General features: G+C 33.9%; 12 protein-coding genes and 1 long non-coding RNA gene across 38 annotated transcripts; 3 read left to right on the forward strand and 10 right to left on the reverse strand.

The window, feature by feature from the left end:
• Positions 1–7301: 7301 nt before the first annotated feature.
• LOC137819612 (pyrophosphate-energized membrane proton pump 2) lies at positions 7302–16858 on the reverse strand. 2 transcript variants are annotated; one of them, XM_068623511.2, is made up of 16 exons: positions 16738–16849; positions 16575–16650; positions 15997–16308; positions 15650–15853; positions 13598–13749; positions 13369–13516; positions 13152–13284; positions 12526–12698; positions 11397–11517; positions 11106–11293; positions 10461–10898; positions 10218–10382; positions 9269–9424; positions 9070–9181; positions 8373–8592; positions 7302–7595 (listed from the first exon to the last, which is right to left on the reverse strand). In XM_068623511.2, exons 3-16 carry the CDS (start codon positions 16096–16098, stop codon positions 7496–7498), a joined length of 2412 nt encoding a protein of 803 aa, XP_068479612.1. In that variant the 5' UTR covers positions 16099–16308; positions 16575–16650; positions 16738–16849; the 3' UTR covers positions 7302–7495. The 2 variants fall into 2 exon arrangements, with proteins under 2 accessions (XP_068479612.1, XP_068479611.1); XM_068623510.2 differs by having other exon boundaries at positions 16575–16858.
• Positions 16859–19124: 2266 nt separating this feature from the next.
• On the reverse strand, positions 19125–24474 carry LOC137818722 (U-box domain-containing protein 52). 2 transcript variants are annotated; one of them, XM_090296726.1, is made up of 12 exons: positions 24085–24474; positions 23866–23987; positions 23656–23777; positions 23326–23531; positions 23199–23244; positions 22813–23101; positions 22563–22664; positions 22064–22492; positions 21158–21971; positions 20602–20648; positions 20382–20456; positions 19125–19341 (listed from the first exon to the last, which is right to left on the reverse strand). In XM_090296726.1, exons 1-10 carry the CDS (start codon positions 24275–24277, stop codon positions 20623–20625), a joined length of 2349 nt encoding a protein of 782 aa, XP_090152852.1. In that variant the 5' UTR covers positions 24278–24474; the 3' UTR covers positions 19125–19341; positions 20382–20456; positions 20602–20622. The 2 variants fall into 2 exon arrangements, with proteins under 2 accessions (XP_090152852.1, XP_090152851.1); XM_090296725.1 differs by having other exon boundaries at positions 23199–23531; positions 24085–24379.
• A 935-nt stretch (positions 24475–25409) lies between these two features.
• On the reverse strand, positions 25410–32740 carry LOC137818723 (beta-amyrin synthase). Its single transcript, XM_068622298.2, has 16 exons — positions 31678–32740; positions 31403–31588; positions 29100–29189; positions 28730–28927; positions 28556–28640; positions 28304–28470; positions 28027–28218; positions 27804–27917; positions 27598–27717; positions 27208–27330; positions 27019–27117; positions 26806–26862; positions 26332–26700; positions 26046–26126; positions 25847–25930; positions 25410–25762 (listed from the first exon to the last, which is right to left on the reverse strand). The coding sequence occupies exons 1-16, from the start codon at positions 31876–31878 to the stop codon at positions 25637–25639; spliced, it is 2292 nt and encodes a 763-aa protein (XP_068478399.1). The 5' UTR covers positions 31879–32740; the 3' UTR covers positions 25410–25636.
• Positions 32741–35845: 3105 nt separating this feature from the next.
• LOC137818724 (protein STRUBBELIG-RECEPTOR FAMILY 5) lies at positions 35846–40857 on the reverse strand. The gene is made up of 16 exons (XM_068622300.2): positions 40701–40857; positions 40465–40597; positions 40286–40357; positions 40128–40193; positions 39461–39532; positions 39310–39381; positions 39148–39219; positions 39005–39070; positions 38581–38646; positions 38197–38501; positions 37614–37885; positions 37260–37528; positions 36851–36971; positions 36604–36740; positions 36344–36500; positions 35846–36207 (listed from the first exon to the last, which is right to left on the reverse strand). Exons 1-16 carry the CDS (start codon positions 40789–40791, stop codon positions 36109–36111), a joined length of 2070 nt encoding a protein of 689 aa, XP_068478401.2. The 5' UTR covers positions 40792–40857; the 3' UTR covers positions 35846–36108.
• A 1764-nt stretch (positions 40858–42621) lies between these two features.
• On the reverse strand, positions 42622–47029 carry LOC137818725 (Polyketide cyclase/dehydrase and lipid transport superfamily protein). The gene is made up of 6 exons (XM_068622302.2): positions 46667–47029; positions 46250–46394; positions 45442–45702; positions 44459–44540; positions 43506–43702; positions 42622–43014 (listed from the first exon to the last, which is right to left on the reverse strand). Exons 1-6 carry the CDS (start codon positions 46978–46980, stop codon positions 42742–42744), a joined length of 1272 nt encoding a protein of 423 aa, XP_068478403.2. The 5' UTR covers positions 46981–47029; the 3' UTR covers positions 42622–42741.
• Positions 47030–49288: 2259 nt separating this feature from the next.
• ECT5 (evolutionarily conserved C-terminal region 5) lies at positions 49289–55986 on the reverse strand. Of its 9 annotated transcripts, none has more exons than XM_068614822.2 (8): positions 55689–55986; positions 54828–54865; positions 54404–54530; positions 53635–53711; positions 53033–53548; positions 51238–51759; positions 50568–50780; positions 49289–50052 (listed from the first exon to the last, which is right to left on the reverse strand). In XM_068614822.2, the coding sequence occupies exons 1-8, from the start codon at positions 55729–55731 to the stop codon at positions 49684–49686; spliced, it is 1905 nt and encodes a 634-aa protein (XP_068470923.2). In that variant the 5' UTR covers positions 55732–55986; the 3' UTR covers positions 49289–49683. The 9 variants fall into 9 exon arrangements, with proteins under 9 accessions (XP_068470923.2, XP_068470915.2, XP_090152334.1 ...); XM_068614814.2 differs by having other exon boundaries at positions 54404–54539; positions 55689–55963; XM_090296208.1 differs by having other exon boundaries at positions 54404–54523; positions 55689–55923.
• A 1173-nt stretch (positions 55987–57159) lies between these two features.
• On the reverse strand, positions 57160–60939 carry NIAP (Major facilitator superfamily protein). Of its 3 annotated transcripts, XR_016516173.1 has the most exons (7): positions 60741–60896; positions 60243–60511; positions 59670–59907; positions 58758–59145; positions 58620–58674; positions 58332–58534; positions 57160–57691 (listed from the first exon to the last, which is right to left on the reverse strand). XR_016516173.1 is itself a non-coding variant. In XM_068622681.1 (6 exons), exons 1-6 carry the CDS (start codon positions 60741–60743, stop codon positions 57467–57469), a joined length of 1464 nt encoding a protein of 487 aa, XP_068478782.1. In that variant the 5' UTR covers positions 60744–60939; the 3' UTR covers positions 57160–57466. The 3 variants fall into 3 exon arrangements, 2 of the variants coding, with proteins under 2 accessions (XP_068478782.1, XP_068478783.1); XM_068622681.1 differs by having other exon boundaries at positions 58620–59145; positions 60741–60939; XM_068622682.1 differs by having other exon boundaries at positions 58620–59145; positions 60243–60369; positions 60741–60891.
• A 1778-nt stretch (positions 60940–62717) lies between these two features.
• LOC137818504 (uncharacterized) lies at positions 62718–65747 on the reverse strand. 2 transcript variants are annotated; one of them, XM_068621965.2, is made up of 3 exons: positions 65491–65747; positions 64206–65114; positions 62718–63823 (listed from the first exon to the last, which is right to left on the reverse strand). In XM_068621965.2, the coding sequence occupies exons 1-3, from the start codon at positions 65551–65553 to the stop codon at positions 62960–62962; spliced, it is 1836 nt and encodes a 611-aa protein (XP_068478066.1). In that variant the 5' UTR covers positions 65554–65747; the 3' UTR covers positions 62718–62959. The 2 variants fall into 2 exon arrangements, with proteins under 2 accessions (XP_068478066.1, XP_068478067.1); XM_068621966.2 differs by having other exon boundaries at positions 65497–65729.
• Positions 65748–67749: 2002 nt separating this feature from the next.
• Positions 67750–70623, forward strand: LOC137819721 (protein sym-1). The gene is made up of 3 exons (XM_068623671.1): positions 67750–68018; positions 68542–68633; positions 70029–70623. Exons 1-3 carry the CDS (start codon positions 67869–67871, stop codon positions 70432–70434), a joined length of 648 nt encoding a protein of 215 aa, XP_068479772.1. The 5' UTR covers positions 67750–67868; the 3' UTR covers positions 70435–70623.
• A 2341-nt stretch (positions 70624–72964) lies between these two features.
• HCF173 (high chlorophyll fluorescence phenotype 173) lies at positions 72965–79945 on the reverse strand. 2 transcript variants are annotated; one of them, XR_011082382.2, is made up of 13 exons: positions 79186–79816; positions 78818–79030; positions 78394–78598; positions 78036–78111; positions 77770–77905; positions 77553–77657; positions 77293–77373; positions 74759–74848; positions 74589–74654; positions 73877–73929; positions 73426–73503; positions 73302–73349; positions 72965–73219 (listed from the first exon to the last, which is right to left on the reverse strand). XR_011082382.2 is itself a non-coding variant. In XM_068623670.2 (13 exons), exons 1-13 carry the CDS (start codon positions 79711–79713, stop codon positions 73148–73150), a joined length of 1755 nt encoding a protein of 584 aa, XP_068479771.1. In that variant the 5' UTR covers positions 79714–79945; the 3' UTR covers positions 72965–73147. The 2 variants fall into 2 exon arrangements, 1 of the variants encoding a protein (XP_068479771.1); XM_068623670.2 differs by having other exon boundaries at positions 73877–73933; positions 79186–79945.
• A 1736-nt stretch (positions 79946–81681) lies between these two features.
• Positions 81682–85931, reverse strand: LOC137819647 (uncharacterized). Of its 2 annotated transcripts, XR_011082355.2 has the most exons (7): positions 85639–85931; positions 85380–85521; positions 84674–84742; positions 83892–84025; positions 82753–82917; positions 82522–82651; positions 81682–81817 (listed from the first exon to the last, which is right to left on the reverse strand). It is a non-coding gene; the product is annotated as an uncharacterized LOC137819647 (long non-coding RNA). The 2 variants fall into 2 exon arrangements; XR_011082357.2 differs by lacking the exon at positions 83892–84025 and having other exon boundaries at positions 85639–85927.
• Positions 85932–90906: 4975 nt separating this feature from the next.
• Positions 90907–104466, forward strand: LOC137819604 (histone acetyltransferase HAC1). 7 transcript variants are annotated; one of them, XM_068623500.1, is made up of 17 exons: positions 90907–91177; positions 91596–91864; positions 92558–92672; positions 92835–93132; positions 93214–93699; positions 93920–95724; positions 97041–97337; positions 97420–97698; positions 99123–99251; positions 99335–99535; positions 99639–99781; positions 99898–100210; positions 100427–100566; positions 101899–101977; positions 102317–102709; positions 103546–103763; positions 103853–104466. In XM_068623500.1, exons 2-17 carry the CDS (start codon positions 91668–91670, stop codon positions 103965–103967), a joined length of 5208 nt encoding a protein of 1735 aa, XP_068479601.1. In that variant the 5' UTR covers positions 90907–91177; positions 91596–91667; the 3' UTR covers positions 103968–104466. The 7 variants fall into 7 exon arrangements, with proteins under 7 accessions (XP_068479601.1, XP_068479600.1, XP_068479603.1 ...); XM_068623499.2 differs by having other exon boundaries at positions 90933–91177; positions 93896–95724; XM_068623502.1 differs by having other exon boundaries at positions 91004–91177; positions 91680–91864.
• Positions 104467–111997: 7531 nt separating this feature from the next.
• LOC137818142 (uncharacterized) lies at positions 111998–122355 on the forward strand. 5 transcript variants are annotated; one of them, XM_068621385.2, is made up of 12 exons: positions 111998–112163; positions 112248–112344; positions 112425–112477; positions 116634–116730; positions 116816–116888; positions 117626–117691; positions 118228–118435; positions 118982–119040; positions 119611–120120; positions 120281–121460; positions 121545–121744; positions 121971–122355. In XM_068621385.2, exons 7-11 carry the CDS (start codon positions 118232–118234, stop codon positions 121710–121712), a joined length of 2121 nt encoding a protein of 706 aa, XP_068477486.2. In that variant the 5' UTR covers positions 111998–112163; positions 112248–112344; positions 112425–112477; positions 116634–116730; positions 116816–116888; positions 117626–117691; positions 118228–118231; the 3' UTR covers positions 121713–121744; positions 121971–122355. The 5 variants fall into 5 exon arrangements, with proteins under 5 accessions (XP_068477486.2, XP_090152833.1, XP_068477491.2 ...); XM_090296707.1 differs by lacking the exons at positions 111998–112163; positions 116634–116730; positions 116816–116888; XM_068621390.2 differs by lacking the exons at positions 111998–112163; positions 112248–112344; positions 112425–112477; ... (1 more) ...; positions 116816–116888; positions 117626–117691 and having other exon boundaries at positions 118296–118435; positions 119808–120120.
• Positions 122356–140880: the final 18525 nt, after the last annotated feature.

Below are 140880 nucleotides of genomic sequence, written 5' to 3' on the forward strand. Positions count from 1 at the left end.
AATTCAGTGGAGATTCTTGGGTGGAATTTCAGGAAAAAACCATTCCGGGAGAATTTTTCAGAAATTTTGTAAAAACCAAGGCTATCCTCTACCGAAACTTGTGAAATTCCGGCCTAATTTCTGCAATTTCATTCTGGGTCCGTACTGCGTTGAAAAAAATCCACGCAAGCACTTTCGTATGTTGTTTGCACCCAGGCAAGGAGGCACGTGCATAAACTAATCACAAAAAGAAGATACCGGGAAGAAAAGCCAGGACGTTTTCTTTTCGGAAAACCGGTTATTTTCGCTCTCGGTCTGGGACTTACTGCGCCTTACTCCTTGGGTATTTTTGTCTCAAATTTTTACCAGACATTCGTCACTGTGTCTATTGAGTTTTGGCTGAGGTTTGAGCCCCAGATTCGTCCCACAGGATTGGCAATAAATTTTAAATTCGTCGCTGCCAGGGCTGAAAGGAAGGTTCGTTTGTGTGCGAAACTGTTTGATATTTTTCGTGGGTGAATACTCATCCGTTTCACCTGAAATTTGTCCCGTTTCGTCCCAAATTCAGTGGAGATTCTTGGGTGGAATTTCAGGAAAAAACCATTCCGGGAGAATTTTTCAGAAATTTTGTAAAAACCAAGGCTATCCTCTACCGAAACTTGTGAAATTCCGGCCTAATTTCTAAAATTTCATTCTGGGTCCGTACTGCGCTGAAAAAAATCCACGCAAGCACTTTCGTATGTTGTTTGCACCCAGGCAAGGAGGCACGTCCATAAACGAATCACAAAAAGAAGATACGGGGAAGAAAAGCCAGGACGTTTTGTTTTCGGAAAACCGGTTTGGTCACTCTTGGTCTAGGACTTACTGCGCCTTACTCCTAGGGTATTTTGCTCTGAAATTTTTACCAGACATTCGTCACTGTGTCTGTTGAGTTTTGGCTGAGGTTCGAGCCCCAGATTCGTCCCACGGGATTGGCAATAAATATTTTATTCGTCGCTGCCAGGGCTGAAAGGAAGGTTCGTTTGTGTGCGAAACTCTTTGATTTTTTTCGTGGGTGAATACTCATCCGTTTCACCTGAAATTTGTCCCGTTTCGTCCCAAATTCAGTGGAGATTCTTGGGTGGAATTTCAGGAAAAAACCATTCCGGGAGAATTTTTCAGAAATTTTGTAAAAACCAAGGCTATCCTCTACCGAAACTTGTGAAATTCCGGCCTAATTTCTAAAATTTCATTCTGGGTCCGTACTGCGCTGAAAAAAATCCACGCAAGCACTTTCGTATGTTGTTTGCACCCAGACAAGGAGGCACGTCCATAAACGAATCACAAAAAGAAGATACGGGGAAGAAAAGCCAGGACGTTTTGTTTTCGGAAAACCGGTTTGGTCACTCTTGGTCTAGGACTTACTGCGCCTTACTCCTAGGGTATTTTGCTCTGAAATTTTTACCAGACATTCGTCACTGTGTCTGTTGAGTTTTGGCTGAGGTTCGAGCCCCAGATTCGTCCCACGGGATTGGCAATAAATATTTTATTCGTCGCTGCCAGGGCTGAAAGGAAGGTTCGTTTGTGTGCGAAACTCTTTGATTTTTTTCGTGGGTGAATACTCATCCGTTTCACCTGAAATTTGTCCCGTTTTGTCCCAAATTCAGTGGAGATTCTTCGGTGGAATTTCAGGAAAAAACCATTCCGTGAGAATTTTTCAGAAATTTTTTAAAAACGAAGGCTCCTCTACCGAAACTTGTGACATTCCGGCCTAATTTCTACAATTTCATTATGGGTCCGTACTGAGCTAAAAAAAATCCACACAAGCACTTTCGTATGTTGTTTGCACCCAGGCAAGGAGGCACGTCCATAAACGAATCACAAAAAGAAGATACGGGGAAGAAAAGCCAGGACGTTTTGTTTTCGAAAAACCGGTTTTGTTCACTCTCGGTCTGGGAGTTACTGCGCCTTACTCCTTGGGAATTTTGGTGTGAATTTTTTACAAAACATTCGTCACTGTGTCTATTGAGTTTTGGCAGAAGTTTGAGCCCCAGATTCGTCCCACAGGATTGGCAATAAATTTTTTATTCGTCATTGCCAGGGCTAAAAGGAAGGTTCGTTTGTGTGTGAAACTGTTTGATTTTTTTCGTCGGTGAATACTCATTCGTTTGACCTGAAATTTGTCCCGTTTTGTCCCAAATTCAGTTGAGATTCTTGGGTGGAATTTCAGGAAAAAACCATTCCAGGAGAATTTTTCAGAAATTTTGTAAAAACCAAGGCTATCCTCTACCGAAACTTGTGAAATTCCGGCCTAATTTTTGCAATTTCATTCTGGGTCCGTACTGCGCTAAAAAAAATTCACCCAAGCACTTTCGTATGTTTCTTTCACCCAGGCAAGGAGGCACGTCCATAAACGAATCACAAAAAGAAGATACGGGGAAGAAAAGCCAGGACGTTTTGTTTTCGAAAAACCGGTTTTGTTCACTCTCGGTCTGGGAGTTACTGCGCCTTACTCCTTGGGAATTTTGGTGTGAATTTTTTACCAAACATTCGTCACTGTGTCTATTGAGTTTTGGCAGAAGTTTGAGCCCCAGATTCGTCCCACAGGATTGGCAATAAATTTTTTATTCGTCATTGCCAGGGCTAAAAGGAAGGTTCGTTTGTGTGTGAAACTGTTTGATTTTTTTCGTCGGTGAATACTCATTCGTTTGACCTGAAATTTGTCCCGTTTTGTCCCAAATTCAGTTGAGATTCTTGGGTGGAATTTCAGGAAAAAACCATTCCAGGAGAATTTTTCAGAAATTTTGTAAAAACCAAGGCTATCCTCTACCGAAACTTGTGAAATTCCGGCCTAATTTTTGCAATTTCATTCTGGGTCCGTACTGTGCTAAAAAAAATCCACCCAAGCACTTTCGTATGTTTCTTTCACCCAGGCAAGGAGGCACGTCCATAAACGAATCACAAAAAGAAGATACGGGGAAGAAAAGCCAGGACGTTTTGTTTTCGGAAAACCGGTTTTGTTCACTCTCGGTCTGGGACTTACTGCGCCTTAATCCTTTGGTATTTTGGTCTGAAATTTTTACCAGACATTCGTTACTGTGTCTATTGAGTTTTTGCTGTGGTTTGAGCCCCAGATTCGTCCCACAAGATTTGCAATAAATTTTTTATTCGTCACTGCCAGGGCTGAAAGGAAGGTTCGTTTGTGTGTGAAACTGTTTGATTTTTTTTTGTGGGTGAATACTCATCCGTTTGACCTGAAATTTGTCCCAAATTCAGTGGAGATTCTTGTGTGGAATTTCAGGAAAAAACCATTCCGGGAGAATTTTTCAGAAATTTTGTAAAAACCAAGGCTATCATTTACCGAAACTTGTGCAATTCCAGCCTAATTTCTGCAATTTCATTCTGGGTCCGTACTGCGCTGAAAAAAAATTCACACAAGCACTTTCGTATGTTGTTTGCACCCAGGCAAGGAGGCACGTCCATAAACGAATCACAAAAAGAAGATACGGGGAAGAAAAGCCAGGATGTTTTGTTTTCGGAAAACCGGTTTTGGTCACTCTCGGTCTGGGACTTACTGCGCCTTACTCCTTGTGTATTTTGGTCTGAGATTTTTACCAGACATTCGTCACTATGTCTATTGAGTTTTGGCTGAGGTTTAAGCCCCAGATTCGTCCCACAAGATTGACAATAAATTTTTTATTCGTCACTGTCAGGGCTGAAAGGAAGGTTCGTTTGTGTGTGAAACTGTTTGATTTTTTTCGTGGATGAATACTCATTCGTTTGACCTGAAATTTGTCCCGTTTTGTCCCAAATTCAGTGGAGATTCTTGGGTGGTATTTCAGGAAAAAATCATTCCGGGTGAATTTTTCATAAATTTTGTGCAAACCAAGGCTATCCTCTACCGAAACTTGTGAAATTCCGGCCTAATTTCTGTAATTTCATTCTGGGTCCGTACTGCGCTGAAAAAAATCCAAGCAATGTTGTTTTCACCCAGGCAAGGAGGCACGTCCATAAACGAATCACAAAAAGAAGGTATGGGAAAGAAAAGCCAGGACGTTTTGTTTTCGGAAAACCGGTTTTGTTCACTCTCGGTCTGAGACTTACTGCGCCTTACTCCTTTGGTATTTTGTTCTGAGATTTTTACCAGACATTCATCACTGTGTCTATTGAGTTTTAGCCGAGGTTTGAGCCCCAGATTCGTCCCACAAGATTGGAAATAAATTTTTTATTCGTCATTGCCAGGGCTGAAAGAAAGGTTCGTTTGTGTGTGAAACTGTTTGATTTTTTTCGTGGGTGAATACTCATCCGTTTGACTTGAAATTTGTCGCGTTTTGTCCCAAATTCAGTGGAGATTCTTGGGAGGAATTTCAGGATAAAACTATTCCGAGAGAATTTTTCAGAAATTTTGTGCAAACCAAGGTTATCCTCTACCGAAACTTGTGAAATTCCGGCCTAATTCTTCACTGCCAGGTTTGAAAAGAATGTTCGTTTGTGTGTGAAACTGTTTGATTTTTACTCAGTGAATATTCGTCCATTTGACGTGAAAATTGTCGCGTTTTGTGCAAACCAAGGCTATCCTCTACACAAATTTGTGAAATTTCTACATACTTTCTGCAATTTTATTTTGGGTACATATTACTACGCGTAATTTCCCGAGTCTTTTGGTCTGAAATTTTTACCAAACATTTTTCATTGTGTTTCTTGAGTTTTGGATGAGATTTGAGTCTGAAATTCCTACCACAAGATTTTCAATGAATTTTTTATTCATCACTTTCAGGGTTGAAAAAAATGTTCGTTTGTGTGTGAAACTGTTTTGTTTTTTTCCTAGGTGAATACTTGTCCGTTTGACATGAAATTTGTCGCATTTTGTCCCAAACTCAGTGTAGATTCTTATGTTGGATTTCAGCAAAAAATTATTTCGGGAGAATTTTTCATAAATTTTGTGCAAACCAAAGCTATATCCTCGACAAAAATTTCTGAAATTTCGCCCTACTTTCTGCAATTTTATTATGGGTCCACATTTCGTTGAAAAATTACAAAAAAAAATCATGTAGCTACTTTCATACGTTGTTTACACCCTGCTAAGGAGACACGTGCATAAACAAATCACAAAATGGAGATATAGGAAAGAAAATTCAGGGCGTTTTGTTTTCAGAAAATTGGTTTTGTTCATTCTCGGTTTGGGACTTATTACGTGATATTCCATGAGTCTTTTGGTCTGAAAGTTTTACCAAACATTCGCCATTGTGTGTATTGAGTTTTGGTTGTGATTTGAGCCTGAAATTCGTACCACAAGATTTTCAATAAATTTTTTATTCATCATTGCTAGGGTTGAAAGTAAGGTTCGTTTGTGTATGAAACTTTTTGATTTTTTTCCTAAGTGAATACTCGTCCGTTTGACGTGAAATTTGTTGCGTTTTGTCCCAAAATCAGTAGAGATTTTTATGTGAAATTTAAAAAACAAATTATTTCAGGAGAATTTTTCAGAAATTTTGAGAAAACCAAGGCTATATCCTCTACAAAAAATTGTGAAATTTTGCCCTACTTTCTGTAATTTTATTCTGGGTACATATTCGTTGAAAAAATCTGAAAAAATCTGAAAAAAATTCTTGCAGATACTTTCATATGTTTTTTGCACCCTTTTAAGGAGGCACATGCATAAACAAATCACAAAAAGGAGATACTGGGAAGAAAATTTGAGACGTTTTGTTGTTAGAAAATCGATTTTGTTCACTCTCGGTCTGAGACTTACTACGCATTATTCCATGGTTCTTTTGGTCTGAATTTTTTACCAGACATTCGTCATTTTGTGTCTTGAGTTTTGGCTAAGATTTGAGCCCCAAATTCGTCTCACAGAATTTTCAATAATTTTTTTATTCATCACTGCCAGGGTTGAACGGAAGGTTTGTTTGTGTGTGAAACTGTTTGATTTTTTTCCTATGTGAATACTCGTCTCTTTGATGTGAAATTTGTCGCATTTTGTCCCAAATTCAGTTGGGATTCTTACATGGAATTTCAGCAAAAAGTTATATCGAGAGAATTTTTCAAAAAATTTATGCAAACCAAGACTATCTTCTACAAAAATTTGTGAAATTTCGTCCTACTTTCTACAATTTTATTATGGGTCGATATTGCGTTTAAAAATTCCGAAAAAAAATCATGCACGTACTTTCATATTTTGTTTGCACCCTGCTAAGGAGGTACGTGCATAAACAAATCACAAAAAGGAGATACCAGGAAGAAAAGTCAGGACGTTTTGATTTTGGAAAACCGGTTTTGTTGAATCTCATTCTGAGACTTTCTACGTGTTATTCCATGGGTCTTTTGGTCTGAAATTTTTACGTGTATCTTGAGTTTTGGTTGAGATTTGAACCTCAAATTTGTCCCACAAAATTTTCAATGAATTTTTTATTCATCATTGCTATGGTTGAAAGAATAGTTCGTTTGGATATGAAATTATTTAAAAAAATTGGAAAAACAAATTAATTGTAAAAATTTATTATTATTTTAGTAAAAGATGAGAAACAATCAAATAGCAAAGAAAGTGTGTATAAAAAGATATCAAAGAGAATAATCTATACATATAATAGAGGTATATTCATATTTCCATGGTTTTAATATTAAAAAGTATTCTAATTGTTATAAATCACTTAGACAGTTACCTATTTTCAATTTTCACATTTTATGAAAATAATATTTCTTAACATATAATAAGAAAAAAAGTATGAAAAATAAAAGATAAATGTGTACAAAAACCATCTTGTCCATCTTTTTACTAATAATAATTATGATGACGAGAAATGTTACCATCCTAATGTATTTAACGCGATTTTCGCTATTAAATAAATTTCATAGTTGTTTTACTTAATTATATAGATAGTATGGTACTTGAATTTATTGTTTATTAAAATTTCACATGTATAATGTTATCTTCATTTCCTCTGGGTACAATATTATATCATAAAACACAACTCTTCCTACATTTTTTAGTACTTGGGGTCTCTTTTCAGCAGAAATTGATCTTAAAACTAAAAGATATTTTAAAACAACTTATAATGATTATTTGATTTAAAAGAAAAGTTAAATATAGTATTTAATTTAAAATTAAAAATAATCTCTAACAATTCATGATACAGAATTACTTGTTAATCGTTAACAGTGAGCCCAAATTCACTTAAAATTAGGCTGGAGCATGCTATCAATTCTGAAGATTAGCAAAACAAAAGTTATCGTCATTGGTTGAAACCTTAATTGGTTTTTAGGGTTTAGGTAGTTTGTGATTCCTTAATTTAATTTAGCCGCACTCTAATTTAAAAAGCCAAAGAATAATAATAAGGGGGGAATTTTTCTAATCACTATTTTCTCCATATGCTCAGTCAAATAATATCTCTTATTCTGATCAAGGACAAGAAAAATCATTGTGACTATTAATCAGGCTCATCGATGTACATCATAGATTCATACAACCTATCTCTATACTTTCCAAAATTAGCAAAATCAAATTGGCGCAACTATGCTTTTTCTATGATAACAACTCTCACAGGAAGATTGGAGCCATTACCAGTGTAATCGTTGCCAGCATCTTTATAAGGACATGGATTGAAGGACCAGCTGTGTCTTTGAATGGATCTCCCACTCTGCCAAATTAGTCAAATTTCCAAACACGTAAATTATTAACCCAGCATAGAAAAATTCACGAAAAGGCAAACACTAATACCATATTAGGCTAGGCTACGTGAAGACTCATTAAGGATCTATGCATCATATCTTCCATTCCTTTCCAAAAACAAACTAGATAGGGTCCCAGTTTACATCAGAAATCAGATAACCAAAAAAAATTGTAGGAAAAGCATTATTCATGCTATCTCATATGCTGGTTATCCAATGGGTATATAGTTAGGTTTAGGGCGGTGGTTGAGGAGGACTTGGAGCAGTAAAAAATATGGCTCCAAGGATAGTGCAAGCACTGGGGCAATGATATTAAAGGAGCTTGTCGAAACGGTGACAATGGATTAGCAGCAGTGGGTGGCTTGGGTTGGTTGCAAGTAGGGGAAAACATCACCATGTGCAACATAATGATTGGGTGAAGAAGATATGAGGCGGTGTTAATGAAAGGGGCAGCATAAGGAAAAGGATGAAACTGCTCTTGTGATTGACGGCACATTGAGGCCACAAGTCAGGGTCACAGTGGCAGTGATGGCATTGCAGCAAACACATTATAAGCACAATAACCGTTGCTGCTAGACAAAACGGAAAAAAAAAAGAGCCACGAGTATATTTATAATCAACACCAACCATAGTCAATTGCTGAACATAAAACTTTACAAGCAACTATAAACCACATTAAAAACCTATTTATTACTACTAGGGAACAGAGAACCCAACAAAAGTGGCATAAGCAAAAAGTAACTTACGTATCTCCAGTTACGGCTGCTTTGTGAGCTTCACTTCCCTTCCCTCCAAGAGCTCCAGTCTCAATGTACTTCTTTGCATTATCCCAGGCACCACCAGCTGTGTTCAGAAAAAGTGCCATAAGAATACCAGACACTGTTGCAAACATGAGCATAGCAGCCACAACTTTAGCCCCGAGTAAAGGTTGCCCTGTGTAGTAGCCCAAAATTCGGAATACAAAACCTGCATTTGATAGAAAGATACAACATAGTAAATTCTACATGGCATAAAAAATATTTCATATCATATAAAATATAAGTATAACGTATCACTAAACAGGTCATCATCTCCAAAAGGCAAAAGATCAAACCGACAGCTGATTCCCAGGCTTTTATTTTAAGTTTGCACCAGAAGTTTTCGCAGAGATAGAATTTGAGAGACAAAGGGGCTCAAGGAATAATTATTTACTAAACAAACTAATGCAACAATTGAAGGTATAAGGGAGGCAGAACGCAGTCGGAAAACAAAACATTCAAATATAAAGGTTAATATATGAGATACAAGAACTCCCCAAGACAAGTTCACGGTATCAAAAGCCTATCATGCAATTGTGTTGTTCACATGATTATAAAACAAAAATAAAATAGCATAACTGTTGCCATTCTCCCCAGCTTTTCCTAATGATAATATATGTGCAAACGCAATTAAAAATTAACCCACCGACTGCAATAGGTGAAATGATTGCCAAAGCACCAGGTTTTATCATCTCTCGTAATGATGCAGATGCTACAATAGCAACACAACGACCATAATCTGGTTTTTCCTTGTAATCCTGCCGAAAGTATAAACAAGAAAAAAAAAAGAGAATATCAAAACCTGAATTGAGATACATAATATTACATTACAAACGTAAACTCACCATTATACCAGGCCTCTCAATGAACTGCCTTCTCACTTCATTAACAACCTCTTGCGCAGTTCTGCCAACAGCAGAACAGGCCCAAGCACTAAAGACAAATATAAGCATAGAACCTAGCAAACCACCAACGAAAACTTCGGGAATTGCAATATCAACCTGTAACTCAATCATAAGTTGCACTTAGAAGTTAGAAGAACCAAAAGTAATAAAAATAATAACATAATAATAAGGGTGTTGTTGACTTCAATTATTCAGTCCCTAATAAGTGCACGCATTTTGGTTTTAGACCATACATCTTTAATCTTTCAAAACACACATTATAAAGGCAATTTCTTCCTAATGCAGTCAATCATTAAATTTCCATCTAGGTTGAACATTTTATTCTTGTGTGGACACCCATGGGCCACACTGGACATATTCAATCTATGTTAGAATAGATGTACTGTTGTATTGTAGGTGGCATTAATTGTTCTGTGGTGGAGGCGAGTGGGTCAAGTCACAATTGAATTGTGACACTTGGACTTTTACGCTCTTCTTAAGTAGAAAGAGTTGTACCTTGATTATCAACTATAATCTCTACTTTTCTACCACAAAACACTCATCTACGTTATTTAAGTTTATTCTCTCATTGACCTTTTTACCAAACAACATTTAGTGCATACAACATTTCAAGTCTATATATTTATGCATAAAATTTTCCCTTAAACTTGAGCAATACCTTAATCACAAATTACACTAAAAGCACTGCTGTCCTCCATTCCACCCCTCCTGATTCCTATAGGTTTTTCCACCCCCTACTTCTGTGTTGTTTTGTATGATGTACCTAGATACCTAAAACATGCTATTGTGGTATGGTATGCTATGGTCTCCAATTTTCACCTATAAGCTAGGAACCACCCCAAACACACAAAGACAACAGCATGATTAGGTAGGACCTTGTCCTGCACACCTGTTTGAAAGGTTCACGAGCAAAAGCAGAAACCTCGTCCATATAAGCACTAAACAAAAGGAAAGATGCAAGAGCAGCAGAACCAATAGCAAAGCCTTTGGTGGTAGCTTTGGTCGTGTTTCCTACTGCATCAAGGACATCCGTTATCTCTCTGACACTTTCAGGCTGAAAACAGGTTGATTGTCAGTACGCATAAGAGAAATCTCATAACACAATGGACCATATTATTCTGGCAATAACTACCTGCTGACTCATTTCCACAATTCCTCCTGCATTATCAGCTATTGGACCAAACATATCCATAGTAAGAATATAGGCAGCGGTGCTTAGCATTCCCATCGTTGCCACAGCAGTGCCAAACAACCCACCAGTTGGGATTCCTGCTTCATCTACTAGTCCAGAGGTGTGACCGAGCCAGAAAGCCGAGATAATTGACACACTGATGACAAGGACAGGAAGAGCAGTAGATTCCAGACCCAAACTGACTCCAGCAATTATATTAGTCCCATGGCCAGTGGAGCTGGAAAGGGCCAATATGCGCACAGGCTCATGCTTGTAGTCAGTATAATACTTGGCAATCCAGACAAAAATGTACGCAGTGATAATACCAATCAACCCACACAAGGCAAAATTGAACCAAGCTGAAGGTGCTTGATCAGTGTAAAGTAACCAGCGGGTAGACTGCAAAAGTAATTCAATTTAAAAATTAGGCAGAAAATATGGTGTAACAAAAATTTGAAAAAGGTGGAGGAAACATTACTTTAGTCCTAATTGAAAAAGAGATTTCAATGTCAACAAAGTACAGAAATTGGAACAATGAATACTTGGCCAATCCAGGAAATATAGAAAAGTCAAATTAAAAGAACACAAATGAAGATTAAGTATTACCAAACCAAATGCCAGAACAGCTAAGACTATCGTTAAAGAATATCCTTTTTGAAGAATTGTCATTGGATCCTCCACTGGAGCAATTACTCCAGTTTCACGCGTACCCCGAATAGAAAATATTCCAACTGTTGATACTACCAAATCGAACGAGTGAACAACAAGAGGAAACAAGATGAAGCCCGATGGATCTGAATCGAAAGAGAAGACATCATATTGGATGGGCACGCATATACAAGTAATAGACCAGAAGTACGCAAGAAAGGCACAAAATAGAGCAACTCAAGTATTTGCCTGCAATTTTACAACGTTGTGCCATTGTTCCACCAAGTATCATGGCACTGATTATTTCAGCTGCAATACTTTCAAAAAGATCAGCACCTCGAGCAGCACAATCTCCCACATTGTCACCAACCTTAACATCAAATAAAAAACAATATGGTACCAATGGAAGCACAAGTTCAGAAAAAAGTATAGGCAGAAACAAAACAAAGAAACACAAGTCAAGGAAATAAAAAACATTTAACAGCTCTTCTCATTGAGCTGATGTAACTTTTGCAAGTATCCATCAATTTTACAAAAGATAAAAATATAAACCCAGTATGTTTATTATCAGTTAATAATGTTTTTCGTAAAACTTTCATATCAATATTTTCTTTATTTTCTTATAGGGCTTGAAGCTAAATATTATAAGTAAAAGATAATGAAATATATGGCGTAGCTTAGTGGTGTGTGAGGGGGGCCTCCCCCCAATTTTTTTTTTTCCATTTATATAAAAAAAATAGTATATTTTATATATTTAGCACCCCTAAAAATTTTGTACGCCTATAAAAATTTTGGCACCCCTAAAATATTTCCTAAAGATGCACTTTGTTCTCTATTTATCCAATAGGTTGGCAAAACAAAAAATGATCATAAAATTTGGAGAATCTCACAAGTCTCTGACAAATAAAACATAAATGCAAATATTCAGATCTTGGGCACTTAAAATCAGAGAACACCTTCAATATGTTGAGTTATACAGTTGACTCATGGATGGTAAATTATATTTTTGTGTTTCAATCTCACCTACTGGGATAAGACTTTTGTTGTGTTTCCATCACCTTTAAATAGAACCATAGAAAATATTGATGTAATTCAAAAATGAATAATGAAAAGGAGACATGCTTCTCAAAATTACTTATAAAGATAAAATCTTATTTAAAAATCATTTCCACAAACTATCCCGCTTTTCAAAGAACATTAACAGAGTGTTTGATTTCAGTTAGAAACCCTCAAACAAACATTCAACTCAATCCTTCCTCTCACATGTTTTTCCATTAAACTGACTTGGAATGTGTGCAAAACAAACCCAGATGAAACAACTAACACATTTTAATGTGTAGACTCATCGAAACAAATTAAACAAAAATAAAACAATTACCAGATCAGCAATAACAGCAGGATTCCTAGGGTCATCTTCAGGTATTCCCTGTTCTACTTTTCCAACAAGGTCTGCTCCAACATCAGCTGCTTTTGTGTATATTCCACCACCCAACTGAGCAAATAGAGCAACAAAGGAGGCACCAAATCCATATCCAACTAGAAGAAGAGGTACTGAAGGAAAACAAAAATGTTCAGAAATCAATCACCAATTAGAGAGAGAATAGATCAGATAATGGACAAAAAATTAAATCATGTCATAGCCAGATAGACAATAAATATTCCTTAATAATTGTGAGCATATCAGCTAAAACTTATTTCAGTCAACTTAATTATTGGTCTTTGGCTAAATATGAGCCAAGGGGGAACATTTAATGAGAAATCATATAAGGAATCATTTATGACCTCAATCAAACCTCCCCCAAGTTTACCACCTCAGCTCTCTTTTATTTTCAGTTTACAAATGAACACAAAACTCTCCAACTTATAAACATGGAAAACTAGCTTGAAAATATAATTATGAAATATCAAGAGCACAATAAATGTTCAATAATAACAATAAAATTTCAAACATTAAAAAAATATTATATCTATGATAACAAGTTAAGGGGAGAAGTCTACACTCACAATCAGTAACCTTCATTGAACCAGGTGAGTCTACTCCCAACCAAACATAAAATGTGGCATAAAGGACTGCTATACCAATTACAGCCATACCAACAACAATGATGGCCGATAAACCACCTGCACGAGTAGCTACCTGTGCAAATTCCTTCCAGTTAAAATACGAATAGTGAACTGTTCATAGTTTTCACAGAAACTGATAATGAACTAATGGTTTAACCTGCAATGCCTCTCTTGCAGACCGTCTTGCAGCACTAGAAACTCTGACATTGGCACGAACTGACACCCACATCCCCACATATCCAGCAATACCTGAACAGAGGGCACCTAAAAGGAAAGAAGCTACCGTGATGTATGCAGAAGTTGACCTGAAACAGGATGAAAATGACAGATAAGAACAAGTAAACAATACTAAAAATATTCACAGCATATATATTTTATTACATCACCTCCCCAGGCCAGAAGCTTCCTGTTGTGGAGTAGTACTGCGAAACAAATATATGCATAGAATGACAACAGCAAGAAACATGGCCATCTTGGATATACTCCCATACTGGGTCCTGAAAAATCCTTCAGCTCCATCTCGTATAGCATCTGCTATCTAGAAAGCAATATGATAAGCTCAGGACAAGAAAACAAGGGTTCATGGTGATGCAATCCAACTGTCAATCAGTCATCATAGAAGGCACTAAGATGTATAATAACTTAAACACACTATTTTCGTGAATCAAACAAAAATGGTTCAACAAATCAGGCTCTTTGCATTAAGCATATTAACAAAAGGTTCCATTGCTAGAATTAAATTTATAAAAAAATATCTTGGTATGTTTTATATTTCAAGATATGCAAACAAGAAATTTAACAAGCCCTACCTGTTCCTAGGTTCATATTTCCCCCATTTTGATTAAAAGGAAAGGAAATTTTCTTGGAAGTTGGAAAATAGTTTCTTGTCCTCCCCACAAGAAAGAGAAAATACAACTCAATAAAGAAAACTAAAGATTAGCATGCTCTCACTTCTCAAGTTTTTTTATCAAATGTAAAAGCAAAGAGGGAAAAAAACAATATTCTTTAAGAGTAATTTTGCAATTAAACTTGGCACTTCTTTTCATCTTAGTCTTCACAAAAAAGTACCTTTGCATTTTGGTCTGTACATGAAAAATTATTCACAATCGATTCCCACCATTTGCTATAGTTATAAACAGTGTTAGAATTGCTTATATAGGGACCAAATTGAAAAACATTACGTCGGGTGTAGAACCCAAACTGTAGAATAGAGTATTTTCTTGCATAGTACAAGGGAACATTATCCTGGTTAATAACAATGCAGGAATCACTATTACATATTAATTTTGATGGGGACCAATACTAGAGAGCTCTCTAAATCTCTATTAACAAGGAAAGTAAGAAGAGAGACTAGGGATGTGGCCAAAGAGTTGTTTCCTTTCAAGTTGACACACCAACAATCAAGCTGTATCTCACTAGGTGAGGTTGGCTACATTGATCAACCAACATCATTAGGCTGTATTATATAAAGCATATTTTCAGTAAAATTATTTACATCTTTAAGATTTGTCCTAAAATTTTGTTGTCTTCTAATGGTTTTTACTAAAAACCAAAATAGACATTATAATCCGGCTATCTGCATATGATCCTTTTGTTCACTATAGTCTCTATTGGTGATATTCTGCTCACATGACCGATCCACCCTAGGCAAGTTTTAATCATTACTACTCTATACATGCTACTTTATTTCATGCCCTCTAATCCAAATCAAATTATCAATCAAACCTTAGAAAAGTGAAATCAATAATCACAGGAAAGTGCTATTTCACACACACACACATAAAATGTTTTGCCCCCGAGGTGTATATTCTTCAACAAGAATCACACAGGGTAGACTGATACAGTATAAACTTCCGGTAAAATGCCCCCAACAGTATGACAGGACACAAAAGATGTGGCAATATCATATCATCTCAACCTCTCATATGGGACTTGGTTCTTAGGATTTGAGCTCACATTGGCCATATCTCGGGCCAGAGTGAGATCTCAACTCAACACACCCTTTCATGCCGATACTGGACATTTGTAGCACGGACTTATGCAGGTAGCCCATGACCATACCCCCTTATGCCTAGGAATATATATATCTAGAGCACAAATAAATACAGGTGGTCCAATATTGGGTTTCAATACCATCTTAGAATTTTAGTTTAGGACCTAGCTGAATTCCACATAACTGGCTTGTAAGATGAGAACCACCGAAACTTTACAAGGACTACATAGTTCATATCTATAATTTATGTATGATTTTGACAATGGTAATCAACCTCATCCTCTTTCACAGGACTCAGAGCAATCAGCTCGTCTTTCAACCACAAAGAGAAATAGCTGATTGTTGAGAAAATCTCTAATGTAATATTGATTTACTAATATTAAGAATGTATAGAGGAGATGGACAACACTTTAGAGATTGCAGTAAATACAGGAAATAGATTTACCTGAACCATTTCAGGAGGTCCCTCATCTTTTGCGAGCACCCACTTCGTAAGATAGATGGCAACAAGGAAGCTGAGAATGCAAACAGAGATGACAAACACAATGATCGGAGAGGTACTGGCTCCCACGTAAAAGATAGCACCCAGCCCAAGGAGCAAAAGAATGAACAGAACACGAATATTTATACCGAACAGAATCCGAAATATCTGCAGAAATGTGTAAAGGAGGAGTGGACAGTTGAGAAGTTGCAGAAAGTTCAGGCGAAGGGAAATACTCTCAGGATATACAGATTCAGATAGATAAATTAGAAGTGAGTATTTTGCTATATTGTAATAGTTTAGGAACGAACCAGAGGGGTGTAAGGTTTAGTGCGCATGTTGGGGAAGGTTCTGGGCTTGTCCTGGTAAGCCCCCAAGCCCAAAGTACCGGACTCCATGTCATTCTCCATCATTATGGAATGGGTGGAATTCGCCCTCCGTGCTACAGGATAAGGGTTGTACTCACCACCTAGTTGGGGCAAGTCAGCCCCTGAACCCGGTCGCTGAATTTTGAATTCTCTTTTTAAACACCCAAACAACGATTTACGTTTCCTAAAGAAATCAAACTGCAACGCCTTCCTTCTCGCTCCTCTCCGCAGCCGCAACAGGAGTTAGTGTTCAGACTGCACAAAATTAAACACAAAAAAAATGATTTAATGTAGATTTCCATGAACAATGCAGCAAATGATACTTCCTCAGAGCCTAACTAACTAAAAAACATGGATGCAGATCCCATCCAAAATGCTCATGCTTCGATTCCATTTCGTATTCAATTATAATAGATCCGCATCAGCTTCTGGCATGGGGTCTCAGTGAAATCGTGAATTGAAATCGTAAATTGAAATCGCAAAGTGAAATCGCAAATCGAAATCGCAGATCTAATGCTTACGGATTTTCTGTGGTGAAGAATCGGTCGCAATTGCTGTCACAGCCACCGAGCGGAACCTCTTCTTCTTCCTCTTCACCTTTGTTTGAAGGAGAAATGCATGTGAGAGAAAACACAAACACAGTGAATCAATGAAATCAAATCGAATCAAATCAAATACACTAACTATTTCTATTTCACGTTCGCCATTCTTCTCTTCGTTCTTTCATTTCTTAATTTACATATATACGCCACTCTCGTGTTGACATGTAAGAGATATCCAATAATATTGCGACACGTCATCTTAACTGCATTCTTATTGGCTACTCGTGTCATACCCTGCGCTTTAACTACTAATTAATAATTAATACTTATTACCTCAATTTAACTATAAGATTTTTAAAGATTTTAATATCTATTTAATTCTTATTGTTTAAATTCAAGACTAATATTAATTGTTCATTATTATTACTATTTATATTCTTAAACTGTATTTGACAAAAAAACGGAGAGAGTTTCCTTATGCATATCTAACCTTTGTTACGCTTGTATTAATAAATTAATAAATGCAAAATCAGTATGAAAAGATAAGACACAAATATATTTCTAATAACATTAAATGCTGCATTTAAAATATTTTAAAAATTCAGTTAAATTTATGTGTTTATTTAATATTGTAGTTAAATTTAAAGTATATCATACTAAAATTATGTCAATTATCAATCCACTAAGAAGGTATATGATGGGGTGAGACATATAAACTATTTGAAAGAGAGTAAATTAGACAATATGAAATTTTGTGTCTTTTCGAATACTCAAAATATAAAATAATTGAAGTACTTTCACTCTTAACGTTTGAAAAAAATAATAGATATGGTAATTATGTGTAATTATTTACTATTTTTTATAATTATTTTATATTTATGTATAATTATTATTTAATATTTTATTTGAATATTTATGTAAAAAATATTATATTTGATATTGAAAAAGTAATATATGTATTGAATCATTATTATATTATTATGTTTTTTTTGTAATTTTTATTTTTTGTCAAAAAATATTTAATTAATATTTGAGATAGTATTTAAATGAGTATAAACAATAGTATGAGTATACTTGTGTCCGACCCAAATGAATATGTATATACAATTTTATTTTAAAGATAAGGATGAATGTAATTGTTCTGATACTTCAATATAATCTCTCATTATTTAAGAATCAAGGTTAAAAGCAGTTTATATATTCTTCCTTCCTTCAATCTATTGATGTATTTTTTAAGGATAAAACTGTGATAGAACACCAACCTTGAAAACAGATAATATCTCAAATACGATGACTGAACCTAATGATGTATTGGCTCTTGTAATCCAAAGTTAATATTTCAATTTTAGATACACACAAAAGGAAACTTCAATATCAAAACTTTTTCAAATCGTCGCTTTTACACATTAGATCAATTATTCACACTTATCTACATTGTTATTCCTTCAACATCCACATTTGCATGAATATAAAAGTTTCAACTACGCAAAATGTGGGTAGCATGAAAATGGAAAATGACTTTTTGCACAATTTTAATTACTCAATTAAGAAAAACACACAATTGACCTATTAGAGACAAATATGTGATCAAAGCTCTATTCACCACTTATAGAAAAATAATAATAGGAAGAAAGAGATAAAAAAAAGAAGTTTTTCTCTTTGTATGAATTTCATACAAATAATAAAAAAAAGTATTCATATACAAATATTCAAAGAGAAGGAACAAATATTGAATGATAAGGAACATAGACACATAAAAATTAGAATATTAAGATTATGTGAATGTACAATTATGCAATTTTGTTGACTTTGGAAATTTGTTACTAATATTAGTTTTATTGAGAGTCTATGAGATTATTAAGATAGTTCATACCTAAAACTAGGAGAACATGAATTCGGTTTGAAAGCTAAAAATGTAAAATATTGTCTATTTTGATAAGTTAAATGACAATGATGGTTTTGATCTTTAAATTCATAAAAAGAAAATGTTGACAGCTCACATTTGATCAACAAATAAGTTATTTACCCCAAATATAATAATTAAAATTATATATAAAATCATAATTAAGAATAGTTCTGTGAAGTATTTATTAACAATTTCATTATTGGTATTGGTTTTTCATCCTTGAATATTCCCTTGAAAATATATGTGCACATTGTTTTATATTCATGTGTCATGAATACCTAAATTGAATTAATATTTTCTTCTTCAATAACTTAAATTGAATATAACAAAGATTATCTAAATAAAGATCACTAAAATTTGATATAAATATTATTGTTAAAATTATATTAAATATTAAAAATTATATTTTAGAATTTGATATAAAATATACATTTTATATATTTTAATATTAATGAATAACAAATATAAATTTGCTAGCATCTGTACTATCTTGGTTAATAAGAAAATAATCAAAATATTTGTATTAATTACTCACTTTATTCTTAATTATTTTTTTCATTTATATGTAAAAAAATATTATTACCTCAATATTGAAAATAACAAATTTTAAACACACATTTCCAATATATGAAATACTTTTTGTATTTAATTTTGTTCCAATATACATATATATTAATTATAATATGTCCATCAAAGGATTTACATAAAATAAATTTTTGTAAAATAAAATATACATACAAATACACATATGTAACAAACACTTTATAGATTCGTCCAAAATTGTCTTCTGAACTTAAAATGTCTTCTGCTCCTTTACTAAGTATAATCACATCAGAAAAACTACATACAAAACATAAGAACAAACTATCAAATACTTATAATTGATACACAAACATATACAAGTAGTCATGACTCAAACAAAAGCAAATCATGCCAATATCCATTTCAAAACTTTATGTATAAAAACCTCAACACCAATAAATACATAATCAATGAATACATAATGACAAACAAACATTTATTAGAAAACTTGTATTCTATTAAGCATCTTTATTAAATACCAACACATACTTCATTTCAAACACTTTTGGTCTACATTGGTTTCAACACTATAAAAAATGCAAGTTATTTATACAAATAAATATAAAACCAAACATATATAATACTAATGTAATAACTTTTTCCCAATTTCTTACCCCGTTTTATTTATTTATATATATATATATATATATATATATATATATATATTACACACATATGTGTATATTAATTCATATCACATTATTTAAAAATCACTCAGATATTATTTAGGCAATTAATTATTGCTTGATCGTCATATACCAAGGAAACAAAAACAAGGTTTGCTAAATCTACTTCACTAAAGCTATGACCTAGTCACTTAGAGAATGTGATATACTTATTGAGTGATACTTCGAAGCTTAAGTTATATTATACCATGTTACATTAAAAGATTTTCAAAATGGTGAGTGTTATTACTTGAATATTCACTTGATCGCTTAGGTGACACTACTCTACACTCAAATTCATGCTGCTGAAACATTCAAGTAATAATTCAACACTCAAGAAAAATATGTAGAAATATCAAATTTACATATCTTCGAAAAACATTCTCCACCCAACATTTATCATTCTATTTATTCAATAAAAATTAAAATATATATTTACACAAAGTATTACAACATTTACCTACCATGGTTCTTACATTGCAATCTTAACATTCCAACCAATAACCAAGTACAAAATCAATACAAATATAATATCAACTAATTCAATTAAACCATATAAAGACAATTTCAAATATTTTAATATCAATTTACTCTATAATCAGACTCACTTATAACTTAAATAATTTCTCTTACCTGAAGTTGTTTATGTCCTAATGAATAGGCAAAAAATAGTTGAAAATGCACCAAGACTTCTAGAAACCTAATGAACTAAATCAATAAAAAACACAAATTAAAGATGAACATATTAAATTAATAACATTTTAAAAAATAAAAAAACCGACGAAGTTGTGAATATCCATAGATAAAATTCGAGAATTAATAGTAAAAAGATTTTAGGATAATAATATCTTACTCTAAAGTGAATTATGATAAGTTAGCTACCTTCTTCTATGGTATCATCTGAAAAAAAAAAGATATTGATAGAATTAAAGATGAAAAAAAAAATGATAAAATTATACATTTTCTAATTTTTATATTTAAAATAATGAAGAAATGATGTTTTTTTTATAGAGACATGATACCGATATCCATAAGACACGTAACGTAGCAGATGATACCGATATCCGTAAGACACGTAACTTATCAATCAGATGATACCGATATTCATATTCATAAGACACATATAGATGAAGTGTCTAATTTAAAAAATATTTATTAGACTTTTGATTATTTTAGTACGATTCTAACACAATTTAAAAAAAACATATATTAATTTTAAAAAAAATTATAGTTATAAAAAGAAGAAACAAATCATTTTAAAACAGTACTAAAAAAATATTTTTCTTTTAAAAAATTTAAAACACACTTATTATCAATTTATATAATATATAAATATGTATCTCGTATATTTTATTTTAAAAATTATACTATTTTCCGTATGAGTTTGTTACTTAGAGTGACAATGTTACCTTCGAAGGTTAGTTCTATTGTGGGGGTTGTCGGGGTTCCAGAATGTTGAGAAGTGCGTTCGCTGAGGACGTCCTCATCCTGGGCAGGTTGCTCAAGGTGGTGGCGCCGCCCAAATTCTCTGAGCATTTGGAGCTGAGGCAGGATGAAGGTCGCAAGGTCAGGGCGATCCCTCCGTCTCAGCTGCGCGCATTGCAGTGCCAACTTCGCAAGGGAGAGGGCCTGTGGGAGGGGCCAGTTCGGGACCGATGGGTCCAGAATCTCTACAAAGGTTTCCTTCTTGATCGAGTGTTGCACCTGGTGGGCCAAGCCCATCGCGGGCCTTCCTGTCAACAGCTGCAGAATAATGATTCCCAGCGAATACACATCTGACTTCACGCCCAAGATTCCGGTCTGCTGGTACTCCGGATCGATGTAGCAGAACGTTCCTGCTGCCGCCGTCACGCGGCACTGCGTTTCGTTCTCCGCCACTGCCGCCGGCAGAAGCCTCGCCAGTCCCACATCGCTTATCTTGCTCACGTAGTTGTGGTCCAGCAGTATATTTCCGGGCTTCAGGTCTCTGTGCACCAGCGGTTCCGGCTTCGTCTGATGCAGGAACAGCAGGCCCGTCGCTATCTCCGCCGCAATTCTGAACCTGATCTCCCAACTGCTTATCCCACCCTCCTGCTCCTCCTCCTTCCCCTCCCCTTTCTTCCCAAACAAGCAGTCTTCCAAGCTTCCGTTCTCCATGTATTCGTATATCAGCACTCCCTCCTCTGGACATGCTCCCACCAGAAGCACCATGTTTGGATGTCTTATGTACCCTAGAATGTTCACCTGCATTGCCATTTTCAATTTTCAATTTTCAATTTCTACCATTCAATGTAAAATTGGTGTTTTAGAGTTACTCATTTCCACTGGTTGTTCACCTCTTGCTCAAACTGTGTCTTCCCCTGTGCTGAACCTGGCCGCAGAACCTTCACCGCCACCGCCGTGTGATCGAGGTAACACTTGTACACCGGTCCATACCCTCCTTCCCCTATTTTCTGCGATTCCGAGAACTCGTTTGTTGCCTTTTCAATCTCTTCCATCGTGTATTTCCTGTATCTTTTATCCTTCTGTGTTAGATTTTCCAACACTTTCCTCATTTCCTCTGCTTCTTTCAGATACTTCAGTTCCACGTCTGCTCTTTTCTTTGTTTCCACCCTTGCAATTCTCTTTGCCGCTTCTTCTGCTTCCTTCGCCGCTCTGCTTCTTTCTTTCTCTTTCTCTGCAATTGCCTCCGCCGCTTCCTTCGACAGCCTTGCCTCCTCTAGTTTCTTTCCGTCCTCTATATTCCAGCTGTTCAGTTCCACTAGCTGCACCATACACCGTTATTCTCTCTGTTTCTCCCCTGTTCTCAATAACATAATTACCATATACACTTACCTTCTGGTGCGCTGTTAGGGCTTCTTTGCATGCTGCGTTGTACATTTCCATGGTTTGCTTTAACTCCAAACTCAACTTCCTCATATCAGCTTCCACTTCGTCCTGCACAAGTTTTACCATCATCACATTTGATACATGCTTGGTCTTGAGAATGCTTTATTCAATTCTGTGTGTTGTTACTTACAGGTTTCTGTATATCCAACAAATAAAACATTCTACACATACTTGATCAAAACAGGAAATTGCTCACAATGTTTTGTAAACTAGAAAATGATGAGCGGCTGTTTTCATCTGAAAATAAATGGTCGGGTGAACTGTAGTCGGTGAACTTGTGTTTCATGCATGTTGACCCTAAGCTACGATCTGAACTGGTGGAAGATCGCCCATTTCTGCCACCCTCAACTTGGTCGTAGAAAACAGAGGATGAACGCACATTGCTGGGCCTGTCAGAGCTTACAAATGATATGTCAGATTCAGGTTCGTTGAACCCCGTGGATAACCTTCCACTCAGCCCTAATCTTCTGCCAAATTGTGTGTTGCTTCAACCATAGATTGGACAAGAAAATATTTATGTTAATATTACTGTGTCCTAAATAATCTCATTGTCGTATGAAATGGCTTCAAGAGGAAACCTACTTCATGGATTCACCCTGCCAGCTTGACGGTTTGAGTGCCCTGTTGCCTGCCGCAAAAGCATGCATGCAAATGTGTGATTTCATAAAAAACGTGACGAACAAAACAAGATTAGTTTGAAGAAACAAACCTTTGAAGCTCAACTTGCTACAAGATATACGAGATTCACTTTCACTCTCATCATTTATGGTCTCTATTTGCCCCAGTAGTGGGGAGGCATGTGGGGCCCTTCGAGAAGCACTCCTAACTGAAGAGATTCTCCCCTTAGAAATGACATACACACTGCAGAACTCAGGTACCCCTTTTAATATGATGCTTGGTGTACTTTTCTTGAACCTGCATTTAGTTCAACAAAGATGCTATGCACTAATCACATTACATACATGGGTACACACTATATTGCTCCCTGTCTTGTCCACTGTTATTGGAATTCAGAATAGCTAATTCTGATGGACCTTACCTAATAAAGCCATGCCTAGAGGCTGCACCAAGCACCAAGTTCTCAATTGCAGCATAAGAGACATATTCAATTATTCCTTTCACCACATCCATGTCTTCCAGAACGACATCAAGACAATGTATCTGATAAAATAGATATTTAGCATCAGCAAGCAGTTTGAAAAGAATAAATAAAACAGGCTTTTATAGACATTTATACATACATACATACATCTTTGCGTGAACAATAACAATGAAAAGTCTCAAATAGCTCCTTTGTAAGGCTGACAAGTTTGTCTCTCTGGGGAGATGCAACTGCGTGGTTGGTGTTGCGTAGTTTGGCATGGCTGCCTCCTAAAAATGTATACATTTGAAAAGTGAAAAGTTGAAGTTGAATGAATGATTATTACTGTTAAATATGTTCATGTTTATGTTGTTGTTGGTGAATTACTTGAAATAGATGAGGAGGTTGTGTGCAAGACGTGGATCAGAATAAGAGTTTGGCCTCTGGAAAGAAGCGTGTCAGCAGCCCATTTGAGAGCCTGTCTGCTCCCTTTGTTATCCTTTTCTACAGCAACTGCCACCAATCCATTTCCTCTTCCAACCTTTTTAATTGCGGATTCCTTTGTACTTGGAAGCCACATTTATCTCTCTATCTATTTGTTTTTCTTTTCTTTTCCCTCAACTCTGCAACTTTTTTCCCAATTACTTTTTCATTTGCATAGTTATTCAACTTTTCTCGCTATTCAACATTCCCTGGCTAATAATAAAACTCTGCATGCCCCAAACTGGGAAACCATTTCTAGAAAACCATCTCCCCATTTTATGGATAGTCAACCACAATTTTCTTCTTCTCCTCCTCCTATTATAGGCCAACAGAAAAAAAAAATTCACAAACTTATTTTTTTTCTTCAAAAATAGTCGCTAAATATTTTTATCTGTCTGTCTCTGAAACAAAGGCCCAAAACAAAAACCAGTGCCGTGCCTAGCTAACATCAACTAGGCAAATCCTGAAACCGAATCAAAGGTCTAAAAGGATAAACGAACCAAACTTAGGAAGCATCAACTTCTTTGTCTACCAACTTCTTTACACTCCCATTCAATAATCAATTGCGTCATATCATTTTCGATCTATCGTTATTCAAACGTTTCAATAGTTCAATTTATTATTATTATTATTATTATATTATATTATATTATTATTATTATTATTATTATTATTATTATTTTCTTGAATGGGATTGGAACCAAAAAAACTATTGAACTTATTTTCGGTCCTGCTATTCACTTCTTCTATTCACTTCTTCCTATCGAATGAACTCATAAACTCCTTTTGTACCTTTCGCTCCTCCACCCCTAGTCTCTGTGAACTTTGAGCTCGGATGGTAGCTATAAAAAACTCTGACGTTCAAGTAAACTTCGGCTCTCGGCACATGTATTTAATACTAGATGATATCGTACCTGATTTTTTAGATTTGTGTTTATTTATATAATTATTGTTAGGTCATTGGACTTCATTAAGAATTTAATCTGTAATTAACCAGTACATTATTATTATTATAATTAAATATAGTAATAAACTCAGCTCTCAAAAATTCCTCAGCTCTCAAAAAAATTCCGTGGGTCCCACAGTTTAAAAGACTAGTAAGATATTATTTATATTTATAATTTAATTTAATTTAATAAGCGAGGTTGGGATGATGGTAATTGTTATTTGCAGTGTTGGGTTTGCATTATTTATTGATCATCAAAGAAAAAAGAATTAGCTTAGTAACATTTTTATGTTCTTCATAGCCCCTCCTCTGATGGTAGATGCGTATTATTATTGCAAATTTATGTTTGCATAGTAGTAGGAACATTGAAGGACATCTATACATATAGAAACCAATATGAAATAAAAAATTGTGGCAATAATATATGTAGGAAATAAAGATATAGGCACGGGAGAGAATTGATTAAGCATCATTGCTCAACTTTATCATTTTATTTGTCCCACTCCTCATTCATTCAACTCCAGCGGAAGGCAACGAAACTCGTCTACGATATTCAGCTAGAGCCCACATTGGATAAATATCTCTATACATTGGATAATGCAACATGCAATTTTTCATGAATACTCCAGTGATTTCCTGCCAAAACTCACAACCAACAATTACAAATCCAATGTCATACGCATATACCAGATTTTTCAACATGAAAGGATTGATATGCACCTGTTGGGGCCAATCACCCTCTTCCAACTGAGAATTGATGAGCAACTTTGCAGCACGATGAAGAGGAGTAGGATCTCTGTCTGCCTGTTTGTTTATAGGAATTTAAAAAATGAAGAGAGAAAGGTATTAGAAGATTTGATGAGATTTTGAAATTTGATTCACAATGAAGTGGAGCTATGATTGAAACTAAGGAGCAAACCTGTCCAGCATGAATGAGTCCCATAAGAGCCCATGCTGTATGAACAACATTTGATCGACCTCCTTCTAGCGGTACATAAATCTACATTGTTTTCATTTGGTAATATCGTTATTATGGACTCATGATGAAGTTTAAGAATAGTTACTTAATAACAAGATTCATTAACTATGAAGTACTCACAAACCATAAACAGAAGATAAACAGATCTATAATATCTAAATGTATAATATCTAAAATGTGTGTTTCATTTAAGTGGCAGTGTGTCCGTTGTAGTTCAGTAACAAACCTTTTTTGGACTTGAAAGATAACTCTCCCCCCATCCACCGTCCTCCCGCTGTCTGGTGAGTAGAAATCGAACGGCTTTACGAATAGCAGCACAATTGGTGTAAGTCTTGCCAGCAGCTGCTAGACCGCCAAGTGCGAACCAAGAACCATAAGTGAAACAAACTCCCCAATTTCCATACCATGAACCATCAGCAGTTTGTGTATTTTCAAGGAATCTAACTGCATTGCTAATGAAATTCTCTATCTCTTTCTTCCTATGCCCTGGATACATCTTCTTGAACAAAACTAAAGCTTGAATAGCAGATCCAGTGCACTCAACGTATTCGTGTTCAACTACAATGTCCGCAAAAAACTCCGTGGGATTCAGTAACTGAAAATTAGCAAGAAACTCAATCAGTTTATCAATCAAATAATGGGTTTTTTTTGTCAATTAATGATTCAATACATTTACATTATTAATTCATGCAATACTTACTTCTAACCACTCTTGAGCTCCTGCAGGCTCCCATGCAGATAAACCACCCTTTTTACTCTGTAATATAAGAAAAAAATTGTTGAGTCGAATATAATACTGGTAAGGTAAATTAAACATCAGTGACCAAAATCACCAGGTCATGAATTTAAGAGAAGCATAATATGGTAGGAAACAAATTTCACGAATCATTTCTCTAAATTCAGTGGTACTTGCCTGAAGCGACAACAGGACATTGACTGAATCATATAACCTTTCGGGTTCCATCTTTTCTCCCACAATCTCTTGTGGCAACGTTGATAGAAGTAGACAACACTAACACACAGGAGTTTAGCCAAATTAACATATATTTGTTGTTGTGATCAATTATCATTGATAAAATCTTTAGATTTAGTTGTTAGTTACCTTCAAGCCTTCCGCTGTGCAATCAGAAACTTGCCATCCATGGTCTTGATCAGAGAATGTCCAAGATCCTTTAGAAATATGACGATGCATACCCTTAAAGTCTCCAGAAGGGTTATCCCTTACCTACAAAACAAGAATATTGATCGTTAATATAGCAATAAATTATAAATAGGCATTTCAACTAGAGTAATATAATTATACCAGCTATAATAATCTTATTTAGCTAAGAAAATTAGTAAGTAATAACTTATTTATTTTATATTGTAGTATATTTTCTAGGATTTAAATATCTCAACTAGTGAACTATATAAAACTAGATTCACAGCCCATAACTAAAAAGAAAGGAAAATTGTGATTCTTCCATATCTTTATAATAAAAATTAATCAAACCTGAGACTCCTTAATGAAATAATGCCCTTTTCCAAGTGCGGGACCAATTTCATCAACTAGGTTAGCAGCAAGCAAAGCTTGAACAGCAAAACCAGCATCCCATTCTTGACTACCAAAACTCTGCATTATATAGGCAAGTGCATCAATCAATCATTCAATTAATTAATACACTAGTTGGTTAAGAAAGTGCATGAACAAGTGTGTACCTGCATGGTCATTCCATCTTCAGACATCCATAGGTAATCTGGCACCCTTGCAAGATGCTTCTTGAAAGCATCTCCATTTGGATCTTCCACCCAGCAAGCAAGCATGCATAAAACCTGAAAAATATACACATGTTGATGGGAATGGATTTTCTTTTGAAGAGAAAAAAAATTTATATTTGTAAGGATAAACATTCAATATGCATTTTGTTTTAATGATACTTACCTTTTCTACGCAACCAATGGTAATGTATCGACTGTTCTCATCTTCGTAATGGATATGTTTCATTGTTACTTGAAGAGCTTTTTCTCTAACCAGCTTGTTAAAAGGCCAACGAGTTAGTAGTGGCTCCGTAAATATGTATAAACTATCCCATATTAGATCTTGTATCAAAGGATGAGGATAGTAGAGATCTTCCTGTAATTGACAGAATACAAAATTACAGCTTTCTTACTGAAGACACCGTGTACATACAGATATGGTTAACTAAAAGATTTTTCACCTTTGCGCATTGGTGACGTGCTTTCTTCCAATTAACTTTCTCATAGGGTTGAGTAAACAACTCTTCTCTCAATTGTAAAATGAGAGGTGTAATTGGACCAACAAACCTCTTTCCATATAAGTAAGACATAGGCATGTACACCAATCGACAGTAACACCACATCTTAGCTGCAATAATTTAAGGTAAAAATGAGAAATAATGAATCTATATTATAAAATTTTATAAAGAGTGACAGAATAAAATAAACGCTACCCGGATGCATAGGAAGAAAGGAAGGAAGGATCCAAAACTCTGGGGGCATTGGGTTACTTCCACACCAATCAAATACACCAAGTATCTACAAAAGTAAGACTCATTTGTATCAGTAAATACATTTCTAGTTTTTGTTAGTTTGTGTATTAATATTTATGTAAAAAATAACAATACCGAAAGCCAAGTTTTCCCCCATGAAGGTATATGTGTTACACCACCATGATCTTGAATCCACTTTCTTGCTCTAGCACAAGCATTGTCATGACCTCCATTGGGTCCTTCTCCAAGAATCCTCATACATATATAATTTAGTGCAGTACAAAACATGGTGCTATGACCCTCAATGTGTAGTCCCCATCCTCCATCTTCATTCTTTAAATGGAAGCACGAAACAGATATTATAATTATCATTGTTGCAATGAACAGATTATAAGCATCATGATTAAGCAAATACAAGTTCAATGATGATACAAGAACTTTGACAGAGAAAAATCCTTTACTTCACACTTATGAAAGTATATTGAAATTCAATGAACATGTATACCTGGTGATAATATATGTAGCGGAGAATTTCTTTGCGATGCTCTTCTGGAAATACTGATTCAAGATGCCCTGTTATATAAATACAGAATACCTGCGAAGTAAAAAATAATATTGTTTAATCCGTAAGTATAATAGACATGAATTTTATATATTGTTCAAAATAGGTGATTCCATGCAATATTTCATGATTATGTAAAAATAAGTAATATTGGATTTTTAATTGTAAGGCTCATTCTCAATTTCATGTACCATATTTAAATTTCCAAACTTAGGAGCATTTAGTTGTACAGCATGGACAACTTACTTCATATAAAACTCTTTCTTTACCTAAAATTTCAATTTTTCTATGAAATGATAAAAATACCCTTTTTTTATATCATCAATAAAGAGTTGTATAGTGGAACAAGTTGTCCATATATCATTGTTCTTAACAAAAATGTTTATTTGACCACCGAGTCCATCTTACAATACAATAAAAATTAATATTTTAATTATTTATAAAAATTTATAATTTTGAAAATTTTGAATTTTTTTTATTCCTATTTCATTCTTTTGATCAGTTTGATTTGGTTCCATACAAAAAAATAGAGAATAAGGATAATACTTCTTTTTTTTTTTTTTTTACTTTTACAGCGTGTTAAATTTAATTTACCGTAATAAAGAATATTTTTTGAGGAACAAATAAAAAATTTCAATTAAGAAAAAATTCACTTAATTTTGTTGAGATGATGCTAAAGAATACTATTTTTTTTTTAATTTTAACATAAAGACGCACATTTCTTATGTTTTTTTATTAAAATAATATTCACATGCTCTTTAATTTTTAAATAGGCATTTTATTATGTTTCCAATAAATAATGCTCGCATTCTTTATATCTATATTTTAATAGAGTAACATTCCCTTCCTTACTTTAACTTAAAATAAACTAAAATTTAAATACAAAATTATGAAAATTTAATTCGAGTTTTAAAATATAAAAAATAAATAATTTTTATAGAAAAGTTGAATGGTTTTATTATTATATATTATATATTAAAAATATAATAAAATTACCATCGCTAGATTATAAATTCTTATAAAAATATAAAAGTTGTATTTTTTAGAAAACACTATTTTAATATAAAAAGTAAATAAATAACTACAAAATATATAATTTAATTTATTAACTTATTATTATATTTAATTATAATAAATAACTATGAAATACAAGTATAAATATAAATAAATAAGAAATGTAATTATCACTTTATCAATAATATAAAGAGGATGAATGCTAATGTAAAAGTAGAGTGTGATAATAAGTTTAACCTACTTGGTTAGAGACTAATCTCTCTCCTATGACTCGATAAGTTTTCCCAAATTCAGAAAGTTCTCTGAAACTCGATAAGCTATTATTTATGATTAGATGGAAAAAAGATAACGTCTTGGATTTAATTCAAATTGATAAAAGTTGTTTGTGAAATAGTAAAACTTGCTTATGAAACTTGCTTTGCTTCTGAAATTGATTAAACTTCAGCTATATGACTAACTTGAACAATTTTTTAATCCAAGACTTGTTGGAGATTGAATTTGCACATAATGTCTATTTAAAGAGTGATTTTTTTATTCTTTGTCCTTTTTTATATGGATTTGTACTTATCACCAGGGTCACCTATTTTATCCTTTATCACAGACGTACCAGGTTGAACATAACACAAAAATACAATATTTAATATTTTAGATATTAAATATTTTATGATTAAAGAGTTTTAAAACTCGCACTACAGTATTTAAAAAAAAATCTTACTATTATTTTATTATATAGTTATTTAAAATTTAATTAAATTTGTTATATTGTCCTAAATATACTAAGGAAAACATTTAATAACAACATATACGTGTCTAAAAGAGATGACGAAAAGATTTCCTACATATATCTAGGATAAAATGTATGATAGATATATCTTTATAAACATTGTAATATTTATTATGTAAAATATGCATAGTATGCATGGTAAAGGTAAATTACAATGAAAAATCAATCATTTTGAATTGAAGTTTAATTAAAACAGAATGTGAAACCTTACTTTTTTATTTATTTAATTTACACAAGAGGTTAATATTATTTTTGAACCGGATGATGATGAGAAGCGCAAGGGTTGGTTAGTTGGTAGAAGCTCGAAGGTGATGAATGAAGAAGCTGGTTTTTGAATTTGAAATGATGTAAAAAGAATAGAAGCATTAATTTGATCGAAAATGGAAAAAAAAAAAGAGTGATGAACATAATATGATGAGAAAACAGTTGGAGAGATTTTATAAATTACCAGAGGAGGAAGAAAAAACATAGGACCTGCAATTTGTGCAGGCCAATGGCCGTCACTGGTCTGCAATGCAGAGAGATGATAAGCGCCTCTTCGAACAGCGGCGCTCACTTTCTCGTAAGTTATTTCTTCTCCGTCTTCTATCTTCACACTAGCTATTGTTTGTTTGAAGTTATTCTCCCGCAGAACCTACATAACGTAGCTCATTTCATTCAGTAAAGATGATGATGTAGCTATAGCTATAGCTATAGCTATAGTATAAGAGATAGATTTGATACCTGAAACCGCCAGAGGAGGTCACCACATGGCTTCACCTCGAAGCGGTTGCGGTAGAAATTGTTCCTGGCTTCCTCCACCTCGGCGCGTTCCTCGCTGCTACCTGCTTCAGGATCATACTCCCATATCTGTCTCCCTACGAAATTGTTCGTGCTGAATATGTACGGATCCTCTCCGCCATCTGCAACCTTCAGCCTCCACATCCTCTCAGAACAGATCAATTCAATTCAATTCAATTCAATTCTGTTGCATTTCTATCACTGTGATTCAACCACGCACTTCCGTTACACACCACCACAGTTCCTCAACAGAACTCAACCTTTCTCTTTCCTTCCACTCCACACTATTTATACCCACACTACACACCAATATTTTAATTCTACTCATTCATCAAACAAATACTTCAGAAAAAGACACATATTCTTATTTCCGCCACAAATGCTCCACTTTTATTTGTTTTCTCACTAAACAATATTGTGGCATTACACTTCTTCACTTTCTCATTATTTATTTGTTTTTGCGTAATTATAAATTGAAAAATAAAATTGTAAAACACATATATTTAACAAACCATTATAATATAATAATATTTTTAATTAAAAAAATATGTAAAGTGTATGTTTTATTTTTAGTGTTAACATATAACCACCCTTATAAATTATATGGTGTGAAGTCAATGCTGTATATGACATCGCCATTATTAACGATTTCAACATATATATTACACTTCAATAAATTAATATTTTATTTATTTATATATTATTTTTAATTTAAAATATTATTATATTATTATAAGTGTTTTTTTACTATCTAAAGAAACTTTTCTCCACTTTTTATTGATTTGGAACCGTGTTACCTACAACATAATAAAGATCTACGTGCCTAAATTCATTTTAACAAATAAAATTATATTATATAATTAAAAAATAATAAATGTATATAATTTTTCCATCAGAGCACACGTGATTTGAATGTAAAAAAATAATAATGGAGAATTGGATTTTATACGTATGTCATTATTTCCTATTTATTGCAACGGAATTCGTAATTTGATGTCCTATGCATAGTTTTCCAAATGCAAATAAATGAAATAATGGAATGGAATTTTGGAAGGGAAGTATAATTTGATTATTATATTTGCAGCGAGGATAGCGTGGAAAGGTGTGAGGAGTTTTTATTTTGAGGAAAAAAAAATGGAACACGAGGGTGGCGTGGTGAGTGAGGTGAGCACAATTTTGAAATATATAATTTATTGCTTTGGATTTCACTCACTCACATAGTCACATTCCCAAATATATAAATATAAATACACTTGGAGATGTGATATAAAACAACTCATAGTTGAGACCTATGTCACACACTAGATCCGGATACCAAAATAGTATAATAATATAATAACATATATCTATATATTATATAACTAAAGATTTATATACATTAAGTATGGTTTAGATTTTGTTTAGAAAAAAAATATTGGTTAAAAATGATTTGTTTTTTATTTTTATAATTATAATAAAAATATATATAATAAATTTAAGTTTTTAAAAAATTAATGTATTTCTTTTTTTTTTAAATTGTGTTAAACCCGTTGTATAATTGTCAGAAATCTAACAAATATTTTTTGAATTAAACACTTTACGTGTTCTATAAGTGTTATACGAGTGTTGGTGTCCGATGTTTATGTCATTTAAAATGAGTGTTTTAGATAGATTAATAATTTTTCTCATTTTTCAATCACATTTAAATAATTCAAATACACATCATATTTTTTTATATTAGTTAATATAATAAATTTTAAAAAAAAAACTTTACAAATTAGTGGAGATTTTTTTTTTTTATAGAAACAAACCTAAGACATTAGTTGCGCGTGCCAACAATGAGCGAACAACTGACTTGATTTTGAAAACTTTAAATATTGTATGCGATTGATCTTTAAATAATTGTGTTGTACTTCATTCCATGAAAAAAAATTCCTTTAAAGTGTTACTAATTTTATTGTTAATGAATCTTTTAACATAAATTCAAATAGTTGGTATTTGATGAACATTTAGTTCAATGACTATTTTTTTGACAAAAAAGGAAAAGTTGATTGAACAATTGACATATAATTTCAGTCCCCAAAGAGTTGATGAGTCTCATCATACATTGATTATATGATGTATACATATTTCTATTATTTACAACTATTAATGGTGAAACCAACCATTTTTTTAATGCAAGATTTATTCATATGTTTATTGGTGTTATGTTGGTACTTGTAACATCCAAAATTATTTACCAAATATTATGATTTTTTATATTAATTTATTTAAATAAAATAAATCTTAAAAAATAATGAAGTTCAAAAAGACTTTTATTCATATTTAACAAAATATTTCATATTGAGAGCAATTTGTGTACAATAAGAAGTATAACGAAGTTCTTCTTTTATGGAAGTGATGTGGTGCACCTCTTTCAAATTTAAGTGTTTTTGTTTTGTATATATCCATGTTGATCTCGAGTGAGTATTTCTCTTCCTTTTACCCCTTCATGCATTACCATTAATGTTGCCTTCTTCATAACCAAAAGGTGATAACTTATATACTATTATCAACTTAACTCATGAATCTAAGTTCTCACCATCATCTTCTTCTCTATTACCATCCATTCCTTTATCATGTTGGTGCTCAAATGGACAACCAAATGAACAAGTTTTCATTATTCCAACTCACAAACATTACCAATGTAATACCTTAAAATTTAAATATAAGCTAATTGGTATCTAAATGTTTCTAAATTGGTATCTAATTAGTTTTGCTACCATATTTAGAATCTAAATAATTGGTAGTTAAAATTTTGGTAGCTAATTAGATATCAATTTAAAAATTATTTATCAATAATAAAAACTAATTTAGAAACAAATAATTTTTTTAGTTTTTAAAATAGTATCTAATTTAATCAATATAACAACTAATTATTTTTTGTTTTTAAAATTAATTTTTATTTAGTGATTTTATAATGGTACCTAACATCACAGAGTACAGATGAGTTTTGGTTGAAGACACTATTAATAAATAACCTCATAATTTTTACTTAATCTATAAATTATAGATTTTTAAGAGATAAATATCATTCTTCTCCTTACTCATCACTTCTTAGCCATTGTCATTTACTAAAAAAACATAGGGCTGGGAAGATGAAAAAGGGGTGTTGTAGATTTTTTTTTATTAAGGATAAAATGAAAATTGCATTCTTATAGAAGTGCAGGAAGAAATTATGGAGTGCAGGAAGAAAATCTCGAAAAAAATGACTACCTGAAAATAGTAATGGGCAAGCAATGACTTGACATTTTTATTTTGCAATGTTTGACCATTTAAATACATATTAAATATTTATTTTCTTACTTGAATTACACTACTATCTAAGGTATATTTAACATATAATTTCACTTTTTAAATGAATTATGTGAGAGACTCTTGATATATATGGATTCTTGAAGCACCATTCCTTAAAAAAAACTATGAAGTAAAAGTGAAAGAAAGTTAAATACATTTGAAATTGATTGCTAGAGAAATGTTTATAATTATGTTTATTTATATCAATAAGGGAATGATTTGATTTTAATATTACGGACAACCTAATAGTTTTGAGTATAATTTATAGTTGTAGAGATTCTTAAAATCAAGTAATATCATTTTTATTATTATTTTTAACATAAAATTATATTCACCCATCAACTTATATGACATGTATTTAGAGAAAAAGATACTATGTATAGAGAGAATTAAAGATGTTAGAAATAGATGATCAACAATTTTATTTTTTTTTAGGAATGGATAAATCATATAGAATTGTGTGTGAATAATATAGTATGTATTTATATTTTAATGATTAAATATGAATGTTCTAAATTGAGATGGAATATGAATGCCCTTATAAAACTAAAGTCAGAAGTGTATGGTAGCAGAAAAGTGTGTGCAAAATAATTGATGGTGAATTATTAAATGGTTTGAGACTAATATTAGATGATGATGTCTCTCCTTTGGAGAATGAGGGAAGAAGGCATAAGAAAGTGAGTTACAATTCCATAGGAAGGTTAGAAGGTTCTGCTTTTGCCATAGGGAAGACAAGGACTGCATATTTTTGCTGTAGTGCCCTGAAACCAGTCAAGGAAAAAGGAATAATGAAAATTCTAACTAAACAGAATACAATTTGGATTTGGCTTTTGGCACTTGTTTGGTGCAGTACAATACAATGAAAAGAAGATGGAAAATGAAATTAAGCAGAAAAAAGAGAAAGAAAAAGGGAAGAGGACTAAACTGAAACTTTAAACAAATAATCCACAAGCTTTTCTTGTCCAAGCTACAACTACTGGTGTGCAAATGATTTCTACCAAAATTAAGTACATCTCTATCTATGGATGGTTATGACCAGAAATTTGAGAAGTGGTGTCTTCAATCAAAATCCTCCCTCAGTGTCATACTTGAACGTTGAACCAATCGCATTAAAGCCTGAACTAACTCTGACACAGGTGGCCGAAATTCAGGTTCAGACTGAAACAAAGAAATGAAGCATATCAGTTAAAAGTGTTACAATAGAGTAGTTACTGATAGAACAGTTATAATGAATTGTGAAGAGAGTGATGCATATGAGAAGATGGCATGCATGCATAATGGGAAGAAAAGTGACCTGAACAGAGAGAGCGATGACATCAGCAAATCGGAAGAGTGACTTAGGAGGGTAGAGCCCCCGCAAGGCAGGGTCCACCATTTTCTCTACGGCGTTAATGTCGTGAAGAAGTGGAGTTGCCCAACGAACCAGACATTGTTCTGCTTTTGGCTTTGAACTGAAGGCAAGGAACACAACACAAACATCATTTCATCGTACACACCCCGACAGACACCCAGAATTTATGTATGTAACTAACTAAGCAGTGAGTAAGCACGTACCTGTCGAAAGCCATTCGACCTGTGAGAAGTTCCAGCATCACTACCCCAAAACTGTATACATCACTCTTCAGTGTGAAGGCTGAAGGTTTTGTGCATTCCGGTGCATTATATCCTGCCCCAAGATTTTGGCTAGTACGCTACCAATAAATAAGACTCATATATTACGCCACTATTTCAATAGGTTCGAAATTCTGTAACTTTGAATATACATACACAGATATATACATATATAATTAAGGACTAATACCTGGTGGAAGGATGCCAAACCATAGTCTGAGAGACGAGGATTCAGGTCCGTGTCAAGCAAAATATTCGAGGACTTAATATTCTTGTGCAATAAAGGAGGAGAACAAGTTTCATGCAGGTACCTGAAAAAGGGCAAACGCATATTCAGCAAATAAACACCAACTTTGATACACTAATAACCACATTAAGGTATAATCTGGACTTTAATGGAAAGGGTAACCAAAAATTAGGAATGTTGCATTCTTATCTAGAAAGCATGCTACACTAAACACGGCTGCAACTTTACCATTTTTCTGGTTTACAAATTAGCAGTATAGATGGATGTATGTCTATATGCAGAAATATGGTGTTGATATTGTGAAGAGAAGCTATTTGAATATAGAAGTAGTATATGAGAGATGTAGACTAACTCAATAGCCCGAGCTGTTCCCAATGCAATTCTGATTCTTGTGTTCCAAGTGAGTGGTTTGCTGAAGTCATCTGACAAGTGTAAAAAGCCATGGAGAGAGCCATTTCTAAAATAATCATAAATTAACATGTGCTCCTGTTCCGAACAATAACCAACAAGCTCAACAATATTTGGGTGGTGAAGTTTGCTGAGTTTTGAAACAATCTGCGAGAATTCCTCAGGGGCACCACCTTCGAAAAGCGAAGGGTTGATTTTTTTTACAGCCAATACCTGATACAAAACATATATTAGTGCAATGAGTAGTTTATTTATACAAAGCTCATAAGTAGGTGCAGATTAATTAAACATGAAGTACCTTTCCATCAGCATATTTAGCTCGATAAACACATCCTATGGATCCTTCACCAAGAAGTCGACCTGAACCAAAACTAGCAGTAGCCGAGTACAGATCTGCCAGCGAAAAAGTAGTAATACGGATTGATGCACTTCTTCTAGAATTTAGACGATTTGCAAACTCATTGTCATTAAAGGATTGCACACAATCGGAGGCAGAGGACCTGACACCAATTGATGGAGATTTTTGCAAAGCCTTTACGTCAATTGAAGTGGAATCCAATGAGTTCAATCCTGTCACCAATGTCACAAATGAAATCAGTTAAATGTATGTGTCAACCCCATGTTGGTGTTGTCACAGTGTTGCCAAGTCACTTACAAATTATACAACAATTTCCTTTTTTCTTTTACCACACACAGTTTGTAAATTTTAAGCCAGTTCCTCTGATGCTATAGTTACAGATAGATAGATAGATACAGCAAGATTTATTCTAAGAAAATTTGTACATAGAGAAAGAAAAATACTTTGGCTGACACAAGAAATAAGAACCACAAAAAGTCATGAATAACAGAAAGTATTGCAAAATCTGTGAATAGGAAAACACCTCCTTTGAATTCTTTGTTGACACTAGCACCCGGATCTGTTGATAACTCCTGAGATGCAAGGGGTGTACGAGATCTATGATGGCTACGCCTCTCTTCATCGGTAAATTGTGAAGAAGGTTTCGATGACTTTCTTTTACAAAGAGCAACAATAATTATAATTATTGCCAGTAAGCCAAAAATTATGCCTGCTATAGCTACTCCACTAATAACGGATTTTTCTTTCTTTTTCTTGGGATGTTTGATAGGGGGAGTACCAGGAGGAGGAGGAGGTGCTTGTCCCTTTGACCATGAGTTTCCTCCAGTTCTTTCCAATTAACAACTCAAAGTTAGAGAAACAACCTCATTTGCATCCTCACTAAATGTGTGTCAAAAAAAATACTTACTGCAAGTCATTTATACTCTTCAACTCCTCAGGAACCCAACCAGTAAATTTGTTGTTTTCGACATGCCTGTTAAAATTAAAGTAGTAAAGTTAATTTGCCATTATTCAATGCTTCACTCCCAAGAGCAATTCCAATTCTCTATCGGATTACAGGTATACCAGTCATTCCTTCAATAGCTTCACTACTTGAAAAAAGACTCATCATGTAAAATATTATTTCCTTACCAAAGTGATTCATACATTGACATTTTACTTGCAATGAAAAGGATGTTTGCTCATGATTTGTTGCAAATAATGGAACATATAAAAGACCACATAGTCATATAAAAATGTGAGCTATTGTCTAATGCACTGCAAATCTGAAGAGTTATACTTGAACATTTGAATACGGGGGATCAGAAATTATTTGGGAGACAAGAACTTACAACTCTTCAAGTGGAAGGTTGGCAAGAACATTTATTGAACCAGTGAATTGGTTGTTTTGAAGGTGCCTGTATAAGGACAAAAAGATGTTCACAGTGAATATGTGTGTATTGTTCCCTGACAGTGATAGTGATGGCATTCTTACAACTTCTTGAGGTTTTTGAGCGATTTCAGACTCTGAGGTAGGTTTCCTGATAGAGAATTGAATGATACGTCCCTACATGTTATTCCATGATATTCCAAAATCAGCAATAGCATTAAAGTACAGATCTTGAGACTAAAAACCTTTCTGAATGTTCTCACTTACAGTAGTTTGAGTTTAGTGAGCTTTTCAAACATATCTCCCAACTGGTTTTGGAGCTGATTATGTCCAAGATTTCTGCATGCATAGCATGTTGAGAACCAAACAAAAGTTCCAAGAAAAATTAGGAATAAAAATAGAAAGGCACTTTGCTTACAGCTGGCTGAGCTCATCCATCTGAGAAACGGAAAAAGGTATACTTCCCGTGAAGCCATTGTTCGAAAGATCTCTGCATGACCAGATAACAGAATTAGTGTTGCCAAAAAGAAGAAAAGTTCTGAGCAAATTACATCATTACATGTGTATTAACTATAATATCTTAGCAAGATAGAAATCCCAAATCCACCAATTTATGTAAAGGTGAAGAATGCTAATAAGACTTAAAACAACAACAATCCAATTGCTTTAAAAGCTTCTGCTATGAGGTGTAAACACATGAATAAGCTTTATATCTTCACATGAAAATCGTGTGGCCTGAAGCTCACCATATCTTGTGGTTGAATAATAATTTAATTAGAAGAATGGGATGGTAATGATCCAACTCCTAATCAATCACTTGGTGATGTTGATTCTGATACCAGTCATCCTAAAATATTGGAGATCACACATCGACTAATGATTAGAAAATTTCATTTTATATAAATTAGTGCAAACCTCCTCTCATAATCCGGTTTTATGAAGTTGAGTTAGGCTTAAAATTCACTTCTTAATATAAAATCTTGATTTATAATGCTACCAGAAGGGTTATATTTTTGGAGTGATGAGGTGGTAATGTTACATTTGGCAGCATTTTATGCAAGTGAATTGTTTGCGAGCTGACTTACATATGACGAGCTTTTGGAGGAAGCTGATACGGTATATCACCCTTGAGGTTGTTGTTGCTCAAATCACTGTACTATGAAAAATTAATGAATGACATTTAAGTAATGTTCTCTAATTAATAAAAATAAAGGAAGTGTGGATTTGAAGATTTGGGCCTCACAAGTAGGTTACTGATGATAAGCTGGACAACTGGTAGCCCGTTGATCCAGACAGTCCCATGTCTGACAAATTTCTGTGGAAACCAAATGGCACTTTAATATGAATTTGCATACAGAAACACACACACAGATGCATATTCATAGATGGATACATGAAAAGAAACATAGTATTCTATATTACATTTCTGTGACAGAAGAGCCTGAGCATTTGATTCCTTTCCAGGATTCACCACATGGATCACCTCCACTTGATTTCCAGCCACTCAGCTTTGAAGGGGAATTCAAGCTGGAATACATCACATTAAGGGCTGCGACTGCAAAGGTTGTTTCATGATTATAAGGCATAAGAATTTGAATTATAAAGGAGAACAATAACAATGAATGAATGCAATGAACAAAATGAATAAGGGTACCTACCATCTTCGGAGGAGGTTTTGCAATGAACTGAGGTGGTTGAGACCGCAAGCAAAGCAAGCCACAACCTTGCATGGTTAAGGTTGTGGTGCATTTTCTAGCACAATGGAATGCAGAACAAAGGAAAACGAGCAAGGTGGTGTTATCTTTTGATCTTGATCCAACAGGAAAGAAAAAACAGCATTCCTTCAATACAAACACAACAGGATTTCAAAGTCCATTTCTTCCAATGCCTCAATTTAGGAGGAAGAAGGAAACGGGTGAATTACACGCCTAAAAATGCCTGGTAGCGCACTCTTTTTGCTCATTATAACTAACCATTTTTCTTTTATTTCTTTCATTTATCATATCATATCATGTCGTACGACCAAAACCAAAAACTGCATGAAACTAAGACAACTCAGTGTCCACCTTCAGAATAAACTCAAACCATCAATCCTACACAACACCCATTTTTAAAAGTACACAAAAAAACATAATTATAGTTTTCCAGTTTAATTGTTTTTGTTTGATAGTAATTATTATAAAAAATATTAACAACCTAATACTGTGGGATATTAACTTTAAACTATTGTTGAGCATTTTCTTTTAAGTAACGCGCATTTTAATAATGATAAATTTAAATATCTAATTTTTTTTTTCTCTTACACAAAATTGATTTATGTTATAGTTTAAACTTTTATAATAAGAAAATTATTGAAATGAATCATTACAAGTGTTTCTTTTTTATTTAACTAAAAAAAATTTAGGATGAAATATATAACATCCACTTTAAAAAGAAATTAGCATATAACATCCACTTTAAAAATAAATTAACATGAAATATTTTAACATCTTACTTAAAAATAACTGATTAATTTTAATAGTTTTTTTTATTATAAATATCTGATCTATAATTTGAACTAGGGACAAAAATTAAGGACAAAAATCAATTAGCAAATTCTTCCTAAACTCAACCTTTTTAACCACCACCCTACATATTTTTAAATTTCCAAAATTTTCTTTCATTCCATAAATAAAAATCCAGAAAAACATATCTAGAAGACATTATTGTGTTCAAAAAATAAAAATTAAAAAAATCTCATTCTAAAAAACAATTCGGTAATTACCAAATCAATTTCTATCACATGAACCAAAATCATATTTAACTCTAACTTTAAAATATAAATTTCTTAGTCCATAAATAGTGCTTCGTATGCAAATTTTAGTTTAAAAAATAATTAGATTTTTTATATAATTGTTTAGTTTACTATGAAAATATTCAAAATTGTTTATAATGAATTACATAAATACAAAATATATAATAACGAATAAGTAAAATTTCAACCATAAGAGGTTATAAATTATTCACAATGAATTAAAAACCATTATAAACACCAAGATAAAAGACACTCTAAATTTAAGTTATATTTGACACATCATTTCAATTAATTTTAAACTTGTTTGTTTCAATAGCTGAAAAACTTGTTTGATCTCCTTCATTCTATCTATAAGACAAAATATTTTAGAAAATTATTACATATTTTTAAAAACTCATCTAACTGTTTTATATTTATTTTATATTTTATCTTTAAAATATTTATTAAGTTCCTTTTAACCTAGATAAGGGCGATTTTATTTATTTTTCTTCAATCACTTATAAAATATATGATTTTATATTTTATCTTCTTTTACACAAAGTGTAATTTTCATATTTTTAATATTATACTAAATAAGAGATTGACTATATGTTTGTGTGTATATAACACTTTTTACATTTTCGAATTTAATAGATTATTTTACTAAATATTTTTAATTTAACAAACTAGCTTAGCTTCAACAGTCAGTTCCGAGCTTTCAACTAATTAATTATGGTTTTATTTGGTCAAAAAAACCCCACCATATTATTAATAAACAAATTAAGATGTAGCAAGAGATTATATACGTATGAATGTCTAAATCATATACAACATAAGGATTATTAACATTATCAAGGTTATATATAATCTTTGATTATTCAATACAAGGAGACTAATATTAAAATAAAATAAAATCAATCTTACATTCAACTTTGTTTGCTTTGGTTTGATTTAGCACCACGCTTACTAAATTTTGTTAAAACGTATGCTATGGCAACTTTAGCACCTAGGCTAGAGTGACCACGAGAAAGACATATTGCAGTAGCACCTCCTAGAAGCAGCAAACTATTGGCTATAAACTTTCTAGATGGCCTTCTCTGGATCATCCGCTTTTGAGATTCAACAGTAACTTGATCATGGAAAACAGCAGGACGTGGTGGAGATACGTTACTCGTAATAGTGTCCAAGCAAGCCGGTACCTGCACACAAGAAGGAAGGGACTACTGGTCACGAACATTTATCTACTTTGAATTCCGTAGCTTAACATAAGAACTATTAAATACAACCCAAATACACCTTAAATGACTGGATAACCATAGAAGAATCAAAAGGCCCAATATAGTTGACAATATAACCACTAATATGACCAGAATAATACGAACAATGCCATCATCCAAAAACTTAATTTAACTCCTGAAGAAACATACCTAGTCATCATCCCAAAAATAAATGTGTGATTTTATAATAGGAGCTGTTTAATAGGATAATGGTGTTATAAATAGACATCAAGAACAAATTCAAAGTCTAAAGCAAATCCACCCCAAGCAGTGTTCTGATGACTATGAAAAGGCAACAGAAATTCAACCAGACTATGAAAAGGCATTAGAAAATCAACCAGACTATGATAAAAGGCATCAGAAATCCAACCAGGAAAGAAGTAAAATGATTATATGTGAAGAGCAGCACTAACCTTCTGCATTAAATTAAGTGAAGTGGTAACTGAACTTGATAAATGATAGTTTGTAACAGAGTATCTTCGAAGTGCATTATCCATCTTGCATACATAGCTCCATATGCCCTTGCGAAAAGCCAGCTTAGCCATCTCCACATTTAAACCAGCATCTTCTTGATGAAACATTGTGATCTCGCAGGCATTGCTACCAGGTACTGTAATTATTTAAATGCCAGTCATAAAACAGTACTTTCATTGCTAGAATGTTGAGGCAATGAAATATATGCTTAAATGGAGAACATGAGTACTACTGGTTGCAAATGAAAAGAAAGATTTTTGACAGACCAAATTCTGAATAAATGTGCAGAGATAGAAATAGGTTGTCATGGCGAAAGATTTCTTGATCTTCTTTCTTGTTCTTATTAGAAGATCGTGATTGGATCCTCATATGTTTGGTAAAAAGAAAGAAAAAATCTTCTTTGAGAATAATAAAAATGAAAGTGTTCAATTGGAACATGAATACGTGAGTACATTATTCAATTGAATAGAAATTTTAGAAAGAAATCACACTAAATATTATATAATCTTTCACGACCTTGAAAGACTAAAAAAGTTCAATTATCAAGAGCCTAAGAATATGTGTAGTTAAGGATGCCAATTAAATTCTACTAACTTTTACAATTATACTCCACAGAATTTAGGAAGCAGAAAATAATTTGGGGTATTTGAGGAAATTGCTTGAGTGAAAAAATACTCAACCTAACAATTTATGTAGACAATAATTACTGATAAAATTAATATACAAAATTAGGCTAATAAATTCTAACTCTATTTCCCAAGTTACAATGAATCTAGGCAACTTAGAAAGTAGAGTGGATTTAATATACTGTACTTTTCAAAAACATTAAAGGAAAAGTTCCCATTTCCAGGTAGAACCGACGGAAAAAACTTAGAATATGTCAAGACACTACCTTCCCTTATTTGCCAGCCAGATCTAAAAAGCTCAACGCGTACATATTTTCTCTGCCGTGGTGCCAAGGGATGCTCACATTCCTAACATGGTTCATGATAAAAAATGAAAAAGTAGTCATTGCATTGAAAAAAAAATACAGTTTCTATAAAAAAAAATAAAAAACAATTATTTGTATGCCTCCTCAATTACATTAGTAATTTAGTAGCAAGAAATCTCACAATTATCACATTCTTTCATAAACAAAGGTTGTATTTTCTAACAATTTTCTATATGCCTTGTTTGTCACTGTATTTCCCTTGGAACTATCATTAAGCAAAGGGATAAGTTCGAGATAGGACCTGCATATGTCTAAATATGCACACACCATCTGTAAGATATCAACAGATACGTTAAAGGATGGAGAATAGGGATGCATCACACATGCTGAACTCTTTGCCCATAGCAACAAGGCATACGAAAGTTTCCCCTAACCAAGTATGAAGGACTTGCAATGGGTAACAACTTCTATTTAATTGTATTTAACGAGAAACCACAATTTTTTATTTTGCAATATGCAAATATACAGTGCACAAATCCCAATAAATAAATCTCCAAATTGGCAGAAGAAGAAAAAAACCCAGAGAAAATATTTATAATTACCAGGGGATAGTTTTACATGTGAACAATAGTGTCTTCAAAGTTATAATCTGGATCTCTAATTTCTTGACCAGTATATTTTCTAAGAACTTGATCATTATTTTTTCCTCATTCCTACATAGCTACATCCTCTTAAATGATAGGGGGAAAAGGTTAATAAACAGAGCAAGGGAGAGACATAGCCGCATCAACATTCATATATTAATGCAATCACAGTACACAAATATATGGGGCATTAACAGTAATCACAATTCACAAATACAATGTTGTTCATTGACACTAATCAGCAGTAAAAAGCAATTATTCACATTACTATTATATTAAAAACCATAATTGGTGCATTACCTTTATAAAACAGTAAAATGTTTTATCACTCCCCTGCCACAACTTCCAAGCTAGTACATATTCTCTAGGCGTCAAAAGAGGGAACTTTTTAATTGTTTGACCAACTTCAGTACCATCAGATTTGTCTACCTGCAGTTGAGTATGCTTAACCACTGTTTTATCCCACTGTTTTCTGTAATCATTGTCCATGTAGAAGTTTCTCAGCATCTCAGATGAAATATCTTTGAAGACAGTCTTGCTCAAATATCTCAGGGGACCATTCTGCAACATCATCAGAGAAACAACTATGTAGTTTATAGATCATTTCCAAAACCATTCTGTTTTCATATGCATATAGTTAATAAATCAGAAGTTATCTAAATTAAGATTACACACTGAAAGAACAGAACAAGAATGTAACCTCCTGACATTACTATTTATCATTTAATAAAAAATGAACAGGGCATGAAAAACTATCAACTAAAATTCTATTTTCCCTTAACTTGGACTCAATTAGTTCCAACTGAACTATAGAAGAATATGCTAATTAGAGGACAAAGTGCACCAGAGGATGGTTTGACTCTGCATTTGTGTCTGTACCTGGGCATTCCAGCACATCATGTGAGAGAGAAAAGGGAAAAATACGGAGATGCTTTATTAACTATATAACCATTAAAGCTACATGAACGTCAGATAACAGGTCCAAAAACAATTATGAAAGCAACATTTTATTATTATTAAAACAAAGAAGTTACGTGTTAACTTTCCCAGAAAATACCATAATCGATTCAAGTCAGCAATCCAGTTAAAAATGAATAAGAGCATAAACCTTAGGATTGAAGCATTTCACATTGTAGCACAAACGATCGTTTCTTCTATCCAGAACATCCTCCCATCTATCATTCTCATTGAGCTTCTCATCCAAAATCTCCATTAAAAATTTCAAATCAGCATCTGTCACAAAATTCGAGGTTCTGCAAGAGTAGACAAAAAATTCCACATCGTCAAATAATCTTATTATACACCTGACTCAACACTGAAGTAACCTAGGTTTATTTTGTTTGTAGCTTAAAAGCAGTCAAAATCAGTTAGAGGTAAATACGAAGAGCTTATGCCAAAGAATTAAAAGTGAAAAATGCAAAGATCAAATTGAAGAAGGCAAAAATAATAAAAAAGAAAAGATAATTGCAGTTGGAATTGAAATAGTGAATTTATTTAACAAAATTGACGGAGGCGGAATAGAGACCTGGGGTTTGAAATGATAGAATCGGTGATGAGAGAAGAAGCGGAGGGAGACGGAGACGGAGACGGAGATGGAGACGGAGATGGAGCGAAGAAGAATCTGTTACGCTGCCAAAGCAATAACATAAGAAGGAGCAGAGCAACAGACGAAAGGATTCCCCACGCGCCATAGGCATAGATGTTGAACACACTACTCGTCGTCGTCACCGTCGTCACCGCCATCATCACCGTCGTCACCGTAATCATCGTCGTCGTCATCGTCATCATCATTTTCCACTCTTTCACTTCTCCTCTCAATTCTCTCTTACTCTCGTTCATTTGCGTCTACCCGTTTTCCTTCTCATTCCCTCTTACCTCTTATTTTCTTATTATATTTAAAATTAAATAAATAAATAAATAACAGAAAATAGTGCACCACGTTAATTAATAATCACAATTTCCTATCATCACAAAAATTCTTGAATAAAGCCTCACCTTGTTTTCAATTAATTAAATATATTTTTAGGATTTCAAAATTTTAAATTTCCTTAAATTAATTATATACAATTTTGAATATTTAGTACTATCGTTATCTTTCAATTTCTATGGATGCGTTCCATTTAAATTCAAAAATGTTTATATAATGTTTGAAATATTTATTAATATATAATAAAATACTTAAACATTTTTTAGTTTGATTCTTCAAATTTGTATCTATATTACAATTGTTTTTCATTAAATTAGTTCATCATTAATATATTAGTTTGTTTATTTTTTTTACAATAACAATACAATATATTAAACTGTTAATTCTTTTCTTGTCTTAATTTTTCAAATTTTTTAAGACTATACGGTAGTTTGATTATCATTGCTAACATTACCATTTTAAAACGTGAAGACAAAAAAAATGTATGAAAATTGATTGAACTATTTTTTATTTACAACTCTTAGGTAAATTTCCATCATATAAACTTAGGTTGAGTAATTATAAACTAATGGATCGGTACATGAGTATATAGTAAATTATTAAAACATATACATATGTTATAATTTATATATTAAATTACTAATTAAAAATTAAAAATAGTTACAAGAATTAAATTTTAAAAATACACTTTATTTTTTTTACCTTTTAGATTTTTTTAATGTTTTATTAAAGTGGTTCATTAGCCTCACATTAAGTTAGGTTGAACCTAATACAATATAATTTATTAATTTAGACTGAATCCGGTTCATATTTTTTTTTTTTTTTATACTTTGATGTGTTCAACTAAATTAGGAAGTTATTTTCTACACTTTTATATATCTTTCTTTAGAGATATTCTTTCAAATTTTTGAAATTAGAAATATTAAACGCACAATAAATAGAGTAAATCATATTTTCAAAGCAAATATTTTCTAAATATCTTTATAGCAGCGTTGAGTTTAATTACAATAAATATGAAAATCTGAACTGAGTTTGGAAATAAAATATTTAGAAGAGAAGGCATAACGGAATTTGGAACTAATCGAGATGAAAGATATTTGCTTGATAATTTAAAATAGAAAAAAAAACCTTTGATAATTGTAAAAGAATATCTCAAGATAGACTCTCATTTCCAATAAAAAAAGATTATAAAAGTAACTTTTGAGAAAGAATAAGGTATCATGTTTCAATCCGTTTTATCACGTTTGCATCAAGGTTTCATAGTTAAATAACACTTTAGACTTAATTTTATTTTTATTTTGTTTACGTCTTCCTCATGAAAAGCTAAATCTTTTAAATTGATTCTTTTGCAGTTTTCCATTCAGTTGACCATTCAGTTGAGATTCTGATCAATAAAAATTTCGATTCTTCAATGATCTTTACTAGTTTATTCTACTCTTTTGATCTTTTGGAAATCTGATTTTTGTAAAAGGTTATTCTCAAGTGTAAGTTGAGGATTCAATTATGTTCTCTAATTTGAATTTCTTGGTTAGTTCATATTATTTTAATTAATCTCTTGGACGCATAATTCAATAATTCAAGTAGATGCATGAATATAAGGAGATATTGAATAGATGCACTTGAATTGCATTAACACATATTTTACATTGGATTAACACATATTTTATAAAGTTTAAGTGGAAAAATTTGAAAGTCACTACTTTTATACTACATCTTCTTGGTACTAATCAGTATAATACTATTATCAGAGTGCTCTTCACTAAAATTGAATTTTTATAAACTTTAAGTGGGAAAATTTGAAAGTCACTACTTTTATACTACATCTTCTTGGTACTAATCAGTATAATTCTATTATCAGAGTGCCTCTTCGCTAAAATTGAATTTTCTTTTAATTTGATCCCAAAATGAGAACTATCAATCATACTAGGACATGTATATAAGATTAATTGACGATTGGGTGGGTGTCAGCAATGGCATAAAAGAAAGAGAACCAAGAGGAAAAATTGTCTCCTGCATTTTTCAGGAAATCTAGTTGGGAAAGTGAAAAGAAAAACAAAGATATTTATCAAATCTGAAGATAGTCTACCACAGCATGCAAATAACATTTTTAAGAAATCAAACACGAAAAACAAAAAGACAAGTTTTCCAATTTCTCTTTCTCTTGCATGAAATGAAGATTATCATGTGGATTGCATTATATACAAAAATAATAATAATAACAATAATTTCAAGGGGATTTGCTGCCTTTATTAAAATGCTTGTAAAGACTGGGAAATTTTACAAATGAAACACGCCTAAAACAATCTTAACACGAAATTATTAAACAAAAGTGGTGATTAAAATCTAACCTATACTCCAATAAACAGAAGTTATTATTATTTGTTTTGAGGGGGAGAGGGGTGGGGATAACTAAAGCAAAACGACACTTCTACATGAAATGAAACCCATTCTCTTAAGTGGACACCTCATTTAGAAACCCCATAGACTCCATGGACTTGAATAACAACAGCATCGCTACCTTGTTTGGAAAAAAAGAAATGAGATAAAGCAAGGATGATTCCAACTTTCAATCACCAAATGTGAAGCAACATTTCTGGCACAACTGCTACGTCTTCCTAACTGGTTTGAGTTGGAGAGGCCGTCACTGACTGACCATCATCAGACTTAACTACGTTTCCAATAGGGCCATGAGAGACTAAACTATCTCTGTCTGCAGCAACTTCATTGTTATTCTCATCTAAGCGGACAACTAGAGCAAAACTCTTCGACATCTGCTTCATAAAATCACCAGTAGTGTTAGCAGAACTCCTATGTTCATTTTCTCCAACTAACCCAGTTGTCATCATGCTGCTTTGCTGCCTTGCTTTCCGTTCTTGCATAGCCTTCTGTCGGTCTTCGTAGAAATCAAAATCATCCAGGATGGAAACATCAGTTTCATAGTTTTTAAAAATGGTCAACATTTCAATACCCTGTGGCAACTTCACCTGTCAAGTTTAAAATCATAAAGGAGCAACAAATCAGTAGCATGCAATCATGCAATTTTTAATAGCACATAATAAACTGATTTTTACAATTAGTTTGGAAGTTTATAGAATAAAGTAATACCTAGGATCTAAGGTTAAATTGACCTAACTGGTCTATCACCACTTTAATTAGAAACAATAATTATGAGAAAAACTAATTAAAGACAAAACAAGTGGCAAAAAGTAAACTTGGTAGATGACCCAAGCAAAGCTATAACAAATGTAATTCCAAACACCAAGGTGAACATACAAATCAGGACAAAAAATAACTTTTAGGTTGCCTACAAGTATGAGAAAGTTTCTCAAGGTAATATGTAACTCGACATTCAATTGTCAGAAGTTTTTTCATTGACACCCTGCAGTAATCATTTCAGTCTTCCTCTCAAATCTGACATGGTATGAAATTAGAGTAAAAACAGTAAAATGTTTAAAGAATGCTCATAAATTCGTAGATAGTGAAAGACCCCTGATTCTACCTCCTGAGTATCTCGACTGTTAGTCACAGGCTTGTTATCATTATTTTCAAGAACAATGTGACGAAACTGACTGTTTGGAACGTCTTTAATTATGTGCCACTTCACGGGAAACTGCCCACTCCACTTATCTTGTTGCCAGAAGTCCACACTCTTATCAAAATTGACAGGTCCAACCATTTCAGCTACCCCACAGAACTGAGCACTAGCATTTACCTGGAAATAGATGAGGCAAAAAAATTTCATGGCAGCCATCTTATATTAGAGAAACACTAGCAAAAACACAAAATTAATTTTAGTACTTCAGTAGTAATTTTAAACCTAATATCAGTCAAGAGATGTCAAATGCCTTACTCCATAACATTATAGCTAAAACAATATAATGCCATGAATACAAGATCAAGAACTAAACCCATTGAATCATTGTTTGGAGATCCTTTTCATGGGAAATAACCACATATTTTTGCAAAAGCTATCTTAGGAAACTGTGAAACAAGGCAGTTATTTCTCAAATACACAATCATATGTTTTTATAACAGAAATTAAGACAATTACAGAAAACTCTGAACCCAGGTTTGCTGCAACACAGGACAAGAAATATATAGTTACAATAGGTTGAAAATGGTAGCACTGATATCTGGACTTAAAATAGTTACAAATACCAGATAATTACCGAGAAAAAGAGAAATATAGGGCAGGCCTCTTGCTTCTCCATTGCTTGGCGATATGCAGCATCTAACTTCCTGTTTCCGTTTGGTGTACTAGCCCAGACACCATATTTAATGCTCTTGTGAACATTATCTTCACTGTAAGATTTGATGACAAAAAATTTGGCATCCTTGTAATCAATGGAAAAATCTGACCGATTGAGTGATTCAGTTTGAAACTTGGCAATAGATGCACTATTTTTACTATTATCCACAGAATTTTTTTCAGCCAAAATTTGATTTTTCAGCTTTGAGGCCCTTGGTCCTCGGTTCTGCTCACTAAGGATATCAAGAGTACCATTACAATTGCAAAGAGATGCAGATGGCCGCCCTTGCCTCCTGCTATTTTCAAGAGAAGCACAATTCCTGTCATTAAGATTGGAAATAGAAGTATCTCCAAAGCTGGAGCCCTGGTTAGGCAGGTAGCCTCTACCATAAGAGTTTGAACCAGATCCAAACCCATACAATGTTTGTTGTTGATGAGAGGCCTACACAGAACAGAGTAGTCATCAGTATTTGATAAAATTGACAATGTATAAATGTGTTGTGCTCTGGCAACTTCTACTGTTTCACATTGTTGCCGTGCATAGTAATACTTCATCATGCATGGATGATAAACAAGCAATGGTTAATTTAAGACCAAAATTCAGAATTTATTGGAATACATTAATACCAGCCACTTTTCATTACTTCTATAATATTTGTTGGAGATCCCACATTGACTAGAGTTAAAACCAATTTACAATATGTAAATGGAGGACAACCCTCACCTAATAAACCAATTTTGTGAGGTTGAATTAAGCTTAAACCCACTTCCTAATATGGTATCAGAACCTATCTTAGAGAGGTTTAGGGTGAAAAATTGGTGACGAAAATCATCTACCTCACAATTACAATATCTGATCTTTTTTGTTGTTGTTGTTGATAGCCAATCCATGCAAGATCCTCGCATTGATCACTAAGGAATTGTTATATGCATTATAAGGTATACCAAAAAGCTCCTAGACAAGAATTTTTGTACGAGGATAAGGGAAATAGTCAAGTTTTTTACTGTATGCTAATTGGACATGATATCCTATAGACAAACACTTTACTATTGGTATTATGTATCCATTGGTGGAATTCTTATTTCTTGGAGAAGCAAGAAAAAAAAATGTTGTTGTTCGATAAAGTGCAAAAGCAGAATATCAAGCTATAGTTTTAGTTACATGTGAACTTAGTGGATCAAACAACTTCAATAGTTGAAATTTTGTAAAGTCTAACACATTTAGTTATATTCTGATAATCAAGCAGCCCGTCACATTGCTTCCAATCTAGTGTTTTTGTGAAAAAAATAAACATATTGAAATTGATTATCACTTTATTCAAGAAAAAATCCTATCCAAGGATATTAGTAGTGAGTTCATTAACTTTAGTGATCAACATGCAAATATTTGAACTAAATCCTTCAGAGGAACTAGAATTTAGTTTATATGTTCCAAGCTCGATGCATACAATTTATATTTTTTAGCTTGAGGAAAGGTGAAAATAATGATCATCTTATGTTGTATAGCTTTTATAAAGTTGCTTTTGTAGCATATAGTATGTCCTAGGTTGTAGCCCTTATCTCTAATTTATCAAAGTTGTACCCTTATTATTCAAATTTGCATATATAAATATAAATTAGTGAAGAGCAAGATTAATCACTGATTATCCAAAATCTCAACTAGTTAGTAGAATATGTAATATCTTGCACAATTATGCTTAAGTTATTGAACAAACCATTCCAACACTTGGCCCAAATGAGCCAAGTGAACCCATTGGCCGTGGAGAAACAGATGGCGATAAAGGCATCAAAGATCTTTGTCTTTCTGAGGGTTTTGAGCAATCTGACCATATACCACCAGATCTTGATCCCTCAAATCCTTGTTGGGATTCATGAAAGCCAAAGGAACCAGGTGCTACAGGAAAGCTGCCTCTACCAAAAGATCCCACTGATGGATAGCCCGCTCTTGGTCCAAAAAACATGTTATCAACTTGTTGATCAATACCTACCAGGTTGGTGAGCTCTGGCTGTGAAACTGGAGTAGGTGAATTGAGATATGATAAGCTAGGAGGAATCAGCTGAGGATAATAAGGTGGCCCAGTGTATGGAAATTGCTGCGAGGAGTATAACTGTGTGTCTCCACCTACAGAAGGCAAAGGTGTGGTAACTGGGGAATATGGTCCATAAGGCATTTGTGGGTTGAAGCCATACCCAGAATGGAAAATAAGTGATGGATTTTCATTGTAGACACCCTAAAAAATGTTTAAAAGAACATATATTGTGTTAAGCATTGCAAACAAACACTATGCACAAATAAAAAGAGATGAGAAATTCTCACAGGAGATCCAATTTCTAATCCTTCAGTATTGACATATGAAGAATATTCATCCCATTCACCGTTGCCATTGTCAAAACCTGGAAGTAGACTCACTAAAAATTAGAAAACAGCGATAGCAACAACAGTTACCAAATAAACTTTTCACAATAAAGCACACTGAGCACTATAAGACAACTGGGATAGTCAATGTCCACTTTGCAATTTGAAAATTATCTGGTAGTTACATGTGGTGTATGAAAAAAAAAATGGACAGAAGTGTCGTTACTAAATTATGTACATTAGAACAAAGTCACTCCATTTACTTCCAAGGCAATAAAATTGATCTTAAATCTCACACTTTTGCAAACTCAAACTGATTATAAAAATAATTAAAATTTAATGCATCAATAGATTTTTTACATTTGTGTGCCATGAAATGCTCACAAAATAGATAACACTGAAAGAATGTGAAGGTGAAAGTGAGTAACCTATGCAGTAGACCGGTAATGCAAGAAGAATGTTGAATAGGATGCAAAAGGATAAAAAACTCAGGCGAGTGTTGCATTACTATATTGTGTTTCGAAAGGATAGTACCATTTCAGTACTTTATTTCAAAATGTCAAGGACAGTAACACATAAACATGAGGAAGTTACAATAGCTTTGCCCACATATATGAAAAACTTAAAAGCCATGTAAATAAAACTGAAATTCCTAGATGGTTGGTCAAATTAATAGTATAGTGATAATTCTTTCAAAAAATGGAAAGGACTTGCAGAAATGAAGATTAACCTCTATAGTAGAAAGCCTGGGCTTGGGGAGCATACACGTTAGGAGGATACAGAGGAACATCTCCACCCGAACCTAAAGATCCTGATTGACTTGTGGTCTCCCTCGAATGACCTATAGTCACTGTACCCTGAGAAGACTTAGAAGATATTGAACTTTCAGGTATTGATGAATGAAGTTAAAAAAATAGGACATATATGTGTGTGTGTGTGTGTGTGTGTGTGAAGAAGGATCAAGTTATAGAGCAACTTTAGGAGACTTACTCACTCCTCATCTTCACCTTTTATTTTTTCTTAATCTTATTAGAATCAATTAGATTAAAATAAAAGATCAGAATGAGGAGTGACTTGATCCCTTCCCTATATGTATTGATCAGGGGCATATCTAGTGAAAGGAATACTTTTTGTACGAGTTAGAGAACCACTACCTGCTCCTTCATGTTATCTGGTTCGGCTGGTATCTCTTCTGCATGCATGATCTATATGCTCAGTGACAGTATGAACTTAGAAACACAAGTAGTAGCAGTACAGATAATTGACCAACCAAAGCTAAATTTGGAGATAGCAAAACCTGAATTAATAACTACATGCACACAGATCCACACATGCAAACCAAAGAGTGTGAATATACTTTAGAATGGACAGCAGGCAAGTGAATTAGGGCGCAGTAAAACAGAATTGCTGGAAAGAAATGGAACCATAAAATGAAGTGTAATAGATCTCATACAAAAATAAATTAATTATCCTTCAGACTGTAGTCTCTCAGTGCCGTTGATAATTGAAACCATAATTACGAAATTTGCAACACAGAGATGTCTGACTTAAAGCGGGACAATTCATCTCCTGAACCCCCCAGCCCCCCAACAAAATCCACCCCAACACATGAGTTGTTTACTAAGACCACGATGATCCCATCAGGGATTACAGCGAGAGTCCACAATTCTTTGTTTTGTTGATAACACCAGGGACGGTGTCATTCATTACACAGAAAATTAAGATACCCAGATCAACATCACTAACGATTGTCTTACCCAGATGCAAGGTTTAAGGCGGAACAGAAAAGAAAGTAATGGGCATCGAACATCAAACATCAATTACAACCAAAACAATATTTTTTTTATTGAATTCATAAACATTTATGAAAAAAAAATCTCAATTTATCATTTACTTCGTCTCAAAAGAAAAATTCAGGAAGGTCAAAATTGGATGAAAATATAATAATGATGATGATGATGATGATAAGAATAAGAAGAATAAGAAGAATAAAGGAGTTGATCGCGTTCACATACCGGTTGTACGATCCGGAGCCTGCGGTGGTTGGATTGCCGCCATGAATCTGAAGAGGAAAGATCTTCAAAAGCCGCAGAAGAATCTCACCAAAATGCAAATTATGAACAGTACCTGTCTATTCATCTAGTGGTGTGGTGGAGTACCTCCTACTAATAAATCTAAATTATTTTAGTGTGTTCAATAAAATTGCTTGTAATTAGGGTGGGTTTGCGGATTCTATTGCATAAAGGAAACAACCTTAGTTTCTTAATTAATCTCATTTTTATCCATTTTCATAAACCTAGATCTATTCCAATTAAAAATAAATTCGATCCCATCCTTATCAATTAATTCAATTACTAAAGTTGGAGATTCTAATTACAAAATATATTATAAAGTCTATCCTTAACATAATTGAATTTCATTAAAAATTAGTTAGATTTAGTATATTCCAATAATTATAGCGACATATACACATAATTAGATTTTAAACGGATTCAACTAAATTATAAATTCTTTATTTTTATTTTTAAGTGTTTGTGCATAAATAATATTATTAATTTTAAAATATTTTAAAACATATTAAAATAGAAGAAGATGTTAAGACATACCTCTAATTGGACATGTAATACCTATTTAACATGTATAAATTAAACCACATATAATAAGTAGGAAAATATATAAATATTAAATTTGAGTTTTGTAGTGAGTATTTTGTTAATTGTAAATTATCACTACTACTAATATTTTTTAATTTCTTATTTCATTACAAACTATATCTTCTAAGTTATCATTCTATAATTTCTAAAGAAGGATTTTTATGTTTCAAAATGTATACGTCCAGCATACTTTGCACGTTAAAAATACAATTACAAAATAAAAAACAGTTTTTATTAAAAATTGCATAATAAACAATTACAAAAATTGTATTCTTATATTATATATATATATATATATATATATAATGATCAAATTACATCGTATAATTTTTATCCAATGTTATTGTAATTGGAAAATTACTTTCACAAAACTTAAATATATAAAACTTTATACTAATATAAATTTATTTGATACTTTGTGTTATATATATTAAAATATATTAAATATGAATTATTTTATTATTACGAGTTAATTTTAACAAAAATTTAACTTCAACAATTATAATTATATAAAATTAATATTTAACTGTTAAATTAATAAAATTCACTTTTTATATAGAATTATTGATAATGTTAGTATTTCTATTTTAGGACCTCTTTCAATTGTTCCATATGCATACCTTATATTACATTATATATTTTGTGGTTGTCACATTTTATGTTGTGCTCTTTCAATGTTAGGGCACACTTATAGGTTTCATCATACTATTTGTCATGTCAACAATGAATAATTTCTCATCAGTTGTTAATCCCCTAACATATATTACAAGTATTTTGTTCTATTGCAAGTTATCATAACAAATATTATCTAACACGTACTAGTTTAGAGTCATTTTATTAAAAAAGTAATATGGTATTTTATTTTACTCTCATCAGTAACAATCCACTTTCCAGTTTACAGAATAATATGCATTTGCATATTGAAAAAGAATAAAAATGCGTGGAAAAGAATAATTAAAATGGTTCAAATATAATGAAATAAAAAGTACTTAGAATGACAGGAGTTTTCAGAAAGCAGAACAGTTTCCCTATAGTTGCTTCTTCTCCTATTTTCTACTGCTGTTCTGCTCCTCTTCTTCAAGTTTGCTTGTATGTTTTCATGATTTAAAAGTTCATGATTTAAAAGCTATTGGTCTGCTTTAGACTTGCACACTATCTCGCAGTTCTTGGCCCATGGTCTCAATCGGTAAGAACATGACACATATTCCTGAAAGAAGAGCTATTACCTCAAACAGAAGGACAGCTGCAGTTTGATGACATCCATGTACTAAACCCACAGCAACCAGAGGGCATATCATTCCACCAATTCTGCCCACCGCACTTGCAATTCCCACACCAGTTGTTCTAACTGATGTTGGGTACATCTGCAGTTCATATAAATCTTCCAAATATTAAATTACAGTAATGTATCAAGAAGTATTCCACCAAAAAATGCTGTTAAACTATCTTTAACTATCTGTCAAACCACATCCAGCGTTTATCTTTGATGATAATAAATATTATACTTAATACAAATGATTTTAATTGGTGGCAGGGAAATTTCTGTCACAGAGAATAATTTTATTTAAGATGCACTCCATATAAAATGTTTTATACAGTTGAAAGAATGAAATTGTTATCATTTGAAAAATGAAGAAGTAATCAAATGATAAACATACAATGCATATCAATCATTTGTTAGAGGAAACTTAAGAAAAATAAACTACAATCCACTCCATATCATTTGTAATTGTATAACTTTCAGTTTCATATTAAGAAGCCAAATTGGTTTAGCAAAGAAATTAGAAGATTAATCTTAAAGTATAGTTTCGTGAACTATAACTAGAAACTGCTGAACTAGTAATTAGCTTTTATAGTCTTTGGTAGTGCTTCCGTGTTGCAAGCATAAAACTTACTAAGGTTCAGTTTGAGGAAGAATATTAAAATGGTAGCATGTAGTTTTCTATTTCATTTAATCTTTGTTTCAACAAGATAATTCAAAATTATTTTGCAGTAATAAATTACCTCTGGTGCATATATATACACAATTGTGAAGGTTGCTGTGATGCAAATGCGAGCTAGAAATAAAAGGCCCGTTGTTAAGCCTTCAGGCAGATAGAATACTAACGGGAGAAGAAAAATACTGCACATGAAGAACATGGATGACATTGATAGTTTACGACCGAGTTTGTCGACTGCCACAGCTGACAAGAGGAGTCCAGGTAGCTCTATGCAAAAAATTAAGTTATGTATCAGTCAAGCCTTTTCCTGCATCGGTCGAGTAAGAAAGCTCGGAAACCACTAGGAAAATACCTGCAAAACTAGCAATAAAAACACTCTTGTAGCTAACATCCTGGGACTTCTCTGTCTGCAATTTATGTGACATGCATTTACTATGTCCGTTCAGCTCAGTTGTCAACAAAACAAGGCCATAATACGAAAAGGCATTACCAAAGAACACAGCCCATAATAGAACTGTTGACCTTGCCAACTTTGGTGAGAGAAGCATCATCAATGATGAGATACCACCTAAATTGGAATCCATTCCTGAAGGATGCTCAATTTCATTTGTTGTCGTTGATAGCAAGTGTGCGTCTTCTGAAGGGTTATCAATTTGTTGTAGCTCAATTTCATGGTCAGAAACAAGGTTACCCGAAGGAAGTTCTCTTCCATTTAGTCTTGCTATTTTTTCCAAAACTTCAATTGCATCAGCTGTTCTTCCTTTCAAGCATAGGTATCTTGGTGATTCAGGAGTCAGTTTGTAGAACAGAAGAAGGAAAGAAGTGGGAAGAGAAGACAGCCCAAGAAGCCATCTCCAACCTAGATTTGGCATCACAATCTGCAAGGAATGTTTTGCTTCAGGTGAAACCGTCTGCTGTATAATTTGCCAAATCATACAACAGGAATAGAAACTACATATCCAACTTAGGAAATTTATCATAACATTAGCAATATTAATCCAAGTTAAGATACATTCATTAAGAATAGGAGGTGAAGTGTTAGCACTTTCCTAGGTGAAATGAAGAAAGTACACATCTCTGGGGTAGTTGTATCTCAGAGAGAACAAAAACTGAGTTCTTGAATCCTGGGTAAATTAAAAAATAGACTTGAAACAAATTGGAATTTTTTGGAGCTCGCAAAGCAAATAAAGAAGTGATAGCAAAATGTTCGAGATGTGATTCATTTAATGTCAATTAAAAGAATATGACATACATATCTAAACCCAAGGACCAATCAGAGGGTGAAATAGATGATCCATGTTCGTGGTTAACTGGAAAGGTCGGGAAGAAAGAGGGAAGAGGCTGATGTATATATTAAGAATTCAAATTTTGTAAACTGTAATTGAAATTAATGAAAAGTTACCCATGCAAGTGAGGCCTCAAAAATGGTACCAACAGTCCAAAATGCTGAAAAGATAACCATCCAGGTACCTCTGTTGGGAGCAGGAACAAACTCTAGAAACCAAGATGATAATACAGGGCCACCTCCCAAACCAACACCGACCAGAGAACGAAGGGCAATTAATAATATATAGTTAGGAGCAAATGCACTAAGAAAACCAGCTATGGCTGTAACTGTCGCTGTGATAAGGAATCCTTTCCTGAGTTTTTGAAGTAAGCCAAAGAAAAAAGATAATAAATGAACCAACAATGCTGAGTGCACTTGAAACAGAAGCACTTAAAATTGAAAGAGAGATTTTATTTATGACAAACAGGAGCACAAAATAACTTAATATTATGGTCGGCATAGTTAAATCTGTTCTAAGCAAATAAGATTATTTTATATGTAAAAAAGCATTGGAAGAATTTAACAGAGGCATGGCTAATCCTAGATTTGGTAAGCATGCCACTACCCTCCCCAGTGAAATAAAATACTTAAAATATGCCAGAAAAACTGACAAATGCAAATATAATGAACTAGTGAAGAGAAACCTGCCTCCTTCCATGTTTATCAGAAACAATGCCCCATGAGTATGCCCCTATTAGCATGCCTGCAAAAACCACACTGGTTATCAAACTTTCTTCATGAGCGGAAAGATTCCATTGAGCTTGAACTGCAGGGCCTACAAAAGAGAGTAGCATCATTTCCATTGCTTCTGAAATCCAACCAACACCAGCATAAACAAGCACCAGAATTTGGAAATTTCCAAAACCCAAAGCCACTAGAGCATCATCTACTGTGTAGCTTGGGCCTTCAGCACCCGTCTATAATGTCAAAATGATTCAAGTTAAGAGCATATTTAGAAATAACCGAACATTGTTTAATAATCAAATAGAAAATAAGAGCAAACAAACAAAGAGACAAATATACAGGTAATACGGTTGCAATCAATATACATGTGATTGTGTATTCAGGTAATAGGGTTGCAATCAATATATGCCAAATCGAAAGCGAGATGAGATAAAATGATAAATGAACACATTTCATTCGTACCATTTTTTGAAAGGAAGGTGTGTTGGAGATGTTCGATCTTGCCTTTTTCCTAACAGATCTTCTCAACGTAATCAAAATTCATATCATTGACGCATACATACTTGGAGCATTTGAAGAAACAGAGCGTTGAATTTGAAACTCGTTCAATTTTGATTATTTTCTAATTCCACTTTCCACCTTCATTCCGTTGACAAAGACTAACATACTGTTCACACCCCATTCTTCCTTTTAACACCCCCAACATTTTTAGTCTTTTGAAGTTCCCACTTTACCCATATGGAAATATACTCTTAACTTTGATGCTAACAAACAGTTTAAATAAAACTAACCCATCAAATCATCTTTTGTCATATTGCTTCTGATTTAGAAAGGACAAAGAGTATTACAAATTGAAGGTAATGGAAATAGGAACAAGATTTTGTCCATGACCAAACATAAGCATGTTAAGGATTATATGGAGAGTTTGGTTAGACACTCTTTTACAAGCACATTATCATAATTGGAAAAGGGCATCTTGTTTGTTTTTGTTAGGTGATGACATAATGACACTTTTTCCTTCCACTTACTTTATGCTTTTAATACAAACTCTCTTTAGGTTTTTAGGAACTACTTTTGATTTTTATCTTTAAATTTCATAATTCAATGTGGTTAATCTTTCTAAATTTATCAATCTAATTGTTGATGAGGTCCTCCCTAAGACCAAGATTTAAAACAAAACCATTTTTATGTTTTGTATATATTTGGTGTACACATTTTCTTACAATTTTACCTCTTTTATGTTTTGTTCATGATCATTTTATAACCACTTGTATTTTCGTAGATTAGTTGTATTAATTGTTTTAACAATTTATGGTATTGATATAGACATGTCATACACTTTGTACGTCGTGTTGATACATGTAGAAGGTGGTAAATGGAACACCAAAATCCATAATCTAAATTCTAAACCCTAAACGCTAAACCTTAATATACTTGGAAGAGTATGAAGGATTACCAAAGAAAAAAAAATACACTTTTGGATTCATCAATTCAAAAGTAAAAAAACTTATATTTAATTATATTAAAGTATTGCATAATTAATTTTATTAAGACTTTAAAAAAACTAAAAAAAATATATTTAATTTTTAATTATATATAATAAAAAAACATTTTCTCGGCCATTCATTAATCATATATAATAATAAAATATTTTTTATTATATATAATAGAAAAAGTGATGCAATCCTAGCTTTCATCTTTATTTGTATACATTGTTTTAATTTGAATATCTTCTATAGATGATGAACACTATCGCGGAAGCAGCATAAAGAATTATACGGTATGCCAACACTTAGTTTTTAGAGTGAGGTTAGGCCAACACTTAGTTTTTAGAGTGAGGTTAGGTCAACACTTAGTTTTTAGAGTGAGGTTAGACTAACACTACTAGGAGGAATCTAGAAATTTGTCTAGCAAGAAGACAACTCTAGAGAGAACTTTAAACAAATAAAAATGTCTCAATTGGATATAATTCAATTACTCAAATCAAAGTTAAAAATCATGTACAAGAAGAGAAAGTCTATGAAAACCTCTCAAATGAGAGTGTGACAAATGTCGTCACCTTATTGATGCAAATCCTCTTTATTGAGAAGATATGTGGAGTTTCATGTCTTCTTTGCCTACATCTCTATTTGCATCCCTCTTTTAGTATTTTAAACTCTATACTTTCTTTTTTATTTACCTTCTTCTCTACTTTGACCCAAAATACACATTTCTCATTTTTTTATTTTTTTTAATTATTCAGATTCTACTTTTTTTAATTAAAAATATATTGCTTAAATACGATTTTATTTGGCGATTTCCCTATAATTAAGTCATATACATTTTCAGAATTTCCTTTTAAAATTACACAACACTGAGATAAAAATCGAGTTTATCTCGTGCGTTTTGACTTGATTGATATGATTCTGTTTCTATAGTTTTCATTGTCTTCCTGAGAACTTACAAGTAATATATTTATATAAAAAAAAGATTTCTCAGCAATGTTTAGTGCACACAACAATACAACTAACCAATTTTGTAGCCATATAGCTTACACATTTCATTGGCAGCAGTTCAACAGATGGAAATTACAGCAGCATTTTGTCAAAAGTGAAAGTTTATGCTCTCATTTCTCAACTCCATTAATGATATCTACAGTTTCATCATCAATCACTTTGTGGTCATCACAGAGAAAAGTCACCTCAACAAAGTATTGACACTACTCTGCAATAGTCAAGGAATGGCCTAACAACCTGATTTTGAATCTGCTGTTTACTTACACTATGTGCTTGTACTCCATATGAATTTGTTGTACGAACCAAAAACATGGAAGTGGTAATATGTCGCATGTTGTCAGATACTTTGACAACCCTTTGGCTTCTTATGTTGCCATTAGTTGTTCTTTCTGGATGAGGTACCACTACATCAGGTATTTGAAGCATATTAGAGTGAGATGCACTGAATTTCTGTCTCGTATAAATATTGTCACTATCAAATTTTTTATCTAACTCACTTTCCTCTTCTTCTGAATCATTTAGAATTCTGTTGGCTTCTTTGAGTAAACCAATGGAACGCCAAGCATCAGCAACCAGTTGCACAGTGGATGTTTCAGGGGCAACACCCCTCTCTTCCATAGTTGTAAGTAACTCTTCTGCTTTCCATGGTAGTTTTGCTTCTCCATATCCCCATATTAAGGTTTCATAAGTTTTTAAATTTGGGGGAATTCCCACATCGTGCATTTTCTCATAAAGTCTAATGGCACGATCCATTTTTCCTTCTGCACACCATCCACTGATGATGGTAGTGAGGATCACCACATTTGGTTGTACACCATATTTGGTCATGGAAGTGAGAAGAGCCTCAGCTTTTTGTGACTGTCCAGCACGTGCATATCCTTTTGCAAGGATGCTATATGCGTGGATGTCAGGTTCTATATCGGCCTTCACCATGTTATTGAATATCTCCTCACAATTATCCATAAGCCCTGCAGAACTCCATGCATTCATGATTGTGCTAAATGTCACCACATCTGGTTTGATCCCAAATTCTTCCATCAATGCCAGTGCCTGAACAACTTTCATTTGTAAGTTACTATGATACTATCCTTATCACAATACTCGATACTATTATAAGTGGATTTTAAACCTAACAAACAATCATTAAGCTCGAAATGACTCTAATATTAAAAGAAGAAGTTGATTTTAAATCTAACTCAACCTCAGCTTATAAGGTGAGGTTTGTACTCATTTATAAAAAATGAAATGTCTCAATCTCTAGTTAATGTTCACCAACAAAATATATGCACAAAATAAACAAGCAACAAACAGTTCTTATGTTGGAGTATTAATTTTGCTATTGTGTTAATGCTCCTTCAGTGTCAAAAAAGTGGAGGGAAATGCATGCAAGAAAATATTGATCTCATGAAAAGTATTAGATATCAGAACTCACCTCATCTACTCCATCTGTGTCTTTAATGTCTAGATATCCTTTGATAAGGGAGTTGAAAACTACTGGATTTGGATGCACACCAAGCTCCTTCATTTTTATGTATAGAAACCTCAAGGCTTCTGTCATATTGCCTTCCTTGCAGTAACCACTTATTATGATACCACAAGTTCGTTCATTGGGTTTTACTTTGTTGTACTGCATTTTCAATATTAATCTTTCAGCTTTCTCTGTTTCACCAATCTGAGCATATGCCCTTGCCATCGTGTTATATGTGACCACATCTGGCTGAATACCAGAAGCCACCATTTTATGCATAACATTCCATGCTTCTTCCAGTTTGTTCTTGGTACACCAGGCTTGAATGAGAATGTTATATGTTCTATCATTGGGTTTCACATTTTGATCCTGACCCATAATCTCTGACAATTTCATAGCCTCATAAGGCCTTCCAGCAATGCCAAACCCTTTAATGAGGGTATTATAAGTACTGGTTGTTGGTTTACATCCATACTCCTTCATTTTCTTAAATATTTTCATGGCTTCATCTACCTTGCCAGAATCAGAAAACGCATTGATCATGGCATTGATAAGTATTGAATCAGGCTTCATCCCATTGTCTGCAACTTTAGCAAGAACTGCAGGAATTGACTTCAAACGCTTTTGGCGGGTTAGAGCAGCCACAAGAGTTGTGTATGTTATGAGAGTAGGCTTATGCCCTTCTTCAGTCAAATTGTTGAAGACTGTCTGAGCTTCGTGTGGTTTCCCTTTTCCAATCAAAGTATTCATCAGTTTTGTTCTTGAAAGAACTGTTTGGCAACTGTTTCCCCCCCTACAGATAACACAATGGGATTGATTATGTGTCTCCTCTGGCTTAGGTTGCTTCTTCTTGTACTGCTGCTGTTTCAGAACCTGATGTAAATCTTTATCAATCTTACGGACATTTGTGGTAATGAATTTGAATGGAGGTCACACAAAACACTCATTCAGATCATTAATATGATTCGGTTTACCTCCCTATAAGTTTGGAAAGCCACATAGCATTGTGCATCATAGCTTAAACAGCCATAATATTCAAGCAACTAAAAGAGTGATCATTTCAAGAAAGTGCACAAACTGATTTACCAGAAGAACATAAATATCATCTTAGTCTAACATACAAAATCAGGTTGCTACCAAGGGGACTGAACCATTATGCTGTAATTGCAGTTCATAGCTAATGTTATTATTCACCCATACAAGATTTTCTGGCATCTAATGAGAAAAAAATTGAAGTAATTCACAATACCATAACTGATAAATCTTGAGTGCTTTCATTGGTCATGAGGGCTCCCTTCTGGCTTGTATCCATGAGAGATGGCTAGATTAGATCCATTAACCACCCAAGAGTTAGGAAACAGTTTTGATTTGAAGAAAAGGAGATGATAGTAGCTTAATAGAGCATTTGGGAAGCTTATGGTGGAAGGTAGAGGCAATTGAAGTTGTTGCATAGTTAGAAGAAGATGCAGTTGGAGTGTAGTGGCTTTTGTGTGTGTGACATACACTGGAGATTCTTATCCACAAATATTTATCGTAATAAGATTTCGGGCCACTTTTTTGAGGCTTACACAGCAAAAAGACAAACCATACATGAGAAGTGGATTACGCCACGCCAGCACCACTCTATTGGCTGGATCAAAATTTACCACTTATTATTCTATTGCAAAAAAATTCAGTTTTCTTTCTAAAACGCATAAACATGGTTCATATTTTTTATGTTATGAGTTAAAGAACATAGGAAGAAAATATAGGAACTTCGTTTTTTTTTCTTTCTATTTCTTTATCTACGATCTATCAACGTTTTCCCATTTCTAAAAACAAACACTCTCCATACTGCTTCAAGCGAAATTCTAAGAAATATTTAAATTTGTACAAAAATATTATTTATTTATTTTAAAATACGTTTTGCAGATAAAAGTATTAGTTTTATTCTAAAAGGATATACACGTTTAAAAAAGTATATTTTAAAAAGACTAAAAATAATTATTACAAATTTTATACGGATCAAACTTAAAACCTATTAATTTTATAAGAATTAAAAGTATATTCAAAAGCATTGTGTAATATTTCCCCCTTCGCATGCATTCTCTTCAATTTTTTAAATTAGGTATACAAAAATTCAAAAATATTTTCAAAAGAAGAAATTAAAGAAATGAAAAAATGTATCTATAAATCAATTTAAATTTGTACATTAATCAATTTTATTTTATGAAGATTTTGTTTTTGTTTTTTTTGGTTCTCGTGGAACACTTGTGATAAAAAAATTCTGACAAATAAATATCCTTACGATGTTTTATTTTGGCATGTTATTATCAACGGCTCTTTCGAAGCAAATTACTTTAAAATGTTGGTTTTAACACAAAAATCTATTGGTCAAGTAAAAGTAAGGTATACATATTTTAGTTTTTAACTTTTAATAGTTATTAGTTAATTTAGCCCTGAAATATTAAAAAAAGGAATAAATATAGCGTTGCTAGACTAACCATTAAATTCATTTTTTATAAGTTAAATAAATTGACTTATAGTTAAATTATGATAACTAAATTAATACTGATATAAGAGTAATAGTGATTAGCATCCCTTGATCAAATAATTTAAATTTAAATATAAGTGTCACTTTCAGCTATAAATATTTCATGCAAAAATCAAGATTAAAAAAATATTAGGATTTGTTAATATTTTTCATATGACGTCAGAAAAACAATGTTCAAAATTCTGTTTTAATATTTTACACCATATTTCATAAAGGTACACAACCCAATATTAATAGCATTCCCTTAAAAAAAATAAAAAAAGAATGTTTGTCCTCGATAAAGTGTAAATTTCTAAACAAACTTTAAGACCTTTTTTGAAAAATAAAAAATGGGTTTATGAAAAAATTAAAAATTTATATCTCAATCAACGCATCTTTAAATTCAAAACTTTGTTTAGTCATAAAAAGTCTAAATAATAGTCTTGGTAAAATCTATGTTTTTATTTGTATATCCAGCAACTTATTTTATGTATTTTTATTGTTTATTTTTTATTAATAAAATAAAATAAAATTGATGCCATAAATTCAGCTTTCTATCAATCTTTTGATATATATTTTTTTTACTTGGATTTGGATTTTGAGAGGTGTAATACCTTTAATTTTTGGAAAAGATTTATTTGACAGTAAAAAATATACTTGGTACCATATTATAATATATTGTAATATTAAAATTAAAATTAAAAATAAAAATAAATTAAATATAATTAAAATATTATTTTAACATATCACCATCCTTAATTTGTCCTTAATTTTTTTAACCCATTTTTATAAGTATGAAATTATATAAAAATGTTTAGCATTCAACATATTCTTAATTTAATTTTGTGGCTAAAATATTGTACTAAAGTCTTTATTAGATTAAGAAAATAGAGTGTGGAAGGGTATATAACAATAAAACAATATTTTTATAATAATTTGAATATAAAAATAAGGAAAAAAAATATATATTTTAGTAGGAAGACGCTTCGTATGACTACCCTAGTTTTCTTATTATCCCAATAACAAAAGTGGTTTGATTTGGTGGTACCACCTCGTATGTCCCATTTTGGTCTTTTGGTTTGGAGGAAAAAACAGGAACATAAAGAAGAAAAAGGATGTTGAAGGTGTGGAACTGGTACCAGAATTGCCTTTCTGTTCATCCCGTGAAGACCCAAGTCGTGAGTTCTACCATCCTCTGGGGTGTTGGAGACCTCACTGCTCAGTTCATCACTCATTCAGCTACAAAAAAGCGACTCCAACTTTCTGTAACAATCCATTTGCCTTTCTCATTTATATCTCTTCTTATCACTGCAATTTTTTAATCAATCTCGCATCTCTCTCTTTTACTTTATACTTCATATGAATTTTCTGTTCAAGCAGTGCGTTCTGACTCTAGGATTGTTATGTTAACATATACTAAAATCAGCAATGTTGAAGTGCAAACACGGTTTGGATTCCCAAATCCTTCTGTTTTAACTAACATGGCTTGCATTTCTCAATGTAACTATTGTTTATGGCATTTTTTATGGAAAATGAAAGCTGATTTTAATGAAACTATATATACCATTAATCCTAAAGAATCTTTCGGATTAAGTGGAAAACGTTTCCATTTCGATTTCGAGCTTTGTTGATTTTGAATTTTGATATATCACTTGGTGGTTTCATGAATTCTCCTTGTTGGGAGGTTAAGTTGGCTTGTGCATTTTTTTTATTGTACTTGGATGATTTTAATTTATTAACTAATGATAAGGTTTCTTGACTATCAAAAATTATATGTTGATTTGGTAGGACTCCGATGCTAAGTTTATGGTCAACTGGAAGCGCTTGGCTGTTACAAGTATGTTTGGATTTGGTTTTGTTGGACCAGTTGGACACTTCTGGTATGTGAATCCTATTTTGTGCAGTTTATTTAGCAGCTTTCCAGTCATGTCTTTATATGGTATTTTTTTTGCTTATAAGTGATTGTTATTGTATGAACCGAGAAGGGCTCTCGTTTGCCTTGCCTAGTAGTTTTTGTGTTTTTTGAGATGTTCTTCTCATAATGTTGATGGTCTCCTTCGGTACGAGATGGGGTGTGTACATACAAAATGTGTTCCGACACTCAAACTGTGTGACGTGCCCTTTGTGGAGGTTTCTTGGTTGGATTTATCTTCAGGACTTTGGGGTACATGAGTCCCTTCTGCTAGCTTTCTTTTCATGACCTCGTTCTCTTGTCTTGGGATGGCTACCTCCTCCGCATTCTGCTTCTTGAGCTTGACAACTCCCTTTGTAGTTCAACCAACAAGGTCATTTGGCCTACTTTGATCACTCGGGTGTCAGCTGATTTCTGCCGGTTGTTTATCATGTTACTTGTTGCTATTAAAATATCTTTCTCACACCTTTGTAGTTCAACCAACAAGGTCATTTGGCCTACTTTGATCATTCGGGTGTCAACTGATTTCTGCCGGTTGTTTATCATGTTACTTGTTGCTATTATAATATCTTTCTCACATCCTTCTCGAGCCAATTATTCTCGTATGAATCAAGAAGGTCTCCTCGTCCCTTGCCTAATAGTTTATGTTTCTTCCGAGACGTCTTCCTTGCGATGTTGATGTTATACTTTGGTACGAGATAGGAATGTACTTGCAAAAGGTGTTTTAAAGCTCAAGTCAATCCTCTTGGGTAGTTGAGTTGAGAGTGATAAATGCTATTGTATTTCTACCTGATCCTTGTCAACCTATTTATAGAGTTATGTTGGACCTTTCTGTGGATGAGTCTGGATTAGTATGGATGGGATGGTTAACCTCATATTAGTCTAACCAAGTACGTTTTAATTAGATTAATCTTGTTTTTAAGCAATCGTTATATCAGGTTCCCAAGACATGTTCAGCGATATTTCCAAGATCGTTATGTAATCTTTTTGGTATTTTATGATGAAGGTGATTCCGGTTCCGGCCATATATAGTATAGTGATAATGTAATTCACCTTTAAAGAAATTCTCAGGTATCATATATGAGAGGTAGATTTGAATTTGTGAAGTAATGGGACAAGTATGATCTTTTATGTCGGACTGGGGACTTTGTAAATTAGTTTGTTACAACATGATCCAATTTTTTAGACATGGCGCCATGGACTCTTCGCGTGTGATTTTTGTGCAATAAGTGCTTTAGATTTAGGAGGTCTCTCTGTCTGTATTACTGTGTGTTTGGATCCCCATCAGTTGATCTCTCTAACGTTATAGTTCTTGCTGCTAAAGGAGTTGTAGTTACAAGGAACCAACTTTCATGTCTTGTAGGTATGAGGGCTTGGACAAGTTTATAAGGTTTAAGCTTCAACTAATGCCAAAGTCTGTGAGATTTGTGGCCACTAAAGTGGCTATGGATAGCATGATTTTTGGTCCGTTCCATTTGTTTGTCTTCTTTAGTTACATGGGATTATGTGCTGGAAAGAATCTTCCTAAAGTGAAGGAAGACTTGAAGAGGAATTATGTCCCAGCCCTGGTTTTAGAAGGTGGCGTGTGGTCAGTTGTGCAGGTTTTTAATTTTTGGTATCTTCCTGTGAAGTACCAGCTTCTCTATGTAAACTTGTTTTGTTTGCTGGATAGTGCTTTTCTCTCATGGTTGGAGCAACAGAAGGATGCATCTTGGAAAAAATGTTTTCAAGTGTTTCATTCTAAGAATGAAAAGGGAGGTCAATGCTGATGAATAGATTGATCACAGATTTTAAATATTTTGCTCTTTTGACATTTTTAAGTTGTAATAGATGAATTTGGAGATAGATAGTTAGTTTACTTTGCTTATTGTTGTTGAGCCGGCCTCTAATATTTGCCTCACCTTAATGATGTTCAAATTTTGATTATGTTTAGTTAAGACCATTGTTAAAGAGGTTCATTTTTGTTTGGGGCTTGGGACTTAGGGCTTAGAATTTGAAATTTAGGGTTTAGGATTTAGGATTTAGAAGTTTAAGGTTTAGGATATAATTTGATAAATGAACAAGGGATAACTTTCCTTGTTGCCTGCTTAGTTAAAACATAACCATACAAGTTTTAAATTAATTTTAGTTAATAATGTAAAAAATTATAATTTCTAATATTATATTACAACGTCAACCAATCAAAGTACTCTAAAATATGTATTTTTTTGGAAAAAAAAAACGACAACTTTTTGAACGTAAAAAAAAGTCAATATGATGTTATGACGCCACATCTACTTGTATAGTAAATCCTTATTTTATTATATATAATAAATAACAGTATAGTACTAAACAATAATGCAGCTAATTTTTCTTTGTTGAATATAAGGCTTACAAGTAACACCCACCAAATAAAAAAACACTCACTTGAAATCTATAAATAATAATATCTTAATAATATTTGTTTTACTTTTAAATTAAAATTTTAATATACATTACTAATATACAATGTGGGCAGCATATATTCATTCATCTGAATTTTCAAAAGTCAAACACTTCCATTTATAGTTGAAATAGTTGAAGGGTCGACCAAGGATTACAAAGAAATGAGTGGAAAAATTTGAAATTAAAACATTCAAAAGTGGCACTTATTTCAAGTCGCATGGCAAGTGTGAAGGTGTGTGTTTTATGTGACTAATCTAGGTGTAATTATCTGTCTATGGTTTAATATGGGTTGTAATTGAGCTCAATTATACCCTATGTAGGTTTAGAAACCCTAACCCTACTCCTAATTTACTTAAGATCAAATACAAGCCAAAAATCTATATTGTTTTTAAACAAAAAAAATTTAAATCCTCTCCTAGGTTATGCCTCCTTCAAACATGAATAAGAGGATTTGTATACTTGGAATAGTTAAGTTTCACTATGAACTAGTCATTGTCTTAGTGGTTGATCCTTTGCTGAAGGTTTTGCCTTCAGTTAATAACTACAGTTAATAACTAAAACCTTGATAACTAATGTTAAATATAAAAATTACTTTAAATATTAATAATTCTAACCTAGTCTATTTAATTACTTTCTCATAGTAATTAGTGTTATTTAATTATTTTCTTGTATATATATAGTTTTAGTTTTCTTGAGATATTATAAGTTATTCTTGTTAAATATTATTTTAAATTCTTTAAAAAATCATCAAATAGATAATTCAAAATTAAACTTTTACAAAAAAAATCAAAACTTACGTTTGGATAAATTAATTTTTGAATTCATCATACAAAAACTATTTATAAATGATATTATCTATATAACTTTTTACATTTTATCTATATCAATTATTTAAACAAAACTAGTAATAATAATAATTCTAGTTAATCTACCTAAGAAAACTCTATATTACTTTACACAATAAATGAAAATAAAACTTTCACATTTTGATTAATATTAAAATTAATTATTATAAATTAACTTGTTATGATTATCGTAAAAATCACTTGAAGAATGTGTGAATCATAAGAACTTGACTATCTCTAACATTTTTAAGTTAAAAAATATAGATCGTCAGTAAAAACCATTTTGAATCCTCTTCCTATTGTCATTGGGAGAAGTATATAACTGATTCAACAATACCAAACAAAGGAACAACGTTGACAAGTCAGAAAATATTTCACAAGTTTTCCTTAGTTCAAAAATAATAAACGTTTTTAAATAATAAAGATCCTATGAGAAGAACTTTGAATGATGAGAGGAGAGTGTAGACAAAAATAAATTCTGGAATTTTTTTTAGAACCCGTCTTCGGATTTAGATTTTCAAAACACTTTTCTTTTCAAATTTCCAAAATCTCTTTTCTGGAATAAATTTTTGGATTTTGTTTTTCAGAATGATATTTTGATTTTTTTAATTTTATTCTAGAATTTATTTGTTCAGAGTGTATTTTTTTTTTTAATTTTGGATTCTCAATTTCAAAATGAAGGAAAATTTTCGACAATTTTAAGTGGATCGAGAACATAGTAAGGTGCAGGAAGAATTTGCCTGTCATAATTTCAGCTAATCATGTTTTCCATGCATGAAAATTTTATTTTCTACTACTAACCATCCCCTTTTAATGTATCCTGGCAAAAAACCAAAAGTGCTCACTTTTAAAATAAACAAACAAATTAAAATCCAATTTAAAGAGTCTGAAAATGAAATCAATATATTTATTGCGACAAAGATTATACTTTAGCTATTGTTTATTATATAAGGTAAGGTGTACATATCCATATCACTGATTGACATGATGCATTTTAATCATTGAAATCCATATTTTCATATAGTTTCAATTTTCAAAGATGAATTTATAAATATATTTAATTTCTCAACTCGTTGTTTGGGGTTATACAAGAATATATACAGAGGAAAAATAATTACATGAATAACTCTAGGAAGTCATGTAGAGGCAGAACACAGGTAGCAAATTTATGAAATCTTACTTCTGCAAAGTATTTTCTCTCAACAAGGGATGATCAGGTATTCTTCTCTAAGACCGAGAGTGCTGGTGTCAAGTAGTTATTTGCTTTGTCGGGCAAGTGTGCAACCTAAGCAGACACAAAAATAACCAGTTTATATTCATCATACTTTTTCTATTTAGAAAAATGCGATCAATCATCTTTCGCATACCAGCTCATAAAGCTCCCTTCCATCTTCAGCGATATACTCGTAACATACCTACAGGATAGGGTTGAAGAGGTTTAGTTTCATTTGGGATCAAAGTTCAATCTTAAAACCAACAAGGTTTACTCACATCAAAACTTTTGTTTCTTGCAGTTGTATCATGCAGTGCCTTCACACATATATCAGCTACATCAGCACAGCTGATGCCCTGAAAAACAAGTTTAGCAACTGGCATTACACAGATAGTTATTTAATGCAAAACAGTTTTTGAGTATATGAAATACAATAAGCAAAACAAATAAAGATCGAAAGAAAAAACTTCAAAAAATGGCATGTGTATCCGATTGCAACTGGGAGAGAGGGCAACACTACCACAAAGATAGTATAAAAGAGAAATGCTAGCAACTCTGAGACTTCCCTTTTCATGCACTCTCTCTTTATTGGGTGAAGTTCATAGGGTAAACATGTGCCTCATTTCCTAATTTCAAACTAGGGAGACCACATGAATTTCAATCAATAAAAAAGAGAATGTAGAAAAGAGTGTTGCTACTCTCCTTTAGCACAGAATAAAATAGACTAACCTGAGATATTCTGTTTCCTTGATCAAATATTAGCGCACGCTGCCCTCCAGGTTCTTCCTGTCAGAAAAACTACAAGTTAGTTGACAAGAGAAAGAACAATAAATTTTATTTCTTCAAACTTTTTTAATTTATTATTAAATGTAGGAATTGTATTATCAAATTATATTGCTTTTTTAGTCACAGGTCTGATTTTATATCAAAATAATGCAACTTGAAAATTATTTTAATCTGATCGAGAGAAGATTTTATTCAATTGATTAATTTGAAACAATACATTAGTCTCTATATATAGATAATTCTACCTCTAGAATCTTCTAACAATTTCTAGTAGAACACTTAATATCCTACTAACAACACTCCCCCACAAGTTGGTGAATGGATATCCATCATTCACAGCTTGCACGTGAGATCATGAAATCGTTCAGTGGAAAGACTTTTGGTAAACATATTTGCTAACTGAAGCCCAAATGGGACATAAGAAGTAGTGATAAGTATTAAGGTCACTATTCAGTTTCTCTTTAATGAAGTGGTGTCGATCTATCTCTATGTGTAGATCTCTATGTGTTTGGTTATGATGAATTGGATTGGAAATGTTGAAGATCCCACATCAATTAGAGATAAAGACATTTCATAGTATCATCTAGTGTCACTGCCTATTTCTGCAACTAAATCAATCACATTTTTTATCTTTGAGCAATAGTGGAAACTTTACCTGCAATGGACCAGGACGAACTATTGTGTATCCGAGGCCAGATCTTCTCAGGGAGTCCTCACCGGCCTGGAGAATTCAACATTAACATGATCAGAGATGACCAAAAAAATAAAAAAGAAGTAATAAATTTCTACTAAGTAAAAGAAACAAAACAAATAAATCAAACCAACCCTCTTGGCTTTAAGAACTTGTTCCCGTCTGGAAGGCTCAATTCCTAGTCCAGAACATGAAACTAAGACAAAATCAGTTTCTTGTCCAGTCTGCAGTACAATCACACGGAGATTTACCATTAGTGTGCTTATACCAGTAACATTATAACAAAACATAAATCATCTAGATGCCTTGTTAGGTAGAGTCTTTTATAGTGATGTAATAGCATTCTTTCTTTCTGATTTAAAAAAAAAAAACTAATCTTTAATGTTTTCTTTTTTCACATTGTTGGCAACAAGTAGAACATGATCTGCAAAAAAATAACGAAAAATTGTATGCCTACAAGTACTGAGTGCAGTAACAGTATACCACTTCACGACTAGCTCTACAATGTCAATATACCTAAAATCACATATGAAAAGGATGCATAATATAATAAGTGATATTTTTGGGGAAGGGAAAAAGTCCATCTTAACATAAACTAGCCCAAGTTGTTAATTCTTAAACAACTAAAAAGGTTGCAGGACCATGTGAGTGAATAATTCCTTTAGTTGTAATATGTTAGTTTGGTACTGTCATTCTCTGTTTTATATTTGATAGTTACAACTGGTACTGTCAGGTTCTTTGTTAGACAATTATAGCTCTCATTGGGCGTTAGGCAATTGTTGTAATTGTTTTCTTTATTTAGATGAGCTTTTGTTGTCTAGATATAGTTGTTGTAAACAAAAGCTCACCACTTGTAAAAACTCTATTAAATCAGTTTTCTTCTCTCTATTCATTCTTTTCTCTTAATATGGTATCAAGAACTACGTGATCCATAGTAATGGCTACTACGACCATCCTCCTCCACCACAACCACAACCTAAAACATCACAAGCTTTGTTAGATGCTATGATTCCTATCTCAGCTCCTACTACTTTTTCACATCAGATTACTGAAAAATTAGATGACAAAAACATTTATCTAGTCAGCAAATTGAGTCTGCCATCAAGGCACATCACTATGTTGTTTCTCCTTGAATCCCTCCAAGTTTTCTTGTAGAGGAAGATCGCCATCTTAAAAGTATTAATTCAGAATATATTGCTCAACTTCAAGTTTGATTTTATTTTCCCTCCTCAAATGCATGCATGCATAGGAACTATGGTATAAAATCCATTCATATTTCCTCCTTCAGACTCGCAACAAGGCTTGTCAATAATTCATCAATGGAAAATCGACCTATTGCTGAATTTTTGCTTCAAATTAAAAGCACTCTAGTTGACTATTTATCTTCTATTGGTGATCCTATCACACCATGTGAGCACATGGATGTTATTCTAGAAGGATTACCTCAAGATTTTGATTTTTTTATTGCTCTCATTGAGAGTTGTATTGAAGATATCACTATTGAGGAAGTTAAAGGTCTCATCCTTGCTTAGGAGTTGTATTTGCAAAAGTATCGAAAGAAGGTGTCTTCAGATTCAGTGTTCACCTTTTGTTAATCTCGCTTAGTCTGCTTCTCAACTTGTGCAAAATGATGTTGAAGAAACATAGTTTGCTTATGATCAGAATTCTAGTTCAAATAACTTAAATTTCAATGATTTTGTGGCTCTGATCACAGTTGCAGTGGATGATATGGTCATGTTAGTGATCATGGTGGCAGTATCTCGAATCAATGACAAGTTTGCATTAAAATTAGTCATACCACCTTTACATGCTATCATCATTTAATGAGCCCCTAGCTCCCATTACTATACAATATTCTCCATGGTTCCAATCTTTAGGGCCAACTTCGAATCAATATATTTCACCACAATAGACCTTTTAAAATAAAAGAGAGGCATAGGCTAAATCCCTATTGTATGAGCACATAGGGTCATGCACTTACAAATAAGAAAATACAAAGAGATGGGCCTAAGCCCGTAACACTCCCCTCCTGTTGGTGAATATAAATCGTATGTACCAAACTTATTACAAATATAATTAATTCTAAGTTCTTGTAATTATTTAGTAAAAATATATGCTAGTTGATCATTAGAATTAACAAACTCAATCTTGATATCTCCATATACAATCTTTTCTTGAATTCATTAACCCACCTCAAGTTAGTTAAGGGAGGACAATTACTTTGGCCATATATCTAGCCAAGGTGGGATCCTAACACTCACACTTATGGCCAAAATTGGACTTCTAGAATGTGAAGTTTTTGTGAATGGACTTTTGTGTGTAGCTTAACCAAAAGATTTCTCCTAAAATAGTCATAATTTGTAAAATATTTTCACTTGTGGAACAATAACTATGCCTTACAAAATAGAAAAATAAAGATTATAATAAAATAAACTAATGTCACTCTTTATACTCCATAATCCACAATATTGATAGAATCCTTGTAATTTAATATCTCAAGTAGAAAAGGAAAGGGAAAAACTAAATTATCCTCATACATCTAACAAGTCCAATTGTAATTTTCAATTGAACTATTGCTTTACAAAACATATATAATGAACATTAGACAAGTATATGACAACATTGTAGCTTATGCCACAATAAAAAGAAATTGCATTGAAGCACTTACAGGCAAGGCTTTAATATATTCCAATATAAGCTTAAAGCTTCTTAAATCCTGTTGCATTGTTGCATTTACTTCAACAGGCTTCTGAAACAAAAATGAAAAAAGCATCAGCACACTGCAATTATACACTATTTAAAAATAAAAATACAAATTGTTGGGGAATTATATTGCAAAAATGGAATTTATATTAAAAATACAAATACAAGGTCCTAAAATACAAGCTAAGTTTAAGAAAGTGATTTAAAAGCCGTAAGGAAGTGAACCTGTCTTCTAGGCTCAAAGCGTATCGTCAAAGTATGTACAAGAAAAGGATCTAACACTGGATCATCTGGTTTCACTGGACGGAACGATGAAAATGGTACTCTAACCTGTCATAGTAATACAGACAGGAGATATGAAAGCTTCTAAAAATGATGAAATTTCAAAGCAGGATAGTGAGAAAGGAGAATTATAATTTGTTAAAAGGAAAATGATTCTTACCCTACAAAATCCCACTTTTGTACTAATTCTTGAAAAATACAATCTACTCTGACTTGGATCTGCTGAAGGACCAGCTTCTAGAATTAATACATAAGATCTTCCATTGCCACCAACAGAGAGAACCAGACCCTCATACCTATCATTATAGATAAACTCATTATGCTTGAATGCATTATAGAATTTCCAAATTTTAGCAAACTAGAATTATACAGAACATTTTGGAAGGTTATTTTATCCACAAAAGTCATCTATCTAATATTTCATACCTGTCAAGAGTATAACCCAATGGTAGGGAAAGCTTTTTTGATAGTTCCACGTAGCCTCCTCTATTGAAAACATACCCTGAAATCAATATGGAAATATTTGAGTGGGTAAAAGTTGTTGGTTATTAAAAAAAATATAAGGAGTCAAAATAAGAACAACAGAGCGTGTATATTTTGTGAACTGATATTCTTCTACATTGATACAGGAAAAAAAAATCAAATATGCAGAAACTAACTAAAACTTGATAAGCATAATTTAAGGAACAACTGCCTAAACATGTCATATGTAGAGAACATAACAAAATCCTAAAAAATATTATAAAACCTGTTGGTGTGGCTCATTAATATCCACCAAATATACCTGAGAAAACAGCATCTCCATTCTCGGTGAACTCAAATTTAGCATCCATCCCTCCATCATATTTTGTGGCAAGTACATCTTGGAAGTAAGTTCCTTGACGAACTTCCCATCCATGCAATGAAGATTCAGATTTGAATTTGGAAATCAAGAGCTTACTTTTGCTGCTTTTCCCAGCCCGTGATTGTGCCAATTTGTTATTGTGATCCTGAAATTATGTCCAATTTAAGTTTTACCAGGCAGCATTGGATCTGTGTTAATATGTAAAAGGCATTTCTATATATGCAAATGGGGGTGGGATTTGTCTGGATTCTAACTTTCTAATTTTCCTTTCATGAAGGCAGGAATGTAAAGTGGCACTGTTTTTTCCTTTTCTTCTTGTGTATTTGTGTCTGTAGAGGAGGGGTATCAAAGTGTGGAGACAGACCTGAAATGCTTTAGTTAGATTATAAACTCCTCGATGATCAACCCGGAAGAGATCCCCAGTGATAGCAGAGCGTGCAGTGGCACAATATATTATTTTATTGCAACCTTCTACGGCAGCCTTGACAGTGGTGGGATCACCAACATCCCCAACCACTATCTCTACCGACCTTGGAAGCAAGTCTACCACCTCCTGATCCGCCCTCCTAACCAAAGCCTTTATTACAGAAAAAAAAAATCAATATCATAGACCATTTTATGTTGATCGCTGTTGAATCATGAAAGCCACGTATTATTTAATTTAATTAATAAGGAGTGCGATAATAATAATAAAGTGAACACAAAATAGAGCAGTGTGTAAAGGCTGGGGACCTTTACGGAGTAACCCCTGAGCATGAGCTTGCGAACAACGATGCGACCGATGCGGCTAGTGGCACCAACAACGAGCACAGTTGTATTCTGAGCGCCAGGAATTGCGAACTCGCACATGGGACCTTCGCGGACGAGAAGGGCATCGAGAGCCTCCTGATCATCAGAGCGGATGGTTCTAGAAATCTGACCCAATCCCGAGAACTTTCTCCAAACCTCATCGAATAACTGCCGCGATCTTCGACCCAGTCCCACGGGGTTCACGTCATCCAGGCTAAGCGACACCGGTGGTTGTTGCATCACACGCTGCTGCTTTTCTACCTCATCGCCGCCCTCATTGCTGTCCTTGCCATCAGCAGCCCTGGGCACTAGCACCAGCCCAGACTTCCGTGGATGAACGTCGTTGAGGAATAGGAAACGTTTCACTTTAGAGAATGGAATCGAACCTCGAAGATCCGAGGATAATCTGCACTGTGTCTGTGAGTAAAAACTGCTATTAGCTACTGTTGCTGAAGCTGCTGCAGCATTCATGATTCAACCCAAATTCAGGTGAATGTGCTTCCACAAAAGCTTTTCAGCTAGTTTTGTTTCGGCTTTCTTACGCTTGTACATTGTAACCAGAAAATGTGATGAGTGGCCCGTGTTCATACGTTAAAAAACAGACACGTAGACCTGTCAAGGAATAATTTTGACCACATAATTTTGGATTGGATAATAGCCGGGACAATTCAGAACTCAATGCTTCCACGTCTACCACTTCACTAACTCCAACACTTCGGTGTTATGTCCTTCTCAAATACACACCTCTATCCATATCAACTTCAAAAAAAAATATTTATTAAATTTACAATAATTATAGTAACATTCTAACATATTTTTTAAAAACTTAAATTTATTGTATAAATTTTGATTATGATTATAAAAAATAAGTAACAAAATAACGAGTTAGGAAAACATCTTTTTGCTAAAAAAAAATTTAAAACATATTTTTACACATAAATCTTTATTGTCAATTTATATAATTTATAATTATATAATACATAAATTTGTGTTCGCGTATTTTATATTTTAGAGATTATACGTATTTTTTATCCGTGTGAATGTTTGTGCTAGACATTACTGTTTTTTTAATTAAATATTATGAATATATTCGTCATAGTTTTTGTTTACTATTTTTAATTAATATTTTTAGGATAATTAAAAAAAATTAAAACTTACGTTAAACAAATACATTATAAAGAAATTTACTTAAACAATTTATTAGTTATATATCTATATTTGTATTACCATTTTCTGTAAATATCATAAAATTTCATTAAAATGCAATGATCGTGTAAATATTTTACACAAAATACTTAATTCCAACTTTTAAGTCAATTTTTTCAAATATTAGATCTCTATTAAACGTGGCAATCTGAGTTAAACTAACAGGATCATTTTGTTTTTCAAAAACGGCTAGAGTTTTTTAAAATTCTATTAATATTTTTATGTTATGTACATATATTACTAATGTTTATTTAATTTTTCTGAGTAAATTAATCCTAATAAAATTTATTATTTAATATTTTATGCTAATAAAATTAGTTAAATATTAAAATAAATGTTTGTGATTGACCAAGAATAAAACTTCTACTCACTTTAATCATATGAATGACTTAAACTTTTTGTTCTTATGTGATCTTTGAAGTAAATAACTATTTTTCCTCTCCTCCTCACGACTTTCCGGTATCTCGCTGACTGCTTTGAGTTTCCGGTCACTAGATTGGTTGTGTTGGACTTTTGCTAGATGAACTTGGACTCTCTCAACTTAGTGGACTTTGGCTCATTCACTACAAAAAAAAGTGTATATTGTGGCGGTTATTTTCGTATAAATTGGCGTTTATAACCGCCGCAATATACGCTTGTGGCGGTTTCCCAAACCGCCATAGAACTGGCCGCCACAAAGTTTTATGTGGCGGTTTTATGCTACCCGCCGCAACACCCGCCACTTTAAACATAGTGTAAGTAGTGACAGTTTTTATATGTAAGTACTGTCAGTTATAACCGTCGTAATTTACATTCATTGAAGAAGATTCTGACACTATAATATACATAAGTAGTGGCGATTTTAACTGACGTAATTCTAATTATGAATAAATAAAATTTAACCACAACTTTTTTATAATCTATTTTATACAATTATAAAATTTAACCACCACTTTTTTATAATCTGTTTTATACAATTATAAAATTTAACCACCACTTTTTCATAATAAAATAAAATAATGTATGAAGTTATAATCATCCATTCATTTCATTGAAAATTAAAGCACACATAATAATGTTCAAAATTTATATGTAATTGAAAATTAAAACACATAAACCCAAATTTAACCACCACTATTTTATAATATTTTTTTTATAATTTGTTTTATACAATTATAAAATTTAACCACCACTTTTTCATAATAAAATAAAACAATGTATAAAGTTATAATCATCCATTCATTTCATTGAAAATTAAAACACAAAAAGTTCATGCATCCCTAATAAAGTTTAAAATAACACATAATTGTTCAAAAGTACAAGGCAGTCCTGTATATCATCATGATCAATACATCATCATCAATTAAGCACCACTTCCAACATCCGGTACCTGAAATAACTTAAAATATGTTCACAATTAATCGACAATTTTTAAAAAATAAATGAAAACAGTATTAGAATAAAATTTTACAACCATGGGATAGATTCATCATTCAAATACCTGAAATTGTACTTAAGCTCAAGAAGAAATGCGGCACAACTAGTACAAGCTTGGCACAACTTAATAACATTGTAGCATAGTAAGAATCCTAATAATTCAACTACAGAAATCTAGGACAACAGACCTGATTTGCTAGCATAATAGGCTTACAAATTAGACATTATTTGGACATCTTCTTTGACTAAAAAAATAATGTAATTTCTATAGCATGTTGAAGCATTCTTGAAGATTCTAAATTACAGCAAAATGAATATATGTTTTAATTTATTTCAAGAATACTAATTATATTTCAAAACTGAAAAGAAAAACTTAATATTTGCACCTCTAAAACAAATTTCTGTGAAATAAAACTTAAAACTTATATTACATCCATAAATCATTATAATTTATATCCATAAATCATTATAATTTATTTCAGTCCCTTGTATATTACAACCTCAAATAGTGCTAAAGATAGGTCCCAATTGAAAGAGAAGTGTAGAATGCACGTGGCATAGACAATAAATTAACACTTTTGAAAATGAAAATGTTTCAATTATTGAAACTTTTGAATAATACATTACTAAAATTACACCATAAACAGAGGAATTTACCAGCTTTAGAGAGCCTACGAGCTTCTGACTTTGCCCATGCAGTAAATTCTTCTTCTTGACCAACAAGAGACAGTTGAAGTCGGTCTTTCAGAATTGCTGAAAGCTTCTGCACCCTTTCCTTCTGCCATGCCTACGGTTACATCAAAGAAACAGTTCCAGCTACTAAAATATGAGGGGCAGCAGTACAAAGGATTTGGGAAAACCATCATAAAGAACTAGAAAAAAAAAAACCTTCATCTTTTCTTGAATTTTTTGCCTCTGAACTTCAGGATCCTGTATGTCTTCATCAATCTCTATAATGTTAAAGAAGCCAGTGCAAGTTGTCCAATATATTCTTCAAAAACTTCACTTCCGAAAATCATTCCAAATACAGTTGTAGGGTCCATCATGGAATCTCTGAAAAAATATCAGTGTATTTAGCAGGTTTCTCAATCCATGAAAACATTCTGTTACATTAGATTCATCTTGAAACATCTAAAATAATTATTTTAGTGGATTCCTCATAAATAAAAAAAAGCCTTAATTGGTTGATATAGATTAATACTAATTTTGGGAGTTACGTTATAAACTAATTTTAGGACTTTATTTTACTGTTTGGTATTATTGCAAATTAGCTAGAATTGTTTGTCTTTCCTTTTAGATAATATAGAATCAATCTAGATTTTATGGTATCACATTTCAGTCTTGAAACATGATCATTCATCTCTTGTTCTGAGGGATGGTAAACAGGTAATTGGATCACGTCCATATAATTCACAAACTGACACAGGAGAAATATCACATGCCGCACCTGCCAATGTAAATGTACACTTAAATAAAAGAATAAAAACAAATGTTACTAAGAAAGATGACAATTTATACAATAGAAATTACCAAAAGATTTCAAAGAATTAAATTTTATTAGAGTTTCTTATAGAAAATGAGCAGATAAAATTAAAATAAGAATAGTAATAGCAGAAACAAATCGTTTCTCCTAGATGGTTAACACAACATCCTTTGAAGGACAAAAGCTGGTCTCTGTTCTAAAACGCACTACAACTTTTTACGCTTTACACATGCAGAAAGAATGTTTTTGAGCTACTCACGCAAAAGAAAAAATAAAAAGAAATTGCACTATCAACTAGCAAGTATGAAGCCAAGTGAGAATAAAGAGTTCCACTACCTTTCTCACAATTTCAGACATGGCATCATACTTTCAGAAGAACATTCTAGAAAAAGTAACTATATAGAATTCAAACCTTAGGTACACCTCTAGATTCAAAATATAACAGTTATCGAAATAGAACAATTTATATATTGGGTATAAGATTGGCTTTTATAATCAGAATCCAGCAAAAAACGTGTCATTTCATTACTATTTAAGTATTTACCCCAGATATGGTATCCTAGGCAGGGATAAATCTCTGGTAATGATATCTTAAAATCACAGGAAGTACTGGTGCCTTTGCTAAAAAACCACCAGTCTTGAATGGAAGGAGGAACTCTCCATCTGTGGTTGTACCTTCTGTAGAATACCCATATCATTAAATTAAGTGATTGTAAATGATAAATAGAAATGAGTGAAAGAAACTGATAAACTTCGACTACTGTAACCATATGCAACAATTAATAGCAGCAGAATAAATTAATAAACATGAAGAACTTAAAGCTACAGAATTATATTTTAAGATACAGAAATGAGAGGTGTGGCCACTAAGAAGTGAACATAACTAATGAATCTTTAGGTTGAAAATGGATTTTATAGAGAAAAGAGTGAACTAAAAACATAAACTTCTGCCTGTGGATGAGAACATGGATTTAGTATTAACAAATAGGATAAAAGGTCAAGAAATACAACAACTATAATCATAAAAAATTAATTTCATTATAAATACAAGTTGAAATAAAAGTAGAAAAATCCACATCAATAATTTTATGCGCCAGTATATACAAAATCAATACCTTCCTCTTAATATAATAGAGAACAAAGAGGTGGGTAGGGGTAAAAAAAATTTAATAACTTATAAAAACTGCCAACTACTGTGGCTTCATCTTCTTAAGATTATATAATTTTTTTATATATTGGACACAACAGGATACCAAACACTACCAAATATTGAAAGAATAAATTTGATCAATCCCTCTCCAAAAAAAGAGCAAAGAGGATGATAACCTGGAAATAACATCATTAATGGAGCATACTCATTTCGATGAGCTTCTCGAATTCTATCAGTGACAACAGCTGCAGAATGAAAATTCACATGTTAGCTTCATTAGAGATGTTATCGATGATTATGTCCCAAAAAAAGATTGCACGAGATTAAATTTAGCCACCAGTTATAACATTCAATATAACTAATATTCATAACAGGACAACTGCCCTCTAGACAGTGATAAATAGCTTGAGTGTATTTAGATGCCAAAAAGGAAATTCAAATTCAACAAATAAAATTAATTCAGACAAAGGAAAACGAAGATTAATTGTTGTTAGTTCATATTTATGTAGAGACTTTGGAATTCTAATCAGACGAGTGATGCCACCAAACACACTGAATGAGAACTTCTAAGATAAGTCAACTTCCTCAACTACCAACAATGATTAGGCAGTCTTCTAACAAATGGTACATAAAGGTTTATATCGGATCTTCCAATGTATGCCTTACAATTAAACGATTGGGAGGTATGCATATTGTGTAGAAAAATTAAAAAATCAAGACACAAAAAAACTAATGCAGTGCCATCAAAAATATGAAAAGAAAAAACATAAAGCACAAAATAAGGAATACAACAAGGGATTTTACATTCTTTTACTTTGTTCGAATTGTACAGTGTTATAATTATTATAAAGTGCATGCTCATACAAAGATACATATGCGCACCTGAAACACCCTTGAAGTCTGATGACTTTGATTCCCGCTAAACATAGACACAACCAAGGCACTTACTGTCACAAGAAGTCTGAGGAAACTCTTTCTCCCCTGCCGCCTCTGTGATAACTTGCTTCAATTGCTCTTTAGCTACCTAGTAAAAAGATGAAACACATAATGAAATACACAAATAGAATCACATGACAAATCCTAAACATCAAACAAAACCGATGGTCGACATTGATAAGAGAACGCGCGAGCATTTAATTACCTTCAAATCGGTTCCGTGTAGAGGCAGAGAGAGTAGGGTTTTGTGAGGCAGAGAGCGGTAGGGTTCATATGGAGGCAAAGAGCGTTAGGGTTCGTGTGAGGCAGATAACGCTAGGTTCGTGTGAGGCAGCGAGCGCTAGGGTTTGTGTGAGGCATACATCACTAGGGTTCGTGTGAGGCATACATCACTAGGGTTCGTGTGAGGCAGAGAGCGCTCGATTCGTGTGGAAGCAGCAAGCGCTAAGGTTCGTGTGATGTGAGGTAGAGAGAAGGACGAGAGTGAAAGCGTTAAAGTTAGGGTTCACTCTGGTTTTCAAAATGAAATTCAAAAAAAAGTTATTTTCTTAAGTTTTAAAAAAAAATTCATTTTTCAAGTGAAAAATTGAAGCGCTAGGGTTTGTGTGAGGCAGAGAGCGCTCGATTCGTGTGGAAGCAGCCAGCGCTAAGGTTCGTGTGATGTGAGGTAGAGAGAAGGACGAGAGTGAAAGCGTTAAAGTTAGGGTTCACTCTGGTTTTCAAAATGAAATTCAAAAAAAAGTTATTTTCTTAAGTTTTAAAAAAAAATTCATTTTTCAAGTGAAAAATTGAAGGATTTTTAAATCAAGTTAAAAATGTGAATATAGGAATAAAGGAATAAAGCAAGTTTTCAATTCTGAAGGAAAATTATGACAATTAAAAATGACATAATTTGAAAGATAATTATGGCGGTTAATGAAATGACGTATTATACTGAAATTTGTGGCGGTTATCAATAACTGCCATATTAAAACCGCCACTTTTTACACATTTTTTTGTAGTGATTATCGACTATGTGTACTTGAGCTCACTCCCGGTTGAGTGGATATACCTGCAATGTACTCCGATGATAAAGTCATAATCAGTTTGATTAAGTTTTAATTTCATAAAAACATTTTACAACAAAGTTGATTATTATATCCATTGAAGCTGATGGGTAAGATATTGTTTTCTTTGAGAAGTAAAACTTTAAATGTTGCAATTTGTTGTTGTTTAACCACCTTTGATTTCTTTGCAACAACTTCCAAATGAAGTGTACCTTATTTGACAATTATGTTGTTGACTAAATACATTTATATACTAAGTTAGTATTGATATCCTCAAACCTTTCAAGTTATTAACAAAAGTTTGTCTCTTTCTCAAGACATGACTTGTGACAATGAATTGAACATCATGGATTAAAGTACACAATCATTGTCAAGTATTGAAACAATGGATAATGCACAACGTTTGTTAACTCACCAAGTTCATGGTTAGTTATTAACGCATCAATTGAACATTTTTCTTACATTTTTTACTCATAGTACAAATTTAATTGTATATGCATATGAATTTATTCATGTATCACTATTTGTAGCACATGTCATTCCCAATAGGATATTGTTATCTGAAATAAACAATGGTGAGGTTTATTTTATAATTTGTTTTTGTCGAAACTATGTTTTGTTTTTTGTATATATAGTGTTTGTTTTCTAATTCTTTGGCTTCATTTATTCATTCAGATGATAAAAAAAATGCAAGAGGGAAAAGAAAAATTATACTGGTTGCTTTTCATAAGAAAAATCACAAAGGAAGAGGTACTACAACTTAATAAAGTGTTAATATTTTTGTAAGATGGAATTTAGTGTTGAACTCGATTACAATACTTTGCTCTAATTGACACTTTGATGCCTTACTTCAATTTTGTTTATTTAATAATATGAAGTGCTCAAACATATGTTTTCAATTTTCATTTTTATATATAGGTTTACATATTTTCTATTACAACTTACTTTATTATTAAGAATGTGTTCACTTTTTTCCACGTGGTTAACATTCAAAACAAGCCTGTTATACCAAAATATTATTCTTAACTTTTGATTCTTCACTGCTATACCATGTTCATATGTTGTCTAAAGATGCAATGTCTTATATTTTTGCAGTTATCATTGAACTTAACTAGACTCGTATATTAAAATAAATAAAATTCCATTGAGAGTGATAATTTCGGTATAAAAAACTAATAAATAAAAGGGTATATGTTATTAATATGCCGTTTTGTTTGTTTATTTAATACATATTATTTAATTATTCATTTAATCACACACAACTTCCAAACCGTTCACTCTTCAAATAAGGAACTCTTCAACCATCCCCTCTTGAAATCGTGCAGTTAATTTAATGCTACCTTTACTACAGTTGGAATACAAATATGACATTTATTACACCACATTAATCATTAAACAATCATTACCCTTCTATGATCTGTTAACATCTCTTACCCGATTGTCTATTCCTTATTTCTCTATGCATTCTTTGCATTTCTACTCTCTTTGTATTATTCAATTAAGGACAAATGATGAGCACACAAACAATGATCGAGACAATAAAGACTTCTTTGGGTGCATGAGTTTCCAACATTAGGTATGTTTTTTGCTTTTATCAGTCATTATCTTTTTCGCTCTTAACAAGTTTAGATAATTTTGTACATGTATACAATAATTTACAAGTAATTTGGCAATGTGGATTATGTATTTATTGTCCAGTTTAAAGGGGAGCTTAATCACGAATGGTTATTAGAAGACCATAAAGAGAATGTATATATAGTTAGTTATAATATGAACATTCTTAAACCACAAATTACTTATGGATGTTTTGACTTACAAACATTGTATGGTTTTAAAGGAAACCATCGTATTCTTTTTCGATATGTGGCAAACTCTTATTTTTATATTATTTTTTTAAAAGTTAGTATTCACCATTTATAGTCGCAAGATGCATAAGTCCTTTCAACTTTCTCGATGGTCCATACCATCCTTTTGAAGTAACTCTAACTCCTTTCAACTTTCAATCAACTCATTTGATTATTTTTCCTTTACTATTTTTATTTAAGATTTTTTTAAAATTTACATGCGATCTAAATTACATTAATATTACCTGACAAAATTTGCATCTTCCATTTGCGACTTATATACGTAATTCGAATATGAAATCTATTAACTTCATGGCCATCTCAAATTTGAAAAGTGTAAAATAATGAAAAAAATGGGACAAATAAATCAACAAAAATTGGAGGTGGATGAAATAATTTCTATAGGTTAAACGTCTTCAAAGAAAGTGACAAAATTGTCTTTGAAACACATGTAAACGAATTAACTAACGAAATTCGAGTTATTCTTCTTTTATGAGGAATGATTATTTTATATTATTGTTTATTATTTCTTACTTTCCTTAATTTCTATCTCACTTTGTTCAAACTTAAACAACAATTTTCTTAAATTCCTCTCTCACTTTGTTGAGATTTGAACAATTTATGGTTATGATTTATTCATCTTATTTATATCATATTTAGTTTATTTTATTCAAATATAATTAATGTTTATTCTTCTAAAATTCATAGTTCTTTACTTTTTGTAAATTTATTTTTTAAAATTGTGTCAACTTCATAATTATTAATTTCAGTTATTGTTCTTCAATGTAATTTTTACTTCTTTTAAGCATTTTAAATTATTAATGATTGTAGAACTTATATTGTGTTTTATATATTTACTATAATATCAAATTATATTTTTTTATAATATTATAATTTAAAATTTAGATTGTTTTAAAACATGGCTCACGCACTTTTCTCTCTCTCTATATATATATATATATATAAGAAAAAAAAAGAAATAAAGAATGAGAATTGTAGTGACTTACAACCTATGTAGCACACATACGGATACAAACACTGACACGACACAGATATAAACACGAAGATATGTATAATCTTTAAAATGTAGGACACGGTGACACGGATCTATATATTATATAATTTTGAATTATATAAATTGAAAATAAATATTTATGTGCAAAAGTATGTTTCAGATTCTTTTGGGAGCATAAAGATATTTTTCATGACTGGTTCAAAAGAATTTGTTCTTTATTTTTATAATCATAATAAAAATTTATACAATAAATTAGAGCTTTTAGAAAATTATTGTATTTATACCTTTTAAAATTGTGTCAGGACCGTGTTAGAATTTTAAAAAATCCAACAAATATTTTTTGAATTAAATGCTTCACCGATAAGTGTCCTACGAGTGTCGACACTGATACGTGTGTCCGACACGGATACGCCCATTTAACAGAAGTGTCTGAGGCTCATACCTTACAACATTCTCTCCCATTCTTTTAAATTAATTGATATTTTAAAATAATTCTATAAATATAATTTGTCACTCCTCCACCATCCTTATTCATTTATCTTCTCTTTCTTTATGATCTCTCTCTTTATATTGTTAATTTTTGTATACATGTCATCATCCTAATTTTTTTTATATAATTTTAAAACATTTTAATTGTATTGCATGTAATACATATACTTAAATTTATTGTTTTTTTAATAAAAAGATAAAAATTACTTTATAAAATCACAATTATTGCATTAAGAAACTTTGGGAAAAACAAAATATTTTTATTTTTTATGATGTAAATATTATTTAATTAACTATTACATATTCGTTTATATTTTAAATGTTTCATATGTAATTTTTCTGTCATTTTGAAAATTTTAAAAACCCAAAAAATGATGTGTTTTATGAAAAATATAGAAGAACCATTCATGGATAAATACATTAATAAAAAAATACACTTTTTAAAACTGAAATATTTCTTAGTTTGAGTTTGTTTCAACGGACAGATATTACTGTTACAAAATCTTATTTATTTTAATATATATATATATATATATATAAATATATATATAACTATATTATAATATAATACTTTTGTTTTATTTCAATATTTAATATTTTTAGTACAATACTTAATAAATAATTTATTTATTTTATTTCTATATAATAAAGAAAATTATATAAAATAAATTTGTTTATTTAATGTATATTTAAAACTAAAATTAATATAATGTATTTTTGTAGTATAAATAAAAATAATCAGATTTTAAAAAATTAATATGTAAATCAACCCATAATGAGATTAAAAGAACAATAAAGATAAACAAATTTATTAAAAACTACTTAATAAAGATTAGATAGAAATAAAGCATCCTTATAACGGAGACACGCAAACTTTTTGTTATATTATCTTATTAAAATTTGATATTTATATAAATTTTAATTTTATATTTATTTAAATAAATATTCTGTTATTATTCTCTCTCTTTATTTTGCAATTTGTAATTTGAACGAGAAAATATCGAAGAAATAATATAGAATATATTTGAAAAAAACGAAATTGTATATTAAAATAATCACTCATAAAACTCATTTTAGTTATGGTAAACCAACATTGGTCGATTCCGTCTTTCTTAATAGTTTCTTATCTTTCTCTTTGTGAATTTTGATTTATTTATTTATTTATCGATTCTTCTTGTTCTGTTATTATAGTTCATTCGTGGCAAATTTGCGCACGTGCCTTTGGTTGGAGAGGGTGTCACCGACCTTTCTCTTTCTCCACGGCAAAAGCATCGTGAATCGCCGTTGGCGTGGTCGTAGATAGTTTGGGGTCCTTTCCAATTCCATATTGCGAGACGGAATTCGTGCTTGGTATGTACTGGATTGTTCACTGTTTTAGGTTCGTTGTAACCCAGCAATCTATTAGGGTTTCCGTGTTCCTTAACATATATTTATTGATTCGAATCGGTACTTAGGGTTTCTTGCAGTAGTAATGTTTGATTGAATTTGTATAATACAAATTAAATCTTAAGGTTATCAATTTCAAGCAGAAGGGGATCCGCGTAGCGTGATTTTGTAGACCCCTTTTTTTGAGAATTTAGGAAAATTAATAAAAGTTGCTTGCATTCAACATCTGTTTCCTTTTCTTGCTTTTTGTAATATGGGCTTCTTCCTATTTCATTTTCTTCATGCCACTAATTAAATTGTTATCCGTTGATTTGCATTCAAATGGTTGTGACATTGAATTTGTTAAAATCATCAGTGTGTTTGGTTTGTACCCTGATTACAGGGGTCTGTTACGGATGAAGTGCTAGCTGATGAAGGAATCCTGTAAGATATTTGAGTTATGTGAAAACTAAAGATGAAACTGCAGGCACATATTCCGGGGGAGATGTCTGGACAGGTACCTAATCAACCAGGGTCTCAGTTGTCTGGACTGACTCAGCTGAATGGGAATGCACTCGCTCATCAGATGCCAACTTTAGGGGGCGTACCCCGGTCAACAATTAATATGGATCCTGAATTTCTTAGAGCTCGCACTTTTATTCAAGAGAAGATGTAAGCATTTTTTTTTCATTTGTTTAATTGAACTCTTAAGCGGGTAACCTGACTTTGTTGATTCTTCTTGGGAATTTTGTCCATATATAACAAGTGCAGATGATTTTTTTTAAGGTTGACTACCAAGAAGATAGCATAAACTCCACAATACAAGCCAATTTATTATTAGGTTCATAAAAAAATTGATAGTTGGAGTTATCTGAAAACAGAAGTGAAAGGAAACTAATATTTTTGACACTTGATCATTATGATTGATTTCCTTTTATGTGCCAGTATATGCTTTGTGGCTCTGTTGCATGGCCTAGTTGAATATTTATGCTTAACTAAAACAATTTAATTTAATGTTTTCATATTTTTATTGAGAATTTAAGTATCCTCGGTGTGTGAAACAGTATTTGCAACTTGCTTGACAACATTGAGTCACACACTAATGCTTCTTCATAATTTATGGCTTAACTTTGTCATATGGCTAGATCATTCTAAAAAGTGGTTGCTGTGGGATCCCTGCAGTGCAGATGCCATTAAGTGAATTAGATTACTGCCTTTCTGTCTACTATGTTCCAATTTCTTCTCCTGTTTGACCTTTTGACTTAAAAATAATAATAATAATAATGTGTGCAAAAGGTAAACTACAATAATTTTTTTCTTTATTTTTCATTCTCATCAGTAGATGATTTGTGTTTTACCTTTCAGATTTGATATGTTGTTGCAACGACAACAGCAGCCCGTTACAGATGTACAGAGAAAGAAGCTTAAGGATCTTGCGAAGCGCTTGGAGGAGGGCATGTTAAAAGCTGCTCGGTCTAAGGTTTCTTCTGGTCTTCTAGTTATTTTTCTTTTCCAGTTTCCACTATTTGGAAGGATCTTAATTGTAAACACATTTCTGATTCTGGAAATAATAACAGGGAACCTTTAAACTTCTTCCTTAATTTGAATACTGTATTGACAACGGTTTGGACATATCTTTTAGGAGGATTACATGAACTTGGATACCTTGGAGAGTCGTTTATCAAATTTCCTCCGACGAGCATCTATGAGTAATCAAAACCAACACTATCCACAGCTTGTTAACTCTTCTCCAATCAGTACAATGATACCAACCCCTGGTATGTCACATGCTCCAAATTCAAGCATGATGGTAGCATCCTCCGTGGATACGTCAATGATTTATGCCAGCGGGTGTAATAGCATAGCATCAACATCTTTCAATAGTGTAAACATGTTACCAGCTGGTGGCATGCTTGGCAGTACCTTAAATAGATTTGATGGTAATATTAGGTATTATCATTCTTCACCAATCCTTACACTTTTATTTTCTTGTCCTTCATTATAGAGTCTATGTATTGCAGGTTTGTCTAATGGTTATCAGCAGTCTTCTACCAGCTTTTCTGTTGCCTCAGGGGGGAACATTTCGTCAATGGGGGTGCAGAGAATTTCTAGCCAGATGATTCCCACTCCTGGATTCTCAGTCAGCAGTAGTCACTCACACATGAACATAGATTCTAATACTAATGGAGGTGCCTTTTCTGGTGTAGAGTCTACTATGGTACCACTGTCACAACTTCAGCAGCAGAAGCAGCATGTCGGTGGCCAAAATAGTCATGTATTGCAGAGTCTTAACAGTCAAATGGGTATTGGAATGAGATCTGGTTTACTACAGAAGCCATTTTCAAACTCAAATGGTGCTATAAATAGTGGATCAGGCTTGATTGGAAACAATATACAGCTTGCAAACGAACCTGGCACTTCTTCTGACAGCTATGCCTCCACTTATGCCAATTCACCTAAACACTTGCACCAGCACTTTGATCAAAATCAGAAACCAGCAGTGCAAGGTAATATTTTTCTCACTCCTTTTAGTTTTATTTTATCAAGGAATGAGCCTAAGACCTTTACCTGCAACCCAACACCTGTATTAAGCTTCATAACCTTTTATGACTAAGTTGTTTTTTTTGTGAGTATACACATCTTTGTCTTTGTATACATATTGCATGTTCTGTATTTTTTACCTTTGAAATTGACATGTTTCAGAAAGGATAACAATATTATTATCAGGTGATGGATATGGATTAAATAATGTTGACAATTTTCCTTCTGGAAACTGTTATACGTCTGCGACATCCTCTGGGCCCATGATGAACAATCAGAACACTAGTTCAGTTAAATTACCATCAATGCCCAAAACTAGCACATTGTTAAGTGGTCACTCGAACTTGCATGGTATGCAGCAGGCTGCTCATATAAAGTCTCAACAAATTAACCAGTTAGAAAAGTTGAATTTTCAGTCTTCATTGACTTCAAGAGATGGCTTTCTGCATTCTCAACAGCAATATCAGCAAAGGTCTCAACACTTGCAACAGCCAGATCAGTATGCACAGCAGCAATTTCAATCTATTCAAAGTCAGCAGCCTCAGCATGTGGTTAACAGTGACTCATTCAGTCAGTCTCAGCTTTCTCCCAATGTAGAAAACCGAGTGAAGCCTGAACCTGGAATTGAACACCGTAAAGAGGTGCTAAACTCTCGTGTCTCTGAACAGTTTCATATATCTGAGACGCAGAGTCTGTTCCAGCAGAACTCATCTGAAGATTGCTCTAGGGGTGCTCAACATCCTCCATTTCCATGTGGTCACCATGATTTATCATCATCAACACCTCAAAATTCACAACAAATGTTGCACCCACATCAATTGGCTGCAGAGCCTCAAAATAATTTTAGCGGTCCTACAGTTGGGGTGCAATCCAAATCTGTGATTCTAAACCAATGGCCTCAATCTCAAGATTGTAACCACATGCCTGACAGTAATTCACATGATCAACATCTCCATGTTGATTTTCATCAAAGAATATCTGGACAAGATGGAGCTCAATGCAATAATTTATCATCAGATGGATCTATTATTGTTCGAAATGTTCTTTCTAGAGGCTTGGCTGAGGAACTGGAATCTGGAATTGCTACAAATAAGGCGCACAGGAATCAACAGAGGTGGCTTTTATTTCTACTTCATGCTAAGCGATGTTCTGCCCCTGAAGGACGATGCAAAGAACGGTTTTGTTCTATTGCACAGAAGCTATGCAAGCACATAGATGTATGCAAAGTGCGCCATTGTCCATATCCTCGGTGCCATCATACGAGGGAGTTACTTCATCATTACGTAAACTGCAAGGATCCAGGTTGCCCTGTTTGTGTTTTTGTGAGAAAGTGTCGACGTGCTTTTCAATTGAAGCCTCAGATTCGGCCAGAACCTGAATCAAGCTTGCCAACTGCAGTGACTGGATCCTGTAAGCCTTACAATATTGTAGGCACATCACCAAGATTGATTTCAAAGCCTCCATTAGTTGTTGAAACTTCTGAGGACCTGCATCCATCTATAAAACGTATAAAGATTGAGCATTGCGCCCAGGCCATTAATCCTGAAAATAACCATTCTGCTTCATCTTTTACTGCAAATAGTGAATCTCTTGTTTCCAGGGATGCACAGTCTCAGCCCCAGCCCTATCCCAATGCTGAGAAATCTATCTCAATTAAACCCGAGTTTACAGAAGTTAAGGCTGAGGCTCCTGCACATGTGATACATGAAAAGCTCAGTGAGATGCAAATGGATAACAATAACGCTGATGATAAAATGCCTAGTGCTGAGCCTGTCAAATATGAAGAACCTGCTAATTTAGCTAGGCATGAAAATATAAAAACTGAGAAAGAAACTGGACAAGACCGGCAAGAAAATTTTGTGCAGACATCTGAAAATGCAGCTGGAACTAAGTCTGGTAAGCCAAAAATAAAGGGAGTCTCATTAACTGAGTTATTTACTCCAGAGCAAGTCAGGGAACATATCAGTGGACTAAGGCAATGGGTTGGTCAGGTAAGTCTTTGTATTCTTGTGCCATGTGTAATTTAATTCATTATTTGCAATGCTACTTTATCTGTACTACTGTACTGTAAACCTGTTCCATTGTACTTTTAAACCTATTTATGTTTCTTTGTTATAATGGTTTACATATCTATTGTTTCTGTCAATACACTAACTTCCTATTTGTTAGTTGAAATATGATTTGGACTTTATGAAAGTATTTGTTAAAAGACATGTAATTCTTCAGGGACTTCAGGTTTAATTGTGTTCTTTACTTAAAAGTACAGCAATAACTGTTGATGTCACTAATTTAAAGAAACTTTAGTTGCAGTCTTAACACTCTAAATCAAATGAGACAGAACGAGAATATATTTTTGGCATTACAACACTGGAACTTTTGTATTTTAAGAATCTGTACATGAAAAATTTATTAGAATGAGTACAGGAAAGGAAGCATGTGCTAAAACATGAAGAGACTAATAAAAATTATATACCAAGGTGGGTCTAGCTACCAAAAAACAATATAAAAAACATATTTTCCAACAATATGCCCTATTTTATCTAACCAAAGTCTTTGAATTTAGCAATGCTGTTAAATGGCAGCGATATGCTGGACTGGCGTGGCAGGCTTTTTGGCAACTGCCATAAGCAATAATTGAAGGGATGCCTAATATAGCATTACCATGGGCTGCAATGGTGGAGTCCAGTCCAGATGTATCAGCTGGACATAATTTGAACTATGCTTATTATGCGAGAGAACAATATATTCCTAATTAACTTATGTTGCACACTATTAAATACCCTTTTCTATCTGTCTCTTAAATAGTTTTCTTTTATGGTCTACTGATTCTTGTGCATGAAACATCTATCATATATTCCATTAATTGAATCTTTTGATGTGTATGAGATGCCTATCATCTGTTCCATTACTTGAATCTTTTATCCATCTCATCTGGTCATTTTTGTGGTAATCTGATTTCTTACATTTTGTGTGGCCCAGAATCTTGATTTATACAATTCATTCAACTTAGTAAAATGTTATTTTCATAATATTGTGGAACAATAAACCTTAAAGACTAATTTAACCATTATATTTTTTTATCTAAGTATTCAGCTGAAGTGCTTGGTCCATATATATGGTCATTTGTGACTGCAGACTTTAAATCTTTTTTGTGTTCTCACTTTTTAACATCCTAGGTTGCGTTGTTTTCTTTAGCCTTATATAAATATTTACTAGTTTTTAATTGTTCATATGGTATATTTCACACAGTATCTTCTTACTACCTCTAGTATCCACATGTTACCATAACATCATTTTCTTGTGACAGAGCAAGTCAAAAGCAGAGAAGAATCAAGCAATGGAGCATTCAATGAGTGAGAATTCGTGTCAATTGTGTGCTGTAGAGAAGCTTACCTTTGAACCACCACCTATTTATTGCACAACATGCGGGGTTCGCATCAAACGAAATAATATGTATTATACCACAGGCACTGGGGACACACGACATTATTTTTGTATTCCATGCTATAATGATGCTCGTACAGAGAACATAGTTGTTGATGGGACTCCCATTGCCAAGTCAAGACTGGAAAAGAAGAAGAATGATGAGGAAACTGAGGAATGGGTGTGTTATGTTTGCCAAATGTCATTTTGTTGTTCAGTTAACAATTTTTTTGTTTTATTAACCGTCTATGCTTTGTGTGCAGTGGGTTCAATGTGATAAATGTGAAGCATGGCAACATCAAATTTGTGCCCTATTTAATGGTAGACGAAATGATGGTGGACAAGCTGAGTATACTTGCCCTAACTGCTATATTCAAGAGGTAGAAAGAGGAGAGCGCAAGCCCTTACCCCAAAGTGCTGTTCTTGGCGCCAAGGATTTACCAAGAACTATTCTTAGCGATCACATAGAACAACGATTATTTAGACGGCTAAAGCAAGAAAGACTAGAAAGGGCAAGGGTTCAAGGAAAAAGTTATGATGAGGTGATTCTTGTAGTGGTTGGCACAGACATGTTTCATTCAATTTTTATTTCATAACTAAATACCTTTAGTACTGAAGGATTAAATGGAAGGGTTGACCCTTGGATCTATGTTTGTGCTATCCAATTGCCAGTGCTAGATGCGTACTTTATTCAAGTTATACAATCCTACTTGGAGAGTGTAGAGAGGAAATCAATCACTGAAAGTTAGGATGTGGAAACAAGCCTTGCAAGTACAAGGCTTTCATTTCAGTAGAAGTAATACAGAATATATGAATATTAGTTTAGCAGAAGTATCAATCCTACCATTCTAAATGTCTTGGATCCGTACCTTATCCCAAGTTAGACAGTTTAAATGTCTTGGATCCATTGTACAATATAATGGAGAAATAGATGGTGATGTAAATTGTTAAATACAGGGTAGTTGGATGAATGCTCTGCTGGGTTTTATTTATGACAAGAAGCTAAAGTGAAATTTTTACTGCATATTAGAGTTAAGAGAGAGAGAGAAGATAGAGAAAGAGAAACTGAACAGGTAACTTTTGTATTGATAAAATGTACAAAGGAAAACGAGGATTCTCTTTACATAGAGAATGGAAAGAAACAGGGCTGTAAAGAACAGCTGATAAAAATAAAACACCTATAACAAAAACTATATCAAACTGAAAACAACAATATCTGCCCCCCTCCCTCCTCCAACAAACTTAAGTTTTATGTTACCCAAGAAACATGTGTTTTATTTATGTTTGGAATTGTAAGGTTTTAATTTTGGAATTTGTAACTTTGTATTATGCATGACTTTTTATTTACCATTTATAAGTTTATTTAAATGTTAATAGTAATTTGACAGTTATATATCTTATTTATCCCATATGAATTTATATATAATTTTATAGTCAGACTTAGTAAACCATATTCTATTGTGCAATTTGCATGTTTTCTTACACTTTCCATCCAATGTAAGATCTCAGTTTTGACTACCTTAGCTATAATGCTTGTTTGTGATGTTATATGAAACTGAGTTTTTGGTAGTAAAAAGCCAACAACAGATGAATGGAGCAGAGATGTGAATGTTGAGTGGGATAGTGGATGTAGACAAGAAGGGATGCATTATAAAGAAAGTTGGGGTAGCACCTTAGATAAAAAATGACTATCTTGCCATACTAAGGAGTGAATCAGGCGAGAGATAACTCTATTGCTATGGGGGGACCAAACAAAAAAGGGCGAAACCACTAGGAAGGATTTATAGGTCTATGGCTTGTTTCCATAGTAGAACATTATTGCTTGATCAATGTGACTGACCTCTTTTAGGTGTTTGTGTATTTTATTCTTTGTTCTTTTAATGTTTCTTGGTTACCAATGATTTCACTCTTCTCTAGCATATACTGGTTTTCTGTGACTGATTTCTATCTACTTCGATATTATCAGATTCCAGGAGCTGATGCTCTTGTTATAAGAGTTGTGTCATCTGTTGACAAAAAGTTAGAAGTGAAACCACGGTTTCTGGAGATTTTTCAGGAAGAGAATTACCCAACAGAATTTCCATATAAATCAAAGGTGATGAGAAAGTTGATTTTGTCAATCTGGTTGTAATCAAATCACTAATCGTGAGTATTGATACCCTTAGCTTTCTATTCCAGGTAGTTTTGTTGTTTCAGAAGATAGAAGGTGTGGAAGTTTGCCTATTTGGCATGTATGTTCAAGAATTTGGATCTGAATCTCAATTCCCAAATCAGCGACGAGTGTATCTTTCGTATTTGGATTCTGTGAAGTATTTTAGGCCTGAGGTTAAAGCAGTGACAGGAGAGGCTCTTCGGACTTTTGTTTACCATGAAATTCTGGTAAATTTGGACACTAAAATGTTGCTTGAAATCCTTCCCTGTAAATATTCTATTTTCAGGTTATTCTTGTAAATTATATTTGATACAAATTATTTCGTTTTAGATTGGATACCTTGAATATTGCAAGAAACGTGGTTTTACAAGCTGCTATATATGGGCTTGTCCTCCATTGAAGGGTGAAGATTATATTTTGTATTGCCATCCAGAAATTCAGAAAACACCAAAATCTGATAAGCTACGTGAATGGTGAGCCCAATAGCTTCAGTATAGGCAAAATGAGAAGTTATCTGTTTATTTTCCCTGTACAATGTGATTAGGTATATTCATCTCTAACTTGGGCATTTCTAAACATGTTTCTTCAGGTATCTATCCATGTTAAGAAAAGCTTCAAAGGAGAATATTGTGGTCGATCTCACCAACTTATACGATCATTTTTTCGTATCAACTGGTGAATGTCGGGCCAAAGTCACTGCTGCAAGACTCCCATATTTTGATGGCGACTACTGGCCTGGGGCTGCAGAGGATTTAATTTATCAGCTTCGCCAAGAGGAAGATGGAAGAAAACAAAATAAAAAGGGAACAACTAAAAAGACTATAACAAAAAGGGCTTTAAAAGCATCTGGTCAGTCAGATCTTTCAGGAAATGCTTCGAAGGACCTGCTCCTCATGCACAAAGTAATTTACTATTATACATGTATAATACTAATAATTTCTTTTTCACTTGGGTAAACGAGATCTCTTCCAAGTTGTTTTTAAATTAATTGGGTATGTCACATTATATAACTAAATTTTCAAACATTAATAGTATTTCCTTACTTTCCTGCTTTCAATATTTATTGATTAAGTTCCTTATGTTTGCTAATTTCTTATAAATTCATGATCATTCTCCAGCTTGGTGAAACCATTTGCCCGATGAAGGAAGATTTTATTATGGTCCATTTGCAGCATGCATGTACCAGCTGTTGTATTTTAATGGTGTCTGGTAACCGTTGGGTCTGCAACCAGTGCAAGAATTATCAGATTTGTGATAAGTAAGTATTCTTCAATCTTATCTCCATGGTTTCGTCATGTGAAGTGCCAATTGTTGTAGATAATGTCAAAATTGTGTATTCTTCAAAGAATCTAGTAGTCCTAAACATTTAACATGATCACGTAGTCCGTATAATTTTAGTAAATGACCATGAACCCATGCCAATGTCATATTTGTGCTTGCTAGACTACTTTGTTGGTAAGCTGAGTGTCTTTTAGTCGTTTTTTTTGTGTAGTCTTCAGTATGGCCTTCTAAGAAGCATTGCAACTTGTAAATTAACATTCCTTATATGGAAAGACATAAGAAAGTGGATGTGTGAAGAAAGTTAGGGGTCTATTTGGTTCGAGAAAGTGTGTATTATATTTTCATTTTCAGTTTTCACAAATAATTACAAAAATGTTACCTTGTTTTTACTCTGTTTCTTTCCTTCAAAGATTTGTGCAAGAAACAGGGAAGATCAGGTTTTGTTGTTTTCAATTTTTTCCTGGGCAAATCTTTTGAGAATTAAAGTGGATACAAGGTGACCTCTTTGTAATTATTTATATAATTATCTATACCACTGTATAATAACTACCTTTGGTGTCATTTTTTATTTAGACAATTTTATCCTCTAGTAAATAAAAATAAGTGTTTTATGTAATAAAATACGTAACTGCACAACCTCTCCCCTCAAAGGTAAACTACATAACTTCTCCACTTAAAAATAACTATCACATACATTTTTTTAAAAAATCATTCTTTCTAAGTTATATATTTTCTTAAAACTGTATTATTTTAATGTAATAAAAATGTGGATACACAAGTGCGCAGGAGCACCTGTTTTCACTAATTTATATTATAGCTCTCCATTTGTCTGTGTTTTTGCTATCTTTATACCACACTTTTCATGATATTTTCAGTAAGTTTGTTATACTAGAAATGTTTAAATCATGTATAATTTTTGTAATTTTTGTGTAAGTTATTAGACTTTTATTATTTGTTATGCTGGTCTTAGAATTTTTTTTATCATAGCATCTCCTATTGATAGCTGCTACACTATCCTCCGTAATGACTCAGTTGATTTTTTGCTACCATCCGTCATCCTTTGTAAGACTTGCACTATAAAAGTTTTACTGCAGAGCTGGACAAAATATTAAAATTGGCAGACTGGTGTGGATATTGTCTCAATATAGGACTTTTTAGTATCTTAAAATCATATCTTGTGATCTTGTTGATATTTTTTGTTAACATACCTTTTTATGACTCTTCTCCCTTTCAATCCTTGTTAGCTGAACCATTTTCTAACTCTCCAATCAATTTTGCTTGTCAAACATTCTGTCTTACCTGTTCTTAGGTGTTATGAAGTAGAACTAAAGCGTGAAGAGAGAGAAAGACATCCTATTAATCAGAGGGAGAAGCATACTCTTTATCCAGTAAGTAGCTCTAATTTTAAAATGTAATTTGAGTGCTTCTGTACTAGTTCATTACTTCTGCTCTGCTGTGAGATTTTATTAAGACTTTAAAGTTAATTATCTTAGTATGCTTTGAGGAACTAAGTTAGTCAAATTATGAAGTTCTAAATTTGTTCTGGTATATTGAATGTTTGATTTTAGTTATTTGATACTCTCAAAAAGGGACATTCTAGTGAAAACTCTAAAGTATTTTTATTTTTCCCTTTTCTGAAAGCAAAATAAGCTATTCAAAACACAATCATGCAGTAGCTCAGTCAGAGTATAAGTGAATTTGAATTTTATATTTGCGTCATAATGCAGGTTGAAATTACTGATGTTCCATCTGATACCAAGGACAAAGATGATATTCTTGAGAGCGAATTCTTTGACACTAGACAGGCATTTCTGAGTCTCTGCCAGGGAAATCATTACCAGTATGATACACTAAGGCGGGCCAAGCATTCATCAATGATGGTCCTCTATCATCTTCACAATCCAACAGCTCCAGCATTTGTAACAACTTGTAATATATGTTATCTTGACATAGAAACTGGTCAAGGATGGCGCTGTGAGGTTTGCCCTGAGTATGATGTATGCAATGCTTGTTATGAAAAGGATGGACGTATTGATCATCCTCATAAGTTGACAAATCATCCATCCATGGTGGATCGTGATGCTCAGAACAAAGAAGCAAGGCAGCATCGGGTGTTGCAGGTGTTGTATAAAGTTTTATCTTTAGCTCCTCTGGACTTTCTTATGAAAATGGGTCCCCTTCTCATGTCAAATTTTAGCATGATGACAGTAATGTTTAGATCCTATGTCTATCTCTTTCTTGATATGCCATTAAATTTCGTTGAGAGATAGGCACCAATATTTGAGTACGTTTTGCCTTGTATGAGAGGATTCATTCCTTTGTCTACATAGCATCAAAGCTGCTAATATCTCAGTTGTTTTATATTCTATACCAAAAGTATATATTTACAAGTAATTAAATTTGAGCATGGATAGGATTTTAACCAGTTATACAAGTTAAAATTGAGTTTAAGCATTCAAAAAAGCCTTGTCTCCACCGAGTAAGGTTGCCTCAGATAGAACTATGTCATTGACGAGAAAATTAAAACTTTTGTTGAGTTTCATGTTTGATAATTTTGAAAAGTATTGGTAAACGGAAGGATCTTCAAATGGTATGATAACTCTAATACATCATGCATTTTATAGAGTTAGGTCCCGTATTTTATTCCCTTTATGTAGCTGATTAATGTGGGGTTACTAAAATAGTTATTAATTTTTTAATTATTTATAGTCTATATAAAAAGTGTGAAGATTTATCAGCTATTCAAATATGTTGTAGAAGTACATAGTCATTTTATTGTTTTCATTATACCATGATTTTATCTTTTTTCTTTTCAACAATTGCTTGCTTCTGTCCATATTATCTGTAATCTATAATTATTATAAATCTTGCCGCTTAACCTTTCCAGCTTTTGTTCCTTTCCCCACCTTTTTGCATACATATAGGATCTCTGATATAACTGAATACTGTATAACAGCTACGGAAAATGCTTGATCTCCTTGTTCATGCGTCCCAATGTCGTTCTCCACATTGTCAATATCCTAATTGTCGCAAGGTGAAGGGGCTTTTCCGCCATGGGATGCACTGCAAAATACGGGCTTCTGGAGGTTGTGTTCTTTGCAAGAAAATGTGGTATTTGCTTCAACTTCATGCTCGTGCTTGCAAAGAATCTGAATGCCACGTACCACGATGCAGGTTTGTGGATCAGGCATTGTCACTATTCTCTAGTTAACTTTTCTTATAGATCTTGTATGTGTTAACTATGTTCTTTTGGGTTAAATCAGAGATTTAAAAGAACATTTAAGGAGGTTGCAGCAACAGTCTGATTCACGGCGTAGAGCTGCTGTAATGGAAATGATGAGGCAGAGAGCTGCAGAAGTTGCTAACAATGCTGGTTGAGCAGTTCATACTTGTAAATATGTGGCACTTTTGAAGAAATGCTCCAGACAGAGGTATACCTTAGTTTCACCAATGCTCCGATAGCAGTGATTGTTTTTGTGAATGGAATACACAAGGCGCATCTGTGTAGCCTTGGACGCATGTCCATTTCAACATGTTTGTCCTGGTGAAGATCTGAGTTCAGCCAATTAGTGCTTCTGTCCTCTTCTACAAAGGACTAACCAGGTCCGGTGGGATATTTGGCGGTGCTTCTGTTTTTGTTAGCCGATTTGGTAATTCTTTGATTTTGTCAAATTACTTGTTTTATGTTGGATGCCATCCCTCGGTGGCGGGTGTACTATAGTCTAAATAGGTCTCAAATTTCTTACAAATGTTTGTGGGTGGGGGATGGCATTAAGTCGTTTTTAGTTATAAGCGTTTTAAAGATTCAATGCATTTTGTAGAATCTCTTATTTAAAGATGAAAGTAAATAATTAGTATATTTGCATTGTTCTGCTTCCTTATGAGACTACCTCATTTGCGTACATTTTATATTTTAGTATTTTATCTGATCTATTGCTATGAAAGCTCTTCTGTGAATTTTTTAACGCTATCACTATTTGAGATGAATATGATATGTGAAGAATGGAGCATTGATGGTGAAAGCTTTAATCGGTCTAAAGTATATTGTAGAATAGAAATTATTGAATCAATCTGAGTTGCAAAGAGTAAAATTGTATAACTCTTTCTGCATGTAGAATTGTTCTTATTCTTTTCTTGAGTTTTGCGGGATATTTTTGTATTTGATTAATAAGGGATTGATTTTTCGAGGTCATATAGTTTTCTTATTTGGTCGCACCCAGATGTTGAAATTGAATTTCGGGTTGCATGTTATAACAATGATTTTTTTCCTACTCGAATCAGTGAAGTAGAAAATTACATTCGACTCAGGAGAGTCTTTGCATCTGCAAGAGTTTTATATTTTTGTTCTGTGCAAATATTATTCTTTTTGAGATATTTGAGTGACACAGGCTGAGAATTTAATTAGTTTTTGTCCTTATTTATTTCTGACACCCTATTATCTCGACGTATTTTCTTTATTCAAGTTAATGTTTCAAATTAATTTATCTGAATGTCTTCTTTGTTTTATTTATCTGCTTAATATAATCTTTTTAAATAATGTTTTAAGCTAAAGTTTCTTCTTTTAGTGCGATGAAGCAGGAGAAAGAGTGAGCTATGTGAAATCATATATACTTAGGCAGTACATTTTCTTTGAGGACTAAACTTTGAGGAAGACCGACAAATAATTGTTTATTTACTGATCATCCAACGAGATATGGGAATTCAGAATGATTTAAATATATAAGTTATTATATATTTAAGGCAGTATTATTTTAAAAAAATTATTAAATAAAAATTAATTAAAGATAATAATTAGTTGTTATATTGATTAAATTATATATTATTTTAAAAATTAATACATAATTTTTAAATTAATATTTTAATTCGTTATTATGCACAAATTCAATAACAATGTCATCTCATGAAATCGGACATCGAAAGCATAAAGTTGTTTAAACATTTACATATACTAAGCAAAATCGGACAAAAATAGGCATAAAGATGTTTAAACATTTACATATAATGCATCAAAATGTGATGTTACATTAATATATACACAATTTTCTAACATTTTCATAGAGTAATTTTCAATTATTACATTATAAATATAATATATATAAATATTGTTACATTTTATAAACAAATGTGAGAATAAATAAATTAAAATGAACATATAATGGGTAAATTCCCTATCTAGTACCATAAAGAATGGCAAAAAAATAATAACTAAAAACATAAAAAAATATAAAATAAAGGCAAAACAAAATAAGATAAAGATAAAAGAATTAAAAAAAAATCAAATAAGATAAATATAAGAGATCAAAGACGATACAAAATAAGTATATGTTGATCATAAAATAATAAATAAATGAAAAATGATCATTCATTTAATATTTTCTCCAATGTTACATTAAATAGTTTGTGCGAAATGAAACACAATTAACGACGAGAAGTGTACAATCCAGTAATGTTGGAACAAGTTCTTTATGTGTGTCCTAGTTTTTAACAATATGAACATTTTTTTTGCTCTATCAGTCCTTATTCAAATTATTTTCATATCAGTCCTTATTCAAATTGTTTTTTTTATAATTATGTCTTGTATTTTTTACTTGAAATTAACATGATTGCATCATCAATAATAATAAATATAAATACTAATTTATGTTTCAACTTTTATGTTGTTGTAGAGTTTAATTTTTTATTTTCTTCATTATTAAAATAAATAATTTTTAAACTAAACATTTTAAATTTATTACTTTTTTTTTATTTTGTAAAAAATTATTTCTTTATTCATTAATTATAAATCTAACTATTTTAAACATTCAAAATATTTAATTTTTAATGCATTCAAAATTAAAATTATCATTTTTTTTTAATTATTTATTTATTTATTTATTTTTGAAATGGTGCTAGATAGGGAAATAAAAAATAAAAGAGTGTTAGAAAGAGAAATAAAAACAAAAGGGTGCTAGATAGGAAAATCAAAACAAAAGTGTGCTAGATGAGGAAATAAAAGTGTAAATGGTTCTAGATAGAGAATTTACCCGAGTAGTAACCTAGGAAAAAAATCAAATAGTTTCATACACAAACGAACCTTCCTTTCAACCCTGACAGTGATGAATAAAAACATTATTGAAAATCTTGTGGGACGAATCGGGAACTCAAATCTCAACCAAATCACAATACACACAATGACTAATGTCTGATAAAATTTTCAGGCTAAAAGACCCAAGGAATAGGGCGTAGTAAGACCCAGGCCGAGAGTGAACAAAACCGTTTTCCGAAAACAAAATGTCCTGGCTTTTCTTTCCTATATATTCTTTTTGTGATTTGTTTATGAATGTGCCTTCTTAGCAGGGTGAAAACAACACATGAAAGTATTTGTGTAAATTTTTTCGTAATTTTTCAACGCAATATGGACCAAGAATAAAATTGCAGAAAGTAGGGCGGAATTTCACAAATTTTGCTAAAATATAGCCTTGGTTTTTCACAAAATTTCCGAAAAATTGTCTCAAAGTAAATTTTTCCTGAAATTCCACATAAGAATCTGGATTGAATTGGGGACAAAACGCGACAAATTTCACATCAAACGGATGAGTATTCACCTAGAAAAATAATCAAACAGTTTCACACACAAACAAACAGTTCTTTCAACCCTAGCAGCGATGAATAAAAAATATATTGAAAATCTTGTGGGACGAATCTGAGACTCAAATCTCATCCAAAAATTAATACACACAATGAAAAATGTCAGGTAAAATTTCCAGAAAAACCCCAAGGAATAGGGCATAGTAAGACCTAGACCGAGAGTGAACAAAATCGGTTTTCCGAACAAAAAATGTCATGGATTTTCATACCTATATCTTCTTTTTCTGATTTGTTTATGGACGTGCCTCCTTAGCAGAGTGCAAACAACACATCAAAGTACTTGTGTGAATTTTTTCGCAAATTTTCAAAGCAATATAGACCCAATTTTTTTTTTTCATAAAGCAGGGAAAAATCTCACAAATTTTGCTAGAGGATAACCTTGGTTTTTCAAAAAATTTCAGAAAAATTGTCCCAAAATAATTTTTTCCAAAAATTCCACATAAGAATATGGACTGAATTTGGGACAAAAGGCGACAAATTTCACGTCAAACAGATGAGTATTAACATAGGAAAAAAATCAAACAGTTTCACACACAAACGAACCTTCCTTTCAACCCTGGCAATGATGAATAAATTTTTTATTGAAAATCTTGTGGGACGAATCTGAGGCTCAAATCTCAGCCAAAACTCAATACACATAATGATGAATGTCTGATAAAATTTTCATACCAAAAGACCCAAAGAATAGGGCGTAGTAAGACCCGGACCGAGAGGTAATAAACCGGTGTTCCGAAAACAAAATGTCTTGTCTTTTCTTCCCTATATCTCCTTTTTATGATTTGTTTATGGATGTGCCTCCTTAGCAGGGTGCAATCAACAAAGGAAAGTACTTGTGTGAATTTTTTAATGAGATTTTTCAACACAGAACAAAATTTCGGAAAGTCGGACGAAATTTCACAAAATTTGCTAGAGGATAGCCTTGGTTTTTCACAAAATTTCAGAAAAATTGTCCCGAAATAATTTTGTCCTTATATTCCACATAAGAATTTGGACTGAATTTAGGACAAAACGCGACATGTTTGACGTCAAACGGATGAGTATTCACCTAGGAAAAAGATTAAACAATTTCACACACAAACGAACCTTCCTTTCAACCGAGGCAGTGATGAATAAAAAGTTTATTGAAAATCTTGTGGGATAAATCTTGGGCTCAAATCTCAGCCAAAACACAACACACACAATGACGAATGTCTGTTAAAATTTTCAGACCAAAAGACCCAAGGAATAGGGCATAGTTAAACCCAGACTGAGAGTGAACAAAACCGGTTTTTGAAAATAAAATGTCCTGGCATTTCTTCCCTATATCTCTTTTTATTTTTTTATTTTTTTATGGATGCGCCTCCTTAAAATGGTGCAAACAACGCATGAAAGTACTTGTGTGAATTTTTCAACGCAATTTTTCAACACTGAATAAAATTGCAAAAAGTAGAGAAAAATTTCACAAATTTTGATAGAGATAACCTTGGTTTTTCACAAAATTTCAGAAAAAATGTTCCGAAATAATTTTTTTCCTGAAAATCCACGTAAGAATTTGGACTTAATTTGGGAAAAAACGCGACATATTTCACGTCAAACAGATGAGTATTCACCTAGAAAAAAATCAAACAGTTTCACACTTAAAACAAACCTCCCTTTCAACCCTAGCAGTGATGAATATTTGTTTTTTGAAAATCTTGTGAGGCGATTTTGGGGCTCAAATCTCATCCAAAACTCAATATAGATAATGACGAATGTCTGGTAAAATTTTCATACCAAAAGACCCAAGGAATAGAGCGTAGTAAGACCTGGACCGTGAGGTAAAGAAACCAGTTTTCCGAAAACAAAATGTCCTGACTTTTCTTCCCTATATCTCCTTTTTGTGATTTGTTTTTGGACGTGCCTCCTTAGCAGGGTGCAAACAACACATAAAAGTACTTGTGTGAATTTTTCAACACAAAATAAAATTGCAGAAAGTAGGGCAAAATTTCACAAATTTTGCTAGAGGATAGCCTTGGTTTTCACAAAATTTCAAAAAATTGTTCTAAAACAATTTTTTCCTAAAATTCCATGTACGAATTGTGACAAAATTTGGGTCAAAACGCGACATATTTCACGTCAAACAAATGAGTATTCACCTACGAAAAAAATCAAACAGTTTCACACACAAACAAACCTTCCTTTCAACCCTGCAGTGATGAATAAAGTATTTATTGAAAATCTTGTGGGACGAATCTGGGGCTCAAATCTAAGCCAAAACTCAATAGACACAATGAAAAATGTCTGTAAAATTTTCAGACCTAGAGTGAGAGTGAACAAAACCAGTGTTCCGAAAACAAAATGTCCTGATTTTTCTTCCCTATATGTCCTTTTTGTGATTTGTTTATGGACGTACGTCCTTAGCAGGGTGAAAACAACACATGAAAGTACTTGTGTGAATTTTTCAACGCAATTTTTCAACACAGAACAAAATTGCAGAAAGTATGGCGAAATTTCACAAATTTTGCTAGAGTATAGCCTTGGTTTTTCACAAAAATTCAGAAAAATTGTCCCGAAATAATTTTTTCCTTAAATTACACATCATAATCTGGACTCAATTTAAAACAAAACGAGACAAATTTCACGTCAAACGGATGAATATTCACCTAGGAAAAAAATCAAACAGTTTTACACACAAACAAACCTTTTTTTCAACTCTGGCAGTGATGAATACAAAATTTAGTTAAAATCTTGTAGGACGAATTTGAGGCTTAAATCTCAGCCAAAACTCCATACACACAATGACGAATGTCTGGTTAAATTTTAGACTAAAAGACCCAAGGAATAGGGCGTAGTAAGACCCGAACCGAGAGGTAATAAACCGATTTTCCAAAAACAAAATGTCCTGGCTTTTCTTCCCTATATCTCCTTTTTGTGATTTGTTTATGGACGTGCCTCCTTAGCAGTGTGCAAGCAACACATGAAAGTACTTGCGTGAACTTTTCAACGCAATATGAACCCAAAATAAAATTGCAGAAAGTAGAGCAAAATTTCACAAACTTTTATAGAGGATAACCTTGATTTTTCACAAAATTTCAGAAAAATAGTCCCAAAATATTTTTTTATTGAAATTCCACGTAAGAATCGTGACTGAATTTGGGAAAAAAAGCGACAAATTTCACGTCAAACGGATGAGTATTCACCTCGGAAAAAAATCAAACAGTTTCACACACAAATGAACATTCCTTTCAACCCTGGTAGTGATGAATAAAAAATTTATTGAAAATCTTGTGGGACGAATCTGGGGCTCAAATCTAAGCCCAAACTCAATACACACAAGAACTAATATCTGGTAAAATTTTCAGACCAAAAGACTCAAGGAATAAGGCGTAGTAAGACCTAGACCGAGAGTGAAAAAACCGGTTTTCCAAAAACAAAATGTCCTGACTTTTCTTCCCTATATCTCCTTTTTGTGATTTGTTTATGGACGTGCCTCCTTAGCACGGTGCAAACAACACATGAAAGTACTTGTGTGAATTTTTCAATGCAATTTGTTAACACATAATAAAATTGCAGAAAGTATGGCGAAATTTCACAAATATTGCTAGAGATAGCATTGGTTTTTCACAAAATTTCAGAAAAATTGTCTCGAAATAATTTTTTCCTTAATTGACACGTTATAATCTGGACTTAATTTAGGACAAAACACGACAAATTTCACGTCAAACAGATGAGTATTCACCTAGGAAAATAAATATATGTTGATCATAAAAAGGAAAATAAATGAAAGATGATCATTTAGTTAATATTTTCTTCAATGGTACATTAAATAGTTTGTGCGAAATGAAACATAATTAATGACAAGAAGTGTACAATCCAACAATGTTGGGACATGTTCTTTATGTGTATCCTGGTGTTTGACAATATGAACATTTTTTTGTTCGATCATATTGTTCTCTATGTCCATATCAGTCCTTATTCAACTTGGTTTTTTTATAATTATGTCCTGAATTTTGTACTTGAAATTAACATGATTAAATCATCAATAATAATAAAAGTAAATACTAATTTATGTTTATAGATTCAACTTTTATGTTGTTGTAGAGTTTAATTTTTTTATTTTTTTCATTCTTAAAAAAATAATTTTTAAACTAAATATTTTAAATTTATTACTTTTTTTTTTGTAAAAAATCATTTCTTTATTCATTAATTATATTTCTAACTATTTTAAACATTAAAAATTAAAATTATCAATTTTTTTAATTTATTATTTTTTAATTTATTTTTGAAATGGTGTTAGATAGGGAAATAAAAAATATAAGAGTGTTAGATAGGAAAATAAAAACAAAAAGGTGTTAGATAAAAAAATAAAAATAAAAGGGTGCTAGATGGGGAAATAAAAGTGTAAATGATGTTGTATAGGGAATTTAATGACATATAGTATCATTTTTCTAAAATGTTACTAAAAGATAATTTTTCAATTAAATAAAATTGGTTTTTATTTTTAGAATTAATTTTCCATTAAAGTTTATTGATTAATTTTAAAAAAAATTAATTATTATATTATTAAATTAAAACTATTAGAAATACGTACATTTTATTAATTCTTTTAGAATTTTTTTCTTGAAATATTTAAAATTTCTACGATCAATAATAGTTTGCAAGAAATTATTAGTAATTATTTATTTAATTTTGTATATTAATTTTTTTTTAAAAAAATTCTCGATTTTAAAAGTTTTTTTTTATACTTTTTAGAAAAGATAAATTTTTAAAATTTTCTAAAATTTTGATAAATTTTGGATGGTTGATAAAACTTTTTTTTCCTTGTTCTTCTTCTTCAGACCGTCTCCTTCCTCTGCTCCACTCAGTCTCCTTCTTCTTCACTGTCAGTCTCGTTCCTCTTTCTCAGTGGTGCTTGTTCTCAGTCTCGGTCTCACTCTCAGTCTCGTTCAAGTGGTTCGTCTCACTATCTCGTTCCTCGCTCAAATCCAGGTAAGTCTCCTTCTTCTTCTTCTTCTTCTTCTTCACACCCTCTCCTTCGTCTACTGCACTCTCAGTTTCGTTCCTCTTTCTCAGTCTCGCTCGTTCTCAGTCTCGTTCTCGCTCAGTCTCGTTCACGCTCAGTCTCGTTCAATTGGTTCGTTTCACTGACTCGTTCCTCGCTCAAATCTAGGTAAGTCTTTCTCGTTCTCTCGTACCCTCTATCTCGTGCTTGCGACTCGCAATATTGTTGGTGACTATGCTCAAACGCAGGTACTTGAATCTGTTCTTCAGTATCACAGGCTTCAAGTTGTTCTTACAATTAGGTAGGGTTTTTTTGTTTTTGGTTTGATTTTATTGAATTTTCTTTTTTCATTTTCACTTCGTTTTTATTTGATTTTTAATCGATGTGGATATTAGTGACTCTTACATTTGAACCCTTGGATTAGTTGCTGTTTCGTTTTTTATGATTAATTTCGGTTTGATTTTCGTATTAAACTGCTGATAATTTTGTTTTGAGTGATTCTGTCGTTGATTTGATACAAAATATGTTGATTCTGATGTTGGTTAATACATCTGAATACACTACTCTACGTTAATACATGCTTAGTTCTTCATAGGGTGCGTTGTGTTTCTTTTCACTCACTCTCTAACATAAATAAATACCTCATGGTAATAAATGTCATGAACAAACAAGGATAGATATACAACCAAGAGACTAACAGTAATTACAACAAAACAGTGCTTTATAATACTTGATCTATCATTTTTTTGATCTTATAATGTCATACTTGATCTATTCTGTTTTGATTTTGATTGTGGTGATTGAAGGAATGGTGTAGGGATGGGGGAATAAGTAGAGAAGTGTGGAGTGAATAATAGAATAGGTGGGTTGGAAATTGAGAGTGCAAAGGATGGAATTCACTTGATGTGTCGGAAAATAATTATACTGTTTCAGTGTCTTTTAGGAAGCAAATGCTTTGTTTCCTTTTCTCCATTCAGTGTGCATTCACTTTACTATGTGACCCTTCCTACAATACCACAAGAACACCAACAAAGGTAGTCATAGCTATATCCCGCTTTTGGTGCACAATCACCTTGCTGTGTTTGGCTCTTTTTGGTTAAGGCTGCAACCAGAATGTCCCTTCTCTGTTCTCTTATTATTCTCACTTCATCATTCTTCACAACAAAATCTAATACTTGTAAACTTTTTACTTATTTTATATAAATGATTACTTGCTCCACTATATTCTAAATTATAACCCTAGACTTTTCTAGGCTTGGGCTTTTTGCTAAATGATATTGCTAAGCTACCACGACATAGGATTATTAATAATGTGCAATGTTTGTGTTAAGCAAAAGAGAATGGAAGAGATATAAAATATGTCTAATATGAACATATTTAAATTAAGAGGGCTGACAGCATTATTTAGCACAATGACATGAAGCTGTCTTCTATTATTCTTGTTGAAAATCATTAGAAAATTGATTATGGGACGAAAAAGAAGATACAATTTTATGTTTACAAGGGTTTCTCTTACTGTGGTAATGAGGGCTCCTTAAATTTTCTGTCGTAGAAAGATTAACAAAGATTTTATGCAGATCATGAGAATTAAAAAAAGAGAGTTTGATTGAAACGAAACTAGGAACCTGTACCCTCTTTGCCTAACTGTTTACATTCAATTCAACAAAAAAATCTAAAATCTATACGAAGTTGTTGAACAAGGACTGAAACCAAAATTTGTACCTCAGGAAGGTCAGATTGGGTTATAGATCTCATGGTAGTTGTTTATCCAGAGATAGCTGAGACCTTCTTTCTCTATTCACAAACCATTGAGCTGTTCTTTTAGCTATTGGAAACCAAATCTGCCTCATTCTTTCCTCTTTAAGGTTGTTTTGAACAGAAGAAGAATCCTTGAAGACCCTCATTTTAATGCTTAAATCACCAAATCTAGAGACAGTAGTAATTTCTGACATTACCTTTTCCCACCAGGGTTCACATACTTTGGTGCATGACTTGATTTTCCTGCAGAATCTGATGTAAAAGGAGCATCCTTTTCTGAAACTGATTTGATGTTGCTTAGTACACTAACTTTGCTCTTGAAGTAAATCTTCCTCTCCATCTCCTCCTTGATGTTCTTAATTTGGTCATTTTCTACCACCTCTCTTGGGGTTGACATCAAGTCTGCATTTGATTCGAAGTTGCTGAATCTGTTGCTTACCTAGACAGTGGAGATTTTCCAAGCCAATGACAACCTCTGCATTTAAAATTAAAAATGCTTTGTACTTTTCAAGTTGGTTACCTTGTACCCATGAGTTGCGGGGTTCTGAGTGTTGGATCAGAGTTCCTTTGCTCAATCTCCTTTTCTATCCCTCTGATTTCTGCTACCACCTTTCAATCCTAAGATCAGCATGCCTCACATTGATTGACTCAGAGTACCATGCTTGTAGCTCCCTGTCATTGCAAATCTGGCTTGGATGGCCGTAGTAGTGCTTCACATAGGTGCGGACCCAGTTCTCAATTGCAGACTAGACCATAAGCCCATCTGCAGAGTACGGATGGTCTTCTATTACCAGCTTTACATCATTTGGTGGTGTTGCATCAGGTACTGCCATTCCCCTGCAGGGATGGATCACGCAATGAGACTCATTTATAAAAACATATAAAAGGAATAAAAGCAAATTTTAGTGCAAATTTAAATGTTAAAACTTACAGCAATGCATCGCCTGCCAAGACTGCCTAGGAAATGTTAAGTAAAAGTGTAATATGAAGGCCATTGGACCACAAAGTATAAGTGATTAGGAAGAGCTTTACAGCAGCAAGCTGCACTTCATAACAATTTCACATTTCAGAGAAAAGTCAGGAAAGAAAATATGAACAATAATGTGACACATTTCATGAAGTGTTCCAAGTTCAAGTTCAAGTTCTATGTCATAAGTGTTCATGGAGACAACAATAAAGCTTGAGAATAATCAAGGAAACCTCCAGAATTTCAAATAGGAAAAGTTAATATTTTTAAAGACAACTAGTTACAGTGACAGCATTCTGAAATGATATTTTGCACACCACTTCAAATATGTAGTTTTGAACGTTAATATTATAATGTATGAAAATATCCTAATATTATCTTTTAATCATATCTTAGCATATTTCAATTATTCTTTAGGATTGGTTTCCATATCTCACAATTTGTTTCCTTTTAGTTAGGATTATGGTTTGTAAAAACAAGGATTATTCTACATTTGTAGGCATATAATCACATTAACACGTCATAATTCTTAAAATAATAATATGAGAAGTCTCTATTCTCAATTTCCTCCCTAATTGCAAAAATGTCTTAATTTCAACAATAGGAAAGAAGCATGCTTTGTATTTTAGAATAGCAAAAAAATTGTTATCCGTTTGTGTGCATTGCGGTAGGAGGAGATTTCTACTTAATTAGAAGTACCTAAGCTTTGTGACAAGTCTTGAAATGAAAAAGCAAGAGAAATAAAATGAACATTATAGCTGTAAGAAACAACTTCTTTCTTACTGTTAATATAAATATCAAGTATAATGATTGTTATCATTGTCATATAACAGACATTGCTTTCTACATAATTTTTATCTCACGTTCTATTTTGAGACAAATTAATTTGTTTGGCTAATTGTCATCTGCTTGTTCTTTTTAATGTAGTTGGGAATCAAATTCTCTTACTCTTCCCCTTTTTATGGTTTTGTATACATGCTAAATTTGCAGTTTTTTATAATGAGCTGCATGGGGTGGGCTACTTTCTAGATAGACCCTAAATCTGCACGTTCTTTTTTATGAGAATACTTTCAAATATAAATTTCTAGGACAATTTTGCTATATTTTTTTCAAGATGTTTATCTTTTTAATCAAACACCGTTAATCAAACACCGTTGCTTTCGATCAGTCCATGCATCTGACATGATAGAACAACCATGCCTGCTCCATTGCAATTTATGATCTTTCAACAACTTTTCGGTGTACTCACTTTCCTTGTTGAGGAGTGGAACTCTAATGTCATGATAGCTAGGAGCTGGCAAATTAGGTCCATAAGCACCTATAGCATCAATCATATCTTGAAAGCTCTTCAATCTTACAAGATTGAATGACAAGCCTGCTTGATACCAAAATCGAGCAATATATTGATGAACGGATGCCTTTAAGTTCTTGTCACATGCTTCTTTAATATTAGTCTGTCTGAGCTGTTCTCTCTTTCTCTTCTCTATTGCAGCATTTAATACTTGTAAACTTTTTACTTATTTTATATAAATGATTACTTGCTCCACTGTATTCTAAATTATAACCCGAGACTTTTCAAGGCTTGGGCTTTTTGCTAAATGATATTGCTAAGCTATCACGACATTAGGAAATCCTGAAAACCCAGACAATAACGAAAGTTGATTCTTTTATATTGAAGTTATTCGCTTTTCCCAATTGCGTCTTTTTTCTAAGGTTTATACGAATTTCTCAGCATTCCGAAGAACCCCTTTTCAAATTGGAGTGTCAATTTCCGTTATCGTTATGGAATTCCGAAATTTTGACCCAAGACACACCGGGGAGTTAGTGAAGTACATTTTCTTCAACCAACACTTGTTTTGTTCACTATTTTGATTGACTTGAATTGCTCTTAATTTCATGATTCTGCGTTAACAGGCACATGGATAGGAGGAATGAGGTTCTTATGGAAGCATATAGATCGATGTTCCATGAATTAAGAAAACTTCAGGTTTTTATGTTTCCACTGTTTTGATTTTCCCAGTTTTCAATTTGGTTTTTAGGGTTTGCAGTTTTGCATCACTTGACTTGTATTTTTGTTTCTCCACTTTTTTTCTTCTGCTATGCTACCGGTTTAGCAAAAAATAAGTAAAAATTACTTTTTGATGTTTATTTTTCTTTTGAGACTTGATCCCAATTTGTTTGGAATTGATAGTGGAAGGATGTTGTTTGTTTGTCTGATTAAAAGAATAGAGGGTTTTTGGTAGTAGCAAAGCAATTCCATGTGTGATGTAAAGTGCTTTCAATTGGGAATCTGGTACTAGTTTCTGGTTGTAGTTGTGTATTAATTAACGCGTGATTCTAGCTCATTTGATATCAGTCTTTTGCTCCAAATAAAGAACAATTTAACTTACAGATCCAGTTCACTTGATATCTTGTTTTAATCTCATGTCATTTCCCCCCTAATCCCTTTGTTCGTCGATGTTATCAGCTCTTTATCTGATTTATCTTCTAAATTGTATGTTTATGATACACTTTTTTTATGGTTTTTGCCTACTTTCAAGTTGAATCCCCCACCCCTTATTAGATAGCATGGTGGCTGTCATGTTCACCATCTTTTTCAGCCTGGGGAGAAGGGTGTTAATATTTCAGGACATAATTAACTTCATTTGATCTTTCATTGAAACCATGTTCTTGTGGTCATCTACATCGACATGAATTATGGAATTTTTGGAGTTTGATTTTCAGGTTGAAGAAGAAATGCTTATGCGCAAGATGCATGAAGTTATGTCAAATCATGGTCTCACCACAAGGGTATGTTCATCTGCACATTATTACTCCATTAAAAGTAATATTCCTTAAGTCTGTCCAAAATATTTAGTTGATAATTTGTATTTCCTTTTTGATGTTTAATAATGATCTTATTGTTGATGGTTTAATAATTTTAGTTCAAAAGGGTGTTAGTTATGGGAACCCATTTCCTATGGTTCTTGAACAGCTTAAAAACATTTGAAGGCTTACACTAGGAGGCCCAAGTTCCTAAACACCAGCACAAACTTACAGGAATCACTATTAGGGAGAAGTGAGGAGTTAGTTATAGGAGAATGAAAGGAGATGCAATCTGATATATAGGGTAAGAGGGAATAAATGGGGGGTGGATATGATTTGAGATTATTGTGATTGGATTGGATTGGATCCAAGAGGCGTGTGTGGCTTGGGGTCTTGGCTCTTATTTTCTTGTAATCCCTTCCTTGTTAATAAACAATAATACAATTCAATTTCAGATAGGAATAGTTTATTTTATTTGTTGCTTTCTTTGAGAGTCGAATTCAAGTGCTTCTGACATGCAGGTAGATGAAAAAGAACCAGTTGCTCCTGAAGCAATACTGGCAACTAGAGAAGAGCAGCGAAATGGAAAGACAATTTCTGAGTGGCTCATCCATTGGAAAGCTCAACCAGTGGAGAAGGCAACTTGGGAGGCAGCAGAGACTATCAAAGAGAAGTTCCCTTCCTTCTGCCTCGAGGACAAGGCCGAAACTAGCGAGGGCGGTCTTGATGGTAACTCATTACCTATAGTTCTTGCACAACCTACAAGTGAGAAACCTCTTTTGGTCTACTCTAGGAGGTCCAAGGCCCATGTGCCTGAGACTAGCACAACCTTCCAGGAATCACTATTGGGGAAAGGGGGGAGTTACTTATAGAAAGGGGAAATAAAAGATAATTTTGTATACAGGGAGGGAGAAAAAGAGGAGCTTGGCCCTTATTTTTTTGTAATTTCTTCGAATTTTATTTACAGTAATACAATTCCATTTCAGATAGGAATAGTTCCTTTCATTGGCCATAGATGGAAGGAAATAGAGGTACTGTTATGAGTTATATACAAAGGAAGTTGGGAAAAAGGCATACAGCTTTGTTTTGAATTCTAAGATGTGACTGAGGAGTTCTCTAAATGTTAGTTTCCTTTCGTGTTGTTTCTGAATTCCCAAGGGAAGACTTGTATCTGTTGTTGCCTTGTAGTTTGGGATTTCAATTAATTAAACCATTAGCAATTTCTATTTAATTCTTGGTGTTTATAATTGAGTCTCATCAAATTTTTTATTGTAGGTGGACGAGGAATTACTGTTAAGTAAGCAGTTAAGAACAAATGGCCTCTGTCTTTTTGTGTAAGCTATTTTTCACCAAATTCTAGCAATATTTCAATCAACAGCTTTTGATGCATAAAATTCCCATTAAATCTTTTCAACAAGTTTTATAACCAGACTCCAAGGATAATAAATTGAAATACTACCAAAAAGGTGAATGCAATTTTTAAGTATTTGCATTTCATTTTTTTGTTAGTGCTGAATACAATTAGTTGATCCATGTCATAGCCAACCCCACCTAAAAGGAAAAGCTGGTTATTTTTTTGTTTTCTGATCACTCAATAATTCCCCTTAGTAAGTGCAAAGTATTTTATTGGTCTAGGAATAAATGAAACATGATTTGAACATGGATAATGTCACTACTATCAAGCAGATTTACAATGCTCGACATGCTTATCGATCCTCTCAAAAAGGTTTAGAAATGCAATACCTACTGAAATTATTGGAACGTAAGCGGTATGTGTATTGGCATAGAAAGGTGGATGATTCCAATGTTATCAGAGATATATTCTGGACACATCCAGATGCCATTAAACTTCTGGGTGCTTTCAATACTGTCTTGATAATTGATAGTATTTATACAACCACTAGGTATCCATTGCCATTGCTTGAGATTGTTGGAGTTACTTCAACAGACTTAACATTCTCTGTGGCATTTGCTTTTGTGGAGTCTGAGCGAGCTGACAACTTCACTTGGGTACTACAGAAGTTAAGAGGATTGATTGTTAAAGATGAAGACACACCTCAGGTGATTGTGACTGACAGAGACATTTCTTTGATGAATGCAGTGCAAGTTGTCTTTCCGAGCTCTTCTAATTTGTTATGTCGGTTTCATATCAACAAGAACGTGAAGGCCAAATGCATGTCGATAGTCCGTCCAAAGGAGAAACAAGACTTGGTGATGGATGCATGGGATGTTGTTGTGAATTCTTCTAATGAGAGTGAATATATGCAGCGTTTGGCATTATTTGAAAAAGTTTGCTCAGGTTTTCCTAGTTTTGGTGAATATGTGAAAAATATGTGGCTGATCCCACACAAGGAAAAGTTTGTCACTTCATGGACAAATCAGGTGATGCATTTGGGTTACACAACAACCAATAGGTATGTCTAAACTTATATTTTAATAATTCATCTTGAAAAATATATTAAAAGTATACTAATTATTAATTTAATTATTAGTACAGTTGTTTTGTCAAGACTATTATAATAATTATTAATATACTTATTATTTTAAATATTATTATAATGTTTTACTTGACAGGGTTGAGGCAACAAATTGTAAGTTAAAGAATTTGCTTCAAGATAGCAAGAATGATATGTGTAGTTATTGGGATGCTATGAATGACATGATTACTTTGCAACATACAGAGATTAAGTCTTCATTTGAGAAAAGCATAAATGTAGTGGATCATATGCATAATACTCCAGTATACATCAAACTGCAAGGATTTGTATCGAGGAGTGCATTGAGTCATATAACTGACGAGTATGATCGAGTTAAGACTGTTGGTACTGATAGTTCTAAATGTTGTTGCATAGTTAGAACTACACATGGTCTTCCTTGTGCATGTGAACTTTCTAGGTACAGTACTATGCGCCATCCTATTCCCTTGGAGGCAATTCATGTTCATTGGAAGAAGTTAAACTTTGATCGAGGAATGGATGACAAGGAGTTTGAGTTATCACTGCAACCTGAGTTGGATGCTTTGCTCCAGAGATTTCAGGAACTTGATTGTGCTGGGAAAATTATTCTAAAGGCTAAATTGCATGAACTAGCATTTCCTGATACAACTTCAAAGTGTCCAACTCCTAAAGTGGTAAGAATAAAGGGTGCTCCAGGGTCAAAAAGAGATAGATCAATTCTTTGTGATCTTTCACATCGGGAGCATGTTGATGCAATGCATCCTACCCATAGTGGCACTTCATCTTGCCCTTCATCATGCCCTTCATCTTGCCCTTCATCTCAACAACTAGTCCATGAGTCTAAAAGAAGAAGAGTTCTGCCAATGATGGACCAATTTCCGATTCAGATCCATCCGTTTATTGAAGAAATTATCGATGTGAAAGCAGATTCAAATTGTGGTTATCGTGCTGTTGCAGCTCAACTTGGTATGGGTGAGGAATCATGGGCTTTAGTTCGTCAGGATTTGATTAGAGAGCTTCAACAGTGGCAAGATATTTACGCCAAACTCTTTGGTAGCAATGATCGAGTGGCTGAACTGAGGCAATCTTTGTATGTTGACAAGGAGACATCTATTAAAAAGTGGATGACCATACCAGATATGGGTTATGTAATTGCCTCAAGATATAACGTGGTTCTAGTCTCTTTATCCTTGAAGGAGTCCATGACATTTTTCCCTCTTAGAGGACGACCACCATTATCTCAGTCAAGGCACCGCCTTATTGCCATTGGGTTGGTGCATGATTGTCACTTTGTACAGGTATGATGTGATTAATTTTGTTTGAAATTAAATCTTTTATTTAATTTAAGTTGCTGACTTAGTTTTATTTTGACTAACATACAGGTTGCTTTGAAGGCTGAGTCTGCATTACCTCCCACTGCTTTGCAATGGTCGAGATACTGCAGTGCTGAATCCCGTTCTTGGGAAACTTCATATGTTAATCGTATGGAACATTTTAGGTCATTGTTTCCACAAAAAAAAAATGATTATGTAAACGCTATTGAGAACTAATTAATGTCAAATTCGCCACTAGTAACCCCCAGGTTAGGTTTCGTTTCCTTCTCATGTTATGAAATTTGGTTCATGCTAGGCTGTGTATCTTTCATTATATACTTAATGTAATCCCTGCAACCAGAAATGTGTCTTTTAATTTATTTTCCCCCGAGCAAAACTTATTGATTAATTTGTTATATGTACTGACTATACAAATTAATTGTTTCGTGCGTACGAGTGATATCACAAGGAAACATTTTTGTTCCTGATGTGCAGATCAGACTACTAAATACTACAAGAGGGGTGAGCAGGATATCTTTAGAGCTGTAAGGGTTTTGGTACGTATGTTTTTTGGACCAATATTTAAATGAGTTTGGACACATTAAGGAAGAGTTTTTCAATATAGAAGAGAACCCTTAAATTTCTGAGGATATCCTAGAATTTCTCATATTGCAAAGATTGTATTGAATGCTACAGCCTCAAGTGCTGTCAATCTGCACAAAAACTCCTGTAGAAGTACAATATAGAAGAAAAGCAGGCCAATTTATATAACTTGGGAACAACTTTTTAAGCCTTTTTATTTTGTCTGTACTCGGTAATGGATTACACTATTTAAGTTATTAATTTTTCTATGATGATTCTACAACGTCTTGAGATTGTATCTTGCACTGTATTTTAGCTAATTGCATCGTACTTCAGCTGGCAACACACTTGCAGAAAACATTAGAAAAATGATTTGCAGAGAGAAAACATGAGATGATAGACTAGTCGGGGTGTAGGAAGAAACTCCCGTACATGTGTGGGCACCACTTTTGCGAGGAAATTTGCATGCTTGTGGGCCCATGACTTTATTTCATGAGTGAATATTTGCAAGAATTGATGGCAATACTTCCTGCATCATATCAATCTACTCTTTCATATGAAACAACGAAAATGTCCTTTGGACCCCTTTTTTAGAATATATTTTTAAATTATTATTTTGAAACGAACTTTTTGTATTGCAAAATGGCTTTTTCAGAATGAGATTTTATTTTTTTAAATTCTATTTCAAATTTTTATTTCTAGAACAAAATAGTATGCTTTTCCAGAGTTAATTCCAATTCCAAATTTTTATTTTTGGAAATTTAAAAGTATGTAAAGTTAAAAAAAGGTTGGATGTACACGGAATTTGCCGAATTGAAGGTGGTTCCTTAAAGAGAAAGAAAGAGCAAAACAAATGGGATGCACGTTGTTATGTATTAAATACTTTTTGGGATCTTCTTTTGATATTTTCACCCCAGCACTTTATTAGAACGTGCTTCTAATATCTGTACCATTTTCAAAAGCTTGGGCTCATTCTGCTGCTAAGCATTTAGCTATTCCTCACCCCCACTTTTATTATCCGCACCATTCTCACCTAAATAAGTGAGTCCATTAACTCACAGGCTTTTCACTATTTGTCACACCTCTTTTATTTTATACACCCACCACTTTTTAATTTATTTTAAAAAAACATAAAATAATAAATATTTAAAATCAGTCCTACTTTTGCATTTTAATTCTGGGTCCATAATTCACTGAAAAAGTCACATAAGTACTTTAATATTTGGTAATGAGGCACGTCAATAAACAAATCACAAAAAAAGATAAGGGGAAGAAAAGCCAGGAAATTTTGTTTTCGGAAAAGCTGTTTTGTTCACTCTCGGTCTGAGACTTATCACGCCTTACTCCTTCGGTATTTTGGTTTGAAATTTTTACCAGAAATTCGTCACTGTGTGTATTGAGTTGTGGCTGAGATTTGAGCCCCAGATTTGTCCCAAAAGATAGGCAATAAATTTTTTTATCATCATTGCCAAGGCTGAAAGGAAGGTTTGTTTGTGTGTGAAACTATTTGATTTTTTTCGTGGGTGAATACCCATCCGTTTGGCCTGAAATTTTTCCCAATTTTAGTGGAAATTCTTACATCGAATTTGAGGAAGAAACACTTTTGGGAGAATTTTTCAGAAATTTTGTGCGAACCAAGGTTATCCTCTACAAAAACTTTTGAAATTCTGCCCTACTTTCTGCAATTTTATTCTCGGTTTGTATTGCACTGAAATTTTTTTTACACAAGTACTTTCACATGTTGTTTGCACCCAGGCAAGGAGACATGTCAATAAAAAAATCACAAAAAAATGATAGAGGAAGAAAAGCCAGGACGTTTTGTTTTCGGAAAACAATTTTGTGCACTCTAGGTCTAGGACTCACTACGCCTTACTCCTTGGGTATTTTGGTCTAAAATTTTTACCAAACATTCATCACCGTTTCTTTTATTTTTTGGCTGAGATTTTAGCCCGAGATTCGTTCATCAAGATTGACAATAAAGTTTTTATTCATCAATGCCAAGGATGAAAGGAAGGTTCGTTTTTTAGTGAAACTGTTTAATTTTTTTCGCAGTTGAATACTCATCCGTTTGACCAGAAATTTTTCGCGTTTTGTCTGAAATTCAGTGGAGATTCTTACCTGGAATTTCAGAAAATCACTATTTCAGGACAATTTTTAAGAAGTTTTGTGCAAACAAACACTATCCTCTACCAAAACTTGAGAAATTCTGCTCTACTTTCTGCAATTTTATTTTGGGTTTGTATTGCACTGAAAAAATTCACACAAGTACTTTCATATGTTGTTTACACCCAGCTAAGGAGGCACGTCAATAACAAAATCACAAAAAAAAGATACGGGGAAGAAAAGCACGAAAGTTTTGTTTTCGGAAAAACAGTTTTGTTCACTCTTGGTCTGAGACTTACTACAACCTACTCCTTGGGTATTTTGGTATGAAATTTTTACCAGACATTCATCACTGTGTCTATTGAGTTTTGGCTGAGGTTTGAGCCCCATATTCGTCCCACAAGATTGGCAATCAATTTTTTATTCGTCACTGCCAGGGCTGAAAAAAAGGTTCGTTTGTGTGTGAAACTGTTTGATTTTTTTCGTGGGTGAATACTCATCCCAATATCAGCGGAGATTCTTGGGTGGAATTTCAGGAAAAAACTATTCCGGGAGAATTTTTCAGAAATTGTGTGCAAAACCAAGGCTATCCTCTACCGAAACTTGTGAAATTCCGGCCTAATTTCTGCAATTTCATTCAGGGTCCGTATTGCGCTGAAAAAAATTCACACAAGCACTTTCGTATGTTGTTTGCACCCAGGCAAGGAGGCACGTCCATAAACGAATCACAAAAGGAAGATACGGGGAAGAAAAGCCAGGACGTTTTGTTTTCGGAAAACCGGTTTTGTTCACTCTCGGTCTGGGACTTACTACGCCTTACTCCTTGGGTATTTCGCTCTGAAATTTTTACCAGACATTCGTCACTGTGTCTGTTGAGTTTTGGCTGAGGTTTGAGCCCCAGCTTCGTCCCACAGGATTGGCAATAAAATTTTTATTCGTCACTGCTAGGGCCGAAAGGAAGGTTCGTTTGTGTGTGAAACTGTTTGATTTTTTTCGTGGGTGAATACTCATCCGTTTGACCTGAAATTTGTCGAGTTTTGTCCCAAATTCAGCGGAGATACTTGGGTGGAATTTCAGGAAAAAACTATTCCGGGAGAAATTTTCAGAAATTTTGTGCAAACCAAGGCTATCCTCTACCGAAACTTGTGAAATTCCGTTCTAATTTCTGCAATTTCATTCTGGGTCCGTATTGCGCTGAAAAAAATTCACACAAGCACTTTGGTATGTTGTTTGCACCCAGGCAAGGAGGCACGTCCATAAACGAATCACAAAAGGAAGATACGGGGAAGAAAAACCAGAACGTTTTGTTTTCGGAAAACTGGTTTTGTTCACTCTCGGTGTGGGACTTACTACGCCTTACTCCTTGGGTATTTTGGTATGAAACTTTTACCAGATATTCCTCACTGTGTCTGTTGAGTTTTGGCCGAGGTTTGAGCCCCAGATTCGTCCCACAGGATTGGGAATAAATTTTTTATTCGTCACTACCAGGGCTGAAAGGAAGGTTCGTTTGTGTGTGAAACTGTTTGATTTTTTTCTTGGGTGAATACTCATCTGTTTAACCTGAAATTTGTCGCGTTTTGTCCCAAATTCAGCGGAGATTCTTGGGTGGAATTTCAGGAAAAAACTATTCCGCGAGAAATTTTCAGAAATTTTGTGCAAACCAAGGCTATCCTCTATTGAAACTTGTGAAATTCCGGCCTAATTTCTGCAATTTCATTCTGGGTCCGTATTGCGCTGAAAAAAATTCACACAAGCACTTTTGTATGTTATTTGCACCCAGGCAAGGAGGCACGACCATAAACGAATCACAAAAGGAAGATATGGGGGAGAAAAGCCAGGACGTTTTGTTTTCGGAAAACCGGTTTTGTTCACTCTCGGTCTGGGACTTACTACGCCTTACTCCTTGGGTATTTTGGTCTGAAATTTTTATCAGACATTCGTCACTGTGTCTGTTGAGTTTTGGCTGAGGTTTGAGCCCCAGATTCGTCCCACAGGATTGGGAATAAATTTTTTATTCGTCACTGCCAGGGCCGAAAGGAAGGTTCGTTTGTGTGTGAAACTGTTTGATTTTTTTCGTGGGTGAATACTCATATGTTTGACCTGAAATTTGTCGCGTTTTGTCCCAAATTCAGCAGAGATTCTTGGGTGGAATTTCAGGAAAAAAGTAGTCCGGGAGAATTTTTCGGAAATTTTGTGCAAACCAAGACTATCATCTACCGAAACTTGTGAAATTCCGGCCTAATTTCTGCAATTTCATTCTAGGTCCGTATTGCGCTGAAAAAAATTCACACAAGCACTTTGGTATGTTGTTTGCACCCAGGCAAGGAGGCACGTCCATAAACGAATCACAAAAGGAAGATAAGGGGAAGAAAAGCCAGGACGTTTTGTTTTCGGAAAACCGGTTTTGTTCACTCTCGGTCTGGGACTTACTACGCGTTACTCCTTGGGTATTTTGGTCTGAAATTTTTACCAGACATTCATCACTGTGTCTGTTGAGTTTTGGCTGAGGTTTGAGCCCCAGATTCGTCCCTCAGGATTGGCAATAAATTTTTTATTCGTCACTGCCAGGGCCGAAAGGAAGGTTTGTTTGTGTGTGAAACTCTTTGATTTTTTTCGTGGGTGAATACTCATCTGTTCGACCTGAAATTTGTCGCGTTTTGTCCCAAATTCAGTGGAGATTCTTGGGTGGAGTTTTGGGAAAAAACTATTCCGGGAGAATTTTTCAGAAATTTTGTGCAAAACCAAGGCTATCCTCTACCGAAACTTGTGAAATTCCGGCCTAATTTCTGCAATTTCGTTCTGGGTCCGTATTACGCTGAAAAAAATTCACACAAGCACTTTGGTATGTTCTTTGCACCCAGGCAAGGAGGCATGTCCTTAAACGAATCACAAAAGGAAGATACGGGAAAGAAAAGCCAGGACGTTTTGTTTTCAGAAAACCGGTTTTGTTCACCCTCAGTCTGGGACTTACTACGCCTTACCCCTTGTGTATTTTGGACTGAAATTCTTACCAGACATTCGTCACTGAGTCTATTGAGTTTTGGGTGAGGTTTGAGCCCCAGATTCGTCCCACAAGATTGACAATAAATTTTTTATTCGTCACTGCCAGGGCTGAAAGGAAGGTTCGTCTGTGTGTGAAACTGTTTGATTTTTTTCCTGGGTGAATACTCATCCGTTTGACCTGAAATCTGTCGTGTTTTGTCCCAAATTCAGTGGAGATTCTTATGCGGAATTTCGGGAGAAAACCATTTCGGGAGAATTTTTCAGAAATTTTGTGAAAACCAAGGCTATCCTCTAGCAAAACTTTTGAAATTTCGCCCTACTTTCTGCAATTTTTTTCCGGGTCCGTATTGCGCTGAAAAAATTCATGCAAGTACCTTCGTGTGTTGTTTGCACCCAGGTAAGGAGGCACGTCCACAAACAGATCACAGAAAGAAGATACGGGGAAGAAAAGCCAGGACGTTTTGTTTTCGAAAAACCGGTTTTGTTCACTCTCGGTCCGAGACTTAGTACGCCTTACTCCTTGGCTATTTTGGTCTGAAAATTTTACCAGACATTCGTCACTGTGTCTATTGAGTTTTGGCTGAGATTTGAGCCCCAGACTCGTCCCACAAGATTCGCAATATATTTTTTGTTCATCACTGCCCGGGCCGAAAGGAGGGATCGTCCGTGTGTGAAACTGTTTGATTTTTTTCCTGGGAGAATACTCATCCGTTTGACCTGAAATCTGTCGCGTTTTGTCTCAAATTCAGTGGACATTCTTACGCGGAATTTCGGGAGAAAACCATTTCGGGAGAATTTTTCAGAAATTTTGTGAAAACCAAGGCTATCCTCTAGCAAAACTTGTGAAATTTCGCTCTACTTTCTGCAACTTTTTTGCGGGTCCGTATTGCGCTGAAAAAATTCACGCAAGTACCTTCGTGTGTTGTTTGTACCCAGGTAAGGAGGCACGTCCACAAACAGATCACAGAAAGAAGATACGGGGAAGAAAAGCCAGGACGTTTTGTTTTCGGAAAACCGGTTTTGTTCACTCTCGGTCCGGGACTTACTGCGCCTTACTCCTTGGGTATTTTGGGCTGAAAATTTTACCAGACATTCGTCACTGTGTCTATTGAGTTTTGGCTGAGATTTGAGCCCCAGACTCGTCCCACAAGATTCGCAATAAAATTTTTATTCATCACTGCCCGGGCCGAAATGAGGGTTCGTCCGTGTGTGAAACTGTTTGATTTTTTTCCTGGGTGAATACTCATCCGTTTGACCTGAAATCTGTCGCGTTTTGTCCCAAATTCAGTGGACATTCTTACACGGAATTTCGGGAGAAAACCATTTCGGGAGAATTTTTCAGAAATTTTGTGAAAACCAAGGCTATCCTCTAGCAAAACTTGTGAAATTTCGCCCTACTTTCTGCAATTTTTTTCCGTGTCCGTATTGCGCTGAAAAAATTCACGCAAGTACCTTCGTGTGTTGTTTGCACCCAGGTAAGGAGGCACGTCCACAAACAGATCACAGAAAGAAGATACGGGGAAGAAAAGCCAGGACGTTTTGTTTTCAGAAAACCGGTTTTGTTCACTCTCGGTCCGGGACTTACTGCGCCTTACTCCTTGGGTATTTTGGTCTGAAACTTTTACCAGACATTCGTCGTTGTGTCTATTGAGTTTTGGCTGAGATTTGAGCCCCAGAATCGTCCCACAAGATTCACAATAAATTTTTTATTCATCACTGTCCGGGCCGAAAGGAGGGTTCATCCGTGTGTGAAACTGTTTGATTTTTTTCCTAGGTGAATACTCATCCGTTTGACCTGAAATCTGTCGCGTTTTGTCCAAAATTCAGTGGAGATTCTTACGCGGAATTTCGTGAGAAAACCATTTCGGGAGAATTTTTCAGAAATTTTGTGAAAACCAAGGCTATCCTCTAGCAAAACTTGTCAAATTTCGCCCTACTTTCTGCAATTTTTTTCCAGGTCCGTATTGCGCTGAAAAAAATTCACGCGAGTACCTTCGTGTGTTGTTTGCACCTAGGTAAGGAGGCACTACCACAAACAGATCACAGAAAGAAGATACGGGGAAGAAAAGCCAGGACGTTTTGTTTTCGGAAAACCGGTTTTGTTCACTCTCGGTCCGGGACTTACTGCGCCTTACTCCTTGGGTATTTTGGTCTGAAAATTTTACCAGACATTCGTCACTGTGTCTATTGAGTTTTGGCTGAGATTTGAGCCCCAGACTCGTCCCACAAGATTCGCAATATATTTTTTGTTCATCACTGCCCGGGCCGAAAGGAGGGATCGTCCGTGTGTGAAACTGTTTGATTTTTTTCCTGGGAGAATACTCATCCGTTTGACCTGAAATCTGTCGCGTTTTGTCTCAAATTCAGTGGACATTCTTACCAGGAATTTCGGGAGAAAACCATTTCGGGAGACTTTTTCAGAAATTTTGTGAAAACCAAGGCTATCCTCTAGCAAAACTTGTCAAATTTCGCCCTACTTTCTGCAATTTTTTTCCAGGTCCGTATTGCGCTGAAAAAAATTCACGCGAGTACCTTCGTGTGTTGTTTGTACCTAGGTAAGGAGGCACTACCACAAACAGATCACAGAAAGAAGATACGGGGAAGAAAAGCCAGGACGTTTTGTTTTCGGAAAACCGGTTTTGTTCACTCTCGGTCCGGGACTTACTGCGCCTTACTCCTTGGGTATTTTGGTCTGAAAATTTTACCAGACATTCGTCACTGTGTCTATTGAGTTTTGGCTAAGATTTGAGCCCCAGACTCGTCCCACAAGATTCGCAATAAAATTTTTATTCATCACTGCCCGGGCCGAAATGAGGGTTCGTCCGTGTGTGAAACTGTTTGATTTTTTTCCTGGGTGAATACTCATCTGTTTGACCTGAAATCTGTCGCGTTTTGTCCCAAATTCAGTGGACATTCTTACACGGAATTTCGGGAGAAAACCATTTCGGGAGAATTTTTCAGAAATTTTGTGAAAACCAAGGCTATCCTCTAGGAAAATTTGTGAAATTTCGCCCTACTTTCTGCAATTTTTTTCCGGGTCCGTATTGCGCTGAAAAAATTCACGCAAGTACCTTCGTGTGTTGTTTGCACCCAGGTAAGGAGGCACGTCCACAAACAGATCACAGAAAGAAGATACGGGGAAGAAAAGCCAGGACGTTTTGTTTTCAGAAAACCGGTTTTGTTCACTCTCGGTCCGGGACTTACTGCGCCTTACTCCTTGGGTATTTTGGTCTGAAACTTTTACCAGACATTCGTCGTTGTGTCTATTGAGTTTTGGCTGAGATTTGAGCCCCAGACTCGTCCCACAAGATTCACAATAAATTTTTTATTCATCACTGCCCGGGCCGAAAGGAGGGTTCATCCGTGTGTGAAACTGTTTGATTTTTTTCCTAGGTGAATACTCATCCGTTTGACCTGAAATCTGTCGCGTTTTGTCCCAAATTCAGTGGAGATTCTTACGCGGAATTTCGTGAGAAAACCATTTCGGGAGAATTTTTCAGAAATTTTGTGAAAACCAAGGCTATCCTCTAGCAAAACTTGTCAAATTTCGCCCTACTTTCTGCAATTTTTTTCCAGGTCCGTATTGCGCTGAAAAAAATTCACGCGAGTACCTTCGTGTGTTGTTTGCACCTAGGTAAGGAGGCACTACCACAAACAGATCACAGAAAGAAGATACGGGGAAGAAAAGCCAGGACGTTTTGTTTTCGTAAAACCGGTTTTGTTCACTCTCGGTCCGGGACTTACTGCGCCCTACTCCTTGGGTATTCTGGTCTGAAACCTTTACCAGACGTTCTTCATTGTGTCTGTTGAGTTTTAGCTGAGATTTTGCCCCAGACTCGTCCCACAAGATTCGCAATAAATTTTTTATTCATCACTGCCCGGGCTGAAAGGAAGGTTCGTACTGGTGTGAAACCGTTTGATTTTTTTCGTGGGTGAATACTCATCCGTTTGACCTGAAATCTGTCGCGTTTTGTCCCAAATTCAGTGGAGATTCTTACGCAAAATTTCGGGAGAAAACCATTTGGGGAGAATTTTTCAGAAATTTTGTGAAAACCAAGGCTATCCTCTAGCAATACTTGTGAAATTTCGCCCTACTTTCTGCAATTTTTTTCCGGGTCCGTATTGCTCTGAAAAAATTCACGCAAGTACCTTCGTGTGTTGTTTGCACACAGGTAAGGAGGCACGTCCACAAACAGATCACAGAAAGAAGATACGGGGAAGAAAAGCCAGGACGTTTTGTTTTCGGAAAACCGGTTTTGTTCACTCTCGGTCCGGGACTTACTGCGCCTTACTCCATGGGTATTTTGGTCTGAAACTTTTACCAGACATTCGTCCTTGTGTCTATTGAGTTGTGGCTGAGATTTGAGCCCCAGAATCGTCCCACAAGATTCGCAATAAATTTTTTATTCATCACTGCCCGGGCCGAAAGGAGGGTTCGTCCGTGTGTGAAACTGTTTGATTTTTTTCCTGGGTGAATACTCATCCGTTTGACCTGAAATCTGTCGCGTTTTGTCCCAAATTCAGTCGAGATTCATACGCGGAATTAAGGGAGAAAACCATTTCGGGAGAATTTTTCAGAAATTTTGTGAAAACCAAGGCTATCCTCTAGCAAAACTTGTGAAATTCCGCCCTACTTTCTGCAATTTTTTTCCGGGTCCGTATTGCTCTGAAAAAATTCACAAAAAGTACCTTCGTGTGTTGTTTGCACCCAGGTAAGGAGGCACGTCCACAAAAAGATCACAGAAAGAAGATACGGGGAAGAAAAGCCAGGACGTTTTGTTTTCGGAAAACCGGTTTTGTTCACTCTCGGTCCGTGACTTACTGCGCTTTACTCCTTGGGTATTTTGGTCTGAAACATTTACCAGACATTCGTCCTTGTGTCTATTGAGTGTTGGCTGAGATTTGAGCCCCAGAATCGTCCCACAAGATTCGCAATAAATTTTTTATTCATCACTGCCCGGGCCGAAAGGAGGGTTCGTCCATGTGTGAAACTGTTTGATTTTTTTCCTGGGTGAATACTCATCCGTTTGACCTGAAATCTGTCGCGTTTTGTCCCAAATTCAGGGGAGATTCTTACGCGGAATTTCGGGAGAAAACCATTTCGGGAGAATTTTTCAGAAATTTTGTGAAAACCAAGGCTATCCTCTAGCAAAACTTGTGAAATTTCGCCCTACTTTCTGCAATTTTTTTCCGGGTCCGTATTGCTCTGAAAAAATTTACGCAAGTACCTTCGTGTGTTGTTTGCACCCAGGTAAGGAGGCACGTCCACAAACAGATCACAGAAAGAAGATACGGGGAAGAAAAGCCAGGACGTTTTGTTTTCGGAAAACCGGTTTTGTTCACTCTCGGTCCGGGACTTACTGCGCCTTACTCCTTGGGTATTTTGGTCTGAAACTTTTACCAGACATTCATCCTTGTGTCTATTGAGTTGTGGCTGAGATTTGAGCCCCAGAATCGTCCCACAAGATTCGCAATAAATTTTTTATTCATCACTGCCCGGGCCGAAAGGAGGGTTCGTCCGTGTGTGAAACTGTTTGATTTTTTTCCTGGGTGAATACTCATCCGTTTGACCTGAAATCTGTCGCGTTTTGTCCCAAATTCAGTCGAGATTCATACGCGGAATTATGGGAGAAAACCATTTCGGGAGAATTTTTCAGAAATTTTGTGAAAACCAAGGCTATCCTCTAGCAAAACTTGTGAAATTCCGCCCTACTTTCTGCAATTTTTTTCCGGGTCCGTATTGCGCTGAAAAAACTCACGCGAGTACCTTCGTGTGTTGTTTGCACCCAGGTAAGGAGGCACGTCCACAAACAAATCACAGAAAGAAGATACGGGGAAGAAAAGCCAGGACGTTTTGTTTTTGGAAAACCGATTTTGTTCACTCTCGGTCCGGGACTTACTGCGCCTTACTCCTTGGGTATTTTGGTCTGAAACTTTTACCAGACATTCGTCGTTGTGTCTATTGAGTTTTGGCTGAGATTTGAGCCCCAGAATCGTCCCACAAGATTCGCAATAAATTTTTATTCATCACTGCCCGGGCCGAAAGGAGGGATCGTCCGTGTGTGAAACTGTTTGATTTTTTTCCTGGGTGAATACTCATCCGTTTGACCTGAAATCTGTCGCGTTTTGTCCCAAATTCAGTGGAGATTCTTACGCGGAATTTCGGGAGAAATCCATGTCGGGAGAATTTTTCAGAAATTTTGTGAAAACCAAGGCTATCCTCTAGCAAAACTTGTGAAATTTCGCCCTACTTTCTGTAAATATTTTTCCGGGTCCGTATTGCTCTGAAAAAATTCACAAAAAGTACCTTCGTGTGTTGTTTGCACCCAGGTAAGGAGGCACGTCCACAAAAAGATCACAGAAAGAAGATACGGGGAAGAAAAGCCAGGACGTTTTGTGATGAGAATCAACTAAAGGTGGCTTTTTATAATGAAGAACAAGATCATTCGCCTTCACATTTAAAGTTTTTCTTGTTAATCTTTGCAAAAGATAAAGCCCAAGCCCAAGCCCAAGCCCAAGAAGGCGAAAGCCCACAAAAGCCCAAAGACCATCCCATGAAGGGCAAGGCCAAGTTTTAAATAAATATTGTTTAGAAAGGTGCTTAGAGGGAAACATTAGAAACCTCTATTGTTAAAGCATCTTTTAGTCTTTAGTTAAGAGTCTTAGGGGGGGTGTATTAGTAGATAGGTGTAGGAGTAAATAAGGAGGTGCCAAAGTGAGAGAAAGGATCACACCTTCCTCATGCCTTGTTTTTGGCGCAAATTCTAGAAGCTTTTTGGGAGGGAGTTTTTTTTGAATTTGTGTAGCTTACATTTCAGCACCTTAGGCTATAAATAGAGGTGCTCTCTTTGTAAAATTCAGATTTGAATTTTATCTAAAGAAACTATACTCAAAATTGGAGTGAGCATTTGGAGAGCTTTGAGCTTCTTCTCTAGTCTTATCTTGAAGGACCATGGTTTCCTCAAGTGGCGGCTTCCACACTCATCTAGGAGCATCCATACTTCTAGTGGCGTGAACATCCAACCTATCTTCCATCTTCATGAGCATTCTCTTCTCCTTCCTTTCTTCTCTTTCAATTACTCTTGTTGTCTTGTGTTCTTGAGCATGTTTTGGTTCGGCTATTCCATTTTCCAGCACATGTGTTCTGTTTTTGTTTTCAATTCCTTTTATGTTCGGTTCTTATGTGTTCTTGCATAATTCTCTTCGGTCAATTCATTTTATGTTTCCTTTGTTGATTCAATTTGACAATATTTGGTTCAACCAAATGAGTTTGGGAATTGGTACTTGTTATTGGTGAGTTCTTGACTTAGAACCATGATCCAACTTCTAAGAAAGTGCCTCTATATTTTCCAGCTCAAGGTGATTCCTCAAAGTGTCAAGAATCTTGTTCTATGTGGCTATTGGAATCACATCATGTGGTATCATGAGTCTTAGGTTCATTCTTGTTAATTGTTGAGTTGTGTGCACTTTAATTTCAAGAGCTCTTTAATTTCTTGCAATTTAAGTTTCTGTTTTAGAATTTTAATTGAGTATTCTTGCTGTTTTTCTTTTGCTCCAAGTGTTTGAGGAAAGGTTTATGGCACTCATAATTCTTATGAGTATGGTTGCTCTTTTGGAATGGCATTATCCTTCCTAGAGTTTACCTTAAGCTTCCTTTCACTTGTTACAATTTGTGTTGTGTCTTTTAATTTTTGAATCATGTCAAGTTTTGTCTTAGTCATGTTATTCCATATATGTCATTACTTCTAGTAGTACTTTTATTGTTTTGATTGTTTCTTGCTTTGGTGTCATATAATTTTCTGAATTGATGTTGATCCTTTGTGCATTTTCTTTTTAGAATTGAGTTCATACTTGTATTCTAGACCTATACAAGTTCCAATACATCTTTTTCTATTATGTCTTTGCTAGTTCATCATTCTGTTTTTTATTCCTATTAGGTTTCCTCTGTTTCTGAAAAGAGTGCTTACTGTTTTTCCTTATTGCAACTGATTTACGTACTGTAAAATTCTGAAATTCTGGATTTGAGATATTCAAAGTGTTAGAAAAGAATAGAAAAAAGAATCATTCAAAAATATGAAGTACACAAAAAATGATAAATAAAATAAAAAAGTGTACATTCCTGCCGAAAAAAATACGGTAATCTGGCAGTGATTTTAAAAAATTTATTTCTCTCAATTGGCTTACTGTTTTTAATTGATTCCAGTGCCATTATTGAGTTAACATCTTGAAGTTTCTGTGGTATAAATTTCATAATCCAGTTCGCTCTACAACGTTCCAGTTAAATCAGTGAATATCATACACAGTTTGCATAAATTTTTTTTTTCCAGTAGCTAATATTTTTGTTTTCTTCATCTACTCTAGTGTTTTGTTTTCGGAAAACCGGTTTTGTTCACTCTCGGTCCGTGACTTACTGCGCCTTACTCCTTGGGTATTTTGGTCTGAAACATTTACCAGACATTCGTCCTTGTGTCTATTGAGTTGTGGCTGAGATTTGAGCCCCATAATCGTCCCACAAGATTCGCAATAAATTTTTTATTCATCACTGCCCGGGCCGAAAGGACGGTTCGTCCGTGTGTGAAACTGTTTGATTTTTTTCCTGGGTGAATACTCATCCGTTTGACCTGAAATCTGTCGCGTTTTGTCCCAAATTCAGTCGAGATTCATACGCGGAATTAAGGGAGAAAACCATTTCGGGAGAATTTTTCAGAAATTTTGTGAAAACCAAGGCTATCCTCTAGCAAAACTTGTGAAATTCCGCCCTACTTTCTGCAATTTTTTTCCGGGTCCGTATTGCGCCGAAAAAACTCACGCGAGTACCTTCGTGTGTTGTTTGCACCCAGGTAAGGAGGCACGTCCACAAACAGATCACAGAAAGAAGATACGGGGAAGAAAAGCCAGGACGTTTTGTTTTCGGAAAACCGATTTTGTTCACTCTCGGTCCGGGACTTACTGCGCATTACTCCTTGGGTATTTTGGTATGAAACTTTTACCAGACATTCGTCGTTGTGTCTATTGAGTTGTGGCTGAGATTTGAGCCCTAGAATCGTCCCACAAGATTCGCAATAAATTTTTTATTCATCACTGCCCGGGCCGAAAGGAGGGTTCGTCCGTGTGTGAAACTGTTTGATTTTTTTCCTGGGTGAATACTCATCCGTTTGACCTGAAATCTGTCGGGTTTTGTCCCAAATTCAGGGGAGATTCTTACGCGGAATTTCGGGAGAAAACCATATCGGGAAAATTTTTCAGATATTTTGTGAAAACCAAGGCTATCCTCTAGCAAAACTTGTGAAATTTCGCCCTACTTTCTGCAATTTTTTTCCGGGTCCGTATTGCTCTGAAAAAATTCACGCAAGTACCTTCGTGTGTTGTTTGCACCCAGGTAAGGAGGCACGTCCACAAACAAATCACAGAAAGAAGATACGGGGAAGAAAAGCCAGGACGTTTTGTTTTCGGAAAACCGGTTTTGTTCCCTCTCGGTCCGGGACTTACTGCGCCTTACTCCTTGGGTATTTTGGTCTGAAACTTTTACCAGACATTCGTCCTTGTGTCTCTTGAGTTGTGGCTGAGATTTGAGCCCCAGAATCGTCCCACAAGATTCGCAATAAATTTTTTATTCATCACTGCCCGGGCCGAAAGGAGGGTTCGTCCGTGTGTGAAACTGTTTGATTTTTTTCCTGGGTGAATACTCATCCGTTTGACCTGAAATCTGTCGCGTTTTGTCCCAAATTCAGTCGAGATTCATACGCGGAATTAAAGGAGAAAACCATTTCGGGAGAATTTTTCAGAAATTTTGTGAAAACCAAGGCTATCCTCTAGCAAAACTTGTGAAATTCCGCCTTACTTTCTGCAATTTTTTTCCGGGTCCGTATTGCGCTGAAAAAACTCACGCGAGTACCTTCGTGTGTTGTTTGCACCCAGGTAAGGAGGCACGTCCACAAACAGATCACAGAAAGAAGATACGGGGAAGAAAAGCCAGGACGTTTTGTTTTTGGAAAACCGATTTTGTTCACTCTCGGTCCGGGACTTACTGCGCCTTACTCCTTGGGTATTTTGGTCTGAAATTTTACCAGACATTCGTCGTTGTGTCTATTGAGTTTTGGCTGAGATTTGAGCCCCAGAATCGTCCCACAAGATTCGCAATAAATTTTTTATTCATCACTGCCCGGGCCGAAAGGAGGGATCGTCCGTGTGTGAAACTGTTTGATTTTTTTCCTGGGTGAATACTCATCCGTTTGACCTGAAATCTGTCGCGTTTTGTCCCAAATTCAGTGGAGATTCTTACGCGGAATTTCGGGAGAAAACCATGTCGGGAGAATTTTTCAGAAATTTTGTGAAAACCAAGGCTATATCCTCTAGAAAAACTTGTGAAATTTCGCCCTACTTTCTGCAATTTTTTTCCGGGTCCGTATTGCTCTGAAAAAATTCACAAAAAGTACCTTCGTGTGTTGTTTGCACCCAGGTAAGGAGGCACGTCCACAAACAGATCACAGAAAGAAGATACGGGGAAGAAAAGCCAGGACGTTTTGTTTTCGGAAAACGGATTTTGTTCACTCTCGGTCCGTGACTTACTGCGCCTTACTCCTTGGGTATTTTGGTCTGAAACTTTTACCACACATTCGTCCTTGTGTCTATTGAGTTGTGGCTAAGATTTGAGCCCCAGAATCGTCCCACAAGATTCGCAATAAATTTTTTATTCATCACTGCCCGGGCCGAAAGGAGGGTTCGTCCGTGTGTGAAACCGTTTGATTTTTTTCCTGGGTGAATACTCATCCGTTTGACCTGAAATCTGTCGCGTTTTGTCCCAAATTCAGTGGAGATTCTTACGCAGAATTTCGGGAGAAAACCATTTCGGGAGAATTTTTCAGAAATTTTGTGAAAACCAACGCTATCCTCTAGCAAAACTTGTGAAATTCCGCCCTATTTTCTGCAATTTTTTTCCGGGTCCGTATTGCGCTGAAAAAATTCACGCGAGTACCTTCGTGTGTTGGTTGCACCCAGGTAAGGTGGCACGTCCACAAACAGATCACAGAAAGAAGATACGGGGAAGAAAAGCCAGGACGTTTTGTTTTCGGAAAACCGGTTTTGTTCACTCTCGGTCCGGGACTTACTGCACCTTACTCCTTAGGTATTTTGGTCTGAAACTTTTACCAGACATTCGTCGTTGTGTCTATTTAGTTTTGGCTGAGATTTGAGCCCCAGAATCGTCCCACAAGTTTCGCAATAAATTTTTTATTCATCACTGCCCGGGCTGAAAGGAGGGTTCGTCCGTGTGTGAAACTGTTTGATTTTTTTCCTAGGTGAATACTCATCCGTTTGACCTGAAATCTGTCGCGTTTTGTCCCAAATTCAGTGGAGATTCTTACGCGGAATTTCGGGAGAAACCATTTCGGGAGAATTTTTCAGAAATTTTGTGAAAACCAAGGCTATCCTCTAGGAAAACTTGTGAAATTTCGCCCTACTTTCTGCAATTTTTTTCCGGGTCCGTATTGCGCTGAAAAAAATCACGCGAGTACCTTCGTGTGTTGTTTGCACCTAGGTAAGGAGGCACGTCCACAAACAGATCACAGAAAGAAGATACGGGGAAGAAAAGCCAGGACGTTTTGTTTTTGGAAAAACGATTTTGTTCACTCTCGGTCCGGGACTTACTGCGCCTTACTCCTTGGGTATTTTGGTCTGAAACTTTTACCAGACATTCGTCGTTGTGTCTATTGAGTTTTGGCTGAGATTTGAGCCCCAGAATCGTCCCACAAGATTCGCAATAAATTTTTTATTCATCACTGCCCGGGCCGAAAGGAGGGATCGTCCGTGTGTGAAACTGTTTGATTTTTTTCCTGGGTGAATACTCATCCGTTTGACCTGAAATCTGTGGCGTTTTGTCCCAAATTCAGTGGAGATTCTTACGCGGAATTTCGGGAGAAAACCATGTCGGGAGAATTTTTCAGAAATTTTGTGAAAACCAAGGCTATCCTCTAGCAAAACTTGTGAAATTTCGCCCTACTTTCTGCAATTTTTTTCCGGGTCCGTATTGCTCTGAAAAAATTCACAAAAAGTACCTTCGTGTGTTGTTTGCACCCAGGTAAGGAGGCACGTCCACAAACAAATCACAGAAAGAAGATACGGGGAAGAAAAGCCAGGACGTTTTGTTTTTCGAAAAACCGGTTTTGTTCACTATCGGTCCGTGACTTACTGCGCTTTACTCCTTGGGTATTTTGGTCTGAAACTTTTACCAGACATTCGTCCTGGTGTCTATTGAGTTGTGGCTGAGATTTGAGCCCCAGAATCGTCCCACAAGATTCGCAATAAATTTTTTATTCATCACTGCCCGGGCCGAAAGGAGGGTTCGTCCGTGTGTGAAACTGTTTGATTTTTTTCCTGGGTGAATACTCATCCGTTTGACCTGAAATCTGTCGCGTTTTGTCCCAAATTCAGTCGAGATTCATACGCGGAATTTCGGGAGAAAACCATTTCGGGAGAATTTTTCAGAAATTTTGTGAAAACCAAGGCTATCCTCTAGCAAAACTTGTGAAATTCCGCCCTACTTTCTGCAATTTTTTTCCAGGTCCGTATTGCGCTGAAAAAACTCACGCGAGTACCTTCGTGTGTTGTTTGCACCCAGGTAAGGAGGCACGTCCACAAACAGATCACAGAAAGAAGATACGGGGAAGAAAAGCCAGGACGTTTTGTTTTTGGAAAACCGATTTTGTTCACTCTCGGTCCGGGACTTACTGCGCCTTACTCCTTGGGTATTTTGGTCTGAAACTTTTACCAGACATTCGTCGTTGTGTCTATTGAGTTTTGGCTGAGATTTGAGCCCCAGAATCGTCCCACAATATTCGCAATAAATATTTTATTCATCACTGCCCGGGCCGAAAGGAGGGTTCCTCCGTGTGTGAAACTGTTTGATTTTTTTCCTGGGTGAATACTCATCCGTTTGACCTGAAATCTATCGCGTTTTGTCCCAAATTCAGTCGAGATTCATACGCGGAATTAAGGGAGAAAACCATTTCGGGAGAATTTTTCAGAAATTTTGTGAAAACCAAGGCTATCCTCTAGCAAAACTTGTGAAATTCCGCCCTACTTTTTGCAATTTTTTTCCGTGTCCGTATTGCGCTGAAAAAACTCACGCGAGTACCTTCGTGTGTTGTTTGCACCCAGGTAAGGAGGCACGTCCACAAACAGATCACAGAAAGAAGATACGGGGAAGAAAAGCCAGGACGTTTTGTTTTTGGAAAACCGATTTTGTTCACTCTCGGTCCGGGACTTACTGCGCCTTACTCCTTGGGTATTTTGGTCTGAAACTTTTACCAGACATTCGTCGTTGTGTCTATTGAGTTTTGGCTGAGATTTGAGCCCCAGAATCGTCCCACAATATTCGCAATAAATATTTTATTCATCACTGCCCGGGCCGAAAGGAGGGTTCGTCCGTGTGTGAAACTGTTTGATTTTTTTCCTGGGTGAATACTCATCCGTTTGACCTGAAATCTGTCGCGTTTTGTCCCAAATTCAGTCGAGATTCATACGCGGAATTTCGGGAGAAAACCATTTCGGGAGAATTTTTCAGAAATTTTGTGAAAACCAAGGCTATCCTCTAGCAAAACTTGTGAAATTCCGCCCTACTTTCTGCAATTTTTTTCCAGGTCCGTATTGCGCTGAAAAAACTCACGCGAGTACCTTCGTGTGTTGTTTGCACCCAGGTAAGGAGGCACGTCCACAAACA

The sequence above is a fragment of the Phaseolus vulgaris genome, chromosome 10 (assembly GCF_051622355.1).
Source record: "Phaseolus vulgaris cultivar YP4 chromosome 10, ASM5162235v1, whole genome shotgun sequence".
NCBI lineage: Eukaryota > Viridiplantae > Streptophyta > Magnoliopsida > Fabales > Fabaceae > Phaseolus > Phaseolus vulgaris.

Coding starts and splice junctions, on each gene's coding strand:
- LOC137819612 (XM_068623510.2), bottom strand. CDS start 16,098: ATGATGGAGAATGACATGGAGTCCGGTACTTTGGGCTTGGGGGCTTAC. Junction 13,285..13,368: donor CTGCAAGAGAGGCATTGCAG/GTTAAACCATTA, acceptor GAATTTGCACAG/GTAGCTACTCGTGCAGGTGG. Junction 10,383..10,460: donor TTGTGGAAATGAGTCAGCAG/GTAGTTATTGCC, acceptor ACCTGTTTTCAG/CCTGAAAGTGTCAGAGAGAT.
- LOC137818723 (XM_068622298.2), bottom strand. CDS start 31,878: ATGTGGAGGCTGAAGGTTGCAGATGGCGGAGAGGATCCGTACATATTC. Junction 27,918..28,026: donor CCATTGGTTGCGTAGAAAAG/GTAAGTATCATT, acceptor TATATTTTTCAG/GTTTTATGCATGCTTGCTTG. Junction 26,127..26,331: donor ATCTTTCAAGTCCAAAAAAG/GTTTGTTACTGA, acceptor AAAACAATGTAG/ATTTATGTACCGCTAGAAGG.
- LOC137818504 (XM_068621965.2), bottom strand. CDS start 65,553: ATGGATACAAGCCAGAAGGGAGCCCTCATGACCAATGAAAGCACTCAA. Junction 65,115..65,490: donor CTCAAGATTTATCAGTTATG/GTATTGTGAATT, acceptor GATTTACATCAG/GTTCTGAAACAGCAGCAGTA. Junction 63,824..64,205: donor ACACAGATGGAGTAGATGAG/GTGAGTTCTGAT, acceptor AAAGTTGTTCAG/GCACTGGCATTGATGGAAGA.
- NIAP (XM_068622681.1), bottom strand. Junction 59,146..59,669: donor TTGAGGCCTCACTTGCATGG/GTAACTTTTCAT, acceptor CATTCCTTGCAG/ATTGTGATGCCAAATCTAGG. Junction 58,535..58,619: donor TTTTATTGCTAGTTTTGCAG/GTATTTTCCTAG, acceptor TTTTTTGCATAG/AGCTACCTGGACTCCTCTTG.
- HCF173 (XM_068623670.2), bottom strand. CDS start 79,713: ATGAATGCTGCAGCAGCTTCAGCAACAGTAGCTAATAGCAGTTTTTAC. Junction 77,374..77,552: donor GCTTTGAGCCTAGAAGACAG/GTTCACTTCCTT, acceptor TTTTTGTTTCAG/AAGCCTGTTGAAGTAAATGC. Junction 73,504..73,876: donor AAGGAAACAGAATATCTCAG/GTTAGTCTATTT, acceptor CTTGTTTTTCAG/GGCATCAGCTGTGCTGATGT.
- LOC137818724 (XM_068622300.2), bottom strand. CDS start 40,791: ATGCACCACAACCTTAACCATGCAAGGTTGTGGCTTGCTTTGCTTGCG. Junction 40,358..40,464: donor GGCTCTTCTGTCACAGAAAT/GTAATATAGAAT, acceptor TGGTTTCCACAG/AAATTTGTCAGACATGGGAC. Junction 36,741..36,850: donor GTTTGGCATCCTTCCACCAG/GTATTAGTCCTT, acceptor ATTTATTGGTAG/CGTACTAGCCAAAATCTTGG.
- LOC137819604 (XM_068623499.2), top strand. CDS start 91,668: ATGAAACTGCAGGCACATATTCCGGGGGAGATGTCTGGACAGGTACCT. Junction 97,338..97,419: donor ATGAGGAAACTGAGGAATGG/GTGTGTTATGTT, acceptor CTTTGTGTGCAG/TGGGTTCAATGTGATAAATG. Junction 101,978..102,316: donor AGAAGCATACTCTTTATCCA/GTAAGTAGCTCT, acceptor GTCATAATGCAG/GTTGAAATTACTGATGTTCC.
- LOC137819721 (XM_068623671.1), top strand. CDS start 67,869: ATGTTGAAGGTGTGGAACTGGTACCAGAATTGCCTTTCTGTTCATCCC. Junction 68,019..68,541: donor AAAAGCGACTCCAACTTTCT/GTAACAATCCAT, acceptor TTGATTTGGTAG/GACTCCGATGCTAAGTTTAT. Junction 68,634..70,028: donor GGACCAGTTGGACACTTCTG/GTATGTGAATCC, acceptor CATGTCTTGTAG/GTATGAGGGCTTGGACAAGT.
- LOC137818725 (XM_068622302.2), bottom strand. CDS start 46,980: ATGAACGAGAGTAAGAGAGAATTGAGAGGAGAAGTGAAAGAGTGGAAA. Junction 44,541..45,441: donor CATTTTACTGTTTTATAAAG/GTAATGCACCAA, acceptor GAACCATGTTAG/GAATGTGAGCATCCCTTGGC. Junction 43,703..44,458: donor TGGCTGGCAAATAAGGGAAG/GTAGTGTCTTGA, acceptor AAATAATTACAG/TACCTGGTAGCAATGCCTGC.
- LOC137818722 (XM_090296725.1), bottom strand. CDS start 24,277: ATGTGGCTTCCAAGTACAAAGGAATCCGCAATTAAAAAGGTTGGAAGA. Junction 23,778..23,865: donor GTTATTGTTCACGCAAAGAT/GTATGTATGTAT, acceptor CTATTTTATCAG/ATACATTGTCTTGATGTCGT. Junction 22,493..22,562: donor CCCTAACAGCGCACCAGAAG/GTAAGTGTATAT, acceptor TGTATGGTGCAG/CTAGTGGAACTGAACAGCTG.
- ECT5 (XM_068614814.2), bottom strand. CDS start 55,731: ATGGCGGCAATCCAACCACCGCAGGCTCCGGATCGTACAACCG. Junction 54,540..54,827: donor CAGATAACATGAAGGAGCAG/GTAGTGGTTCTC, acceptor ATATCTTCTAAG/TCTTCTCAGGGTACAGTGAC. Junction 53,549..53,634: donor GATTAGAAATTGGATCTCCT/GTGAGAATTTCT, acceptor AACATTTTTTAG/GGTGTCTACAATGAAAATCC.
- LOC137818142 (XM_068621385.2), top strand. CDS start 118,232: ATGAAAAAGAACCAGTTGCTCCTGAAGCAATACTGGCAACTAGAGAAG. Junction 118,436..118,981: donor TAGCGAGGGCGGTCTTGATG/GTAACTCATTAC, acceptor TTTTTATTGTAG/GTGGACGAGGAATTACTGTT. Junction 120,121..120,280: donor GGTTACACAACAACCAATAG/GTATGTCTAAAC, acceptor TTTACTTGACAG/GGTTGAGGCAACAAATTGTA.